Source organism: Rhinoderma darwinii, chromosome 1 (genome assembly GCF_050947455.1).
Source record: "Rhinoderma darwinii isolate aRhiDar2 chromosome 1, aRhiDar2.hap1, whole genome shotgun sequence".
In the NCBI taxonomy this organism is placed as follows: Eukaryota; Metazoa; Chordata; class Amphibia; order Anura; family Rhinodermatidae; genus Rhinoderma; species Rhinoderma darwinii.
Window position 1 is genome coordinate 248,793,647 of NC_134687.1, and position 143,142 is coordinate 248,936,788.

General features: G+C 43.2%; 1 protein-coding gene across 3 annotated transcripts; it reads right to left on the bottom strand.

Moving 5' to 3' along the window:
• Positions 1 to 15,569: 15,569 nt before the first annotated feature.
• On the bottom strand, positions 15,570 to 117,942 carry RANBP3 (RAN binding protein 3). Of its 3 annotated transcripts, XM_075863476.1 has the most exons (18): positions 117,769 to 117,942; positions 116,904 to 117,008; positions 91,156 to 91,211; positions 79,549 to 79,611; positions 79,363 to 79,449; positions 67,605 to 67,676; positions 61,481 to 61,546; positions 60,449 to 60,541; positions 45,626 to 45,732; positions 37,397 to 37,519; positions 37,170 to 37,273; positions 36,337 to 36,415; positions 35,727 to 35,823; positions 31,868 to 31,992; positions 25,211 to 25,331; positions 23,698 to 23,840; positions 16,561 to 16,744; positions 15,570 to 16,452 (listed from the first exon to the last, which is right to left on the bottom strand). In XM_075863476.1, the coding sequence occupies exons 6-18, from the start codon at positions 67,654 to 67,656 to the stop codon at positions 16,409 to 16,411; spliced, it is 1,338 nt and encodes a 445-aa protein (XP_075719591.1). In that variant the 5' UTR covers positions 67,657 to 67,676; positions 79,363 to 79,449; positions 79,549 to 79,611; positions 91,156 to 91,211; positions 116,904 to 117,008; positions 117,769 to 117,942; the 3' UTR covers positions 15,570 to 16,408. The 3 variants fall into 3 exon arrangements, with proteins under 3 accessions (XP_075719591.1, XP_075719582.1, XP_075719572.1); XM_075863467.1 differs by lacking the exon at positions 116,904 to 117,008 and having other exon boundaries at positions 79,549 to 79,585; XM_075863457.1 differs by lacking the exon at positions 116,904 to 117,008 and having other exon boundaries at positions 79,549 to 79,585; positions 91,156 to 91,256.
• Positions 117,943 to 143,142: the final 25,200 nt, after the last annotated feature.

The window sequence follows — 143,142 nt, forward strand, 5'->3', positions numbered from 1 at the left end:
TGATATATATATATATATATACACACACTACCGTTCAAAAGTTTGGGGTCACCCAGACAATTTTGTGTTTTCCATCAAATGAGTTGCAAAATGACTAGAAAATATAGTCAAGACATTGACAAGGTTAGAAATAATGATTTTTATTTTAAATAATAATTTTCTCCTTCATACTTTGCTTTCGTCAAAGAATGCTCCATTTGCAGCAATTACAGCATTGCAGACCTTTGGCATTCTAGCTGTTAATTTGCTGAGGTAATCGGGAGAAATATCACCCCATGCTTCCAGAAGGCCCTCCCACAAGTTGGATTGGCTTGATGGGCACTTCTTGCGTAGCATACGGTCAAGCTGCTCCCACAACAGCTCTATGGGGTTGAGATCTGGTGACTGCGCTGGCCACTCCATTACAGATAGAATACCAGCTGCCTTCTTCTTCCCTAAATAGTTCTTGCATAATTTGGAGGTGTGCTTTGGGTCATTGTCCTGTTGTAGGATGAAATTGGCTCCAATCAAGCACTGTCCACAGGGTATGGTATGGCGTTGCAAAATGGAGTGATAGCCTTCCTTATTCAAAATCCCTTTTACCTTGTACAAATCTCCCACTTTACCAGCACCAAAGTAACCCCAGACCATCACATTACCTCCACCATGCTTGACAGATGGCGTCAGGCACTCTTCCAGCATCTTTTGAGTTGTTCTGCGTCTCACAAATGTTCTTCTGTGTGATCCAAACACCTCAAACTTCGATTCGTCTGTCCATAACACTTTTTTCCAATCTTCCTCTGTCCAATGTCTGTGTGCTTTTGCCCATATTAATCTTTTCCTTTTATTAGCCAGTCTCAGATATGACTTTTTCTTTGCCACTCTGCCCTGAAGGCCAGCATCCCGGAGTCGCCTCTTCACTGTAGACGTTGACACTGGCGTTTTGCGGGTACTATTTAATGAATCTGCCAGTTGAGGACCTGTAAGGTGTCTATTTCTCAAACTAGAGACTCTAATGTACTTGTCTTGTTGCTCAGTTGTGCAGCGGGGCCTCCCACTTCTCTTTCTACTCTGGTTAGAGCCTGTGTGTGCTGTCCTCTGAAGGGAGTAGTACACACCGTTGTAGGAAATCTTCAGTTTCTTGGCAATTTCTCGCATGGAATAGCCTTCATTTCTAAGAACAATAATAGACTGTCGAGTTTCACATGAAAGCTCTCTTTTTCTAGCCGTTTTGAGAGTTTAATCAAACCCACAAATGTAATGCTCCAGATTCTCAACTAGCTCAAAGGTCCGTTTTATAGCTCCTCTAAACAGCACAATGGTTTACAGCGGTGCTCACATAATTGCACAAGGGTTTTCAAATCATCCATTAGCCTTCTAACACAGTTAGCAAACACAATGTACCATTAGAACACTGGAGTGATGGTTGCTGGAAATGGGCCTCTATACACCTATGTAGATATTGCATTATAAACCAGACGTTTGCAGCTCGAATAGTCATTTAGCACATTAACAATTTATAGAGTGTATTTCTGATTAATTTAATGTTATCTTCATTGAATAAAACTGTGCTTTTCTTTCAAAAATAACGAAATTTCTAAGTGACCCTAAACTGTTGAACGGTAGTGTGTATATATAATCAAAAGAGAAAACGTTCTAATTTTTTCATTAACAGTTGATATTGCAGAGTCTGTAAAAGTCTGAACTATTAAAATATAACGTTATTTAACGCGCTCAGTAAACGGCGTAAAAAAAACAATAAAAAAAAAAATTTGAAAACACCAAATTTATGTTTTTTGGTCACCTTGCCTTCCCCAAAAAATTTGAATAAAAAGTGATCTGGTACCAATAAAAACCACAGCTCGCCCCTGCAAAAAATAAACCCTCATACCACAAAATCGATTGAAAAATAAAAAAAGGTATGACTTTTTAATCAAAAAAGACAAAAATTTGGTATCGCCGTAAATCGGATCAATCCGTACAATAAAGTGAACTTGCAGATTTTAAAGTCCGATTGACGCAGTAAAAACGAGACCCACCAAACAATGGCACAATTGCTGTTTTTTGCTTATTTCACCCCACAAATACATTAGGTGGTATATTAAATGAAAAACGACATCTTGTCCCGCAAAAAGAAATGCCTCATAAGGCTAGGTCGACAAAAATTTTTTTTTATGGCTTTTGGTAGGCGGGCAGGAAAACATGGAAATTAAAAAAATTCAAATTGGGCGTGTCATTAAGGGGTTCAAAATATATTTTCCACAAAAACATGATTTAAATGTCATTTTCTAAAAATGCATTCCCTTTAAATTCTGAATGTATTTTTTATTGCCGTGTCGATCTACTACATGTGCACCATGGTTTGCATGAATCAGTTATTGTCTCAATTGTGCCTTTCATGAAATTCCTGAACGTCTCTGATTAACACAGGGATAAGGGAACGATAAACCTAGAAATTAATGATACAAGTAAAACAGGAGAAAATCTCTCTCACAATGGGGCAGATTTAGGGTATGTGCACACACACTAATTACGTCCGTAATTGACGGACGTATTTCGGCCGCAAGTCCCGGACCGAACACAGTGCATTGAGCCGGGCTCCTAGCATCATACTTATGTACGATGCTAGGAGTCCCTGCCTCGCTGCAGGACAACTGTCCCGTACTGTAATCATGTTTTCAGTACGGGACAGTAGTTCCATGGAGAGGCAGGGACTCCTAGCATCGTACATAACTATGATGCTAGGAGCCCGGCTCCCTGCACTGAGTTCGGTCCGGGACTTGCGGCCGAAATACGTCCGTCAATTACGGACGTAATTAGTGTGTGTGCACATACCCTTAGGATTACGGTCTAAAATCAAGACAGCTTTAGGCTACATGCACACATTGCAGAATTTGATGTGAAAAAACCCACATTAAAGGCCTCATGCACACAAACGTATTTTTTTCCTCCTGGCGTAAATACGTGTCCATTGTCACTCGTATTCGACCCGTATTTACGGACCCGTTTTCTCTGCACTAATCGGCAGCCCCTTCTCTCTATCAGGATAGAGAGAAGGGGCAGCCTTTTCGGGCAGTTTCCACAGCGTTTGAAAGTAAAGTTCATACGTACCCCGGCCGTTATCTTGGTGACGCGTCCCTCTTTTGACATCCAGTTCAACCTCCCTGGATGACGCGGCAGTCCATGTGACCGCTGCAGCCTGTGATTGGCTGCAGCGGTCACATGGGATGAAATGTCATTCCGGGAGGCCGTACTGGAGGAAGAAGAAGAGGTCTGGGTAAGTTAACTTTTAATGCCATTAGGCTGGATTCACACAAGCATGTTCGGTCCGTAAAGGATGGAACGTATTTCGGCCGCAAGTCCCGGACCAAACACACTGCAGGGAGCCGGGCTGTGGGACAACTATCATGTTTTCAGTACGGGACAGTAGTTCCACAGAGAGGCAGGGACTCCTAGCATCGTACATAACTATGATGCTAGGAGCCCGGCAGTGTGTTCGGTCCGGGACTTGCGGCCGAAATACGTTCCATCCTTTAGGGACCGAACATGCTCGTGTGAATCCAGCCTTAACTCCAGCGGTAGTCACTGTCCCGGGTGCTGAAAGAGTTACTGCCGATCAGTTAACTCTTTCAGCACCCTGGACAGTGACTATACCCGGACGTTGCCTAGCAACGGTCCCATAATTACGGGTGCACACACACGTAACCACCCGTAATTACGGGAGCCCCATAGACTTCTATGGGCTGCCCGTGCCGTTATTACGGCCTGAAATAGGACATGTTCTATATTTTTCAACGGCACGGGCACCTTCCCGTAAGCATAGAAGTCTATGGACCCGTAATTATGGGCATTTTTACGTTCGTGTGCATGAGGCCTAAAAAACTGCAGATAAATTTTGGTAATTCGCATGTAAGCTACACTTAATATTGAATTTTTTAATGCGTTTTTAGGATTTTATGCGGATATCGATGGGGAATCCGGTGCAGATATTATGCTGCAGATTTTAATGCGTTTGTTGTTTTTTTTTTAATGAAAAAAAATAAATATAAAAAAAAACTTGTCAGATACATTTGAGATTTTAAAATCCGCACTGCAGATCAATTTATGTGCAGAAAAGTCCTGCAACATCTAGAGATTGCTTGGAATATAATTTACCTTGCTGCAGGCAAATCCACACACAATACACATCGTGGGCATGTGGCCGAAAACTAAACCAGGCAGAAGATGCATCAAATTTATCATAGTGGTGCACGCTGTGTGATAAATTTGGCTCATGTCGCTAGACACTTTTCACTTCCGTTAAACCACCTCCTGATTGGTTTACTTTAGACCAATATTTTCTGGCAAAATATTGGTGTAATTTCAGCCACGCCCCCTTTCTAGACTGTCTAGGGAGGGGCAAAAAGTGTCTAAAACACATAATAAATCTGGAACAAGGCATGTGTGGCAGCTTTTTAGTACAAATTTAGCTTAGTAAGGCTAGGTTCACACGATCTATTTTCAGGCGTAACCAAGGCAGAAAGACGACGCGTAAAATTACAGCCTCGTCAAAAGAAGTGCAGGACACTTCTTGGGACGTTTTTGGAGCCGTTTTCTCATAGACTCTATTGAAAACAGCTCCAAAAACGGCGCGAAAAACGTCTGAAAATCAGGTGCTGTTTTCCCTTGAAAACAGCTCCGTATTTTCAGACGTTTTTGGCTCAGCGTGTGAACATACCCTAAATCCCCCTCAAGTGTGCGTCAGTCTGCAGGATTTTCTGCGTTTCTGAAACAAAAACTTGGCTTAGATGTGTTTTCCCACTGCAGTTGGTTACATTAAGACCAGACACAGAATTGTCAGATGGAGGAGGAAAACTGTTGATCTCATGTAGAATTCTTTATAAAGAGTAAGTTCATATATGCTTAGGCACTAGCCTAAACATCTGTAACACTTGCAAATTTCGTCATGGATTTTGCCACCGATTTCACCCATTGCAATAGGTAAACTCTGCTGCAAAACAGAGCAACAGAAATGTTATATATATATATATATATATATATATATATATATATATATATATATATACATATACATATACACACACACACACACTTACAGTGGACTGTGCTTTGGTCCTGAATTTGGTTTCGATTCCGCAACAAATACACTGTGTGAACCCAGCTTATATTTCTCACTTAAAAAAAAAAAGAGTGCTACTTAGAAATATCGGAAACAAACTCTGCGACATGTGAATTCAGCCAGAGACTGAAAATCCGTTCCATTCATCTTAATGGAGTGGTTTCTGCAAGTTTCATTCAGATGAACGGAATGGATTTTCAGTTGCAGAAATTTCTGCAACAAAATCTGCCACATAAGAATTCCCACAGGGGTATGTTCCCGCACACCCTATACGCTGCGTAATAGCTGAAACGGAAAACTGGGCAGAAAATCTGCAGCATTTACAGCAGCAGCAAAGAGGATGTGATTTTAGCAAATGTCAGCCACACGCTGCAGAAAAAATATGCAGAAATTTTGTGCGGACAGTGTTCGGCGGTGCAGCTTTCAAATCCGCAACATTTCCATATATGATGCATACTCTGAGCGGAGATGCTGCGTGTTTGTGCCATAAACTTGAATGGGGAATATGCAGTTTTTACAACAATTCTGCAGTTAAACCAGCAGTAAATCAGCACCTGCATATAAAGTTTTCTACAATACATGCTTTACGCTCAATTCGCAGGAAAATTCCCATTTCTGTAGCTACGTTGCGTTGCTAAAGCAATCATCGCAGCAGAATTCATTTTTAAAAAGGAATGGCAAATATAGAGAACCACCTATACTTCTCTTTCCTCATTGATCCACTTATGTGTGAATCCAGCCTAAGGCCGGATATACACGAGCGTGCGCAAACGGCACTTAATAGCTCCGTGTGTCATCACAATATGATGCGCGGCTGCATGATTTTCGCGCAGCTACCATCATTATGACAGTTTGTATGTTCGTGGTGCTTTTCATTCATACTTTTTACCGCGAATCACGCGCGTCCCACGGAAGTGTTTCCGTGTAGTGCGCGTGAATTTCACACACCCATTGACTTCAATGTGTGCGTGATGCGCAAGAAACGCAGAAATATAGGACATGTCGTGAGTTTTACGCAGCTGACACACGCTGCGTAAAAATCACGGACTGTCTGCACGGCCCCATAGACTAATATAGGTCCGTGCGAGGTGCGTGAAAATCACGCGCATTGCACGGACGTATATCACGTTCGTGTAAATTCACCCTTAATCTCAGTTTCCGCACGGAAAGGCCGGTAAATTAGCCCTATTAAATGGGGCTCTTCCTCGGGAAGGTCTGCAGTATCTCAAACTGCACATGTGCTGCAGAAATGCAAAGGTCCGCCTTGGATTTCTGCTGTAGATCCTCTAGTAAATATAGGTCAAATTTTCCATGGGCAGTGATGACACAGAGATGATATATTAATTTAAAAGTGAAACTCCCCTCATAAATTTTGCAACGTACCAAAAGGTGCAAAAGTTTCTCTTTCTGATTAACCCTCTCCCATTGAGATAGGATATATAATGATAGATCTTTCTTGAACCGTTTATCTCAGGGGTCTCAAACTCGGCCGGGTAAGTGGGCCATATATAGAAAAAATGGAAAGTTGACGGGCCGCATTACTTTCAAATTTGATACAATACAAAATTGTTAATCAATTAGTTATTTGAACTACTAGAACACTATATTATTATAATACTACATTACTATAATAATACCGCTAGGTTTAAAATTTGAGACTTCTCCACGTGCTTATTTCAACATTCCAGTTTAAGTGTCGCTAAATGTAGTCCGGTGGCTCAGTTGCCCTACACACGTCAAGATTGGGCAGCCCCATTTTAGATAGTGCCAGAGTCCTCTGTAGATAGTGCCACAGTGCCCTCTGTAGATAATGCCAGTGTCCTCAGTAGATAATGCCACACTGCCCTCTGCAGATGCTATACAGGATACAAGAGAAAATACAAAGCACACATAGTGCATAAACCAGGAAGGTGCTTATTATGCAAGAGGTGACAGGTTTGTGCTCACCTTAATGCATTATGCTGGGAGCATAACATCCAAAAACGTATAGTACGATAGTCCTTTGCAGTTTTTAGGATTTAGAAATTGGTGCAGCCAGAGATCGAATTCGAGAGCTGGAAACCGTCTCCATATTTCATTGGAAGAAAAGCAAAGGAAAGGGCGGATATTCCCTCTGGCGCAACCGGTGTTGGATTTTTTCGTTCTACTCAGTCTCAAGGCAAGTGAGTAAAAACAAGGCTTTATTTTGTACAGAATACAACAAAAAAAGTTTAGAGACCGAACAGATCTCTTCCTCAGGCAATGTACAAGTGATTGTAATTGACAAACTCCCTGCTATATATCCTGGGAGAGGAGTCGGCTTGGAAACGACGACCGGGTCATATTATCGGTTAAAAACTATTGTATATATAAATAACATAAAAAGACCTTTAGAAAATAGTATAGCATGTGTAGGGAGGTTATATCATATATTAACCCGTTAGTGACCAGCCCATAGTGTTTCTACGCCGGTCACTAACGGGCCTTATTCCGATGCCAGACTTTTTACGTCGCGGCATCGGAATAAGTAAACAGAGCAAGGAGCTGTCAAATCTCCCTGCTCTCAGCTACCAGTGGTAGCGGAGTGCGTCTCTGCCCTGCCGGGTGAGATCGATATTCGTATCGATCTCACCCGTTTAACCCCTCAGATGCGGGGCACAATAGCGTGCGCCGCATCTGAGTGGTTTTGGAGAGAGGGAGGGAGCTCCCTCTCATCCCACTAACACCCGGCGATAAGATCGTCGAGTGTCTGTTTCTCCGATGGCAGCCGGGGGCCTAATAAAGGCTCCCAGGTCTGCCTGTGGTGAATGCCTGCTAGGTCATGCCTCTGGCATGACCTAGTAGATGCCTGTCCGTTTTACACGGACAGGCATAATACACTGCAATACAGAAGTATTGCGGTGCATTATACATGCGATTGGATTATCGCATAGTGAAGTCCCCTAGTGGGACTAGTAAAAAAGTGAAAACAAAAGTTTAAGTAAAAAAAAAAGTGAAAAAAAAAAAATTAAAAACCCACCTTTTGCCCCTTAAACTGCTTTATTAACAAACAAAATAAAAAAGTTGCACATATTTGGCATCGCCGCGTCCGTAACGACCCCAACTATAAACCTATTACATCATTTAACCCGCACGGTGAACGTCGTAAAAAATAAAATAAAAAAAACATGCAAAAATTTCTGTTTTCTTTGAATCCAGCCTTAAAAAAAATGTGATAAGTGATCAAAAAGTCGCATCTACTCCAAAACGGTACCGATAAAAACTACAAGTCGTCCCGCAAAAAAAAGCCTTCCTACAATTGCATTGGCGAAAAATTAAAAACATTATGGCTCTTCAAATATGGACACAAAAACAAATAATTTTGAAAAAAAAGTGTTTTCACTGTGTAAAAGTAGTAAAACACACAAAAACTATACAAATTTGGTATCGTTGCAATCGCAACAACCCGCTGAATAAAGTTCTTGTGTTATTTATACCACACGGTAAACGGCGTAAATTTAGGATGCAAAAAAGTGTGGCGAAATTGCATTTTTTTTCTATTCCCCCCCCAAAAAAAGTTAATCAATAAATTCAATGTACCCCAAAATGGTGCTATTAAAAAGTACAACTTGTCCCGAAAAAAACAAGATCTTATACAGCTATGTCGACGCAAAAATAAGAAAAGTGTATAGCTCCTTGAATGAGACGATGGAAAAATGTAAAAAATGGCTTGGTCATTAACGTCTAAAATAGGCTGGTCATTAAGGGGTTAAAATAAATGTTGTACCGAAATGATCTGTTTCTAAAATATAAAGTAGTTAAAAAAAACATAAAATACAGTCTAAGTTCACAATTGATATAAAAGTATATATAGTAATATCATTGCGGTTGTGCGTCATAAAAAATTATAGTAATAATAGAATTTAGACAACATATAAACAAAACTGGCTATGAATTGGAATTTTTTAGTTGCAAAACGCGTCATTGGTAACCATAGTGATATGCCGCTATATTTCTGGTAAGTTTTATTTAGATGTTAGAATCTTGTTTTTCAGAATTAAAGACCTTATCGTATACATTTATATTTTTAATGGAGGCAGTATAATATCAAAAGGTTGTCAGGTAATAGTTAATATTGTAGTTTTCATTGCTTACAGTGTTCTCTCAGGATATACATTGCGCTGGTTTACACAGATTAAATAACTGTCTCCATTATTTCATTTAATCCTTCAGGAGTTAAAGTTTTTAGTTTGTATATCCAAAAGTTTTCTGGTTTACAAAGAGACTCGAAACGATTAGTTCTAGATTCCGCTATTTGCTCTGTAGGTATAATCTTAAAACAATCGAAATTATTATTATGCGCAATAGTGCAGTGTCTAGAGACACTGTAATAAAAATTTATTTTTGCAATTAGAACGGTGTTTATTAACACGGCAATGTAGGTGTTGTGGTGTTCTACCTACAATACTGTAAGCCGCATTGGAAGTTAATTATATAGATTACGTATTGTGATTGACCGTTCAGATTGGTCTCAATTTTATATTTATTACCAGTTTGTTGTGATATGATCATTAAAACTGATGTTTTCGAATCAAATCAGAGGCATCTCTTTTTATTACATTTAGAACTGCCTTTTTTGTTCGATTTTGCATCAATAATTGATTTTATTTAGTTGTTTTTGCTTGCAAAATTTACACGACTGGGTGCTAAAATATTTTTGTTCTTGCTCTCTAAAAGTTATTAGCGGCTTAGATGGTAAACTCTTGTTTAAAAAAGGATCGCTTTGTAAGATATGCCAGTGTTTGCACATATTATTTCAAATTTTTTTTATGTGCACAATTGTATTTTGGTACAAAGTTAAAAGAGAACTTATTATTGAGTTTAAGCTTTGTAGAGTTTAATTGTTCCAATTCATTTATATTTTTCTTTTGGATTTTTTCTTTTGTGTTAATAGAATGTAGACTTTCCAATGGTTTCAGACTTTGTTTTTTTTATAGGCATCAGACAATAATGTGCGTGGGTAGTTTTTTTTCCCTGAAACGCTTATACAGGATGCGGCTCTGTATATTGAAGTCTGTATTTAATGTAGTTTTTCCTTATGCGCATATACTGACTATATGGTATATTTTTTAACCATTTTGAATAGTGACCGCTTTTGAAGTCTAAATAACTGTTGTTTACTTTTTTTAAATGTGTCCGTGTGATGATTCTCTCTTCTGTCTTTACAACCACTAAATCCAAGAAATGGATCTCATTTTCTTGGATATTAAAAGTAAAATTAATTCCCCACCGGTTTTCATTTAATGATTGGCAAAAAGACGTTGCAGAGGTTATATCCCCTTCCCAGATAGTCTATGTATCTTTTAAAGAATACAATATGGGTGGTTGCTCATGTATGTTGCCAGATGTGTCTCTTCAAACATGCCCATGGAAATGTTGGCATAACTGGGTGCCACTCTAGTGCCCATTGCTGTGCCTCTGACTTGGTGATAAATATTATGATCGAAGGTAAAAATATTATTATTATCCAAGAAAATTAGATCCATTTCTCGGATTTAGTGGTTGTAAAGACAGAAGAGATTATCATCACACGGACACATTTTAAAAAAGTAGATAGCAACAGTTATTTAGACTTCAAAAGCGGTCACTATTCAAAATGGTTAAAAAATATACCATATAGTCAGTATATGCGCATAAGGAAAAACTACATTAAATACAGACTTCAATATACAGAGCCGAATCCTGTATAAGCGTTTCAGAGGGAAAAAACTACCCACGCACATTATTGTCTGATGCCTATAAAAAAAACTGTATGTAGACAGTCCAATTGTTTCAGACTTTCTATTAACACAAAAGAAAAAATCCAAAATAAAAATGAATTGGAACAATTAAACTCTACAAAGCTTAGAACACAATAATAAGTTCTCTTTTAACTTTGTAACAAAATACAATTGTGCACATAAAAAAAAAATTACAAATATGTGCAAACACTGGCATATCTTACAAAGCGATCCTTTTTTAAACAAGAGTTTACCATCTAAGCCGCTAATAACTTTTAAGAGAGCAAGATCAAAAAATATTTTAGCACCCAGTCGTGTAAATTTTGCAAGCAAAAACAACGAAATAAAATCAATTATTGATGCAAAATCGAACAAAAAAGGCAGTTCTAAATGTAATAAAAAGAGATGCCTCTGATTTGATTCGAAAACATCAGTTTTAATGATCATATCACAACTGGTAATAAATATAAAATTGAGACCAATCTGAACGGTCAATCACAATACGTAATCTATATAATTAACTTCCAATGCGGCTTACAGTATTGTAGGTAGAACACCACAACACCTACATTGCCGTGTTAATAAACACCGTTCTAATTGCAAAAATAAATTTTTATTACAGTGTCTCTAGACACTGCACTATTGCGCATAATAATAATTTCGATTGTTTTAAGATTATACCTACAGAGCAAATAGCGGAATCTAGAACTAATCGTTTCGAGTCTCTTTGTAAACGAGAGAACTTTTGGATATACAAACTAAAAACTTTAACTCCTGAAGGATTAAATGAAATAATGGAGACAGTTATTTAATCTGTGTAAACCAGCGCAATGTATATCCTGAGAGAACACTGTAAGCAATGAAAACTACAATATTAACTATTACCTGACAACCTTTTGATATTATACTGCCTCCATTAAAAATATAAATGTATACGATAAGGTCTTTAATTCTGAAAAACAAGATTCTAACATCTAAATAAAACTTACCAGAAATATAGCGGCATATCACTATGGTTACCAATGACGCGTTTTGCAACTAAAAAATTCAAATTCATAGCCAGTTTTGTTTATATGTTGTCTAAATTCTATTATTACTACAATTTTTTATGACGCACAACCGCAATATTACTATATAAACACTTTTATATCAATTGTGAACTCAGACTGTAATTTGTTTTTTTTTAACTACTTTATATTTTAGAAACAGATCATTTCGGTACAACATTTATTTTAATATAAGATATAACCTTCCTACACATGATAGAATATTATTTTCGAAAGGTCTTTTTATGATATTTATATATACACAATAGATTTTATCCGATAACATGACCTGTCAATAGGACCCGGTAGTCATTTCCAAGCAGACTCCTCTCCCAGGATATATAGCAGGGAGTTTTGGTTTCGAAACATTTTTTGTTGTATTCTGTACAAAATAAAGCCTTGTTTTTACTCACTTGCCAGGAGACCGAGTATAACGAAAAAATCCAACACTGGTTGCGCCAGAAGGAATATCCGCCCTTTCCTTTGATTTTCCTCCGCAGATGCGGTCACAGTGCCCTCTGCAGATGCTGCCACACACCCCAAGTAGATAGATCCATTGGGGCTCCCTCTAGGAGTGGAATCCCCAGCCAGAGCGTTGTCGACGCTTTGGCTGGGGATTCCTCTGCTGTTGGAGCCCCTGACGTCACTGTCCATACGCAGACCATACCCCATAGCCGGTGTCCCGGAGCAGAGCACTAGTATAGGCTCTGTGTCGCAACTCTGGGGAAGCCACTAACATCAGTGTCCATATGTGGACAGTGATATCAGGGGCTTGCTCAGAACTTGGGTCCCAGAGCAGAGTCACTTCTAGCACTCTGCCTGGGATTCCAGCTCTGCTCCTGACATCACTGTTCATATATGGACATGGATGTCAGGGGCAACCACAGAGCTGGAGTCCCAGGCAGAGCGCTAATAGGCTCTTCCTGGAACTCCTGCTCTGGGGAAGCCCCGGACATCACGGTCGATGTATGGACAGCATTGTCAGAGGCTTCCCCAATGTCCCGGAGCAGAGCCTATACTAGCGCTCTGCCCAAGACTCCGCTCTGGGGAAGCCCCAGACATTGCTGTCCATATATGGACAGCGATGTCAGGGAATTCCACAGAGTCCCGGAGCAGAGCCTATACTAGCGCTCTGCCCGGGACTCCGCTCTGGGGGAAGACCCGGACAACCCTGTCTATATATGGACAGCGATGTTAGGGAATTCCACAGAGTCCCGGAGCAGAGCCTGTACTAGCGGCAGAGGACAGCCCCAGGGGACGCCTACGAAGACCCCTGGTTTATCTGGAGTTTTTTCCTTTTTAAACAAAATTAACATTTATTGTAATCTTCACGAGATACCAGATATGTGTATCTAAAGCCTCATATGCACATGACCATCTTCGGAATATGATGGTACTGTATTCCAGTGGAGCCATGTGCGCCGCCATATATGGAGATGGAATCACTTTTCTATTTTTCCATTCACCATCAGATGCTATATATTGGACTGCGCTTTTCCTTAGATGCATTGTTTTCATGCAACTGTGCAGTCTCTACCACATTTCCGTATCACAGACGTGTGCATGAGGCCTATCACCGTATTTTCTTTCCCTAGCATTAATAAGAGAGGTTTTTTTTTTTTTCATTTACTTTAGGGAATGTTCACACGGCCTATTTTCAGCCGTTTTTTTTAAGGTATGTTCACACAGCCGTAAACCCCCCGAAAAACGGCTAAAAATACGAAGTCTGAACGCCTCCAAACATCTGCCCATTGATTTCAATGGGAAAAACGGCGTTTCGTTCCGACGGGGCGGTTTTTACACACGGTTTGTAAAAACAGCGCATAAAAAAGCCCTGTAAAAGAGCAGCGCATGTCACTTCTCGAGCCGTTAATGGAGCAGTTTTTCAATGGGTCAATAGAAAAACAGCTCCAACACCGGCCGTAAAAAACACATCAAAAAACGCTCGATGCATAAAAAACGTCTGTAAATCAGAGGCTGTTTTCCCTTGAAAACAGCTCAGTATTTTACAGCCGTTTTTTGTTTAGCGTGTGAACATACCCTTAGAGAGTTTATATATAAAAACTAAAAATGGAGAATTCCAAAGCCAAGTTTTGCAGCGAGGTACAATGCTGTGGAAATAACTAGTTTAAGGCTGCATTTCGACAAAGCGTTTTGCGTTTATAGTAAAATATAAAATGCACTACATACAACTGTTTTTTGGTTTGTGGCATTTTTGAGGTCATCAGCTGGTTTTTTTTTCCACCCAAACATAATATGTTCTGGGTATGGCGTTTTTTCAGGCGTTTTGCACAGGAGCTTCTCAAAATGCCACTGAATGAAAAAAGCCACTAAAAACGCATGTTACATTTTAATAACGCTAGCGTTTTTAGATTATGCAGTGAAGAAAAATTCCATGTGGGAAGGAAGCCTAAATATTCCTAGCACTGCTTCGACTGGACACTTTCGTTTTTTTAGATGCAGTTTTTCAGCCACATTTCCATTTCTACATTGGATTGCATTATAGGCTAATCACTGACTGTAAGGGTGTGGCATAAATTACACCATCAGCACACTGCACCGTCGATGGGGGTACACAGAAAAACTGCAATAAAACCACAAAGAGAATGATGCAGGGGAAAAAAAACATTAAATCCAAAAGGGCGAGTTTATACTGCATTTTTTTTTTGGACTGGCAGAAAATAAAAATCAGCAAATTTTGAGATGGCTTTTGGGAAAAATAATGCCTCGGTCTCCCATTGAAATCAATAAGGGGCTATTTGAGAACTTTTCTGCCGGTGATTCGGAAAAGGTTTTCACATAAAAAAACACTGTTGTTAACTACCCCTTAAAATTGTGTTGTTTTCCCCCATTCACTATAGTGCAACAGTCGGCCACTGCATTAAGTTATTCCAGAGACAAAAACGATGTGAAACCAGTGAGTGGTGGGATTACACAAATTCCAGTACATGAAACTGCAAAGTAAAAATACTTTAATGCAGAAACAAACTGCCTTGTGTAAACCCTAAAACCTTTTCATTCACCTTAAGGGCCAGTTCACACGGAGTTTGACGCGGAAACCACGTTGGAAAACGCGCCAAAAAAGCCTCCCATTTATTTCAATGGGAGGTGGAGGCGTTTTTTTTTACCGCGAGTGGAAAAACCGTCTGGTGGGAAAAAGAAGCGACATGCCCCATCTTCAGGCGTTTAAGTCTCTGACCTCCCATTGACATCAATATGAGGCAGAGAAAGCGTATTTTGCTGTGTTTTTGCTGCGGGCGAAAAACACGGCAAACGGCATGCAGGCAGATCAAAATCTGCCTCAAAATTGCAGATGTAATTTTGAGGCAGAGTTTTCTGCCTGTAAAAAAACTCTGTGTGAACATACCCTAAAACCTCCGATACTGCAGCAAGACATACCAACTTTCCTACATTTTTATCGCTAGTTTCATAATATTATGTGTAGACTATTTTTAGGGCATGATCTGAGTCTACATAAGGTGTTTTGTATCATGTGGCATGCTACTAGCTAGTCGGTCAGTGGTCCACAGTACTAGAGCAAAATGTACTAAGAAGTTGCATTAGCCCTCAGTGCTGGATATTGAGTTGCCTTGATAGCTGCTAAATTCGGATGGTTAAACTGACAGTTCAGTTTTGCTAGTTCATAGGACAGACAATTCTTCAGACAAAAGACAAAAACTAAACCGCTTAATGTACAGTATTCCTTAACTCTTTCCCTTAAATATGGATACAAAAAAACAAAAAAACAACATTTCACTTTATCAGCACACAAAAAAAAAAAGGATATTAATGTCAAACTAATAAAAAAAACAAAAACAAAAAACAGAAAAGATACCAAAAGGAGAAAGGGAAATGAAAACCAAGTATGAAACTTTTTTCATTCGACTGACAAAGTCCATAAGGAAGAGGCTCTTATTTTAAGAGCTTTGTAAAAGTCAGTGTTATTCAAGTTAGTTATTCCAATGTGAAAGGCATCCACTTCATGTTATTTAGATGTGAATGGATCAGGCAGAGTTCCTGCACACGTTCATTAATTGCTTTCTTCCTGTACAGGAATGGAATTCCAACGTAAAAGCAACCAACGACCTGTGGACGTAATATGTACATTGAGGGGATTGGCAAGAAGATAGAAACTAAAACTGATGCATATAAAGTTACATTTTGAAAAAGCAATGCAGATTGCACAGCTGTTAATAGGAGAGGGGAGACAAACAGGATTTCACACAGCTCATCAATATGATGAGCTGTTTATTCTCAAGCATTCTACACTGTATAGGTTGGATACTTCCCTGATCCCCTCCAAAAACACTATTAAAAAAAATATATATAGGGACCCAATGTATTTTTCTGGTTTACTTAAAGTGAACAAAAAGATAGAACAGTTCCTTGGGGGAAAGGGGTAAAGTCTGTGTCCTCAGTCCAGCTTTGTAACGGGAAGCCGGTCTTAAATATTCCATGAGGCATCTGTGGATTGTCACCCTGCCAGGTGAGGACAACCATCTTTCTGGAAACGAGGTAAGTGGCTGCTATGTACTGGATACAGGTGGCTTGTCTCCTTCATCACTAGGCGCTACAGAAATAAATAGAATATGGGTTAAAGGGTGATCAGAATGACACATTTTTAATAGTCAACGTCCTAAAAAGAGAATTAGAAATGTGCACAATAGCCACTATTTACCACTTGTAGCCGCTACTGCAGGGGTAAGTACGTCATCATCATCACTGTCTTCCTCATTAGATTGGGTGACCTCTCTGACTGGTTCAGGACACTTCACCTCAGCCTCCTGCTCTACACGGCTCCGAAGGGCTAGGATGCGGTGATGAATTGCAGCAAAAAGCTGCCCTGTGTCTTTCGAACTTGCCTTTAAACAGAAGAAGAGTTAATTTGTTTTTGTGTAATAAGACCTGTAATTTACAACAACACTTATTAAGCCAAATGGATGCCAGATGTCCCCCTCTCAGACACCCAAGAACAGCTAATTGCTGCCCCAGCTTCTATTTATAAAGAAGCCACCTTTAATAATACTACTGCAAAAATGTCTCTGGAAAGAATGGGATCTAGACCAGCTGTAAACAACGGTCTCTTCTATCTATAATGAGAGGATAACCCAACTATTTAACCGATGTTAGAAGTTAACTACAAAAAACAGAACACCCTGATAAATGGCATAAAGTGATTGTCCAGTCCCCAAAAAATTGATGACCTATCAGGAAAGGCCATTAATATCTGAACGGTCTGGGTACGACTCCCGGCACACCCATCGATGAGCTGTTTTTGAAGGGGCCGCAGCACTCCAATGGAAAAAGGCTGTAATTTTGTGAACCGCAGCTACAAGCGTGTTGATGATTCACAGAGCGAGCAGTAAGGGAAACTAAGGGGAAAGCAGCGATCGTACGAGCAGAGTGGCCCCTTCAAAACAGTTGATCGGTAGGGGTGCCGGAAGTCGGACCCCGACCGATCAGATATTGGTGGCCTATCCGGAAGCAAGGCCATCAAATACTTGGGACTTGACAACCCCTTTAACTATCTGGAGGAGTTTGGGTTCTTTTTTACCATCTTCTTTGGTCCTGCCCAAAAACAATGCATGCAAAGTTACACATTTCTGAATGATCACGTGGAAGTACAAGTAGTGGATGACCCGTGCTATAATTGCGGTTCCCTGATCCTGAAACCTTACCTCTTCACAAAGATAGGATTTTTGTGGGCAAAGTCCTATTTGAAACTCAAGATGTCGCCTTTTTCTCACTTTTTTCTTATTGTTGTACTTGGTTGTTCTTTTGAACTCTAATGCTTTACTTGGTTAATAAATTTTTTTTTTCTCAAAAAGGTTAAACTATAATTAACCCCTTTACCGCCGCTGCCAGTTTGGTCAGAGACCCATATTTCTAATCTAACATGCATACCTTTATGTGGGAATAACTTTTTAATGCTTTCACAAGAAAAAAAGCAACGAGGGAAGCGTGCAATCCTCACACCAATGAAGGCAGGCCTTCCAGGCATGATGGTAAATGCAGGCAGAAGAAGGCTACCTAGCCTTAAATCAATCATAGCGAGCATAACACTCTTTGCACGAGCCCTGAGAACGGGGCCACACCATTAAACGCAGCGACCTTAAATTTTGGTGGAAGATAGGTCCCTGAGAGTGAAGGTAAAGACGAAGAGGCAAGGGCCACGGGACATCAGCCAACAGGGACACAATGGTCTGCGTACCAACAACGGCGTGAAAAAACCTTAGTAAAGACTCTTGGGGCTACACCGAAGAGAAAAGCCATGAATTGGTAATGACGGGACAGTATCGCAAATCACAGGGATCGCTGGCGAGTTTGACAAATAAGAAATAAGAAGGTGCAGATTCATGTCAATGTCCATTGAGGAAAGAAATTCCCCCTGCTTCATGGAAGAAATGACAGTTCAAAGATTCCATCCGAAAGTTACGAACATTTGCATTGAGACGCTTGAGGTCCTGCATGGACTCCAGCGAGCCGTCCTTTTTGAGGACGACAAAAAGGTTGGAATAGAAACCCGTAACCTGTGGTTTGAGGGGACCGGAATGATAACTCCTTGAAGGAGCAGAGTCTCGATAGCTCGAAAAGGACTACCACTCTGTGGAACAGCGGACTGAACGAAAACGCTCTGGAGGGAGGCTGATAAATTCCATTTTGTATCCTGAAACCAGGCATTTGAAATGTGAGAGAGCCAGACGTCCTTGAAGTGTAGAAGCTTGCCCCCCACCCGAGATGAATCGAGGGGGGGGGGGGGGCGCCCCATCAGGCAGAAGTGGGATTGCCAGCTCCAGCTTTTGCAGATGGGGGCTAGGGTCGACAGGAGGGGCATGCCTTGAAGGAAGGTTTGGCCATCTGATCCTGGTGAGATTGTGACCTGGACGACGTGGCATTGGAAAACCCTGGTTTGAGGAAGATGAGTGCTCTTGCGACCCGTGGCCTGAGGAAAATTTGTCCAATCTAGGATTAAAGAGACGGGAACCTACAAAAGGGAGAGCAGTCAGGAACCGCTTGGAAGCTGTATCAGCAAGCCAAGCATTAAGCCAGGTAGTCTTGCGAATAGCAACGGACAAGGCCTGAGCCACCGGACGGACAGCCTCACAAACATACTTGCATTACAGATAACCACCAGGTCCTTCTGAGGAGGGCCCGCGAGCAAGGGATGACAGAGTTTGTGCGCCCATTCGGTGACAGCTGTGCTAACCCAGACAAAGGCAAAAATCGGGCGAGTGGTCTCCAAATCGGTTTTAGCAAAAAGAGTAAACCCAGCGATCCAGAGGATCTTTGAAGGAAGTGGAATCCGCCATAGGCAAGTAGTACCCTTGGCTAAATGAGAACAGGAGGAGCAACCACTGGAGACCTAACCTATTCGGAAGAATTACTTTCTTGAAACGAGTCAAAAACATCCACATGGCTAGAGTGAGAAAACTACTTGCCCAGGCGTTTTCATTCCTTAAAGACAATCCCTTAAAGTTCCGAATGGTCTGGATAGACCACAAGGGAACGTTGAGGCTGAAGAAAGATAATGGAGTCAGTTGAAGGTGCAGAATTAGTGACCTGTAGGGTGTCACAAACAGCCCTAATAAGGACCTCAACTGAGGTAGGTAGGGGGGGGGGGGCAGATAGAACCCTTACGAGCTGAATCAGAGTCGGAATCAGATAGTTCGTCCTCAGACAAAACCTCTCTGGGGGGAGAGGTAGCACTGGACCTTAATTGTGGTGGGGAAGGTGAAACAGAAGAGGACAGTGAAAGTAGGCGTGTGGACCTGGTTCGCTTGCAGGTTCTGCGACGAGAGAAGGAGATGGACGAAAAGTCCAGATGAGTACGGGCAGAACATGAGTCCATGGGAGGGCGGGTAGACATTCCACCCAAGATGGACTAAGTGATGTTCGCTAGGTTATCAACCGTTCTGAAAAGGGAATAGGTCCATTCCGGATCCACAACCTTCATACCAGGATTGAGCAATACTGGGGGTGAAAGGGTGCAGAGGCCACAGGCGACTGGTCAGGAGGTCGGGCTGCATCGCATAAGGAAGTAGACTGACCACAAGAAAATTTAGTATTGTACTTTAGACAGGCGTAGTAAATTGCAAAGGTTGGAGTTAGAAACAGTGCAGCACCAGGGTCTGAACCTGTGTCTGCAGCATGTAAAACAGTAGCACTATTCTATACACGCTGATTTCTAGAATGAGGGTTCTCCCTTACAATCAGACATGGCAATAGAGGGGGATACTAAACAGCACACTGTACTAGTGGGAGTGAAGATCACTCCCTTAACCAAGTGAACCACTGAGGACTGCACAGCAATAGATACTTTTATTTAGGGAGTAATACCTAGTTCTGCTAGGTTAAGCACACTTCTACAGGGAGTAAGCTCGCTGACTGTGGCTAGGGCACCTGTAGGGAAAATAGAAAAAAAGGCAGATGATACCTGGTTTTCAGAGTGCCTCTGAAGCACAAATGCAGAAGCACTGGTCAGGAGGTCCTGTGACCGAGCAGCATCTGTCCAAATGGAGGAAAGCAGTGCAGTAGGCAAGGACACATAGGTTCCGCCCCCAGAGCACTGTGATTGGCAGCTTGCATGCCATGTGATTTGACCGGCCAGTCAGAAGGCAGAGTCCCCATGAGGGGATAGGGAATTAGAAGGGTCCGCCCCCTGCTTGTACTATGGAGCTGAAAATTGTGCAGCTGGCATAATGGCCCAGCCCTTTTGAAATAAATCGTACCGCAGGCAAAATGAGCCGAAGAGCCCTAAACTACATGCTACTGAAGGGTAGGTCAAGGGGACATATTCTACATACAAGTTTTGGCAAATGGGAGGGCGGGTGGGTGGGGTTAGTAACACTCACCATGCCCTCAGTGCTTTTTCTCCATCTCCAGATGAACAACCAGCAGGAGCACCCCCTCACTGTTACATCCTTTACTAAGGGTACACTAGTGGAAGACGTGTTAGAGGTGCTCCTTAGGCTGGTGGGTGACAGAGTAGCTGATGCTCTTGTCCCACTTGTTTTTATAGGCTGGTTGGACATCGGTGCATTTGCAGTAGGACACCGTGCACCCACCAAGGAGAGGACACAGGTGTCAAACTTCTTGCTTAACAAAAAAAAAAAAAATCTTTGGTAGAGATTCTGCTGCATTAGCAGAAGTGTCTGCCTCCTTCGACACCAAGTTAAGACTGAATAAGCTCAGTGTCTGTGGACATGGTATATCCTGTAGGATGAGACACTTTTATTTCTTAGTGTCATGCCTCCTTGTGGCAACCGCATATACCCACGGTCTGTGTCCCCCAATTTAACGAACAAGAAAAGTATTTTTCAAGATTTTAAAGGAACAGTGTCATCACAAATGATTTTTTTATATGTTAAAGATGTTAGTGCTTTATTAAAAACGTTTATATTTATTTGTGTGTTTGTGTTTTACTTTTTCTTATTTTTACACTTTTTCTTCCCTATGGGGGCTGCCATTTTTTGTTCCATTTCTGTATGTGTCGATTAACGACACATACAGACATGGAATACGGCAGCCACAGTCCCATAGGGACTGCGAACGGCTCCCGTCCCATTGACTTCAGTGTACGGCGTCTGTGTGGGAACTGCGCATGCGCCGCTCCCACACAGTCCAATTCGAAATTGGCGCCGTCCGGCGCCATTTTCCTGTGGACCGGAAGTCGCGGCCGGACAGTAATATTACTACTTCCGGTCGCGGCTTCAGGATTTGTGCACTTGGACCAGCGGCAGCAAACGGAGCGGACGGGCCGGAGGGAGCCGCGGCGGCAGGAGCAGGTAAGAGATTTCAATGTATGTTCGTGTTTGTGTGTGTTTACTACTGTATGTAAACCTACTACACTGTGTGTTAGCTCAAAAAATGGCGACACACAGTGTAGGAGGTTACACCATTCAAACCCCTCGTTTATCCCGGCACTAGCCAGGATAAAGGAGGGGGGGATGCTGAGAGCTCACTAGAGCGAGGGCTTTTTACCCAATTTTGCAATGCTGCAATTTTGGGAATAGCTCCATCTAGTGACCAAAAATGGGTAATATTATAAATTAGAATTAATTTATAATATTTCCTGACTCGTGAAAAAAATAAAAAAAATTTGAACAATGTTTAATCACCCACACACTAAATGTTTAATTAAAAAAAAAAAACATGTTTTTCTGGCAACACATTCCCTTTAATGTCTCTGCTGGTAAGACTGAGACATACCACACACACAAAAAAAAAAAAAAGAGAGTTACGATTTAATATCTACCATATCTTTACTCTATGTTGGCATAAAGTCCCTTTATTTTTTAGGACGTTAGGAAGCTTAGAACTTTAGCAGCAATTTTTCAGATTTTCAAAAGAAATTCCAAAACAGAATTTTTTAGGGACCAATTCAGATATCGGGTGACTTTAAGGGGCCTATATATTATAAATCCTTACTAATCACTCATCATGCATTTTCAAAGCTGCATCCCTTAAAGTATTCAAAACTGCATTTCTTAAGTTTATTAACCATTTATGCGTTTCAAAGGAATTAAAGAAAAGTGGAGCTGAAATGTAAAAATGTCTAATTTTTTTTGCAGACATTCAATTTTACTCAATTTTTTTCTGGAACACAGCAGGTGTTGACAAAGAAACGCAACTCTGCAGTTTTTAGGAATTGCCCATATTTGCCACTATTGTGCTTGTTGACTCAAACATAGGCCTTGACAAAGCGTGTGATCACGTGAAACAGCCGTAGGCCAATCTTTTCCACATCCTATAGACTATGATCGTTGAAAAAAGGAATTAATGCAATATCTGAGTGTCGCAGCATTTGTTCTACTAGCAAAGATATTTACATTAGTTTGTGCTTTCCTGCCCGCTGGACACCTCCGTATTGTTGCAGAGTCCGCTTTCAAGTGGGATCGCAGTGGAATAACTTAGTGTATGTGCAATGCCAGCTATTTTTCCATCTACCTTTGAGTATTTACTGAAACACAGGCCTCAGAAATAGAGAAGCACCTTGAGGATTTTGTCAGGTTGTTTTCCAGGCACAGGTTTGCATAGGCCTTGAGGTGCCAAAACATTATAAACACCCCCAAAAAGACCCTTTTTTTGGAAACAACACCCTTCAAGGAATCCATCTAGGGATTTAGTTAGCACTTAGACCCCACAGGTGCTTCATAGATTTTATTAGAATTGGGCCATGAATGGGGTTGGGTGAAAATAAATCACGATTAATTGAAAATGTAACTACGAGTAATAAACTTTTAGACCATGCCCCTTTACATGGCACACACATATATTTGCATACCACGCCATTGACTATATGTCCCAAGAACACTGTATACTACTGTATATAATATACCCCTTGACACTGCCCCACCCAAAAGTATAATGCCCCTATAGTGCCTCCCCACATAGTATAATGTCCCCATGACACCGTATAAATGCCTATATAGCTGCCCCCACAAACAGTATAAATGCCCCATTAATACGACTGTTATCGGTGCTGAATTTCGATGTAATTTTTTTCCCTCGATGTATTGCCCAGCCCTAGCCGTGAAAGCTTATTTCTTTCCAAAATTATGTAGTTTTAGCTAAAAAATTTTGCATTTCACATTTGTTATGCATTTTTCCCGATTATGCCAATACCCAATATGTGGTCATAAACTGCGGTTTGGGCACACGGAAGGGCTCAAAAGGGTTATTTCCTAATAGATTGTCATTACCCAAAAGGAGTAAGGCAAGTCTGCAGCCAAAATGTGCTCTAAAGTGGTAATACCAAATACAGTCACGCTAACAAAGGAATTCATGAGGAATGACCAGCTGAGCAGACACTCACCGATATGAGAAATACTTTAACACCCTGGTCCTCGGTGTCCATCGCAGTAATTCGAATGCTCTTCTCACTGGCTTTGTCTATCTGCATTTGCGCCCAGAGTTTAGTGTTTAGAATTAGCCGCAGACTTCCCTGTGTGCGCATAACTGAGAAAAGAAGGTAAAATGTACAAGCTATACTAGACAACACTGTTGTACTACAGGTCTTTAGTATAGGCATCCATTTTAGAAAACTACAAATTTTGTGAGCATCACAAATTCACTAGTCAGATCAACTAGTGACAAAACCTGGCCATACACCTTTAAAACGCTCTCAGTCGAAAGTTTGTTTGGCCAACAGCTATTACTCCAGACTCCACCAGAAACCGGCACGTTCGGCTGAGTGTACATGTTTATATCAACAGGAGAGGGAAAGAAGGCTCTGTCAGACTAAGTGGCAGAATATATAGTGGGGACACATCCGAAGTAGAATTAGCCAAAATGGCAGAAAAAATACTGTGCCATATGGTTGACAGAGCCTAAACAAAAAATACAATTCGCTAGGAGTCAGCTATATTCATGAAGGGAGCACTGCCCTTGCCTCTCCCGTCACAGTGACGTTTTGGCCTATAGTAAACAAGGCAGCATATTTCAAGTGGCCAAAACACTAACTCTCGCGGGAAAGAAAGAATTGTTAAAATCCAGCAGTCCTGATCCTGCTTATTCCCGGACATCTGCCATGGGAGAGATCCACACACACATGTATGGCTAGCTTTCTTCCTATTAACAGGTTTAGGTTTAAAATAAAGGTTTATTCTGGTGAGCTCAAACTGGCTGCCAAAAGTGCAAGCACTATTAGAGTTGTCAAAAAGCCTTTAGGTTACAAGGTATTAGTTACAAGTTTACTAGACAAATTAGGGCCCATTTCCATCAGCGCTGGCTTCCGTTTATCCTTTCCGTCAGACTACGCTATTGTTTTCATGAAAGAAAAATAAAACAAGAAAAAAAACAACAAAACACGAAAACCTAGCGGAATGGAGGCAAACTGATACCAACTGAAAGAGAAAAAAATACCATTGAAATCAATGGTAATGCAAAATGAAACGATAGTTTCCGTTTGGCTTTCTGTTCCTCTGATGGAAAGGTTGAACAGATAAACGGTAGCCAGCGCTGATGTGAACCGTCCCTAAAGCGGAATAACTGAAAAAAATCCCTTATCGCTTAAAAAGTGAAATCTGCAAATACATTTCATTGCTGCTCAAATCATTGTGCAGAAATGTAAACTATCCTAAGGCCTTATGATCTCAGTTGACAAACTTTCTAACATTTTCCTAACAGCAATCAGAAAAGCAGCAAAGGTGAACCATTGCGCATGCAGCAAAGTTTAAAAGTAGCACATGCACTGTTTTTACCATATATATATATATATATATATATATATATATATATATATATATCCCCTCCCCCTTGATACAAAAGTTTATACCTACATCAGTTATTAGAAGACAAATACAGTTTAGTTCCCAAGAACAACTCACCAAGCCTAGACTGCAACGTGCCATCTTCTGTGGAGGCCATGTCATTAAGTCGTAAAAGACCGCGACCTCGCTCTACCCAAGACTGAGACACTTTGTCGAACACAAACAGCTTGCACTGAATCTAAGAGTGGGCAGACATGAAAATTAAAATGTGCTCTCTGAATTACCTTACAGTAATATTTTATATTAAAAAAAACACTACCGTATTTTTCAGACTATAAGAAGCACCCAGGTTTCAGACAACAGAAAACAGGAAAAAAAAATCCATATTTTACAACTTTTACAAGGAAAAAACAAAATTGTTCGTTATACCACATTCTAGGAAACATAACTTTTTAATGTTTCCGTTGATTGACAAGTGTGCGGGCTTATTTATTGCGGGACGAGCTGTAGTGTTTATTGCAAACATTTTTTGGTACATACGATTTTTTGATCACTTTAGTGCGAAGGTGACCAAAAAATAACGATTCTAGCGGTTTATCTATTTTTTAACGCTGTTCACCGCACGAGTGTAATAGTGGTATGTTCTAATAGTTTTGACTTTTACAGATGCAGCAATTTTTTTTTTATTATTTACATTGTGCTTGGGGGGTAAAAAAAAAAAATGTGAAAAGGTTTTATTTTTTTTTAACATTTCATATTTTTCTTTTTTACACTCCGGAAAATGTATCGAAACTTTTTTTTTTTTGTACACATTTTATTAGTTCCCCTACACTTTTTAATGTTGGATTGCTGGTACAATACACTGCAATATAAATGTATTACAGCATATTGTCATTCTTACAGGCTTCTGATCGCGTTGCGTGGGTGGGGGCATTGCACTGTCGGGTTTTCCCATGAAGTACATTTATGATATATCCACAGGATATGTCAAATGACAGGTGTGGGTCCCAGAGGTGGAACCCGAATCTATATCTGGAACGGGGCCCCCTAAACCCCGTTCGAGCTTTTTGTGCTCTCACGGCCACTTAATGATTACACGGTCGACTTACAGAGAGAGCGTATCTTGCTGAGCTACGCGGTTTCCGTAATTCTTATAGTAGTGAATGGCAGTTACGGAAGCAGCGTAGCATGCGGTTTCTGTAACTACTATTCAGTTCTATGGGCGTTACAGAAACATCGTAGTTCAGCTCAGCACGCGCTAGCACCTCATGGGTCGGGAAGGGGTTAATTATAGAAGCGGTCAGGGGGTCTGGCGCAGCCGGGTCCCTTGACAGCTGACTAAGAGGCAGGGAGATTTTAGCAAGACTTATTCTTGCTAAAAACTGCGTCTTATAGTCCGAAAAATACAGTATACATGCATCCATACTCTATTAACTCTTTCTGGTAAAAAGGAAGGGAATATGGAGCGGGCTAATGGGCTGAGCCCGCTCCATATACCGAGGGCGTCTGCTATATATTACAGCCGACACCTCGCTTAGAGAGAGAACTTCAATCCTGGCCGCTGAACCACTTAGATGTCGTGGTCAATAGCGACCACAGCATCAGGGCTATTATAACAATAACAGTCACCCCATTGGCGCGATCGAGGTTTGCCAATGGGTTTTTATGGAAGCCAGGGGTCTAATGAAGGCCCCGGTCTGCCATATTGGTACGCCTACGAGGCCCTGCAGGGCTTAATAAAGGACCGTTAAAAGTACAAAACACATGTATTGCAGTGTATTGTACCAGCGACCAACCCCACTAGAAGGACTAAAAAAAAAATGTTAAAAAAATAAAAAACACATGGGGAAAAAAAACAAAAACAAAAAACCCACTCCTTTTTTAAATAAAATATTTTAAACCACTAGAAAAACAAAGTGGTATCGCCATGTCCACGGAAGCTCGAACTAATATAAATGTTATTTATCCCACATGGTAAATGCCGTAAAAAAAAAAAAATTAAATAAAAAGGAGAAATCAAAAAGTCGTATGTACACCAAAATGTTACCAATAAAAACTACAACTCGCACTGAAAAAAACAAGCCCCCAGAAAAAAATGTTTGGGTCTCAGAATATGGGGACATAAAATCGATTATAATTTTTTTTTAACAAATTGTTTTTATTTTTTAAGAGTTGTTCCTTTTCCTACTCCAATAAAGTAATTTTTAAGAGTTTCTCAGTACATTACATAGTACATTTAACCCGTTAGTGACCGGCCCATCGTGTTTCTACGTCGGTCACTAACGGGCCTTATTCCGATGCCATAGACTTTTTACTTCGCGGCATCGAAATAAGTTTACAGAGCAGGGAGCTGTCAAATCTCCCTGCTCTCAGCTGCCAGAGGTAGCTGAGGGTGTGAGATCGATATTAGTATCGATCTCACACGTTTAACCCCTCAGATGCGGTGCTCAATAGCGAGCACCGCATCGGAGTGGTTTTGGAGAGAGGGAGGGAGCTCCCTCTCTCCCCCACCGACACCCTGCGATACGATCGCCGAGTGTCTGTGTCTCCGATGGCAGCCGGGGGCCTAATAAAGGCCCCCAGGTCTGCCTGTAGTGTATGCCTGCTAGGTCATGCCTCTGGCATGACCTAGCAGATGCCTGTCCGTTTTAAACGGCCAGGCAGTAATACACTGCAATACAAAAGTATTGCAGTGTATTATAATAGCGATCGGAGAATCGCATATTAAAGTCCCCTAGTGGGACTAGTAAAAAAGTAAAAAAAAAGTTTCATAAAGTTAATTTAAAAAAAAATGTGAAAAAAAAATGAAAAACCCAGCTTTTCCCCTTACACAATGCTTTACTATTAAAAAAACAAAATAAAGTTAAAAAATTACACATATTTGGTATCGCCGCGTCCGTAACGACCCCGACTATAAATCTATTACATTATTTAACCCGCACGGTGAACGCCGTAAAAAAATTAATAAAAAACTATGGAAAAATTGCTGTTTTCTGTGAATACTGACTAAAAAAATGTGATAAAAAGTGATCAAAAAGTCGCATCTACTCCAAAATGGTACCAATAAAAACTACAAGTCTTCCAGCAAAAAAAAAAGCCTTCATACAACCGCATCGGCGAAAAAATAAAAACGTTCCGGCTCTTCAAACATGGAGACAAAAACAAATCATTTAGAAAAAAAAGCGTTTTTACTGTGTAAAAAAGTAGTAAAACATATAAAAACTATACAAATTTGGTATCGTTGCAATCGTAACAACCCGCTGAATAAAGATATTGTGTTATTTATATCACACGGTAAACGGCGTAGATTTAGGACGCAAAAAAGAGTGGCGAAATTTCCGATTTTTTTCTATTCCCCCCCAAAAAAAAAGTTAATAAAAGCTTATCAATAAATAATATGTACCTCAAAATGGTGCTATTAAAAAATACAACTTGTCCCGCAAAAAACAAGACCTTATACAGCTATGTCGACGCAAAAATGAAAGAGTTATAGCTCTTGGAAAGCGACGATTGAAAAACGTAAAAAATAGCTTGGTCATTAAGGTCCAAAATAGGCTGGTCATTAAGGGGTTAAAGGGAATCTGTCACGTTGAAATTGCAGCCCAATCTGCGGGCAGCATGTTCTAAAGCAAAAGGGGCTAAGAAAATTGATATATAATTTTGTGGGAAAAGATTTATTTTAACTTGCAATTTATTGATCTAAGCACATTGCGAGTAGGACCACCCACTGGACTCCTAAGACCTTTGAAAAGTTGTGTAAGAATGGCTGGATAATCCTTTCAAAGTCTTCCTGTCTGACATTAAAATGGGAATTTTAATGTGTATTCATGAACAACACAAACTTCGCACACCTGGAGCGGACAAGCTTTTATATAATTTTTATATTTCATGACTATATTTGGACTCCTACTCATTTTAATATTAGACAGAAAAACTTCGTAAATCCATGCCAGAATGGTTGTATAATCCTCATTTAAAGGGAATGTGTTGCCAGAAAAACATGTTTTTTTTTTTTTAAATTAAACATTTAGTGTGTGGGTGATTAAACATTGTTCACATTTTTTTTATTTTTTTCACGAGTCAGGAAATATTATAAATTAATTCTAATTTATAATACTACCCATTTTTGGTCACTAGATGGAGCTATTCCCAAAATTGCAGCATTGCAACATTGGGTTAAAAGCCCTCGCTCTAGTGAGCTCTCAGCATCCCCCCACCCCCTCCTTTATCCTGGCTAGTGCCGGGATAAACGAGGGGTTTGAACGGTGTAACCTCCTACACTGTGTGTCGCCATTTTTTGAGCTAAAACACAGTGTAGTAGGTTTACATACAGTAGTAAACACACACAAACACGAACATACATTGAAATCTCTTACCTGCTCCTGCCGCCGCGGCTCCCTCCGGCCCGTCCGCTCCGTTTGCTGCCGCTGGTCCAAGTGCACAAATCCGGAAGCCGCGACCGGAAGTAGTAATATTACTGTCCGGCCGCGACTTCCGGTCCACAGGAAAATGGCGCCGGACGGCGCCAATTTCGAATTGGACTGTGTGGGAGCGGCGCATGCGCAGTTCCCACACAGACGCCGTACACTGAAGTCAATGGGACGGGAGCCGTTCGCAGTCCCTATGGGACTGTGGCTGCCGTATTCCATGTCTGTATGTGTCGTTAATCGACACAGACAGAAATGGAACAAAAAATGGCAGCCCCCATAGGGAAGAAAAAGTGTAAAAATAAGAAAAAGTAAAACACAAACACACAAATGAATATAAACGTTTTTAATAAAGCACTAACATCTTTAACATATAAAAAAATAATTTGTGATGACACTGTTCCTTTAAAGAGGCTCTGTCACCAGATTATAAGTGGCCTATCTTGTACATGATGTGATCAGCGCTGTAATGTAGATTACAGCAGTGTTTTTTATTTAGAAAAACTATCATTTTTGACTGAGTTCTGACCTATTTTAGCTTTATGCTAATGAGTTTCTTAATGGACAACAGGGCGTTTTTTACTATATGGCCAAGTGGGCGTTGTGGAGAGAAGTGTATGACGCTGACCAATCAGCGTCATACACTGCTCTCCATTCATTTATACAGCACATAGCGATATAGCTATATCGCTCTGTGCAGCCACATAAACACACTGTAACGTTACTGCAGTGTCCTGACAATGAATATACATAACCTCCAGCCAGGATGTAATGTCTATTCAGAATACGGACTACTTCTGTATCGTCTGTGTGAGACTATAGCACAGCAGAGCGAGATCTCGCTGTTTATGACAGTTTACAGCGTAATCTCACGAGACTACGCCTGCTATGCTGTAAATCACAGAGAAGTGGTCAGGATTCTAAATACACAGCCCGTCCTGGCTGGAGGTAATGTATATTCATTGTCAGGACACTGCAGTAATGTTATAGTGTGTTTATGTGGCTGCACATAGCGATATAGCTATATCGCTATGTGCAGTGTAAATGAATGGAGAAAAGTGTATGACGCTGATTGGTCAGTGTCATACACTTCTCTCCACAACGCCCACTTGGCCATATAGTAAAACATGCCCAGTTGTCCATTGAGATGCTCATTAGCATAAAGCTAATATAGGTCAAAACTCTTGTCAAAAATGATTGTTTTTCTAAATAAAAAGCACTGCTGTAATCTACATTACAGCGCCGATCACATCATTTACAATATAGGCCACTTATAATGTGGTGACACCAGTCTAACTAGGTCTAAAATCTATTTAATAATCTATGCAGTTTGTATTGTGAAAAGGATAGGTCATAAAATGTCTGATAGATGTGGGTCCCACTTCTGGGACCCGCACCTATCTCCCGATTGCAGGGCAAGCAACCCGGTGAGGAAGAGCAACCGTGCAGAGGTGTCCAGGAATTCTGGAAACCGCCAAGCTCGCTGAGCTACGCAGTTTCTTTAATTCCCATAAAAGTAAATTGAAGCATGTGCACTGTGACCTATGCTGTTTCCGTAACTTAAAAGTTGCAGGACCCATTGATTAAATTCTTAAAAGTGTGAAATAAAAGTCATGTTTTAATAGGACAATTTTTTTTTGTGATTATTTCCTGTACATGTTGCCTCCTAAGGCTGGGTTCACACAGAGTTTTTTCAAGAGTTTTTTGACGCGGAAACCGCGCCGCAAAAATCGTCAAAAGCCTGCCGAAAATGCCTCCCATTGGTTTCAATGGGAGGCGGAGGCGTCTTTTTCCCGCGAGCGGTAAAATCGTCTCGTGGGAGAAAGGAGGGACATGCCCTATCTTCGGGCATTTACGCCTCTGACCTCCCATTGACATCAATGGGAGGCAGAGAAAGCGTATTTCGCAGTTTTATGACCGCGGCGCTCAATGGCCGCGGGCGAAAAACCCAGCGAAAATCGGCGTGCAGGCGGAGGAAAATCTGCCTCAAACTTCAAAATTGAATTTTGAGCCAGAATTTCCGCCTGCAAAAAACTCAGTGTGAACCCAGCCTAATGGTAAGCACACAAGTAATGGTCTTTTACTTCACAAATCTGCAGCAAAATCTGCAACGCATTATATGCAGATTTTGCCATAATGCATGGCACAGCGGTGAAATCCGCGACAGAATTGACATTCTGTCGATTTAAAAATATGCAGTATGCCCTGAATTCCGCACAAATCTTTCTGCCACATGTTAATGGTGTTTTCACGTCACCATGTAAATTGTTTTGGCTTCCTGGTGCAAATGGATTTACCCTAAGATCAGGGACGAGGTAATTTAATGAGGGATGAGGTATTTTCTAACCTGTAGCACGTTGCTTTCTGCTTCTTCTCCAGTGATAACTTCCACTTTCTCCAGTAGACATCGTTTTGCTGTGGCTTTTGTATAAGCAGCAGCGGATTCCGCCAGCGATTCAGAGATGTTGTTAGCTGCAATTTACACAGATAATTTTTAAAGTAAAACATTAACAAAAAAATCTATAAGACCAGCATGCAGACAGGATTTTGAGTACTCCCCGTAAATTCCCTTTCTTGTCCGGTTCTTTAGGGGACGCATACCGTGAGTATATGCTGTTGCCACTAGGAGGCTTAACACTATGAAATAAAAATGTGACTCCTCCTACAGGACATACCCTGCCCACAGACACTGAGCTATTCAGTCTGTCCGCAAGCAGTAGGAGAAACAGATACAAGGTAAGATAAGAATGTCAAAACACAAGAGGGGAATCCCTCAAACTGACAACTCTAAAGGAAAAACCTTAAAACAAATTAGTGGGTGTTGTGTCGAACAATGAACTGGACAAGAAAAGGATCATAGTTCTCAAAAAAATCCTGTTTTCTTGTCCTTTACATTGTGGGACACAGACCACGGGATGTCCTAGAGCAGTCCCCAGGGGTGGGAGCAAAACACCGGACAGCTGCAAGACCTTGCAACCCAGAGAACGGTCTACAGAGAAGACCACATTGCACAATTGAAGGGCAGAGGCCTGATGACGCACAGCCCAGGAAACCCCAACCGCACTGGTCGAGTGGGCCGTGACCCGGAGAGGGAACCTTCCCCATAACTTGATAAGCCTCACGAACAATCAATAGAATCCAGCGAGTAATGGTGGCCATGGAGTCCCAAAACATTTCCTGGCTACCTTTTTTTTCTCGGTTATATCTGCACTATGTGGCGCCGTGCAATTCTCTTTTTTTCTCCCTACAGATTACTCTTGGTGAAGACCACTCCACGGGATCCACGTTTATGCAACTGAGAAAGTCTGAAACGCAGTTGTCAACCCCTGCCATCAGACGGAGTATGAGCTTCCGCCCCGGCCAGAATCTTCACGGCCTCGGACATTACCACACTGCAAGTGCCGCCCTAGTGACTTAGATAAGCCGCGCCCATTGCATTGCATGTTGAACCCGAACTGGGTGTCCTGACTCTGACCATGTCCAGTGCAGTGGCACAGGAAAATGGCTCTCAATTCCAGGTGGTTGATGGGAAGGCAGGTTACCTCCCCTGAGCCATGAGGTTCCGAGAAATGCCACACCATCCCTTGGGACTGACATATGTGGAGATGATCAGCCAGTTCAGTGGACGGCAGGAACGACCCCAGGGAACGGCCGGGGAGGTGATCCACCGTCGAACAGAGCGACGGACAGCGAGGAGGATGAACTTCAGGTTCAGAGAATCCAAGGATCGATTCCCACCGAGAAAGGATCGCCCATTGAAGAGGGTGCATGCGGTACTGCGTAAATGGGAATGGTCTATCGAGGCCACCATGTTTTCGAGATCCCACATGCAGAAGTGGAGTAAAGTTGGAACGGCCGTCTGCAAGGAACGAGTCCCGTCCTGATCAATATATGCTCTGGAAGAGGGAAAACCTTCGCAAATTGAGCATCGAAGGCGACCCCCAAGAACACAAAATCGAGACCGGTAAGATTTGGAGTGGGTGATAATCCAACCAAATCAACAGTGTCCAGAACAATCTGAAGCGCGGTCTCTTTGCCTACCTGGAGGGGGACTTGATTAGGACGTCGTCCAGGTACCCAATGACCATTCAGAAATATTTTATCCGAAAATAAACTCGAACATGTGTGCTGAGGTCCCAGATGAGTCGCGCTTTTTGAAGACTACAAAAAAAGGTTTGAATAGAAATCCGTGAACCAGTGGTTCAAGGGTACCGGAATAATAACACCTTAAAGGAACAGAGTCGATTGCTCGAAAAAAAAGGCTGCCGTCCTGGAGGGGGACTGTGGAACAGTGAACAGAAAGAAAACGATCTGGAGGGATGCTAACAAATTCGATTCTGTACCCTGAGGATATCGCCTTCTGAACCCAGGCGTCCTACACTTCAAGGACGCCTGGCTGTCTCAAATTTCAAAGCCTGCCTCCTACCCGAGATTAATTGAGTGGGGGTGCAACTTCAGGCAGAAGTGGCCTTGCCAGCTCCAGTCTTCGCAGATGAGGGCCAGGGTCGCCAGGAGTGGCCTCTGAGATAATTTTGTCCAATCTAGGACTAAGACTGGAACCTGCAAAAGGGACAGCAGTCGAGTACCAGTTGGACCCTGTATCAGCACACCAAGCTTTAAGCCACGAAGCACTGCGGATAGTAATGGAAGAGGACGATGCCCAAGCCGCCAGACGGGCAGCCTCACTCACATACTTGCACGCATTTGTGATAAGGCGAGACAGAACCAGGCCATGACTGAGTTTGTGCGCTCATTCAGTCTAATCCAGACAGAGGCAGAAATCGGGCGATAGCCATAGCCAGGACTCCAAAGTGTTTTTAGCAAAAGAGTCCACACAGCGTAATGGCTGCCTTGACCTAGTTCTGATAGTCACTATGCTTACTCCCTGTAGGAGTGTGTACTTATCCTGAGGTTAGAATACCTGTAGGGAAAGTAGAAAAAAGAGCCGGTCCTACCCCTGGTCTTCAGAGTGCCTGATGTCCCTCTGAAGCAAAAATGAAGCAGAACTAGTTAGGAGGTCGTGTATCCCCAGAAGTGTCTGTCCAAATGGAGGAGAGCAGTGGAGCAGGAAAGAGAACACACAGGCTTCGTCCCCGAAACGCTGCGATTAGCACTTTGCGTGCCATGTGAGGAGACCGGCCAATCAGAGGAGAAAGCAGAGCCCCCATGAGCGAATAGAGAAGAAGAAGGGCCCGTCCCCCTGCTTCTACTATGGTGCTGAAAATAATGTAGCTAGCATAATCGCGCCGGCCACGTTGAAATAAATAGTGCCACAGGCAAAATAAGCCAAAGAGCTCCAAACAACATGCTACTGAAAGGTAAGTCCAGGGGACCTATACTACAAGCGGTGGCATGGGGGAGTAACCCTCATCATCCTCTCAGAGCTTTTCTCCATTTTGTAGATGAGTGACCAGCAAGAACACCTCCTCAGTGTTACCTCCTTTACTTACCAAGGGGACACTGGTGGGAGAAGCGTTAGCGGTGCTCCTTAGGCTGGTGGGTGACAGTGAAGCGGACGCTCTTGTCCCACTTGTCTTCAAAGGCAGGTTGGACATCGGGGCTTTTGCAATATGACACACTGCGCCCGCTAAGAAGAGGACACAGGCGTCAGACCTGTATCACATCTTCTTGCTTGATGGAAAAAAATAAAAAAGATAAAAAAAGAAATAAGGTAAAAAAATCTTTGGTAGACTGCTGTTATCAGCAAAAGTATCTACCTCCTACCACACTAAGCTAAAACGGAATAGCTCAGTGTCTGTGAGCAGGGCGTATCCTGTAGAAGTCACTTTTTTATGGCATAGTCTCAAGCACCCTAGTGGCAACAGCGTATACCCACGGTCTGTGTCACCCAATGTAACTAACAAGGAACTGTATTTTTAAATGTTAGGTCAACTCGACATAGCTCTAAATCAGAAGTTCACAAAACGTCCATGCGTTTCAATGTGGTCAACACACATGCATGATCTATACCCCTTTGTTCTCAGTATCTGTGGGGCTCACCGCTGCCAGTACAATAATCAAATTTTGTTGCCTTCAATAAATGTTTTTTTTAAGACAACAATTGTACATACATTTTGTATGCTTTTAAATTTATAAATACTGCCGTTAATAATTGACATACAATTAGAAATAGATCATTACAAAAATTGTGTATGAACCGCTGCCTAAATGGGAATCACCACACAAACTAAAAACCCGTCACTTACATTTCTCTGGGGTGTTTTCCAATGAAGATCCTTCAGCTCCAGATTCTCCAGCATTCTCCTTATTGCTGTCAGAACTTGCTTCAGCTTTGGGTAGACTCTGAAAATTAAGAATAGACTACAAGGTTAGGATTTAGGAATAATTTCTTCTAATCTTCCAAGTTTAGTTTACTTTTATTTTGGATCCACTCTTGCTTTTGGCTAAAACAAAAAGGCATCTAAAACTACATGCTGTACACAAGGCCTATTTATCACAAACTAGACATTTAGGCCTCATGCACATGACCGTAGCACGGCTGTAATTTTCAAGGTGGAGTGTCACCTGCGAGCCGCCCGCAAATCGCAGGCCGTGCACATGGCCGCGTCCATTATTTTCTATGACCCTGGACCGCAGAACACGTATGTAATAAGACATGTCCGTTCTTTCTGCGGTTCAGGCTACTGGGCCATGCACGGACCGTGGAAACCACGGTTGTGTGCATGGGCCCATAGAAATTAATGGGGCCGCAATTCTCCCGTGAATTTTCGGGGAATTGCGAGTGCAGAAGTACGTTCGTGTACATGGGGCCTTACATTTGAACCCAGATTGACATTGTAGAAAATATGACCTTACCAAAACTCTCTCAATCATATTTTGCCCAAAAACAAATTTATTAGAGGCAGTTTCTGCTTTGTGCGCTGAATTTTCAAGGCTGCAAAAGAAAAAATAAATAAAATGTGTGCAATATAAACAAAGCATGTGATCTTTATGTAAAATTACAAATAGCCAAACAGGAGATGCCATGAATGGTCCAGAAATGTATTCTTCTAAAGAATCCCGCTAGCGTCTAAAAGGCAATAGTGCAATCCTGGCGGGCAGACCACCCAGCTTCTGGCAGTTCAGACACACAGCGTGTCCTCGCTCGTCCGACGCGATGAAGTTCCTGTGGGAGGAAGTGAGTGACGTCACAGCGTGATCTCGCGAGGACACGCTGTGTGTCTGAACTGCCAGAAGCTGGGTGTTAACAAAGAGAAGTGGATGATGCCGATTCGTCAGCATCATCCACTTCTATTCACAACGCCCAGCTAGTAAAAGTAGTAAACACACCCAGATGTACGCACATAATACACGCCCAGTTGTACTTTAACTTTAAACACGCCCAGTTGTACTTTAGAAAGCCTCATTTGCATAAATATAAAAATGGTCATAACTTGGCCAAAAATGCTCGTTACTCTTATCTACATTGCAGCGCCGATCTGCTGCAATAGGAGATAGGGGTTTGATAATCTGGTGACAGACCCTCTTTAAGGCTAATAGGGGCAGATTAACAGGGATTCCCCAACTATTGCCGCAACCTGTTAAAGTGAATCCTGTTTTTTGGTGGGGGAATAATTCAATTCTATTCCATAAAGAACTAACCAGTAAGCATGTAAACATTTATTTTTTCCCCAGACAGATGACCTCACCTGGAGCTAATGTATTGCAGAAAGTAATTAGTCTGTGCTGGAGCATCTGCACTTTGTGGCCCAAGGTTTTCCACATCAAGTGAATCTTTACTTTCCACTCCAAGCTGCAATATTATGAACATAGTTAAAAACTGAACAATACTACTGGTAAGGGGTACTCAAAAGGGGAATAAAAAAAAAAAAGAAATGTGTGAGCAAATTTTTATCATTTGAAATTAAAACTTTACCTTTACTCGGTCACGAAGATTCTGACCAAATACAAAGGTTTGTTGAGAACTCTGTTCTACCCTCTCGGAGCTCTCAAGAACATCGAATTTACTAGTCGATGACTCCGCTTGAGCATCGCCGGCCTAAGAAAATAAAAAAATTAATAAATTATACATTCTATTTATATACATTTCAGCTAAAGTGACCTAACTTTGTTTGAGATGTACTTGCACATGGATTAAAAAAAAAAAAAAAAAAAAAAAAAGACTGTCTTCATGTTTTACTCTTCTCCTCAGTTGAAGTGTTTAATGCAGACAACTATATCAGCAAACATAACAAATAATAACATGCTAATGTTCACAGTAGTAATGTATGCCAGGCAGGTTCAGAAAAAGGCAACAGATGGAGAAAACCTAAATAAATGCATAGACTTTTGTGGTTAAATCCAAGCTATGATATGAAAGATCTGTACTAAAAAGTTACTATTTGCCTATAGAGCTAATTTTAAGAGACCAGCACAGCTTGAAGTCAGTTACCGATGCAGCATTGTTAGCTGATATATAGTGACTACTTTAAAGAGGCTCTGTCACCAGATTTTGCAACCCCTATCTCCTATTGCAGCAGATCGGCGCTGCAATGTAGATAAGAGTAAAGTGTTGTTTTTTTTTTTAAAACGAGCATTTTTGGCCAAGTTATGACCATTTTTATATTTATGCAAATGAGGCTTTCTAAAGTACAACTGGGCGTGTTTAAAGTTAAAGTACAACTGGGCGTGTATTGTGTGTGTACATCTGGGCGTTTTTACTTCTTTTACTAGCTGGGCGTTGTGAATAGAAGTGGATGATGCTGACGAATCGGCATCATCCACTTCTCTTCGTTACCACCCAGCTTCTGGCAGTTCAGACACACAGCGTGTCCTCGCGAGATCACGCTGTGACGTCACTCACTTCCTCCCACAGGAACTTGATCGCGTCGGACGAGCGAGGACACGCTGTGTGTCTGAACTGCCAGAAGCTGGGTGGTAACGAAGAGAAGTGGATGATGCCGATTCGTCAGCATCATCCACTTCTATTCACAACGCCCAGCTAGTAAAAGAAGTAAAAACGCCCAGATGTACACACACAATACACGCCCAGTTGTACTTTAACTTTAAACACGCCCAGTTGTACTTTAGAAAGCCTCATTTGCATAAATATAAAAATGGTCATAACTTGGCCAAAAATGCTCGTTTTTTAAAAAAAACAAAAAAACGTTACTGTATCTACATTGCAGCGCCGATCTGCTGCAATAGGAGATAGGGGTTGCAAAATCTGGTGACAGAGTCTCTTTAAATCCCTTTGCTATAGTACCTCTCCTGGTGATCAAATAGAATGTCAGAACTATAGATATACCGTAAGAAGTAACAGTAGGAAATAGGGATGTCACGATACCAAAATTTGGACTTCGATACCGATACTTCGTTTAGTATTGCGATACCAATTTCGATACTTTGCCAACAGTAATAATAAAAAAAAAAATGTCTTCCGTTTTCTGATGTGAGGCGCGACGTGTGATGAATTTTGAATGCGCCTCACATTAATAGTAATTAATCCCATCATGTTTCTCAGTCATAATGGGTTAATGTGCGAGGTACATGATGGGGTTAATTACTATTAATGTGAGGAACATGGAGGTTAAATTCATCGCACCTCGCGCCTCACATTAATAAGTGAATGAAAGTCGTGTTTATTTCATTTTTTTACAGCGTACACCTCATAAATGATGCAAAAAAATTGTTGTGCGCGCCATTACTGAATGTGTGAATATTTTATGTGTTGAGACTTATTTTAATGTTTATTGTAAAAAAGGTGAATGTGTATTTTTTTTAAATTTAACAATACTTTGTTTTTACTTTATTTTTAAACTTTAATGTACTGACATATATCAGATATGTGCCAGTATATTAGCCTGTGGACAGAAAGCACACAGGCAGTTGTTAGGACATACTTGGGTATGTCCTAACAACATGAAATATGGTAAGACAGCCCTGGGGTCCGTCAATAGACCCTGGGCTGTCTGCCCACATATGGCATGTCCCTCGATCACGTCACAGGAATTCCCTGTGACGCGATCCAGGGACATCCCTTCTCATTTTCTCCTGAATGCTGCAGTCAGCTGTGATCGCAGCATTCATGGGAATAACGGCGGAGATGAGAGGTTTCTCTGATCTCCGCCGTTATAGAGCGGGGCTGAGGCTGTGTAATACAACCATTGCCCCGCTCCTGACAGGAAGTGCGCACGCGGTCAGCATGAGGTGATGCGGCCGGCGCTGCACTAATGAGCGGCGGTTCAGGCACTGAAGACAGAACATGGGGGTGTTTTGTAGTGCGCCCGCCATGTTCTGTCTTCAGCGGCAGCCGCATCATCCTGACCCCGCGGCACTTGTTATCAGGACTCCGGAGCGGAGCAATGGCTGTATTACACAGCCGCAGCCCCGCTCTCATACATTCATGTATTACTATACTGAGCTGTGCAGCGAAGTATCGAAATACAGGAAATAGCGGTATCGAACCGTTTAGGGATGCAGAGTATCGAAACAGTATCGAAGTTTCGATGCATCGTGCATCCCTAGTAGGAAAAAACAAAAAGCAGGAGAGTGTAACTGTGTATAGCAAGTTTGTATGCTATGGAGTTTGGTAGACAAGCACTATGGGCACTGTACTGGCACTAGTCTATTTCCGGTTTACCAACTAGCAAATTGCTTGGTGTAGGGGACCAAAATAACAATATTTAAAACGACTAACATCTTCAATATTTATAGAATATTCGCAGGATATGACAAAGTGTTTCATAAGTTTGGGTCGCTGATAGGCGTCCGATGCGAAACCTGATTTACACCGGCTTTTTTCCATAAGTGAATCGACAGGTAGCCACATTTGAGTACATAAAATGATGATTCACAGTGCTTTATTTGGGAAAAGCGGCTGGCATAAATTGGAGGTCACGGGACCCAATTTTATAGCCGAGGGTCCTAGAAGTGGGTCTCACACCGATTAGGCATTGAACACAACATGGATATGCCATAAACGTTCAAGATGGAAATACTGCTTAATTATTACCTCCAGGTGTGGGATTGTGATATTAATGAAATAAAATGAAAAAAATGTTCAAAACACATTATCATAGGTCTGGTCAAATCTTAAAAAGAGAACTGTTCAGAAATAATCGTTAAAAAGCTTCACCAAACCCCCATTATAATAGGAAGAAGCTGGGAATGCTTGAGGGGAAAATAGAATACAGGCTCGGTTTTCGTCTGTCAGGGCGGAACTGGTTTGTCATATGAACAGAACAATGAAAAACCAGAGCCACTGAATCCGACGGAAATCAATGGTGACCGACGGAACCATTGACCGTATACAGTCTAGGGATGCACGATGCATCGAAACTTCGATACGGTTTCGATACCATGCACCCCCCAAACTGTTCGATACCGTTATTTCATGTATTTTGATAGTAAGCTGGGCATGTTTTACTTTTTGACCAAGTGGGCGTTGTAAAGAGAAGTTTAGGACGCTGACCAATCAGCGTCATACACTTCTCTCCATTCATTTACACAGCACATAGTGATCTAGCTAGATCACTATGTGAAGTCACTTAGGGTATGTTAACACGGCCGGAAACGCCTGAAAAATCGGAAGCAGAGCGCCTCCCAACATCTGCTTATTGATTTCAATGGGAAAAACGGCGTCCTGTTCCGATGGGCCGTTTTGAAAAACTGCCGCGAAAAAGAAGTGTAGAACACTTCTTGGGATGTTTTTGGAGCTTTTTTCATTGACTATAGAAAAAAAAACTCCAAAAACGGCCGTAAAAAACGCAGCGCAAGGCTTAAAAAACGTCTGAAAATCAGGAGCTGTTTTCACTTGAAAACAGCTCCGTATTTTCAGACGTTTTTGACTCAGCGTGTGAACATACCCGTACTCACATATTAACGTTACTGAAGTGTCCCAACAGTGAATAAACATCACTACCAGCCAAAACGTGACGTCCATTCAGAATCCTGACACTTCGGTAACGTCAATATGTGAGTAAGTGACTGCACAGTGATCTAGCTAGATCACTATGTGCTGTGTAAATGAATGGAGAGGTGTATGACGCTGATTGGTCAGCGTCCTAAACGTCTCTCCACAACGCCCACTTGTTCAAAAAGTAAAACACGCCCAGTTGTCCATTGAGAAACTCATTAGCATAAAGCTAATATCGGTCATAACTCCGTCAAAAACGATCGATTTTCTAAATAAAAAACACTGCTGTGATCTACATTACAGAGCCGATCACATCATGTACAATATAGGCCACTTATAATGTGGTGACAGAGCCTCTTTAAATAATAATAATAAAAAATACACATAAACCTTTTTTACAATAAACATTAAAATACGTCTCAACACATAAAATATACACATTCGGTATTGGCATGGCCGTAATAACCTGCACAACAATTTTTTATGCGCCATTTATGTGTACGCTGTAAAAAATAAAATAAAAACGGCTTTCTTTCACTTATTGTGAGGCACGAGGTGTGATGATTTTAACATCCATGTGACTCACAGTAATAGTAATTAACCCCATTATAACTGACAAACATGATGGGGTTAATTACTATTAATGTGAGGCACATTCAAAATTCATCACACTAGGTGCCTCACATCAGAAAACGGAAGAATTTTTTTTTTTTATTACTGTTGGCAAAGTATCGTTTTGGTATCGAAATCGCAATACTACACGAAGCAACGGTATCGAAGTCCAAATTCTGGTATCGGGACATCCCTAATTCAGTCATGGTGTCAGTCGTTTTTGCCAAACAAAATAGCGCAGAGTCTCGGACGCAGATTTAAACAGTAATTTTGATGATAGAAATCACTGTTGGCACGGAGTGGCTATGAAACTACTGTCCCATGATGCCAGGCCTTGCCTGCATCACAGTGGAATGTGTTGTCTGACCACAGATCTTCTAGAAGAAGCTAGTTAAATAGACCGTTTCAAATTGTAAGAAGGACACTGGAGATGTAATTTAAGGCATAGCGATTGCTATGGGAGGCTACATACTGTGTCAACAGTTGGCAGCATATTAACCCCTTCCCGCAAAATTACGCACACTTACGTGATGGGCGCTAATGTGTTAGCGCTTCCCGACATAACTGTACGTGATGGAGCTGGCTCAGCTGTATATTACAGCCGACACCCCGCTGTAACGGCCAGGACCGGAGGTAGCCTCCGATCCGGCCGATTAATCCCTCAGATGCAGCGATCAAAAGCGATTGCTGCATCTAGGTGGTTTCTAGCCCGTCGGCAGCCCTGAGACGTAGTCTCGTGGATTCCGATTGTTGCCATGGTAACCGGAGGACTAAATGACCTCTGGTCTGCTAAATACGGAAGCCTTTTATGTCACGCCCAGAAGCGGTGCCTGCGCCATTAGCCACGGGTGTCAGCTGTTTGTCACAGCTGACATCCTGCTGTAACAGCCAGGACCAGAGCTAGGCTCCGATCCAGCCGATTAACCCCTTAGACGCAGCAATCAAATTCGATTGCTGCACCTAGGTGGTTAGATCGCACCGGATGGTTGCTAATGGCAACGACCTGCACCCGTGGGGGTGCCGATGGTGGATGTGGCAACCGGAGGCCTAACAATGGCCTCCTAGTACAAAAGTCTATTAGGCCCTGCCAGTAGGCGAAGCCTAATAGGCTTGCGGTCCGTGAATAGCTGACAGCTCTAATACACTGCACTATGTAGGTAGTGCAGTTTATTAGAATAGCGATCAGGGCTTCATGCCTTCAAATCCTATGGTAGGACCAAAAAAAAAAGGTAAAAAACAAAAAAGTCTTTTATTATTCTAGGAAAAATGGAAAGCACCAAAAAGACAAAAACAAAATACACATATTTGGTATCACCACGTCAGTAACGACCCGAACTATAAAAATATAACCCAAACAGTGAACACCGTGAAAAAATAAAATAAAAACAAATCCAGAATAAAGTGATCTAAAAGTCGCATGTACCCCAAAATGACCGTATTTTTCGGACTATAAGACGCAGTTTTTAGCAAGAATAAATCTTGGTAAAAAGTCCCTGCGTCTTACAGTCGGCAGTCAAGGGACCCGACAGCGCCGGGCCCCCTGACTGCTTCTCACTTAACCCCTTCCTGACCCATGATGTGGCGGCACATCATGGAGCGGGGAGGGGATGATGTGTGGAGCGGGGAGGGGATGATGTGTGGAGCGGAGGGGATGATGTGTGGAGCGGAGGGGATGATGTGTGGAGCGGAGCGGGCTCACGGGCTGAGCCTGCTCCATACACTGCAGATGTCCGCTGTGTTTTACAGTGGACACGCTGCTTTAATGGCCAGTAACAGCGATGGCACTGTTCCTGGCCATTTAACAAGTTAAATGCCGCGGTCAATAAAGACAGCAGCATTTATAGGGGTCTTCCCATAAAGGACATTTTTGACATATCCACAGGATATGTCATAAATGTCAGATAGATGCGGGTCCCACCTCTGGGACCCGCACCTTTCTCTAGAACGGGGCCCCCTAAACGCCGTTCTATCTTACCCTGCTCTGCTGTCTCCCAGCCACTTCCTGGTTACATAGTAGAGTTACGAAAGCAGCGTAACTCGCTGAGCTACGTTATTTCCGTAACGCTCATAGAACTGAATAGTAGTTACGGAAACAACGTAGCATGCTACGCTGCTTCTGTAACGGCCATTCACTACTAAGGGAGTTACGGAAACAGCGTAGCTCAGCGAGTTACGCGGTTTCCGTAACTCATCCATGTATTGCAGTGTATAGTACCAGCGATCTAATGATCGCTGGTTCAAGTCCCCTAGGTGAACTAATAAAACGTGTAAAAAAACTAAATAAAAAGCTATCTAAATTTTCTTTAAAAGAAGTAAAAAAACAAAAAAAAACAAAACCCTTTTCACATTTTTTCCCCAAGCACAATGTAAAAATAAATAAAATTGGTATCGCTGCGCCTGCAAAAGTCAGAAACGATTACAATATAGCATTATTTGACTCACACAGTGAGTTTAAGTAAATTTAAAACCACAGAATGGTCTTTTGGTCACCATAGCACTAAAAAGAATGAAATAAAAAGTGCTAAAAAAATAATAAAATCGTATGTACCAAAAAAATGGTGCTAATAAGAACTACAGCTCGTCCTGCAAGAAACTAAGCCCTATATAAACCTGGGTGGGTCTTATAGTCAGGTGCGTCTTCTAGTCCGAAAAATACGGTATACCATTAAAAACTACAACGCGTCCCGCAAAAAACAAGACCCCACACCGCTTTTTGACGGAAAAATAAAAACGTTAGGGCTCTCAGAATATGGCGACACAAAAAAAAAAATTGAAACAAAAGTGATTATATTGTGCAGACGCTGCAAAACATAAAAAAAACTATATACATATGGTATCGCCGCAATCGAATCGACCCGCAGAAAGTAAATCTGTCGTTTATAGTGCACTGTTAAACGCCGTAAGAATAATAATTAAAAAAAAAACATTGTGGTTTTTGGTCACCCTGCTTGCCAAAAAATTAAAAAAAAAAAATTAAAATAAAATTTCGCATGAACCCCAAAATGGTACTAATGAAAACTACAGATTGTCCCACAAATTACGGAGGTAAACGAGATTTCGTTTCCCTTGCTGGAAATCTCACAGAAAAGAGTCAGAAGTGTCAGGATTCTGAATACACATGACGTCCAGGCTGGAGGTCATGTGTATTCATTATCAGGACACTTGTGTATGTGGCTGCACATCGTTCTAGTAAGAACGCTGTGCTGCTGTGTAAATGAATGTAGAGGCGTGTATGACGCTGACTGGTCACTGATTGGTCAGCGTCATACACGTAAACACGCCCAGTTAAAAACACAATACACGCCCAGTTGGGCATAACGAAAAAAAAAAAACAGTTGTCCATTTCAAACCTCATTTGCATATATATATATATATATATAAAAAAAAAATAGCTCATAACTTGGCCAAAAATGAACGTTTTAAAAAAAAAAAAAAAAAAAACAACAAAACTTTACTGTTATCTACATTGCAGCGCCGATCACATGCAATAGGAGATAGGGATTTGATAATCTGGTGACAGAGCCTCTTTAAAGCAGAACTGTCAAGTTGAACTTGCACAAACATACAAGGAAGGATGTCAATCATTGATTGAGGACAGATTGTTTAACATTACAGATTCACTTTAAGAAAAACTACCTTATCAGAGGTAAGTGTTGGGGCAGATGGGCTTGTGGAAATTGTATTAGTAGATGAACCACATGGTTCAGAGGACACACTGATGCCATTTGTTCCACAACTGATAACTAGGAAACAAAACAGAAAAAAAGATGCAATCAATCTGTGGGGAAAAAAACAGCAACTATACGTTTTTAGTGACATTATAGTTAAGAAGGTTAAAAAAAAAAAAAAGACCCAGATTCCTAAAGTCCAATCTATAATGCTACAGTGTTAATCCAGAGGAAGGCAACCCCCCCCCCACCCCATGAAGTAGTGGTCAACTACCTCATATAAGTGGGAAATTTCCCCTCAGACTCATATACTATAACACAGTTGCTCAGTGGTCCAAAGTCCTGTATTCAGATGAAAGTAAATTTAGCATTTCATTTGGAAATCAAGGTCCCAGAGTCTGGAGGAAGAGTGGAGAGGCGTCAGTTCAAGTGTCTTGCGGTCCAGTGTGAAGTTTCCACAGTCAGTGATGGTTTGGGGAGCCATGTCATCTGCTGGTGTTGGTCCACTGTGTTATATCAGATCCAGAGTCAATGCAGCCGTCTAACAGGACATTTTCGAGCACTTTATGCTTCCCTCTGCTGACAAGCTTTATGAGAAGCGGATTTCATTTTCCAGCAGGACTTGGCACCTGCCCACACTGCCAAAAGTACCAATACCTGGTTTAATAACCACAATATCACTGAGCTTGATTGGTCAGCAAACTCGCCTGACCTAAACCCCATAGAGAATCTATAGGGTATTGTCAAGAGGAAGATGAGACACCAGACCCAACAATGCAGACGAGCTGAAGGTCCATATCAAAGCAACCTGGGCTTCCATAACACCTCAGCAGTGCCACAGGCTGATCGCCTCCATGCCAAGCCGCATTGATGCAGTAATTCATGCAAAAGGAGCCCGACCAAGTATTGCGGGCATATACTGTATATACTTTTCAGTAGGCCAACATTTCGGTATTAAAAATCATTTTTGAAATTGGGCTTATGTAATATTCAAATTTTCTGAGACCCTAAATTTTGGATTTTCATTAGCGGTTAGCCATAATCCTAAACATTAAAAGAAAAAAAAATGCTGGAAATAGATCACTGTGTGTAATGAATCTATAGAAAACGAGTTGCACTTTTTGAATTGAATTACTGAAATAAATTAACTTTTTGATGATATTCCAATTCATTGAGAAGGACCTGCATATATATATATATATATATATATATATATACACACACACGTACGGAAAACGGAAAAAGAATGCCATGTACAAGTCATATAATGGCCAGAAATAGTGATAATCCTCATGTGCACAAATATGAGAGCTTATTCTAAAAAGGTACGCCTTAATTACATTGGTTTCCTTTTTTTTCTAATGTTTTTATTTCTATAAAAAAAAATACAAAAATAAAAAAAGTATATAAAACTTTCACAAAAATTATTGAAGATGCCTTTAAAAATGTCCCATTTACCTTGTCCACTTCATTTTATGGACATTGTCTGAATTTAGGCTGCATTTGTTCACAGTGTTTTGTTTTTCAAGGACAAAAACACTGCATTCAGAGGTTACGTTAACCCCTTAAGGACGCAGCCTAGTTTTGGCCTTAAGGCTCAGAGCTCATTTTTCAAATCTGACATATTTCACTTTATGTGGTAATAACGTCGGAATGCTTAAACCTATCCAAGTGATTCTGAGATTGTTTTCTCGTGACACATTGGGCTTCATGTTCGTGGTAAAATTTGGTCGATATATTCAGTGTTTATTTGTGAAAAATTGCAAAATTTAGAGAAAATTTAGAAAAAAAATAGAATTTTTCTGAATTTAAATGCATCTACTTGTAAAACAGACGGTTATACCACCCACAATAGTTACTAGTTCACATTTCCCATATGTCTACTTCGGATTGCCATCGTTTTTTTGAACATTCTTTTATTTTTCTTGGACATTACAAGGCTTAGAACATAAAACAGCAATTTCTCATATTTTGAAGAAAATTTCAAAAGCCTTTTTTTTAAGGTCCCTGTTCGGTTCTGAAGTGGCTTTGAGGGGCCTATGTATTAGAAACCCCCATAAAACACCCCATTTTAAAAACTAGACCCCTTAAAGTATTCAAAACAGCATTTAGAAGTTTTTTTTAACCCTTTATGCATTTCACAGGAATTAAATCAAAGTGGATGTGAAATTTGCAAATTTCATTTTTCTTGCTGAATTTCAATTTTATTCCATTTTTTTCTGTAACACAGAAGGTTTTACCAGAGAAATACTACTAAATATGTATTGCCCAGATTCTGCAGTTTTTATAAATGTCCCACATGTGGCTCTAGTGCGCTCGTGGACTAAAACACAAGCCCTAGAAGCAAAGAAGCACCTAGTGCATTTTGAGGCCTCTTTTTTTTATTAGAATATATTTTAGGCAGCATGCCAGGTTTGAAGAGGTGTTGAGGTGCCAAAACAGTAGGAATCCCCCAATAGGGACCCCATTTTGGAAACTACACCCCTCAAGGAATTAATTTATGGTTGTTGTTACCATTTTGACCCTACGGTTTTTACTCAGCACGTATTTGAATTGGGCTGTGAAATTAAAAAAATGAATTTTTTCCAATAAAATGTACATTTTTCATCAACATTTCTTATTTTCACAGGGAACAAAATACGTAATTTTGTTGCCCAATTTCTCCTGAATGCAGCAATACCCCACTTGTGGCGATAAACTGCCGTTTGGGCCCATGGGAGGCCTCAGAACAGAAGGAGCGCTGTGTGTTCTTTGGAGTGCAGATTTTGCTGGATTGGTTTTCGGTGCCATGTCGCATTTGCAAAACCCCAGAGGTATCAAAGCAATGGAAACCCACCAGAAGTGACCCCATTTTGGAAACTACACCCCTCAAGGAATTCATTTATTGGTGTTGTGACCATTTAGACCCCACAGTTTCTACACAGAATTTATTTGAATTTGGCTGTAAATTAAATAAAATGTAATTTTTTCCAATAAGATGTAGCTTTGGCTCAAAATGTCTTATTTTCACAAGGAATAAAATACTCCATTTTGTTGCCCAATTTCTCCTGAGTGCAGCAATACCCTATTTGTGGCAATAAACTTCCGTTTGGGCCCATGGGAGAGCCCAGAAGGAAAGGAGCGCTGTGTGTTCTTTGGAGTCCAGATTTGCTGGATTGGTTTTCGGGTGCCATGTGGTATTTGCAGAGCCCCAGAGGTATCAAAGCAATGGAAACCCACCAGAAGTGACCCCATTTTGGAAACTACACTCTTCAAGAAATTCATTTATGGGTGTTGTGACCATTTAGACCCCATAGTTGTTTCACAGAATTTATTTGAAATGGGCTGTGAATTGACAAAAATGTAATTTTTTCCAATGAGATGTCGTTTTGGCTAAAAATTTCTTATTTTCACAAGGAATAAAATACCCCATTTTGTTGCCCAATTTGTCCTGAGTGCGGCAATATCCCAGTTGTGGTGATAAACTGCCGTTTGGGCCCATGGGGAGACGCAAAAGGAAAGGACCACCATTTTGCCTACTGGGGATTTCATGGTGCTAAGTCATGTATGCAGAAGCCCCTGAGGTACCAGTACAGTTGAAACCCCCAAGAAGTGACCCCGTTTTAAAAACTACACCCTTGAGGCATTCATCTAGAGGTGTAGTGAGCATTTTGACCGGAGACATACACCCCATAAACTGTAATGTGGGTTCTCCCGGGTATGGCAATACCCTACATGTGGCTGTTATCAGCTGCCTGGGCACACAGCAGGGATCAGAGGGGAAAGACGAGGGGGATAAGATGTGCGGAGGGCATCGGGGTAAGTAAAACTGGGGTATATTAAAAATAAAGGGATGTGTGATACATTTTAAAACACTCTTTCATACAGAGCCTTCGTTTTTCGGGACACGTGTCACATTGATATATTGTGTCCTCCCTTATCACCCTCTTATAGCAGACGTTTGGGGAACTTTTCGGTATGATGTGCACGACCAGCTTCTTATACCACACCGCATGGCGCTGTAGGGCTTCAGGACTTGATCTGACAAGTCCACCCCTCCCATGTACCTATTGTAGTCCAGGATGCAGTCTGGTTTGGGGGTCTCTGTACTGGTACCTCGTACTGGTACATGGGTACTGGTGTGACATCTATCTTGTCCTTGTACTTGACACACAATATGTTGCTGCTAGATTGTGCCCTGGTCCCACTCCTTCTGAGTGTTTGCCCAAGCAGAGTCTTAGGGAGGCCTCTCAGATTTCTTCTAGCAGTGCCGCATGACTTCTGGAAGCGAGGCACTTGAAGAGCGGGACGCTGGTATAAAAATTATCCAGGTAGAGGTGGTGCTGGGGCTGAATACTGCTGTCCTTCCCTTCATATATCCTAAATTTGTAGGTATACCCTGATGCCCTCTCGCACAGCTTATACATCTTCACGCCATACCTTGCCCTCTTACTCGGCAGGTACTGGCGGAATAGAAGCCTCCGTTTAAAATGTACCAGGTACTCATCAATAGAAATACACGTCTCGGTGGTGTATGCTTGGGAAAACCGGGCACCGAAACGGTCTAATAGGGGTCTCAGTTTATACAAACGGTTAAAACTGGGGTCATCTCGGGGTGGGCACGGCTCATTATCAGTATAATGTAAGAAGCGAAGTATTGCCTCATTTATTTATTTTTTTAGGTTACAGTTCAGTTCTGAAGTTGCTTTGAGGGGCCCATATATTAGAAACCCCTATCAAACACCCCATTTTAGAAACTAGACCCCTCAAAGTATTCACAACAACATTTAGAAAGTTTATGAACCCTTTAGGTGTTTCACAGGAATTTAGAGCAAAGTAGAGGTGAAATTTACATTTTTTTTTGTCAGAAAATCCTCTTTATACCATTTTTTTTATAACACAAAAGGATTTATCAGTGAAACGCAACTCAATACTTATTGCCCAGATTCTGCAGTTTTGAGAAATATCCCACATGTGGCCCTCGGGCGGTAATGGACTGAAGCGCCGGCCTCCGAAGCAAAGGAGCACCTAGTGGATTTTGAAGCCTCTTTTTTATTAGGCACCATGTCCGGTTTGAAGAGGTCTTGTGGTGCCAAAACATTGGGAACCCCCCAAAAGTGACCCCAATTTGGAAACTAGACCCCTTTAGGAATCCATTGTAGTTTTCTTGGGGTGCATGCGGCTTTTTGATCAGTTTTTATTCTGTTTTTATGTGGCGCGGTGACTAAAAAACCGCAATTCTACTATTGTTTTTTATTCTATTTTTTTTACAGCGTTCACGGTGCGCTATAAATGACACATTCACTTTATTCTGCGGGGCGATACGATTACGGCGATACCAGATGTTTATAGTTTTTTTATGTCTTATGGCGTTTGCACAATAAAATACTTGTAATAAATCATTTACTTTTTTGTGTTACCTTATTCTAAGAGCCATAAAGTTTTTATTTTTCCTTCAAAAAAGCTGTGCGAGGACTTATTTTTTGCGTAACGAACTGTATTTTCCATCAGTAACATTTTTAGGTACATGTGACTTTTTGATCTCTTTTTATTCCATTTTTTGGGAGGTGAAGTGACCAAAAAATAGTGATTCTGGTACGGTTTATTATTTTACGGCATTCACCGCGCGGGATAAATAACGAAATAATTTTGTAGTTCAGGCCGTTACGGACGCGGCGATACCAATTATGTATAGTTTGTTTATTTATTTATTTTTATTAATAATAAATGACTGAAAAGGGGGGATTTTTACTTTTAAAACTTTTATTTTCTTATTTTTACACAACTTTTTTTTACTTTGTCCCACTAGAGGACTTGAGGGCAGGAGGCCCTGATCGCTATTCTAATACACTGCACTACATGCGTAGTGCAGTGTATTAGAACTGTCAGCTACTTACTGACAGCAAGCATAGTGGATCCCGACTCTGTCAGGACCCACTAGGCTTCCGTCGATGGCATAGCCGGACGCCATTTTTTGGTGTCCGGTTGCCATAGTCACCATCGCCGGCCGCTATCGTGTAGCAGGCCGGCGATGGCGGATTAACCCCTAAGAAGCCGCGATCGCTATTGAACGTGGCTTCTGAGGGGTTAAATCTGCGGGGACCACCGCGATCGGTCCCTGCACATTGAGCTGTGATAGCCTGCTGTAGGAAACAGCAGCTATCACAGCTCATGAACGCGCCCCGCGCGAACGGCGCCGTGTTTACTCCATGACATACTATTATGTCATGGAGCGCGAACGATGCACTTACCATGACATAATAGTATGTCCTGGAGCGTTAAGGGGTTAAGGACGCAGCCTAGTTTGGGCCTTAAGGCTCAGAGCCCATTTTTTAAATCTGACATATTTCACTTTATGTGGTAATAACGTCGGAATGTTTAAACCTATCCAAGTGATTCTGAGATTATTTTCTCGTGAGACATTGGGCTTTATGTTAATGGTAAAATTTGGTCGATATATTCAGTGTTTATTTGTGAAAAATTGCAAAATTTAGAGAAAATTTTCAAAAAATAGCATTTTTCCCGAACTTAAATGCATGTGCTTGTAAAACAGATGGTTATACCAGCCAAAATAGGTACTAGTTCACATTTCCCATATGTCTACTTTAGATCTGCATAGTTTTTAGAGCATGTTTTTATTTTTCTTGGACGTTACAAGGCTTAGAACATAAACTGCAATTTCTCATATTTTTAAGAAAATTTCAAAAGCCTTTTTTTTTAAGGTACCTGTTCAGTTCTGAAGGGGCTTTGAGGGGCCTATGTATTAGAACCCCCATAAAACACCCCATTTTAAAAACTAGACCCCTCAAAGTATTCAAAATAGCATTTAGAAAGTTTTTTAACCCTTCACATTTTCACAGGAATTAAAGCAAAGTGGAGGTGAAATTTGCAAATTTCATTTTTCTTGCTGAATTTCAATTTTATTCAATTTTTTTTCTGTAACACAGAAGGTTTTCCAAGAGAAACACTACTAAATATGTATTGTCCAGATTCTTCAGTTTTTAGAAATGTTCCACGTGTCTCTAGTGCGCTCGTGGACTAAAACACAAGCCCTAGAAGCAAAGAAGCACCTAGTACATTTTGGTGCTTCTTTTTTATTAGCATATATTTTAGGCAGCATGCCAGGTTTGGAGAGGTGTTGAGGTGCCAAAACAGTAGGAATCCCCCAAAACTGACCCCATTTTGGAAACTGCACCCCTCAAGGAATTCATTTATGGTTATTGTTACCATTTTGACCCCGTAGTTTTTTCACAGCGCGTATTTGAATTGGGCTGTGAAATTAAAAGAATGACAATTTTTCCAATAAGATGTCATTTTTGATCAGAATTTCTTATTTTCACAGGGAACAAAATGCCTCATTTTGTTGCCCAATTTGTCCTGAGTGCGGCAATACCCTATTTATGGTGATATACTGCCGTTTGGGCCCATGGGAGGGATCAGAAGAAAAGGAGCGCTATGTGTTCTTTGGAGCCCAGATTTTGCTGGATTGGTTTTCAGGTGCCATGTTGCATTTGCAGAGCCCCAGAGGTATCAAAGCAATGGAAAACCACCACAAGTCACCCCATTTTGGAAACTACACCCCTCAAGGAATTTATTTATGGGTGTTGTGACCATTTAGACCCCACAGTTTTTTCACAGAATTTTTTTTAATTGGGCTGTGAATTAATTTTTTTTTAATTTTTCCAATAAGAGGTAGTTTTGGCTCAAAATGTCTTATTTTCACAAGGAATAAAATACCCCATTTTGTTGCCCAATTTGTCCTGAGTGCGGAAATACCCCATTTGTGGTGATAAACTGCCGTTTGGGCCCATGGGAGGGCTCAGAAGGAAAGGACCACCATGTGGCCTACTGGGAATTTTCTGGTGCTAAGTCATGTGTGCAGAAGCCACTGAGGTATCAGTACAGTTGAAACCCCAGAGAAGTGACCCCGTTTTAAAAACTACACCCCTTAAGGAATTCATCCAGAGGTGTAGTGAGCATTTTGACCCCACAGGTATTGTGTAAAAGATAATGCGCAGCAGTTGGTGCAGAGTGAAATTTGCAATTTTCTATACATATATGCCAGTTCAGTGTCCGATATAGTGTGCCCAGCATGCGCCACCGGAGATATACACCTCATAAACTGTAATGTTGGTTCTCCCGGGTACGGCAATACCCTACATGTGGCTGTTATCAGCTGCCTGGGCACGCAGCAGGGCTCAGAGGGGAAAGATGAGGAGGGGTAAGCTGTGCGAAGTGGATCAGAGCGAGTAAAATTGGGGTAAATTATAAACCAAGGGATGTATGATAAATTTTAAAACACTCTTTCATACAGAGCTCTGCTTTTTCGGGACACGGGTCACATTGATATATTGTGTCATCCCTTATCCCCCTCTTATAGCAGACTTTGCACCTCTTTTGACTTTTTCCCTTCTTGCCAGTTTGGGGAACTTCTCCTAAAAAGTGTTGCCCTGGTACGATGCGTGTGGCCTCGCTTCCAGAAGTACTGTAGGGCTTCAGGACTTGATCTGACAAGTCCACCCCTCCCATGTACCTATTGTAGTCCAGGATGCAGTCTGGTTTAGGGGTCTCTGTACTGGTACCTCGTACAGGTACATGGGTACTGGTGGGACATCTCTCTTGTCTTGTACGTGACACACAATATGTTGCTGCTAGAATGTGCCCAGCTCTCACCCCTTCTTGTTTGCCCAAGCAGAGTCTTAGGGAGGCCTCTCAGATTTCTTCTAGCAGTGCCGCATGCCTTCTGGAAGCGAGGCAGTTGAAGAGTGGGACGCTGGTATAAAAATTATCCAGGTAGAGGTGGTAACCCTAGTCCAGCAGTGGGTGCACCAAATCCCACACAATTTTTGTATTAACTCCCAGTAAGGGGGGGCATTCTGGGGGCTGAATACTTGTGTCCTTTCCTTCATATATCCTAAATTTGTAGGTATACCCTGATGCACTCTCGCACAGCTTATACATCTTCACACTATACCTTGCCCTCTTACCCGGCAGGTACTGGCGGAATTGAACCCTCTCTTTAAAATGTACCAGGGACTCATCAATAGAAATACACTTCTCGGGGGTGTATGCTTGGGAAAACCGGGCACTGAAACGGTCTAATAGGGGTCTCCTTTATACAAACGGTCAAAACTGGGGTAATCTCGGGGTGGGCACGGCTCATTATCAGTATAATGTAAGAAGCGAAGTATTGCCTCATTTTTATTTTATTTTTTAGTTTCCAGCTCAGTTCTGAAGTTGCTTTGAGGGGCCCATATATTAGAAACCCCTATCAAACACCCCATTTCAGAAACTAGACCCCTCAAAGTATTCACAACAGCATTTAGAAAGTTTATTAACCCTTTAGGTGTTTCACTGGAATTTAGAGCAAAGTAGAGGTGACATTTAATTAATTTAATTTATTAGGCACCATGTCCGGTTTGAGGAGGTCTTGTGGTGCTAAAACAGAGGTAACCCCCCAAAAGTGACCCCTTTTTGGAAACTAGAGACCTTGAGGAATTCATTGTAGTTTTCATGGGGTCCATGCGGCTTTTTGATCAGTTTTTATTCTATTTTTAGTTGGCGTGGTGACTAAAAAACAGCAATTCTACTATTGTTTTTTATTCTATTTTTTTTTACAGCGTTCACCGTGCGCTATAAATGACATATTCACTTTATTCTGCGGGGCGATACGATTACGGCGATACCCTAGGTTTATAGTTTTTTTTTATGTCTTATGGCGTTTGCACAATAAAATACATTTTGTAAAGTATAATTTATTTTTTGTGTTATCTTATTCTAAGAGCCAGAACTGTTTTATTTTTCCATCAGGAAAGTCGTGCGAAGACTTATTTTTTGCGTAACGAACTGTAGTTTCGATCAGTACCATTTTTCGGTACATGCGACTTTTTGATCTCTTTTTATTCCATTTTTTGGGAGATGAAGTGACCAAACAATTGTGATACGGTTTATTATTATTTTCTTTTACGGCGTTCACTGCGCGGGATAAATAAAAACATATTTTTGTAGTTCAGGCCGTTACGGACGCGGCGATAACAATTATGTATAGTTTATTTGTTTATGTATATATTTTTATTAATAATAAAAGGACTGATAAGGGAAAAAGGAGGATTTTTACTTTTAGCACTTTTAAAACTTTTATTTTCTTATTTTTACACAACTTCTTTTTACTTTTTTACACTTTTATTACTTTGTCCCACTAGGGGACTTGAGGGCAGGAGGCCCTGATCGCTATTCTAATACACTGCACTACATACGTAGTGCAGTGTATTAGAGCTGTCAGCTGTTCGCTGACAGCAAGCGTAGTGGGTCCTGACTTTGTCAGGACCCACTAGGCTTCCGTCGATGGCGTAGCCAGAGTCCATTGTTAGGATTCTGGTTGCCATAGTAGCCATCGCGGCCCGCTATCGTGTAGCAGGCCGGTGATGGCAGCTTATCCCCTAAGAAGCCGCGATCGCTATTGAACGCGGCTTCTAAGGGGTTAAATCGGCGGGGACCACCGCGATCGGTCCATGCACACTGAGCTGTGATAGCCTGCTGTCGGAAACAGCAGGTATCACAGCTCAAACACGCGCCGGGGAAAGATAGCGCCGTGTTAACTCAGGTCAGTACTATTACTGAGCTGAGCGCGAACGATGCGCTCAGCAGGACGTAATAGTACTGACCTGAGCGCGAAGGGGTTAATGACCAGGCCTTTTTGCAAGTTAATGACCAAGGATTATTTTTTGTTTTTCCACTGTCGTATTCTAAGGCTAGATTCAGATAGGCGTTGCGGAACTCGGATGTGAAAAACTGACCTTTTCACGTCCGAGATGCATCCGTGCTATGCGCTGCGGGACGGGATATCACGCATCCCCTATAGACTGGAGTCTATGGAGGAATGCGTGAAAAATATAGGACATGTCCTATCTTCTCACAGACCCTTCAAGCGGTCTGTTGAAACAACGGCCGTGTGAACTGCCACATTGAATTATATAGGTTCGTGTGACAGCCATGGTTTCAAGGGCCATCACATGGACGTTTAACATGTTCGTGTGAATAAGGCCTAAGGGTATGTGCACACGACCTCTTTTCAGACGTAATGGAGGAATTTTACGCCTCGAATTACGCCTGAAAAGACGGCTCCAATACGTCGGCAGATGTTCTCTGCAGACGAGCTGTCATTTTACGCGTCGCTGTCAAAAGACGGCGCGTAAAATTACGGCCGCGTCAAAGACGTGCAGGACACTTCTTGGGACGAAATTTTCTCCTGAAAACAGCTCCGTAATTTCAGACGTATTTGGCGTTGTCGTGTGCACATACCCGAAGAGTCATAACTTTTTTTTTTTATTCTTCGGTCGTACAAGGGCTTGTTTTTTGCAGGACGAGTTGTATTTTTCTATTGCGCCATTTTTGGGTGCATGCAATATATTGATTAACTTTTATTAACTTTATTTTAGGAAAGAATTGAAAATAAAACAGCTATTCCAACATTGATTTTAACGTTATAAATTTACGCAGTTCACTATTAACTCATAAATTCACTCAAATTACGTTCCCTTTATTCTATGGGTTGGCACGATTACAGGGATACCAAATACTTAAAGGTTTTAGGTTTTCCTACTTTGAAAATAAAAACCCTTTAAAAAAATATATACAGTGAAGGAAATAAGTATTTGATCCCTTGCTGATTTTGTAAGTTTGCCCACTGTCAAAGACATGAACAGTCTAGAATTTTTAGGCTATGTTAATTTTACCAGTGAGAGATAAATTATATTAAAAAAAACCTGAAAATCACATTGTCAAAATTATATATATTTATTTGGTTTGTGCACAGAGAAATAAGTATTTGATCCCTTTGGCAAACAAGACTTAATACTTGGTGGCAAAACCCTTGTTGGCAAGCACAGCAGTCAGACGTTTTTTGTAGTTGATGATGAGGTTTGCACACATGTTAGATGGAATTTTGGCCCACTCCTCTTTGCAGATCATCTGTAAATCATTAAGATTTCGAGGCGGTCGCTTGGCAACTCGGATCTTCAGCTCCCTCCATAAGTTTTCGATGGGATTAAGGTCTGGAGACTGGCTAGGCCACTCCATGACCTTAATGTGCTTCTTTTTGAGCCACTCCTTTGTTGCCTTGGCTGTATGTTTCGGGTCATTGTCGTGCTGGAAGACCCAGCCACGAGCCATTTTTAATGTCCTGGTGGAGGGAAGGAGGTTGTCACTCAGGATTTGACGATACAGGGCTCCATCCATTCTCCCATTGATGCGGTGAAGTGGTCCTTAGCAGAGAAACACCCCCAAAACATAATGTTTCCACCTCCATGCTTGACAGTGGGGACGGTGTTCTTTGGGTCATAGGCAGCATTTCTCTTCCTCCAAACACGGCGAGTTGAGTTAATGCCAAAGCGCTCAATTTTAGTCTCATCTGACCAGAGCACCTTCTCCCAATCACTCTCAGAATCATCCAGATGTTAATTTGCAAACTTCAGACTGGCCTGTACATGTGCCTTCTTGAGCAGGTGGACCTTGCAAGCACTGCAGGATTTTAATCCATTACGGCGTAATGTGTTACCAATGGTTTTCTTGGTGACTGTGGTCCCAGCTGCCTTGAGATCATTAACAAGTTCCCCCCGTGTAGTTTTCGGCTGAGCTCTCACCTTCCTCAGGATCAAGGATACCCCACGAAGTGAGATTTTGCATGGAGCCCCAGATCGATGTTGATTGACAGTCATTTTGTATGTCTTCCATTTTCTTACTATTGCACCAACAGTTGTCTCCTTCTCACCCAGCGTCTTACTTATGGTTTTGTAGCCCATTCCAGCCTTGTGCAGGTCTATGATCTTGTCCCTGACATCCTTAGAAAGCTCTTTGGTCTTGCCCATGTTGTAGAGGTTAGAGTCAGACTGATTAATTGAGTCTGTGGACAGGAGTCTTTTATACAGGTGACCATTTAAGACAGCTATCTTTAATGCAGGCACCAAGTTGATTTGGAGCGTGTAACTGGTCTGGAGGAGGCTGAACTCTTAATGGTTGGTAGGGGATCAAATACTTATTTCTCTGTGCACAATGCAAATAAATATATAGAATTTTGACTATGTGATTATCAGGTTTTTTTTATTTTATATAATCTATCTCTAACTGGTAAAATTAACCTAGCCTAAAAATTCTAGACTGTTCATGTCTTTGACAGTGGGCAAACTTACAAAATCAGCAAGGGATCAAATACTTATTTCCTTCACTGTATATATATATATATATATATATATATATATATATACACATACATATATAAAATTACCTTGTTTTTGCATTGCCGCATTCCAAGAGCCATAACTTTTTCATTTTTCCATCAATGTAGCCATATGTGGGCTTGTTTTTTTGAGCGACAAGGTGTCGTTTTTTGGTAGTATTTTGGGGTACATGAGACTTCCATTTTATTTGGGGGGGGGGATGGGAGAAAAGGGAATTTTGCCGTTGTTTTTTGCAGTTTTCTTTTTTTGATGCCGTTGACTCAGCGTTTTAATTAAACTGCGGCGATACCATATATGTTTTTGTTTTACACTTTTACTAAATAAAAACACTTTTTGGGGTAAAAAGTGGTCTTATTTTATTTTTACTGTAATGTCCATAAACTTTAACTCGAACTTTTTTTTTTAGTCTCATTAGGGGACTTTACTTTGCGATCTTCTGATTGCAGATATAATGCTTTGGTATACTTAGTATACCAAAGCATTATTGCCTGTTAATGTAAAACGGACAGGCAATCTATTAGGCCATGCACTGGCGGTCTTTGTTAGGCCCTCGGCTGCTATGGAAACTGATCGTTGCGGGGCTGCCGATGGGGTGACAGAGGGCGCTCCCTCCCTCTGTCAAACACATTAAATGCCACTGTTGCTATTGACAGCGGCACCCAGTGGGTTACACTGCTGGAATCGGAGAGCGCTTAGATTCTGGCACTTGGGGCAGGACCCAAGCTGCGTATAACAGTCGTGCTCCTGCCGCTGATCTCGTTGGTACAGTGGCAGCACCCACAAGATCAGAGCGACTGATATTGTGACATCTATCAGTCGCTCGTCGTTAAGGGGTAAAAGTCTATAGTGATGTCAATGGGAGGTCAGAGGCATAAACGCCCGAAGATAGGGCATGTCACTTCTTTTTACCGCAAGCGTTTTTTACCATCCGCCTCCTATTGAAATTAATGGGAGGCATTTTCGGCCGTTTTTTGGCGCTTTTTCCAAGTCTAAAAAAACCTCAGTGTGAACAGGGCCTTATGATCTTTTTTTTATACCTAGGCCTGTAAACATGACATTTAGAGGAAAGAAGGTTTCACCATCGTCACAGACTAGGCTTTTTTTTACTGTAATCCTGACTATTGGACTCGCTACCACAGGCTATTTTGATGGATTTATTGAACAAAACTCATGAGCAGCTTGGATGCCTTTCTTGAAAGATATAATTTGACAAGTTATGGGAAGTAGATTTTTGGGGATGGGGTATTGATCCAGGATTGCCATAATTGGAGTCGGGAAGGAATTCTCCCCCCTAATATTGGCATCGACCTTATAGGGGTTTTGCCTTCCTCTGGATCAACACGGTAAGATTATGAATTTGGACTTCATGGACCGCTGTCTTTTTTCCATCTTATCAACTATGTAACAATACCCCCTCCCCCTTTCTTATTTGTACGATCATTTCTAAACAGACTATAACCCGGTAAATTGACAGCCCAGTAATAGCTTTCAGTTAATCTCTATTACGCTTTATCTTCCCCCCCCAAACACAGTGCACCCTCTCCATTGAGGTGCAGCTCATTCACACAATTACTTACATGGTGTGGAAAAAGTCTTCGGTTGTGGTGCTTGTAACACTGCTGGACGTAGCACACTGCGTTGCTGCTCCTTAGGTTTCTGGCTAGGGAGCCCTAAAAAGTCCAAAATATGTTTTAGGGTAAATCACACTAGCAAATAATTCTAATGTTATAACTATTAGAGAATACACAGTAGCTTTTCTAAGGACTTGTTCACACAGTAAGGGTTCATGCAAAGGTCTGTATTAAAAAGTTGTATGGGTTCTGTATATAAAAAAAAAAGTCCTGAACGTACTGCTTATGTTAAATCTATGGGCTCTAGCAAGTTAAAAGTCTGTATTCCTATACGATCCGTGGGATGCATAATGCAGGTTGAGTTTTCCTAGCAGAAGCCAATGGAGAGCAGAAAAATTTGGATCTGTATCAAAACGTTCAAATGGTTTCTGTGAGAGTGTTGCACTTTGTTTAGAATACCTAATACAGTAACTTAACTGTGAGAACACGGTCTTTGGGTGCCCATACACATAAGATGAAAGTTTGCTGAACCCGTAAATTTCAGCAGAACCGGCCGACTAATCTAATATGCACAGAGGGGTCCTGACCGTCCCCCTAAACAGATGTTGAAATCCAAGACGACCAAACCGGTTACCGCAGGAGAGAAGTATATGATCGCACTTTCGTCATGGTTTCAGTTTATAACAGAAACCACAGAGTCTTGCCGAATCAGTCACACAACAAGATATTACTCTAACCCGATCTAACCCATTGACTGATGCAGAGCTATTCTTCCAAACACTTTTCTTACCGTCAAATCTGCTGGGACTGTCAAAGGAGGCTCCAAATGGAGCATCTGATGGCAGCGTTAACATAGCCTAAGCCAATGCTTTTCCCACTAAAAACACATGCAGGCTCAGCCTCAGTTGAGTTTGCATGTGTAGGCTGAAAGAGCATTCTCACCTCCCTCCATTGTAAAAAATAATAAATAAGTAAAAAAAATAAAAAAAGACCAACCAAATTCAGATTTAAAGAAAAAACAAAAACTGAAAAGGATACCTGCACTGGGGGCCTGTCCGTGAATGAGTGTGGGGGGTTTAAGTCTGAATCCACTGGATTTTTCCTCTAAAAAAAAGAAAAAGAAAAAAAAAAAAAAAAAAGTTATTAGTGGGTAAATAATATTTCTTCAAAATAAAAAAACACATACATTGGGTGCAAGAAAAGAGCGTAACATAAGATTTGCATACAATAAGTGAGTAACGTTAACAGGGAACAGGGCAATTGAGATCAGTAAAAATCCAAAATAGTTCGTGCAGTAGGAATGGGCGATGTGGCCAAAAATGTAAAAAAAAAAATCTTGCATTTTTTCCCCCAGATTGAAGGACATTTCTCGATTTTAATCTCAATTTAGTTATTTTTGCTAAACAAGCTAAAATAATACAAGGACACCTTCTTTTGATACATAAGGGAATTGCATGCACAGCACTGTTGTGGTGGAGCCTGACTAAGGCTGGCACATTGTTGTGGCAGAGCCCGACTACACTGTTCTGACATGAAGAGCAGAATATGACGCACTCACTATTAGAATAAAATGGAGATGCCAAGCAGTAATCATACTCCCAGAGGGCAGGGGAACGTCTCCTCTGCTTTTTCCAGCTTTGGTAGGCATGCAGTTGCACTAGTCTGCAGGACTCGCCAGTTCCAGACACACACAAAGCACATGTGAGGAGGAGGAGGGTGTTTTTTTGCTCCTTGTAGGAGTGGAATCCCCAATACCAGGTCACAGCTTTGGCAAAGCTGTGGCCGGGGATTCCGCTCCAGTAGAAGTCCCTGCCTTTGCTGTCCATATATTGACACAGTGACGTCAGGGATTTCTCCGAGAGCCGTCCCCTACAGGAAAGTAGGGGGGGGGGGTGACTATGTACAAGGGGGCTGTGTAGCATTACCTAAAGGGGGGCTTTGTGGCATTGCCGACAGGGGGGCTGCGTGGCTCTACCTCCAAGGGGGGCTGGCTGCGCGGCACTACCTCCAAGGGGGGCTGGCTGCGCGGCACTACCGCCAAGGGGGGCTGGCTGCGCGGCACTACCGCCAAGGGGGGCTGGCTGCGCGGCACTACCGCCAAGGGGGGCTGGCTGCGCGCCACTACCGCCAAGGGGGGCTGGCTGCGCGCCACTACCGCCAAGGGGGGCTGGCTGCGCGCCACTACCGCCAAGGGGGGCTGGCTGCGCGCCACTACCGCCAAGGGGGGCTGGCTGCGCGCCACTACCGCCAAGGGGGGCTGGCTGCGCGCCACTACCGCCAAGGGGGGCTGGCTGCGCGCCACTACCGCCAAGGGGGGCTGGCTGCGCGGCACTACCGCCAAGGGGGGCTGCGCGGCACTACCGCCAAGGGGGGCTGCGTGCACGGCCGTGATCTTCGGGTCGGCCGGCCGCAGAGTGTCACCCGCGATCCGCCCGCATCCATCCATTATTTTCTATGAGCCTGGAACGCAGAACACGGCCGTAATATGACATGTCGTTCTTTCGCCGGTCCCGGCTGCTGGGCCATGCACGGACCTTGGAAACCACGGTCGTGTGCATGGACCCATAGAAATGAATGAGGCCGCAATTCTGTGTATTTTTGGGGGAATTGCGCCCACAAAAGCACGTTCGTGTGCATGGGGCCTTACATACATTTATAGTAAATTATGTAAAAAAAGAAAAGTTTTACCATTGTTTGGTGTTTGCTTCACTGTAAGGCCCTGTTCACACAAGTTTTTTCGCCCGTGGCCATTGAGCGCCACAGGCAAAAACACTGCCAAAAACGCTTTCTCTGCCTCCCATTGATGTCAGAGGGAGGTCAGAGGAGTCAACGCTCCAAGATAGGGCATGTCGCTTCTTTTTCCCCCTCAATGGCCGCGGGCAAAAAACTTGGCAAACGGCGTGCAGGCAGGTCAAAATCTGCCTCCAAATTCAAGACAGAATTTTGATGCAGAATTTTCTGCCAGCAAAAAAAACTCTGTGTGAACAGGGCCTAAGGCGGGATTCACACGACCGGGTCGTTCCCGAGCCCGAGTGTCGGCCGGTAAAATCGGCCATTTTGCCCGGCCGGTTTGCATAAAGTTATGCATCCGTGCCGGGCCGGGCAGATCCGGACAGTGACATCAGCGGCAGCTCCTGAAGGGGAATCCCCATGTGTTCGGGGATTCCGCTTCAGGAGTTTCCCCTGATGTCACTGCCCAGATATGGACAGAGACATCAAGCGCTCTGTCCAGGAGCGGAATCCCCGAAAACACGGGGATTCCGCTCCTTCAAGGAGCTAAAGTGCGGCTAGCACATAGCAGAGCGGGGAGATACCTCCCCGCTCTGCTATAGTGGCGTCGCTACAGTAGTAGCAGCCGCAGCAGCTGCTGCTACTACTACTAGCGGCGCCATCGAAGGTGTCGCCGAGCCAGGGTGCTTTTAACAAGCAGGGGAAGGGAGCCAGCGCAGCGCTCCCTTCCACCTGCTGTACACCCCGGCCCTGCAACACAGTGTACAGCGATGCCATTCGTCAGAATGGCATCAACTCCTCCTCCTCACATGCACTCTGCGCTGTGAGGAGGAGGAGATGGAGCGCAAGCGCCGGGAAACCCGGCCATCACTCGGAACACATTCCGGTGATGGCCGTGTAATACCCGGCCCCATAGACTTCTATGGGAGCCGGGCGGCCGGGTGTCCGGGCAAAGATAGAGCATGTCCTATTTTTTGACGGCCGGATTTTCCGGCCGTCAAAAAATTGGTCGTGTGAATAGCCCCATTAGGGGTCTATCATTCCTAATGCAGCCGGGTGCCGGCCGATTTATGAACGGCCGGCACCCGGCCGGGAAACCCTGCCGTGTGAATGAGGCCTAATACAGGATCTCTTAGAACAGATCCAGCAGCAGGTGAGGAAAACGTGCTGACTGGATTGTGTGTACCAAGATGTCTGGCATAGGTGGAGCGGGTAGACTTACATTTATCAGGCTGTGAAAGGGGAGGGCGAGGTAGATGGGTGCCTGTACTTACACTACCGTTCCGAAGTTTAGGGTCACTTAGAAATTTCCTTATTTTTGAAAGAAAAGCACAGTTTTTTTCAATGAAGATAACATTAAATTAATCAGAAATACACTCTATACATTGTTAATGTGCTAAATGACTATTCTAGTTGCAAACGTCTGGTTAATGCAATATCTACATAGGTGTATAGAGGCCCATTTCCAGCAACCATCACTCCAGTGTTCTAATGGTACATTGTGTTTGCTAACTGTGTTAGAAGGCTAATGGATGATTAGAAAACACTTGAAACCCCTTGTGCAATTATGTTAGCACCGCTGTAAACAGTTTTGCTGTTTAGAGGAGCTATAAAACAGACTTTCCTTTGAGCTAGTTGAGAATCTGGAGCATTACATTTGTGGGTTCGATTAAACTCTCAAAATGGCTAGAAAAAGAGAGCTTTCATGTGAAACTCGACAGCCTATTCTTGTTCTTAGAAATGAAGGCTATTCCATGCGAGAAATTGCCAAGAAACTGAAGATTTCCTACAACGGTGTGTACTACTCCCTTCAGAGGACAGCACAAACAGGCTCTAAACAGAGTAGAAAGAGAAGTGGGAGGCCCCGCTGCACAACTGAGCAACAAGACAAGTACATTAGTCTCTAGTTTGAGAAATAGACGCCTCACAGGTCCTCAACTGGCAGCTTCATTAAATATTACCCGCAAAACGCCAGTGTCAACGTCTACAGTGAAGAGGCAACTCCGGGATGTTGGCCTTCAGGGTAGAGTGGCAAAGAAAAAGCCATATCTGAGACTGGCTAATAAAAGGAAAAGATTAATATGGGCAAAAGCACACAGACATTGGACAGAGGAAGATTGGAAAAAAGTGTTGGATGGACAGACAAATCGAAGTTTGAGGCATTTTGATCACACAGAAGAACATTTGTGAGACGCAGAACAACTGAAAAGATGCTGGAAGAGTGCCTGACGCCATCTGTCAAGCATGGTGGAGGTAATGTGATGGTCTGGGGTTGCTTTGGTGCTGGTAAAGTGGAAGATTTGTACAAGGTAAAAGGGATTTTGAATAAGGAAGGCTATCACTCCATTTTGCAACGCCATGCCATACCCTGTGGACAGCGCTTGATTGGAGCCAATTTCATCCTACAACAGGACAATGACCCAAAGCACACCTCCAAATTATGCAAGAACTATTTAGGGAAGAAGCAGGCAGCTGGTATTCTATCTGTAATGGAGTGGCCAGCGCAGTCACCAGATCTCAACCCCATAGAGCTGTTGTGGGAGCAGCTTGACCGTATGGTACGCAAGAAGTGCCCATCAAGCCAATCCAACATGTGGGAGGGCCTTCTGGAAGCATGGGGTGAAATTTCTCCCGATTTCCTCAGCAAATTAACAGCTAGAATGCCAAAGGTCTGCAATGCTGTAATTGCTGCAAATGGAGCATTCTTTGACGAAAGCAAAGTTTGAAGGAGAAAATTATTATTTCAAATAAAAATCATTATTTCTAACCTTGTCAATGTCTTGACTATATTTTCTAGTCATTTTGCAACTCATTTGATAAATAGAAGTGTGAGTTTTCATGGAAAAGACAAGATTGTCTAGGTGACCCCAAACTTTTGACCGGTAGTGTAGATCAGGGATAGATGGAGGCACAAAGGATAATGATGATTCTAGTGTGTAGAACAGTGTGCAGGGAGGGAGCTCTCTGCCTGTAATTAGAGCAGGGAAGGACACTGTGACCATACAGGGGCGTGGCAGTATGCAAATAGCGAAGATGCGACTGTCTCCTCAGATACAGCAGGGGATCATGGGTATGGTGGGTTACAAGACAGGAAACAGCCAGGACCAGAATCAAGGGATGTAAAAAACAGAAAGAGAAGCAGTGACGATGGAGATCAAACAGAAACTGGTGAGAAGTTTAATAGGGGGTATTAGGGAAGGCAAATCAAGGTTAGGGGACACTTTTTAGAAAAATGTTTTTTCCTGGACAACCCCTTTAACCTCTCCACACCTCTGACTTCTGGTGAGTTCAGGTGAGAGTACTATATCTGCCTATATGTTGTATCACTCTTGCTGGCATATTATTTCAATATATTTTTGGATTTTATTTACTTTACTTTTGCGCACAAACGTATTGCACAGGGGCTCAAGAAAGCTGGCAAAACATAATCTGTGTCCTCCCAGTAGTCATGTGCATGTAAATCACACAGAATTTATCTGAAAGCTGATGGGCATTAGATCACTCTTAGGGTATGTTCACACGGCCTATTTACGGACGTAAATCGGGCGTTTTTGCCCCGAATTACGCCCGAAAATAGCGCCTCAATAGCGCTGACAAACATCTGCCCATTGAAAGCAATGGGCAGACGTTTGTCTGTTCACACGAGGCGTATATTTACGCGCCGCTGTCAAAAGACGGCGCGTAAATAGATGCCCGCGTCAAAGAAGTGACCTGTCACTTCTTTGGCCGTAATTAGAGCCGTTATTCATTGACTCCAATGAATAGCAGCGCCAATTACGTCCGTAATGGACGCGGCGTTCAAGCGCCTGCACATGCCGGTACGGCTGAAATTACGGGGATGTTTTCAGGCTGAAACATCCCCGTAATTTCAGCCGTAACGGACGCCCTCGTGTGAACATACCCTTAGGGTATGTGCACACGTAGTGACCAAAAACGTCTGAAAATACAGAGCCGTTTTCAAGGGAAAACAGCCCCTGATTTTCAGACGTTTTTTGAGCAACTCATGTTTTTCGCGGCATTTTTTACGTCCGTTTTCATTGGAGTCTATGAGAAAACAGCTCCAAAAACGTCCAAAGAAGTGTCCTGCACTTCTTTTGACGAGGCTGTACTTTTACGCGTCGTCGTTTGACAGCTGTCAAACGACGACGCGTAAATGACAGGTTGTCTGCACAGTACGTCGGCAAACCCATTCAAATGAATGGGCAGATGTTTGCCGACGTATTGGAGCCGTATTTTCAGACGTAAAACGAGGCATAATACGCCTCGTTTACGTCTGAAAATAGGTCGTGTGAACCCAGCCTTAGCAGTGATGTGCATACAGAGGAAAAACTGGAAAGACACACACCATGACCTATTGAAAGGCAATTCCTTTCAATTACTATTTCACAGTATTCTCACAGGACTAGGATGGTGTATCTGCTTTGCTGCTTACCTGGCTCAGAGTCAGAGTTCCCTGTGGAAGGCTGACAAAAGGTGGATGGCATGAAAACATTGTTCTTCGTCACTAAAAAAATAAATAAAAACAATTTAAATTAGTTTTATTTAACATATTGCAAACAGAGTATTTATGGCAATTAGATAAAACATCATAATAACAGTAACAACACTATTAACATATAGATAACAGAGTCAGTAATATGTTTGTGCAGATCCATTAAATACAGTTTATCCAATTGCTAAACTATACAGATAAGTAAAAAGGATAAATGAGAAGAATTTATTTTAGATGTCAAAAGTAAACCATGTAACAGGACAAGTCGCCTACATCGCATTTCAAATCATTTGAAGTGGTCACGTCCCAGGTCATCAGTAAATCAAAGAATAAGGGTATGTTCACACGCTTAACAAAACACGTCTGAAAAATACGGCGTTGATTTCAGAGAAAACAGCCTCTGATTTTCAGGCGTTTTCAAAGCCGAGAATGAAATTTGGAGCTTCTTTTGAGGCTTCTTTTCAGAAGTTTTTTTTGAGGCGTTTTTCATAGTGTTCAATGGAAAATCAGCTCCAAAAAACGCCTCAAGAAGTGGCATGCTACTTTTTACGGGGCGTCTTTTTACGCTCCGTTTTTTGACAGCGAAGCGTAAAATAAAAGGCTTGTGGGAACAGAACATCGTAATTCCCATTGAAAGCAATGGGCAGATGTTTGTAGGCGTATTAGGGGCATTTTTTCAGGCGTAATTCGAGGCGTAAAACGCCTCCATTAAGTCTGAAAAGAGGTCGTGTGCACATACCCTGAGGGTATGTGCACATGATAACTGCAATTACGTCTGAAATTACGGAGCTGTTTTCAGGAGAAAACAGCTCCTGAATTTAAGACATAATTGCATGTACTCGCGTTTTGCGAGGCGTCTTTTACGGATGTAATTTGGAGCTGTTCTTCATTGGAGTCAATGAAAAACGGCTCCAATTACGTCCCAAGAAGTGTCCTGCACTTCTTTTGACGAGGCTGTAATTTTACGCGCCATATTTTGACAGCAACGTGTAAAATGACAGGTCGTCGGCACAGAACATCGTAAAGCCCATTGAAAGTAATGGGCAGATGTTTGCCGACGTATTAGAGCCGTTTTTTCAGACGTAATTCGAGGCGTAAAACGCCTCCATTACGTCTGAAAATAGGTCATGTGAACCCAGCCTTAGGCTTTATTCAGACAAACGGGAATTACGTCCGTGCAACGCGTGTGATTTTCACGCGCGTCGCATAGACCTATATTAGTCTATGGGGCCGTGCGGACATGTGCGTGATTTTTACTCAGCGTGAGTCCGCTGAAAAAAAGTTACGACATGTCCGTTCTTTGGGTGTTTTGCGCGAATCACACACCCATTGAAGTCAATGGGTGCGTGAAAACCACGCATGCCGCACGGAAGCACTTCCGTGCGAACTGCGTGATTCACGCAACAGCTGTCAAAAGGATGAATGAAAACAGAAAAGCACCACGTGCTTTTCTGTTTACAAACATCCAAACGGAGTGTCATTATGATGGCGGCTGCGCGAAAAGCACGCAGCCGCGCATCATATGCGGATGCCCCATGGAGCTGTTAAGTGGCTTTTGCGCGGGCAAAACGCCCATGTGAATCCAGCCTTCGGGTTGAATTGCAGGGAGGGAATCTTCAGTAGATACATCAAAAGGTAGCTAACCCTTGACCCCAGATCTTGTGAAATTTTTTAGGACATCCTCGGTGAGGATATACTAGTTGCTCGTAGGTAAGAACAGTATTAACAAGTGTTTCCCACGATGATATCAATGGTGAGGGTATCCGCCATCCAATGCATGGCTATAGTTCTTCTAGCTAGAAATAAAACTTCTTTTAAAAAGATGCAGGTGTGATGTGTCCATTGTTCCTCGTCTAGGAGACCTAATAAGGCAATTTTTTGGGTGTAGGATAGAGGAAATGGTAGTAGTGGTGTAATAGTGTCATATACCGGTTTCAAAAAACCGAAACAAATGAACATTCCCAAATTAGGTGCCAAAAGTCCGCCTCTGATAAATAACATCTATGGCAGGCTGATGTGGGAATTCTACCCATTCAATATAGTCGCACAGGGGTGAGGCAAGTCTGGTGTATAATATATAACTGAATTAGCTTATTATTTATCCTGGAGATTCCGACAAATGCGAACATAAAATGGCATTAGTTTGTTCTGGAGAAATGTCCGGTATGTAGGTTTTCCATTTATCAAGCACTGGAAGTGGAGTAGAGTTCACTTTGGCCGAGAGCAGATGGGTATATAGAGCGGAGCTGAGGCCTTTGGGGGCCCTGAGATTTCAGTATTCCAATAATAGGGTATGTAGATATGATTGAAGTGTTAGGTGGGAATTGTCCCTGTAGGGCGTGGTAAAGCTGTAGGTATCTAAACCATTGTAAACCTGGAACGTGGTATGTTTCTTGTAGCTGTATGAATGTAAGAAGCAAACCATTATCATACACATCTCCAAGTCGGGTAATGCCCAGGTCCTGCCAGATCTGAAAGTCCGCCAATGTTTGAATGTATGGTAAGGTAGGGTAATGCCATAAAAGGTAGTTCCGTAACGACATCTTTATAGGCAATTATGCTTTTAGATGTACGCCAGACTGCTAAAGCGACAGTATGTATAGGGAGCAAAGCAGTAAGTTTAGTAAATCTTGGGTATTTTAACCCCTTCGCGCTCCACGACGTACTATTACGTCGTGCTGAGCACATGGTTCACGCTCAGTGACTGAAAAGCACTTTCCTGGGGAAAGTGCATCGCCATTTTTCCCCCTGGCTTTTCATCGAGCTGTGATGTCACAGGTCAGTGTGCAGGGACAATCGTAATGGTCCCGCCTCCGCGATCGGTGCTATTGGTTAGTCAGTGACAACCGACCAATAGCCGCCATCGCATACAAATTTCCTTCTGTGACCTCAGATCCTGCCGCACCCGCTCTCTGTTCTGAGTTTGAGAGAGGTTGTGGCGAGGGACAATGCAGTGTAGTTTACAAAAAAACTTTGCTTTTCCCACCTTTTATCCACTTCCCACTCCTGTCCTTATGTTCCCCTTGTCACCGACGGTTTTGGTTAGTGATCTCTATCACTGACTACTTTTGAGTCTTCAGAGCCACATTTCTTCTTCCCTGGGGATTATCATTTTATTATTTTTTTCTTTATAAAGTATAATAAAAACAATAAAAAAAAAAGTTGGTTTAGAAAGTCAGCAGCTAATTCGTTTAGTATTAGGGTTAGAGTCAAGGAACCGTCAAAAAGCGTAGTTCGGTATAGCGTCAGGAATCAGTCACCGTAGTTAGGTTTAGCGTTAGGGATCCATCACTGTAGTTAGGTTTAGCGTCAGGGAAGTTCAAATAAAATCAATTGTTAGTACCAAGGAATCGTTCAGTAGAGAATCAGGGAATTTAGTGTCAGGAATCCGTCACCGTAGTTAGGTTTAGCTTCAGGAAAGCTCGGAATAATCTAGTTAGGTTTAGTGTCAGGGAATCGTCGCCGTAGTTAGGTTTAGTGTCAGGGAAGTTCACATCAAATCTAGTTGGGTTTAGTGTTAGGAACCCTCGCCCTAGTTAGGTTAAGTGTCAGGGAAGTCCACTCGTTCTATAAAAAAACAAAAAAAAACAAACAAAACAAAACTAATATATATCTGATTGGACATGTCACAGCCATAGTAACACGCTCCCTACCCATTACACACCCCAATGACAGTTCAGGGGGTTATTTAAATATCGGGCGCCAAATATAACGGCACTGATATCTAAATAACGGAGGAGGGTAGATTTTTTTTTTAAAGTGCCCCAGGGTTTGTGCAGCCCTGCCCATTACATGCTGCAATCAGCTGCACATGTATGGGGAGGCGAAAGGTTCTCAAAGTTTTGACCTGGCAGAGCCCCATATAAATCGTATAATTAAGGAATTAAAGGATCGAAAGAAGGACATAGTAGGTACATTGAGGTTGTTTTACCATTTTGACCAAGTTAAAGGGAAGGTGTCACGAAAATTATAATTTATATATATATATATATATATATATATATATATATATGTTATTGCTTTTAGTATGTTATTAAAATAAAATTTATTTGTGTTGTACTTTTTTTATTTTTTATTTCTTTTACTTCTCTATGGGGGCTGCCATTTTTTTTCATCTCTGTATGTGTCGATTAACTCTGCAACGAAATTGCGGAGTTCCGATGACTGCTCCGGCAGACCGGAAGCCTAACAATGGCCTCCTGTATGCCTAGAACGGATGCCTGTCAGGTCACGCCAAAAGGTGGGGCCTAAAAGACGTCCGGCCGCAGTAATAAGATGGCGCAGGCTCAGAAGCTGAGCCTGCGGTATCAGTCGCTGGTGTCGGCTGTATGTTACAGCTGACACCGTGCTGTAACGGGATGGAACGGAGCTAGCTCCGATCCCTGCCATTAACCCCTCAGATGCCGCGATCGGCATCGACACGATGTTATTATGACACTGTGGATTGTTGCTATGGCAACAGGAGGCCTAATAGTGGCCTCCTGGTTGCCACGTACGATAGCCTATTAGGCCCCGCCCACAGTCGGGACCTAATAGGCTTGCTGTCAGTGAATGACTGACAGCTCTAATGCATTGCACTACGTGGGTAGTGCAATGCATTAGAGTAAAGATCAGAAGTGCAGGACCTCAAGTCCCATAGTGGGACAAAAAAACAGTTGAAAAAAAAGTTAATCAAGAAAGCTTAATAAAAAAAGTGTAAAAATAAAAGCTTCAAGTTAATAAAAACGAACACTGCCTTTTTTCCTATAATAAGCCTTTTATTATTGGAAAATGTTAAAAATAAATAAATAAAAGTAGACATATTTGGTATCGCCGCGTTCGTAATGACCCAAACTATAAAACTATAATATTATTTTTCCCACACGGTAAACACCTCAAGAAAAAAAAATAAAAAAATAAAATATGCCAGAATCACTTTATTTTATTTTTTTTCACCACCACTCACAAAAAAGAATCAAAGTATGGGAGCACGGCCCGCAAAATGCTAAAGAACGGACATGTTCCATAATTTTCGGAAAATTTCCACTGCACGGACACCCTTCCGTAGCGCTACGGAAAGGTGTCCGCGTTCAATGAAAGTGAATGGGTCCGTTTTTGCGGACCGCAATAACGGAGGTTTTTTACGGTCGTGTGCATGGGGCCTTAGCATGCCCTGATGTACTCCGCACAGCTTACATACACCCCCACATTATAAATTGAAATACCAGCAAAACCCCAAGCAGAACTACCACCAAGCTAAGGCCTCATGCACACGACCGTAAAAACTCCCGTTATTACGGGTCGTAATTACGACCCCTAATAACGGGCTCATAGACTTCTATTGGCGACGGGTGCCTTCCCGTTTTCTCACGGGAAGGTGCCCGTGCCGTTGAAAAAGATAGAACATGTCCTATTTCAGGCCGTAATAACGGCACGGACAGTCCATAGAAGTCTATGGAGCTCTCGTAATGACGGGTGGCTACATGTGTGCACCCGTAATTACGGCAGCGTTGCTAAGCGACGTCAGTAAATAGTCACTGTCCAGGGAGCTGAAAGAGTTAACTGATCGGCAGTAACTCTTTCAGCACCCTGGACAGTGACTACCGATCAGTATAAACCTGTAAAAAATAATAAAAGACGTTCATACTTACCGACAACTTCCTGCTTCCTCCAGTCCGGTCTCCCGCCCGTTGCCTTGGTGACGCGTCCCTCTCGACATCCGGCCCGACGTCCTGGATGACGTTTCAGGCCATGTGACCGCTGCAGCCAATCACAGGTCAATCACAGGCTGCAGCGGTCACATGGACTGCCGCGTCATCCAGGGATGTCGGGCTGGATGTGAAGAGAGGGACGCGTCACCAAGACAACGGCCGGGTAAGTATGAATTTCTTTAACTTTTATTACAGAAAAGGCTGTCCCTTCTCTCTATCCTGCACTGATAGAGAGAAGGGGCTGCCGATTAGTGCAGTGCTATTTTGGCGCCAAAAACGTGCTCGTAAATACGGGTGGATTACGGGTGACACCGGACCCATATTTACGGGCACGGGTCCGTAAATACTGGTGCAAAACGGGTGGAATACGTGTGACACCGGACCCGTATTTACGCCAGTATTTACGGGTGGGGAAAAATACGGTCGTGTGCATGAGGCCTAAATCTGCGCTCCAAAAGCCAAATGGCGCTCCCTCCCTTCTGAACCCTACAGCGCGCCCAAACAGCAGTATACGTCCACATATATGGCATCGCCATACTCGGGGGAACCGGCTTAGCAGTTTACGAGATGTGTGTCTTCGGTGGCACAACATATTGTGCACAAAAATGGCATATCAGCGGAAAATTGCAATTTTCACCATCCGCTGTGCATTAATTACTAATGGAAAAACACCTGTGGGGACAAAATGCTCACTACACCCCTTAAAATGCCTTAAGGGGTGTAGTTTCCAAAATAGAGGTCACTACTTGGGGGTTTGTTTTATTATTTGACCTCAGAGCCCTGCAATTGTGGCCCAATGCTGTGAAAATCACCAAAATGGCCCTCAAATATGCATGTTGCTCTTCACTTCTGAGCCCTGTCATATGTCCAGACAAATGTTTAACCCTTTCATGCCGACAATCTGTAGATACCCCGTGCTGCCGGAGCGTGAATATACAGATCTCTGTTACAGCCGGCATAGCGCTGTGAAAAGTGCTCGGACGCCGGCTGTGTCAGTGTCCCCGGCTCCCCAGCAACCTGCTCACTGACAGCCGAACCGATTGGTTTGGCTACAGAGAATATGATCACAGTTATGAACTGCTTCCTGACCGCCCACAGTAAATTCACGTCGGCGCTTACTGGGCTCTATGCAGTGCCGACGTGAATTCACAGTGGGTGTTTAAAACGCGATCCGGGTGTCTCAGAGTAGTGCCGACACCCGGATCGCACTGTTAACCCCTGCTTCTGGTCCCAGAGACATGATCGGGACCGGATTGGTTCAGGTCCCGATCATGTGATCGCAGGGAAAGTTTGTTGCTACAACTGTAAAGTTTGTTGCTACAACAAACTTTCCCCGAGGACCGATTACGGGTGCTGCTGTCAGTTGCATGGCAAAACCGGAGGCCATTCACGGAAGCCTATGAGGACCAGCTGGTCCTCATAAGCTTCCTGTCAGTGTGACTGTCAACGTCACACTGACAGTTTATAATACGTTACACTACCTAGGTAGTGTAATGTATTATAGCAGCCATCAGTGCTGCAGGTCTTCAAGTAAAACAAGTAAATAAAAAAAAATAAGGATAATAATTATAAGTTACAAAAACAAAAAACAACACTTTTTTGCCTAGAAGTCTTTTATTATAGGGAAAAAAAAAACGTTAAAAAAAGTACACATATTTGGCATCACCGCGTTCGTAACACCCCCAACTATAAAACTATAATATTATTTTTCCCACAGTGAACACCGCAAAAAATAATAAAAAAAACAATACTAGCATCACTATCTTTTTGGTCATCACCCCTCCCAAAATATAGAATAAAAAGTGATGTACCCCAAAATAATAGCAATAAAAACTACAACCCGTCCCGCAAAAAACAAGCCCCATCGCAGCTTTTTTTGACGGAAAAATAAAAAAATTATGGCTCTCAGAATATGGTGACACAAAAAATAAATAATTGTATAGAAAAAAGTGATTTTATTGCGCAAATGCCACAAAACATTAAAAAAAACTATATACATATGGTATCGCCGTAATCGTACCGACCGGCAAAATAATGTAAAATGTCATTTATAGCGCACAGTGATTACAGTAAAAAAAAATAAAAAAAAAATGTATGTTTTTTTTGTCACTTTGCTTGCCAAAAAAATAGAATAAAAAAGTGATTTAAAAAAAAAAAATAAAAAAAAAAAATAAAAAAAAAAAAAAAAAAAAAATCACATGTACCCTAAAATGGTACCAATGAAAACTACAGATTGTTCTGCAACAAATAAGCCCTCACACGGCTCCGGTGAAGAAAAAAAAATAATAAAAAGTTCTGGCGCTCCTTCCCTTCTGAGCTCTGCCGTGGGTCCAAACAGCAGTTTATTACCACATATGGGCTATTGCCGTAATCGTGAGAAATATTGCCGTAATCGTGAGAAATAGCTTTACAAGTTTTGGGGTGCTTTTTATTCTTTATTCCTCGTAAAAATTTAATTTTTTTAGAAAAAAAAAGTAGATTTTCATTTTCACAGACATATTCCAATAAATATAGCAAAAGATCTGTCGGGTCAAGATGCTAACTATACCCCTACATAAATTCCTTGAGGTGTGTATTTTCCAAAACCACTTTTGGGGAGATTCCACTGTTTTGGCATCACAAGACCTCTACAAACCTGACATGGTGCCTAAAATATATTCTAAAAAAGGAGACCCCAAAATCCTCTAGGTGCTCTTTTGCTTCTGAGGCCGGTGCTTCAGTCCATTATCACACTAGAGCCACATGTGGAATATTTCTAAAAACTAAAAAATCTGGTCAATAAACAATGTAGTTGCATTTCCCTGGTAAAACAGAATTTTTTTTTATTCCAAATGAATTTCGGCAAAAAAATGAAATTTGTTAATTTCACCTCTACTTTGCTTTAATTCCTGTGAAACGCCTAAAAGCTTAATAAACTTTCTGAATGCTGTTTTGAATACTTTGAGGGGTGCAGTTTTTAAAATGTAGTGATTTATGGGGTCTATCTAGTACATAAAGGCCCTCAAAGCCACTTTAGAACTGAACTGGTCCTTGACAAAATAGCCTTTTGAAATTTTCTTGAAAATGTGAGAACTTGTTGCTAAAGTTCTAAGCCTTGTAACATCCTAGAAAAATAGACATATGGGGATGTTAATTAGCAACAATTTTGTGTGGTATTACTATCTGTTTTACAAGAAGATTACATTTAAAATTAGATTAATTATAATAAGCTATGAATTTATTGACCACATTTTTCCACTAACATAAAGTACAATATGTCACGAGAAAACAATCTCAGAATCGCTTGGATAGGCAAAAGCATTCCAGAGTTATTACCGCATAAAATGACACGTCAGATTTGAAAATAATGGGGCTGGTCATTGGAGGCATCGATGACCCTTGATTCTGAAAAAGTTAAATGCCTTGAGGGGTGTAGTTTCCAAACTGGGGTCACTTCTTGGGGGCTTCCACTGTACCTTGGGGTTTTGCAAATGCAACATGGCACCCAAAAACCAATCCAGCAAAATCTGCATGCCAAATAGCGCTCTTGCCTTTCTGAGCCCTGCCATGTGTCCAAACAGCAGTTTATGACCACATGTGGGGTATTTCCGTACTCTGGAGAAATTGCTTTACAAATGTTGGGGTGCTTTTTCCTCTTTATCCCTTGTGAAAATGAAAAAATGCTACTTTTTAGTGGAAAAAAGGTTGATATTCATTTTTATGGCCTAATTCCAATAAATTCTGCAAAAGAACAGTGGGGTCTAAATGCTTACTATACCCCTAAATAGATTCCTTAAGGGGTGTAGTTTCGCAAATGGGGTCACTTTTGGGGGGTTCCTACTGTTTTGGTCCCGCAGGAACTTTGCAAATATGACATGGCACCCGAAAACCATTCCAGCTAAATTTGAGCTCCGAATGGTCATCCTTCCCTTTTAACCCCTGCCGTGTGTCCAAACAGCAGTATTGCCGTAATTGGGAGAAATTGCTTTTCAAATGTTGGGGTGCTTTTTCTCCTTTATGCCTTGTAAAAATAGAAAATGTCCTTGTTTTATTGGAAAAAAATGTCGATCTTCATTTTCACGGCTTCATTCCACTAAATTCATCAAAAAAAAAATGTGGAGTTAAAATGCCAACTATACCACTTGATAAATTCCATAAGGGGTGTAGTTTGCCAAATGGTGTCTTTTTTCCACTGTTTTGGCATCACAAGACCTCTTCAAACCTGACATAGTGCCTAAAATATATTCTAATAAAAAGGAGGCCCCAAAATCCTCTTGGTGCTTCTTTGCTTCGGAGGTCTGGGTTTTATTCAGTGAATTAGCACACTAGGGCCACATGTGGGATATTTCTAAAAACTGCAGAATCCGGGCAATAAATACAGAGTTGCGTTTTTCTGGTAAAACCTTCTGTGTTACAGAAAATCAAATAAGGATAAAAAATTAATTTCTGCAAAAAAATGAAATTGGTAAATTTCATCCCTACAGAGTTAATAAACTTTCTAAATGCTATTTTAAAAACTTTGAGGGGTTCAGTTTTTAAAATGGGGTGATTTATGGGGGTTTGCATTGTATGGGCCCCTCAAAACCACTTCACAACTGAACCCTGTAAATGTGAAAAATTTCTGCTAAAGTTCTAAGCCTTGTAACGTCCTAGAAAAATAAAAGGATGTACAAAAACGTTGCCAATCTAAAGTAGACATGTGGGAAATGTTAACTAGCATTTATTTTTTGTGGTATATAATATCTGTCCTACAAGCAGATACATTTAAATTGAGAAAAATGCAAATTTTTTAGTTTTTTTGCTAAATGTTGCTGTTTTTTCACAATAAAATACTGAATGTATCGAAAAAGTTTTACCACTAAAGCAAAGTATAATGTGTCACGAGAAAATCTCAGAATCGCTTGTATCGGTAAAAGCATTCCAAAGTTATTACCACATAAAGTGACACGTCAGATTTGAAAAATGGGGCCGCGTCCTGAACGTGCAAAACTAGTCCATGTCCTTAAGGGGTTAATATTTGGTCTGAGTCCGACAGAGCTGGAGCTGTTCTTTCCTATGGCTCTCCATTCCAGCTAATAAAAGGTTGGTCCAACATTTTTGAGCCCCCTTTATGACATCCATATGTCCTAATAAAATAGATGAATATGATTGCCCCAGCTAGAAATGTCACGATACCAGAATTTGGACTTCAAAACTGATACTTCGTGTAGTATTGCGATTCTCTATACCAAAACGTTACTTGAAGGACAAAATAATTAGATTTTTTCCCTCTTTGAATCCTGGCGTTTACAACTTTTTAACTCCTTCTTGACATCTGAGATAGATACACACACACACACACACACACACACACACACACACGATAGATAGATAGAAATGGTACCAATAGAAACTACAGCTCGCGGGATGAGTTGTAATTTATTAAGGTGCCATTTTTGGCACATTTACATGCGATAAGCAAGCAAGTAAGTGATACACGAGTCATTCTAGACTGGAAACACCCATATTTCTTTTTTTTTTTAACACCCTAACACAGAGGCGTACATGCATGTGGTTTCTACATTATAGCATTCTAACAATTATTTTCTTAAAGTGTACCTTCCTTTTACTGAAAAACTATTATAGTGCACGAGTGTGCACAATAATAGTTTTTCTAAATAACTTCGATTACCATTTCTGCTCCTAATAGCTGACAATGTCTATAGTCCGTGCTGTCGGCGGGTCATAACTCTGCAGTTATGCTGGCCGTCTCCATGGCTCCCGTATCTATAACAGCCGCTAGCGCTATAGAAATCTTTAGCAATGGCAGCAGTTCTAAATATAGGAGCCATGGAGACTAGCAGGACGCTCTAACTGTAGAGTTATCATCCGCCGGCAGCACGGACTATATAGAAGGCCCAGCCCTTAGAAGCAGAAAGTTATTTAAAAAAAACAAAAACAACAATTATTGTGCACACTCCTGCACTATAATAGTTTTTCAGTGAAAGTGGAGGTACGCTCAAATATATATTTTATCTTAAAAGACTTACCAGACTGAGAAGGGGGGAACTGAGAAAAGGATGATGTACGCTCTCTTTTAGGTGGTGGGCAGTAACCTCCATCCTCTTTGTCAGAATCTAAACAGTGAAAATATTTTAATAGGGCATTGCTACATAAAGAATCATCAGAAAAGCATCTTTTCCTATTGACAGAATTTTTTGCAAAAACTTAATTACCTTCACCTTGTTCTGGACTTGATCCGTCCGCAGACCTCTATAAAAAACAGGAAACAAATAGACCTTTTTTTTATTATTCTAACTAGTATTCGGATACGTATGAGCAACACAGGATTCCATGAATATTGTAGACAAAAAAAAACGATTTTTTTGAATACTCACCATAAAATCCTGTTCTCATTCAGTTTATTGGGAGACACAAAAGACTAAGGCCCCATGCACACGATTGCGGGCACGGCCGGCCGCCGACTGCCACCCGCAAGTATGGGAGCACGGCCCGCAAAATGCAAAAGAACAGACATGTTCCATAATTTTCGGAACATTTCTACGGCACGGACACCCACCTGTAGCGCTACGGAAAGGTGTCCGTGTTCAATGAAAGTAAATGGGTCCATTGCGGTCCGCAAAAATGGAGGTTCTTTACGGTCGTGTGCATGGGGCCTAAGGGTTGAGGGCTCCTGGCACTAGAAGGTGACACTAAGCATTAAAAGTATTAGCTCCTCCTACACAGGCTATATCCATCCTGCAGACACGGAGCCAATTACACTGTGTTCCAAATTATTATGCACATTGGATTTAAGAGTCAAACATTTAATTATTAGTTTTTCAATTAAACTCATGGATGGTATTGTGTCTTAGGGCTCTTTGGATCATTGTAATCAATCTCAGACACCTGTGATAATTAGTTAGCCAGGTGTGCCCAAACAAAGGAAAACTACTGAAGGACGTTCCACATTAAGAAGCCACAGGTTTCAAGCAATATGGGAAAGAAAAAGGATCGCTCTGCTGCCGAAAAGCATGAAATTGTCCAAGGTATTGCACTAGCTATGAAAACATTGGATATTTCAAGAAAACTTAGGCGTGATCATCGTACTGTGAAAAGATTTGTGGCTGATTCAGAGCACAGACGGGTTCGTTCAGATAAAGGCATCATGAGGAAGGTTTCTGCCAGACAAATTAATAGGATTAGGAGAGCAGCTGCTACAATGCCATTGCAAAGCAGCAAACAGGTATTTGAAGCCGCTGGTGCCTCTGGAGTCCCGCGAACCTCAAGGAGTAGGATCCTCCAGAGGTTTGCAAGTGTGCATAAAGCTATTATTCGGCCACCCCTAAACAATGCTCACAAGCAGAAACGATTGCAGTGGGCTCAGAAATACATGAAGACTAATTTTCAAACCGTGTTGTTTACTGATGAGTGCTGTGCAACCCTGGATGGTCCAGATGGATGGAGTAGTGGATGGTTGGTGAATGGCCACCATGTCCCAACAAGGCTGCGACATCAGCAAGGAGGTGGCGGAGTCATGTTTTGGGCTGGAATCATGGGGAGAGAGCTGGTAGGCCCCTTTAGGGTCCCTGACGGTGTGAAAATGACCTCTGCAAAGTACGTAGAGTTTATGACTGACCACTTTCTTCCGTGGTACAAAAAGAAGAACCGTGCCTTCCGTAGCAAAATTATCTTCATGCATGACAATGCACCATCTCATGCTGCAAAGAATACCTCTGTGTCATTGGCTGCTATGGGCATAAAAGGAGAGAAACTCACGGTGTAGCCCCCATGTTCCCCTGACCTCAACCCTATTGAGAACCTTTGGAGCATCCTCAAGAAAAATATCTATGAGGGTGGGAGGAAGTTCACATCAAAACAGAAGCTCTGGGAGGCTATTCTGACATCCTGCAAAGGTATTGAAGCAGAAACTGTCCAAATACTCACAAATTCAATGGATGCAAGAACTGTGAAGGTGATATCAAAGAAGGGGTCCTATGTTAACATGTAACTTGGCCTGTGAAGTTTTTTTTTGATTGAAAGAGCTTTTGATTTCTGTAAATATGACCTCCTGATGCTGCATATTCAACAAATTACCATTTTAGTTCTCTTTACAACCTTTAAAATGATTTGATCTCTGTTGTGCATAATAAATTTGAAACAGTGCAAATCTGTTATCATTAGGAGATTTGTTCAATAAAATTCGCATTATACTCCAACGGTTGATGGCTTGAAGACTATACTGACTGTCATTTGCATCGACTATTTAGGAAAATCAGCGAAAAATAACATTTGCATAATAATTTGGAATGCGGTGTAGTTTGTACTGAAGCAGTAGGAGCAACAAGGAGAAGCCAACAGGAAACCCAGAAGAGGGGTAGGGGGATTTGATGGATCAGAAAAGAAGAGGAACTCATACAATAAAATTGGTAGATGCCCAGAAATCAGAGAAAAATAATAATTATTGGGTCGGAGATGTGTCCGCCCCCCCCCCCCCAAATGATCGCAACGAGATAAGGATTTTCAGGTGAGTGCCCCAAGAACGAACGAACGAACGAACGAACGAACGAACGAACGAACGAACGAACGAACGAGCGTGCAATCAGCACGGTAATCCAAATACTAAGAGGGTGCCAAAATAAATCCTCGTTCGCTTACTTGAGAAAGGCCCCATGGAGTAGGAGTGAAACGTCGCATGTGGTGGTGAATAAAACGATCAAGTTTTCACTGAAAAGGAAGTGCTGCCTCGTATTTTTTTTTATATGGTTATATCAATTTTTTTTTTTTTTCTCATCCATGTCATTGGGGGACATAGAATACCGTTGAAGTCATACAGCTGTCCCCGGGAAGATAACAAGAAAGATTGCATGACTGGTCGCCTAATCCACTTCTGCATGCAGAACCTAGCAACCAAAAGTTAGTTGGAAAGGAAGAGTGCTGCCTTTAGTGCAATAGCCTTAGACGACATGAACCAAAATGACTAGTAGAGTTGTAACAACATCAAGATGGAGTTGAGCATATTCCCCAGAATGGGAACAAAGCTTAAAAAAGAGAAACACTGTGTCACTCAAAGACCTGGTTGAGGTCCCGATGAGTTGTGGGCCAAACATAGGGAGTCGATGGGCGACCTGTTGGTGAGAAGTCCACACATCAGTGAGGAAATGAAGGGGAAAAAAAAAAAATTAAGACAAAAAATAATCAATGTAAAATGAAGTGGAGGATGGAGACATTCCTCATATTAGTGTAAACAAGACTTCCAGGTCCTGTGGAGAATATGAGATGGGGAAGATCATATGGCCCTTCAATGAGGTTGTGATAACTCATCCTAAGAAACCACAACATCTCAGGGCTATGGTGTGACATAGAATGGCATCAAACGTAGTGACTCAAAAAGGCTGGTAGGAGCCGGAACCAAAAAAAGAATAGATCGCCGTAGGGAGGTAAATGCCAGGAAAGAGTTGGCTGAAAAAAAAAATACATGTGAGAGGACCACATTAGTCAAGGCAAAACCTGTGCCACCAGGATAATGTATGTACTCAACCACGAACTCCCTAGCATTTTTAGGCGGAAGACATACATCCACTACACAAGCCAAAGGGGCGACTTGCCTGGGTCCAGACATCTTCTGTTGGAGAAGTCCGCAGTTCAGAGGATCACTACCAGAATTTGGGCCACAGATAAAAGTCGGGCCGCAGCACCCAACCCACAATAGGAATTCTATATAGTGTACAGAGCAATCTGCTTCCGGCATCGACCACTGCCTAACTTCCAATACCAGCCGGAACAGCTGATGAGTGCGGGGTCTGGGTGTCGGACCCCCACCGATCATCTATCCTGTGGAAAGGTCAGCAGTATGAAAAACCGCCCCCTGCCTGGACAACCCCAATAAGTAGACGACCGCATTGGTAAATTCAGACGAAAAGGGAGTGGACAACCTTCTAGAAGGGAATATTCGTGAAGAAAGACCGGCATAACAAGGGCCCTGGAATGGCCTGCGGGGTAGCAACCGTTTTTCAGAAAGCCATCCGTGCGATGGCTGTTAAAAACTGACTGGTTGCCCAGGGAAGCCCTCCTAAGGAGGCTCAATCGACAGCGCTGGCAAGGCAAGGGAACCATTGGTTACCTTCCCCGCCAGTTTGTACTTTTTTGTGATGCAGGCGGCGTGATAACATTGCGAAACTAGGCCTGCACCACTGGAGGAGAGGATGGAACAGGTGAGTGTGGCATTATGTACAGTGGGGTGTGTGGTGCTATTTACATGGGCACTATACACAATGGGCACTGTGTGTGGCACTATCTACAAGTAGCAGTGTGGTGTTTTCAGGGGGTTGGGACAAAAAAAAACCCTGACAAATGAAATTAATCTGTATTTTTAATGACTGTGAAAAACAGATGACAAACAGCCGTTAAAAACAGACAGACGGCCATGAAATGGATAAACATTTGGAGACACAGATGCAAAACGTCCATGAAAAACTGACAATTTCTCTTTTTTTTTTTCCCCACGGTCATATGAGTATAGCCTTACAATTGTTGAGTACTGGCATTACTATTTGTTGTCAAACTGACCGAATAAATCAATGGACCAAAATAGCCTTAGCATATCAGTGGTATCTAATTAGTCCCGATTGGCAGAATGCAACGGTGTTGTTGTATTAATAAATTCTGGAAAGTACAGAATAGAAAAAGCAAATCAATAGCAAAAGGCATAACATATTTCAAATATAACCTGCATAGGGATCCTAATAAACCACTACACCTTACTTTTTAAGAAAGATAAAAGAATAGGTGAGAAAATGAAAACAGGAGTGGGAAAAAGAAGAGGGGGGGGGGGGGGGGAGTGGGAAAGGTTGGCCCAGAATAGAATTTTATCCTGAAATCCTATACGTAAAAGCCATGAAATGTTAAAGTAATAGGATAAAGAACTCAGAAGATTCTATGAAGGATTTCAAAGGATGCCAAATCGTGAGAAAGGCAGATGAGCGAACATGTGCCTCTGCAATCAGCGCCTCCATTTTCATATTATAAAGCTCTACTACACATTCACAAAAGAAAGGTTATCACCCCAGTTCTCCGGTAACGGGGTATCTATCATCATCCTAGCAGCAGTCAAAAGATGTCGTAGGATACCTTTCTTTACTTGGGCCATTGAGCCTGGTATGACGAAAATAGGGTGATGCGGAGCGTTTGAGTTGTTTACCCGAATACGTTCAGTAAATGTCCAGAATAGTCTCCTAAAATGGCTTAATATGTGCACACCCTCAAAGTATAGTGCCGCGTGCCTGTCTGCACCTCTAACACGTGGGATACATGCGGTCGGAGACTGCTGGGCAGTAATACCACCTAGATAAAATCATAATTATTCTCCTTTTCCTGCAACGCCATACAAATATCGAAATAGCGCAGGCTTTCAATAAGTCGTTCTGAGCAAAAATAATACTCAACTATCTCCCATTTGTGGAAAAAAAGGAGCATTTTTAGAATTCCTGCTACTGCACTGCAGCAAAAGCTGATACATACAGACAAGCTCCTCAGCATCGTAGTGGAAAGGATAAACAAGCTATCAAAATCAGACAATGAGGCGGGATAAGATGAACGGAAAGATACAGAGAAGAAATGAGTAATTGTTTTTTACTACGCCACAAGAGGTTCATGACTGGTCCCTGAGCATGTAACTGATCAAGTGTAGGAATTCTCCAATCCACCAGGACTTGCTGGAGGCAAGACAAAAAGGATTTCTCCCATATGAGGAGAAAACAGCCAACAGACCAGGCTGAAATATAGAATTTTGAAATAAAGTCAACATTGGGCCCATTCTAGAGGAAATATGGTATTTCATCACGCATTAATCCAAGATAGACAATAAACACGTGACTAAAAAGTGCCTATTGTTCTGTACTGCTTACGTTTGACGGCCTGTGTGCCTATAGTACATTTATACTTGTTTGAATGCTTCTAAAATTCAATAAAAAAAATTTTGGAAAAAAAGTGCCTATTGTCACGGGGCATCCAGTCATTAACCCCTATCCGCACCAGGACGTAACTATCCGTCTTCGCGGGAGGTTACTTCCTGCACGAGGACGTAGTTACTGAGTTTGTCCCGGTGAACACTGTCGGCGACAGTGTGCACAGGGAACCGGGAGGTCAGTTGTCGCCAACAGCAGACACTCCCCTCTTGCCGGCCAGCGGTCCTTTGCCGCTGATTTCGGCGAATTAACCCCTTAAATTCAGCGATCAGGAATTTTAGGGGTTTCTAGCATATCGGCAGACCCCTGTCCGAAATCGCGGGGTCTGCCGATAGTTACTATGGCAAACGGAAGCCAAACAATGGCTTCCGGGTCTGCCATGGACGGAAGCCCATCAGGACCAACCTTCGGCTGGTCCTGATAGGCTTCCTGTCAGAGTGACAGGAAGTCACTGTGTCGTTCCCGATGCACACTTTCGGCGACAGTGGGCATCGGGAGCTTGGAGATCAGCTGTCCCCGACAGCTGACACTCTCCAGTGTTGCCAATCAGCGGCTTATCGCCGCTGATTTCGGCAATTAACCCGTTACATGCGGGGCTCAATTGCGATCTCCGCATGTAGCGGGTTTGTAGCGCATCAGCAGCCCCCATGCAATCGTGGGGGCTTCTGATGCTTGTGATGGCACCCGGGGGCCAGACAACGGCCCCCAGGTCTGCCATGTATGTCAGCCTATGAGGCTCAGCCTCTGCTGATCCTCGTAGACCAACTGTCAGAGTGACTGTGACGTCACACTGACAGTTGGAATACATTGCACTACCTAGGTAGTGTAATGTATTCTAGCAGCGATCAGAGCTGCAGGTAAAAAATATAAAGTGTAAAAAGTAAAAAAAAAAAAAGTTAATAAAAATGTTTTATAAAAGTGTAAAAATAAAAGGTTTTGTTTTCCTATAAGTCATTTATTATAGGGAAAAAATGAAAACGTTAAAAAAAAAAGTACACATATTTGGTATCGCCGCGTTCGTAACGACCCAAACTATGAAACTATAATGTTAATTTTTCCGCACGGTGAACGCCGCAAACAAAATAAACGGAAAACTGTCAGCATCGCTATTTTTTGGTCACCACCCCTCCCAAGATATAGGATAAAAAGTGGACAAAAAGTCGCATTTACCCCAAAATGGTACCAATAAAAACTACAACCCGTCCCGCAAAAAAAATAGACCTCCCACAGCTTTTTTGACGAAAAAATAAAAAAGTTACGGCTCAGTATAGCGTCTCATAAAATAAATTATTTTATAGAAACTTAATTTTATTGTGCAAACGCTGCAAAACTTTAAAAAAACTATACACATATGGTATCGGTGTAATCGTACCGACCGGCAGAATAAATTAAAACGGAATTTATTGCGCACGGTGAACACTGTAATAAATAAAGAATTTTAAGCGCCAAAATCGCTGTTTTTTGGTCACCTTCGCTCTAAAAAAGATCCTGAGGGGCCAAAATGCTCACTATACCCCTAGAAAAATTCTTGAGGGGTGTAGATTCCAAAATGGGGTCACTTTTGGGGGGTTTCCACTGTTTTGGTACCTCCGGGGCGTTGCAAACCCGACATGGCACTGAAAACCAATCCAGCAAAATCTGCGCTCCAAAATCCAAAAGGCGCTCCTTCCCTCCTGAGCCCTGCTGTGGGTCCAAACATCAGTTTAAGACCACATATGGGGTATTGCCGTAATCGGGAGAAATTGCTTTACAAATGTTGGGCGGCTTTTTCTCCTTTATTCCTTGTAAAAATGAAAAAAATTCTATGTTTCCACAGAAAAATAGGTGATTTTCATCCTCACAGACTAATTCCTCTAAATTCTGCAAAAAAACTGTGGGGTCAATATGCTAACTATACCCCTAGAAAAATGCCTTGAGGGGTGTAGTTTCCAAAATGGGGTCACTTTGGGGGGGGGGGGGGGTTCGACTGTTTAGGTACCACAAGACCTCCTCAAACCTGACATGGTGCCTAAAATATATTCCTAAAAAAAGGAGGCCCCAAAATTCACTAGGTGCTCCTTTGCTTCTGAGGCCGGTGTTTCAGTCCATTAGGACACTAAGGCCACATGTTGGATATTTCTAAAATCTGCAGAATCTGGGCAATAAATATTGAGTTGCGTTTCCCTGGTAAAACCTTCTGTGGTACAGATTTTTTTTTTTTTATTACAAATGAATTTTGTAAATTTCACCTCTACTTTGCCTTAATTCCGGTGAAACGCCTAAAGGGTTAAAATACTTTCTGAATGTGGTTTTGAATACCTTGAGGGGTGCAGTTTTCAAAATGGGGTGATTTATGGGGACTTTCTAATATATAAGGCCCTCAAAGCCACTTCAGAACTGAACTGGTCCCTGAAAAAATAGCCTTTTGAAATTTTATTGAAAATATGAGAAATTGCTGCTAAAGTTCTAAGCCTCGTAACGTCCTAGAAAAATAAAAGTACGTGAAAAAAAATTATGCAAACATAAAGTAGACATATGGGGGATGTTAACTAGTAACTATTTTGTGTGGTATTACTATCTGTTTCACAAGCAAATACATTTAAATTTAGAAAAAATGCTAATTTTTGCAAATTTTTGTGAAAATTTGACGTTTTTCACAAATAAATCTTGAATTTATCTACCAAATTTTTTCACTAACATAAAGTACAATATGTCACGAGAAAACAATCTCAGAATCGCTTGGATAGGTGAAAGCATTCCGGAGTTATTACCACATAAAGTGACACATGTCAGATTTGAAAAAATTATCTGTGTCCACAAGGCCAAAACAGGCTGTGTCCTAAAGGGGTTAATAGATCCCCCCCCCCCCCGATGCAAGCTCGAATTCAACCCAAAGTTCCTTAGATTAGGTGTCCAGTCAACGAGACAAAACTGCTGCTCCATGGTACAATTTGAGATCAGGTAAGCCAATGTGGCTTTTCCTAACCTGGATCTACTGGTATTCCAGACGAATCTGGTGATGGCTCTCTGCAGCGTTCTGAAGTAGCTGGTGGACGCACACATGTGCACGGTTTGATAGAGAGGGAAATCCGGGAAGTATATTCATTTTTACAACACTCATTCGTTCGAACCAGGATATGTGTTTGAATGTATATTTCTGAAAATCCTCTACTGTCCTCCTCCGCAAGGGGCTATAGTTAAGGGGGAAGAGTAGATGTAATTGAGCTGGAATTTGAACACCAAGATACATACTTTGTTCCTGACATTTAAACTAATAATTATTCTGGATGGAATGGACATCCGAAACTGATAGAGAGATATTTAGAGCTTTCGAACATTTAACCTTAAAGTTGCCGAGACAGCCAAACCTGTTATACTCAGTCAAGATGGAAGGCAAGGAGATGTGGGGAGAAGATACGTATAAAAAGCAGGTCAGTAGCATATCGAGTTAGCTTGTAATGATCCTGCCCAACCCAAACTCCCGAAATGCAGTCCCAGTTTAGAAAACAGAGGACAGAGGGAGCTTTTACCGGGATATCATCAAAGCATGGCATGATTGAAAACTTCCAACACCACCAAGAGAACAGCGAGCACCTACAGGAGGGCATAAGGAGCAGACATTAGGCCTAAGAAATCCTGAGGGAACAGTGGTGGGTTAGACATGTCGGGATGTGGAGATCGGATATCTGCCACAGAAATAAAACTTGATCTCAGTTTTCACTAATTCAAGACTTTAAGCCTGATAAAAACGATGCTTTAAAAAAAAATCCAGGACGGAGAACTCGTCCGTTGACCATGAAAGGAGTGGAGTGAGAAACCCAAAGAACCTTCTTCATGATTTAACGGGGAAGATTATGCCCAGGGAGGAGGAGGAACTCCAGAGCACGATGGCCAGGAAGTACAGACCTAGAGAGCTTTTTTTTGTAGCCCAAAGGGCCTACGTCATAGAGCCACGCGTCAGTGATCCAAGAGTCCCAGTGAAAAACCCTGCCACAACTTGAGCAGACCTGGGTGAGGGCTGGCCAAGACATATTTACCTACTCCAGTTTACTCACCAAATCTGCATCCTCCACACTACAGCTCTCTCACATTACCAGCAGGGTCACCCCTTCAGGGTCTTTACACCCTGTTGGGAGAGTACCCTGGAAAGGCGGTGGCAGGCAGGAATACTTGGTGAACCCATGGCTAGCAGATTACAGAGATGGACTGCTTTGTTCCACTTTGTCTTTTTGGAAGAGTGATTAAAGGGGTTGTCCGGTTTCAGCAAATTTAAAGTATTTTTTTTTGTAGAATTAGAAGTTATACATTTGTCCAATGTGCTTTCTATATTAGTTCCTCATGGTTTTCCAGATCTCTACTTGTTGTCATTCAGTAGGAACATTCATGGTTTACTTCCAGTTAATAAATACTGTCTATGATGATGTGAGGGACACAGGTGCACGGATCGTTACAGTACGTGTATAGGAGCAGTGTCTTCTAACGATCCCAGCACCTGTGTGTCCATCACATGACCATGGACAGAATTTTATCCTCTGGAAATAAACAATTTCTTCCTCCAGGCATGACGTTTCATCCCATGTGACTGACGCAGCCTGTGAAAAAAAAAAAAGAAGGATACTTACCATGGCGACGCGACCCTCTGACGTCATGATGCTCTGCAGCCCTGGGATGACGTTTCATCCCATGTGACTGCTGCAGCCAATCACCGGCTGCAGCGGTCACATGTGATGAAACGTCATCCCAGGGCTGCAGAGCATCATGACGTCGGAGGGTCGCGTCGCCATGGTAAGTATCTTTGTTTTGTTCTGTGCAGTTTTCTGAGCGCACATCCTGGCCGGAAAACGTCACCAAAAATTGGTGCGGTTTTTCCGTCCGGAATCCCCTGCGTAAAAGCACACCGTATATCCGCCCTGTGTGCCGCAGGGGATTCCGGACGGAAAAACCACGCTGTTTGAACATAGCCTTAAATTGTAGTATTTTACTAGTTTTCTTTCTTTACTATATTCATAGGGTATGTTTTTTCTGTAACAGATTTATATCACATGAAGACTATGTACAGACAAGTACACCGCTTAAAACATATTCAGTATGACAGCTTCATGAGAAGATTAAAGGGGTTTTAGTATCAGGGACATTTATGACATATCCACAGGACAAGTCATAAATGTCAGATAGGGGGGATCCCACCTATCTCTAGAACGGGGCCCCCTGAACCCCGTTCTACCGCTCTGTGTTCCCGCTGAAGCGGGTGATTTCCGACCATGTTAGATGAGCTACGCAGTTTCCAGAAATTCCATAGTAGCGAGTGGCAGTTACGGAAACAGCATAGCTCAGCGAGCTACGCGGTTTTCATCTAACACTGTTGGAAACCACACGCTTCAGCGGGAACACACAGAGTGATAGAACGAGATTTAGAGGGCCCCGTTCTAGAGATAGGTGCGGGTCCCAAAGGTGGGACCCGTATCCATCTGACATATCCTGTGGATGTCATAATTGTCCCTGATGGGAAAATAATTCCTTTAAGTGAAAATAGTTAAAGGGGTTCACCGGGCATTTTATTACCCTTAGGATACGTCATCAATATTAGATCTGTGGGGGTGCTCCTCGCCGATCAGCTGACTGATCCGCGGTCTCTGATCACTCACATGAATTGGGCCGGAACTGCAATCCCAGGCACATCCACAACGGATGTGTACGGCGCTGTGCCTTGTAAGCTAAGAAGAAGTCATGGCGACGAGTCAGTCAGCTGATCGGCGGTGGTGCCCCAAGCGATCTAATAGTGATGTAATGGTAGACCATCAATATAAAATGCCCAGATAACCCCTTTAAGGCTGAGTCAAGACAATTAAAACTAATGTCTATGACATCAAACATGTAAAGAACTTTCATTTGACTTACTTTCTGGCCTTTGTCCTTTTGAAACACGAACACGGGAGGTGCTATGGCTGGCTTTTCTGCAGGAGGAAAAGGGAAAAATTCACCTTTAGTTTTTGCAGAAACTAAAGGCAAACCACAAAGTCAAGCCATGAACTGCTGCATAAAGAGCAAAATTCCTAAAATAAAAACATAGTAGCACATTTTTGACAACTAGCGCAAAGGAAAAGTGGATTAGTTGCCCATAGCAACTAGATTTCGCCTTTCATTTTGCACTTCGGAAAACGAAAGCCACTTTTACTTTGCACCAGTTTTGAAAACCCTGCCCTATACTACCACTAACCTTTATAAAGTATGTGCCCACAATAACAACATGCCATAAATACTGACAGGCATCACTGACCACTATGATCACATGAACAATAGGAGATTTTGTTTTGCAATATCACGCACTTATCAGTGAGAATCAGGCACATATATTACTGCATAAATAAGGCTATGTTCACACCAGCGTCGTGGGTTTCCGTTATTCTGCTCCGTCAGAAGAGCAGAACAAGAGAAAACCGGAACCGACGGTTCCATTGACTTTAATGGATGCCGTCTGCATGTCTGTGGATTTACTGCAAACAATAGCGCAGCATGCAGCACTAGGGATGCACGATGCATCGAAACTTCGATACTGTTTCGATACTGTGCATCCCTAAACGGTTCGATACCGCTATTTCCTGTATTTCGATGCGCAGCCGCACAGCTCAGTATAGTAATACATGAATGTATGGGAGCGCGGCTGCGTAATTCAGCCACAGCCCCGCTCCTGAGTCATGATAAGTTCGCAGGGTCAGGATGATGCGATGCGGCCAGCGCTGCACTAATGAGCGGCGGCACTGGAGACAGAACATGGCGGCCACACTACAAAACACCCCATGTTCTGTCCTCAGTGCCTGAACTGCCGCTCATTAGTGCAGCGCCGGCCGCACCTCCTCATGCTGACCGCGCGCGCACTTCCTGTCAGGAGCGGGGCAATGGCTGTATTACACAGCCGCAGCCCCGCTCTATAACGGCGGAGATCAGAGAAACCTCTCATCTCCGCCGCTATTCACATGAATGCTGCGATCACAGCGGACTGCAGCATTCAGGAGAAAATGAGAAGGGGGATGCCCCTGGAACGCGTCACAGGAAATTCCTGTGATGCGATCGAGGGTCATACCATATATGGGCAGACAGCCCAGGGTCTATTGACGGACCCCAGGGCTGTCTTACCATATTTCATGTTGTTAGGACATACCCAAGTATGTCCTAACAGCCTGTGTGCTATCCGTCCACAGGCTAATGTACTGGCACATATCTGATATATGTCAGTACATTAAAGTTTAAAAATAAAGTAAAAACAAAAGTATTGTTAAAATTTAAAAAAAAATACAAATTCACCTTTTTTACAATAAACATTAAAATAAGTCTCAATACATAAAATATACACATTCAGTAATGGCGCGCACAACAATTTTCTTGCATCATTTACGATGTGTGCGCTGTAAAAAAAATGAAATAAACACGACTTTCATTCACTTATTAATGTGAGGCGCGAGGTGCGATGAATTTACCCTCCATGTTCCTCACATTATTAGTAATTAACCCCATCATGTACCTCACACATTAACCCATTATGACTGAGAAACATGATGGGATTAATTACTATTAATGTGAGGCGCGTTCAAAATTCATCATCACACCTCGCGCCTCACATCAGAAAACGGAAGAATTTTTTTTTTTATTACTGTTGGCAAAAGTATCGAAATTGGTATCGAAATCGCAATACTAAACGAAGTATCGGTATCGAAGTCCAAATTCTGGTATCGGGACATCCCTATGCAGCACTATTGTTCCAGGTAATCTCTGCCGGATGTGCGACGGAGGCCCTTAAAGAGGCTCTGTCACCAGATTTTGCAACCCCTATCTGCTATTGCAGCAGATCGGCGCTGCAATGTAGATTACAGTAACGTTTTTATTTTTAAAAAACGAGCATTTTTGGCCAAGTTATGACCATTTTTGTAGTTCTGCAAATGAGGCTTGCAAAAGTCCAAGTGGGTGTGTTTAAAAGTAAAAGTCCAAGTGGGCGTGTATTATGTGCGTACATCGGGGCGTTTTTAATACTTTTACTAGCTGGGCGTTCTGATGAGAAGTATCATCCACTTCTCTTCAGAACGCCCAGCTTCTGGGCAGTGCAGATCTGTGACGTCACTCACAGGTCCTGCATCGTGTCGGACGAGCGAGGACACCGGCAACAGAGGCTTCAGTTGATTCTGCAGCAGCATCAGCGTTAGCAGGTAAGTCGATGTAGCTACTTACCTGCAAACACTGATGCTGCTGCAGAATCAACTGTAGCCTCTGATGCCGATGTGTCCTCGCTCGTCTGACACGATGCAGGACCTGTGAGTGACGTCACAGCGTGATCTGGCAGAAGCTGGGCGTTCTGAAGAGAAGTGGATGATACTTATCAGAACGCCCAGCTAGTAAAAGTATTAAAAACGCCCCGATGTACGCACATAATACACACCCACTTGGACTTTTGCAAGCCTCATTTGCATAACTACAAAAATGGTCATAACTTGGCCAAAAATGCTCGTTTTTTTTAAAATAAAAACGTTACTGTAATCTACATTGCAGCGCCTATCTGCTGCAATAGCAGATAGGGGTTGCAAAATCTGGTGACAGAGCCTCTTTAACGGAGCCTCCAATGCAGATGTGAACAGGCCCCAAGCAGTTTTAGTAAGAACATTAACTGTATGCTATGTAAAGTTGTGTGTGATCTATAAAAACATCAATATTTTATCCTTACTTAAACAATACATAAAGATAAAAGGTTATTATCCCTTTCAGGACCAGACAAATTTTCGTTTTTCTGCTTTTGTTTTTTTCCGCTCGGTCTTCAAAAAGTTTATTTATGACTTATTTATACCGCCTAGACATCTGCCATGTCATCAATAGAAAGGTCTTTGAACATTTGTAGTATACAGATACAACTTGGTTAGATAGTGTGTCTTTTCTGTTAGGTTTAGGTTTTATAGAACTGGAGATACCGGCATAGTTGGGAATGCAAGCTGCAGATACAGATCACATTATGTTAATAAATTTGTCTTATTTTCTCTCGGTTATGAATACAGAGGCTATAATTTTGAACCATCTTCTTAGAATCACTCTGTATATAGATTATCTACATAAAAAGTTGAGCAACTTAACCCTTTCCCGATGCAGCCATTTTTCGGATTTTCACTTTTTTCCCCAACCTTCCAAAAGGCATAACTTTTTCAATCAATATTGATGTACGAGGGCTTGTGTTTTTCGGGACGAGTTGTAGTTTTTCACGGCACCATATAATGTAGTGGGGGAAAAATATTTGTGGGGTAAAAAAGTAAAAAAAAAAAAAAAAAAAAAAGATTTTTTTGGGGGGGGGGGGGGGGGGTTTAATTTTACGACGTTTAGCGTGCGGTAAAAATGGCATGTTGACTTTATTCTACGGGTCATTACGATAATACCAAATTTATACAGATTTTTTATGTCTTACTACTTTTACAAGGAAAAAAACCGATTGGTCAAATAAAATTTGGGTTTTGTCGCCATACTCAGAGCTATAACTTTTTTGTTTTTTCGTTGCATGAACGGTAGGAGGGCTTATTTTTATGCGAAGCAAGTTGTATTTTCTATTGGTACCATTTTGGGGTACATGATACTTTTTATTCAATTTTTTTGTGGGAGACGAAGTGACCAAAAACAGCGATTCTGGCGGAGTGTTCGTACGGCGTTCACAGTGCGTACTAAATAATGATATATTGCAATAGTTCACACATCTACAGACGTGTCGATACCATTTACGTTAATTTATTTTACTTTTTGTTTGAGCGAAAATGGTTTTGTTGTTTTTTTTAACAAAAACAAAAACTTTATGCTTTTTTTTTTTACTTGTCCCCCTAGGGGATTTGAAACAGCGATCGTTGGAACGCTGGCATAATATACTGCAGAACCAGTGTATAGCAGTATATCGTGATACTGACAGTCTATTATGAAGCTCTGACCGTGGCATTTAACAGGTTAAACGAGTGGGATTCCGATCGGGACACTGAAGTGCTTGTTCGTTCCATGGAGCTGGCTCAGCCCATGAGGCAACTCCATTCTCCCCCAACCGATGGGCGCCGTATAAATATTACATCATTATACTAATATATAAAAAGGCAAGCCGTGTTGTCAACAACTCATCACTACTTTGATTGGCTGCAGCGGTCACATGGTGTAACCACCTCAGACAATCAGTGGCAGGTTAAAGCAGATATACATAGTGCTTCTAAGTCTGCCTCACCGGCATTTTCACCACTAAACCCACAGGTTCTGATGTCGTTTTCAAGATGAGAATCTCAAGCACCAGGATCGCAGTTCTAGGTTTTATAGAACTGGAGATACCAGCATAGTTGGGAATGCAAGCTGCAGATACAGATCTCATTCGATCTTTAACTGCCCATATCTTTAGTTCTATATAACCTAGAACTGTGATTCTCTGGAGCCAAGATCCTCATCTTTAACCCCTATCCGCACCAGGACGTAACTGTCCGTCGTTGCGGGAAGTTACTTCCCGCACGAGGACGTACAGTTACTGAGTTAATCCCGGTGCACACTGTCGGCGACAGTGTGCACCGGGAACCAGGAGGTCAGCTGTCGCCGACAGCTGACACTCCCCTCTTGCCGGCCAGCGGTCCTTTGCCGCTGATTTCGGCGCATTAACCCCTTAAATTCGGCGATCGGGTGCAATCGCCGAATTTTAGGGGTTTCTAACATATCGGCAGACCCCCGTCCGAAATCGCGGGGTCTGCCGATAGTTAGTATGGCAAACGGAAGCCAAACAATGGCTTCCGGGTCTGCCATGGACGGAAGCCCATCAGGACCAACCTTCGGCTGGTCCTGATAGGCTTCCTGTCAGAGTGACAGAAAGTCACTGTGCCGTTCCCGATGCACACTGTCGGCGACAGTGTGCATCGGGAACTTGGAGATCAGCTGTCCCCGACAGCTGACACTCTCCAGTGTTGCCGATCAGCGGCTCATCGCCGCTGATTTCGGCAATTAACCCGTTACATGCGGGGCTCGATTGCGATCTCCGCATGTAGCGGGTTTGTAGCGCATCAGCAGCCCCCATGCAATCGTGGGGGCTTCTGATGCTTGTGATGGCACCCGGGGGCCAGACAACGGCCCCCAGGTCTGCCATGTATGTCAGCCTATGAGGATCAGCCTCTGCTGATCCTCGTAGACCAACTGTCAGAGTGACGTCACACTGACAGTTGGAATACGTTACACTACCTAGGTAGTGTAATGTATTCTAGCAGCGATCAGAGCTGCAGGTCAAAAAAAGAAAGTGTAAAAAGTAAAAGAAAAGTTAATAAACAAAAATATAAAGTGTAAAAAGTAAAAAAAAGTTAATAAAAATGTTTTATAAAAGTGTAAAAATAAAAGGTTTTGTTTTCCTATAATAAGTCATTTATTATAGGGAAAAAATGAAAACGTTAAAAAATAGTACACATATTTGGTATCGCCGCGTTCGTAACGACCCAATCTATGAAACTATAATGTTAATTTTTCCGCACGGTGAACGCCGCAAACAAAATAAACGGAAAACTGTCAGCATCGCTATTTTTTGGTCACCACTCCTCCCAAGATATAGAATAAAAAGTGATCAAAAAGTCGCATTTACCCCAAAATGGTACCAATAAAAACTACAACCCGTCCCGCAAAAAAGAAGACCTCCCACAGCTTTTTTTACGAAAAAATAAAAAAGTTACGGCTCAGAATAGCGTGTCTCAGAAAATAAATTATTTTATAGAAACGTAATTTTATTGTGCAAACGCTGCAAAACTTAAAAAAATCTATACACATATGGTATCGGCGTAATCGTACCGACCGGCAGAATAAATTAAAACGTAATTTATTGCGCACGGTGAACGCTGTAATAAATAAAGAATTTAAAGCGCCAAAATCGCTGTTTATTGGTCACCCTAGCTCTAAAAAAGATCCTGAGGGGCCAAAATGCTCACTATACCCCTAGAAAAATTCCTTGAGGGGTGTAGATTCCAAAATAGGGTCACTTTTGGGGGGTTTCCACTGTTTTGGTCGCTCCGGGGCGTTGCAAACCCGACATGGCACTGAAAACCAATCCAGCAAAATCTGCGCTCCAAAATCCAAAAGGCGCTCCCTCCCTCCTGAGCCTTGCTGTGGGTCCAAACATCAGTTTACGACCACATATGGGGTATTGCCGTAATCGGGAGAAATTGCTTTACAAATTTTGGGGTGCTTTTTCTCCTTTATTCCTTGTAAAAATGAAAAAATTCTGTGTTTCCACAGAAAAATAGGTGATTTTCATCTTCACAGACTAATTCCACTAAATTCTGCAAAAAAACTGTGGGGTCAATATGCTAACTATACCCCTAGAAAAATGCCTTGAGGGGTGTAGTTTCCAAAATGGGGTCACTTTGGGGGGGTTTCGGCTGTTTAGGTACCACAAGACCTCCTCAAACCAGACATGGTGCCTAAAATATATTCCTAAAAAAAGGAGGCCCCAAAATCCACTAGGTGCTCCTTTGCTTCTGAGGCTGGTGCTTCTGTCCATTACCACACTAGGGCCACATGTTGGATATTTCTAAAATCTGCAGAATTTGGGCAATAAATATGGAGTTGCATTTCTCTGGTAAAACCTTCTGTGTTACAGATTTTTTTTTATTACAAATAAATTTCGGCAAAAAAAAATGAAATTTGTAAATTTCACCTCTACTTTGCCTTAATTCCTGTGAAGCGCCTAAAGGGTTAAAATATTTTCTGAATGTGGTTTTGAATACCTTGAGGGGTACAGTTTTCAAAATGGGGTGATTTATGGGGACTTTCTAATATATAAGGCCCTCAAAGCCACTTCAGAACTGAACTTGTCCCTGAAAAAATAGCCTTTTGAAATTTTATTGAAAATATGAGAAATTGCTGCTAAAGTTCTAAGCCTTGTAACATCCTAGAAAAATAAAAGTACGTGAAAAAAAATGATGCAAACATAAAGTAGACATATGGGGGATGTTAACTAGTAACTATTGTGTGTGGTATTACTATCTGTTTCACAAGCAAATACATTTAAATTTAGAAAAATGCTAATTTTTGCTAAAATTTGACGTTTTTCACAAATAAATATTGAATTTATCGACCAAATTTTTTCACTAACATAAAGTACAATATGTCACGAGAAAACAATCTCAGAATCACTTGGATAGGTAAAAGCATTCCGGAGTTATTACTACATAAAGTGACACATGTCAGATTTGAAAAAATAGGCTGTGTCCACAAGGCCAAAACAGGCTGTGTCCTAAAGGGGTTAAAACGGTACTAGAACCATGATGCTAGGCACTATAGAGCCAAAGCTAGAGGCATCTGAAGTGACCTCCCCAGCCTCTCAGCCGGACACCTCCTCAGATAACAGGCAGTGGGTAGGACTTTTCTCAGCTAATCTGCATATGACTTTGAAGACAATTTTTAAATAAAAAAAAAAGGCAAGCTAAATAGGATATTGCATACCCTACCTGAGGATGCTGTGGGTTTAGTAGTGAAAAGGCCGCTGACAGCTCCCCTTAACCTTCTGTGGGACGAGTTGTAGGTTTTGGCGGCATTATTTAATGTGGTATCAAATGTAGTGGGAAACTGCAAAAAAATTCTTTGTGGGGTGAAAAAGGTAAAAACCAGCGATTCCATCTTTTTGGGTTTGGCACTTAGGGTATGTTCACACGGCAGCGTCCAATACGCCTGAAATGACGGAGCTGTTTTCAGGCAAAAACAGCTCCTGAATTTCAGACGTAACTGCGCGTACTTGCGTTTTTCGCGGCATCAATTACGGACGTAATTGGAGCGGTTTTTCAATGGAGTCAATGAAAAACGGCTCCAATTACGTCTCAAGAAGTGACATGCATTTCTGTGACGCGGGCGTCTTTTTACGCGCCGTCTTTTGACAGCGGTGCGTAAAAAAAAGCCTGTGTGCACAGAACATCGTAACCCCATTGATTTCAATGGGCAGATATTTGCCAGCGATTTGGAGCCGTATTTTCGGACGTAATTTGAGGCGTAAAACGCCCGAATTACGTCCATAAATAGGGCGTGTGAACATACCCTTACACTGCAAATCATGCGGTAAAAACGCCACTTTAACTTTACTCTACGGGTCGATACGGTTACACAGAGATACCACATTTATATACTTTTTTGTATGTATTACCACTTTTATAAAGAAAAAAACTCCCGTATTTTTCAGACTATAAGACGCAGAATAAATCTTGCTAAAAAGTCCCTGCGTCTTAGTCGGCAGTCAAGGGACCCGGCAGCGAAGGGCCCCCTGACCGCTCCTTACTTAACCCCTTCCTGACCCCTGATGTGCCAGCACATTGAGCGGGGAGGGGATGATGTATAGAGCGGGCTCACGCGCTGAGCCCGCTCCATACACGGCAGGTGTCAGCTTCTGATACGCTGCTCTAGCGGCCAGGAACAGCGATGGCACGGTTCCTGACCGTTGAACTAGTTAAATGCCGCGGTCAATAGCGACCGCAGAATTTATTGTGGTTTTCCCATGAAGGACATTTATGACATATCCCACCTCTGGGACCCGCATCTATCTCTAGAACGGGGTCCCCTAAACCCCATTCTATCTTACCCGGCTCCGCTGTCTTCCGGCCACTTCCTGGTTACATGGTCAAGTTACGGAAACAGCGTAACGCGCTGAGCTATGCAGTTTCCATAACTCCCATAGAACTGAATCGTAGTTACGGAAACAGTGTAGCATGCTACGCTGCTTCTGTAACTGCCATCCACTACCATGGTAGTTATGGAAACCGTGTAGATCAGCGAGTTACGCTGTTTCCGTAACTCATTCATGTATTGCAGTGTATTGTACCAGCGATCTAATGATCGCTGGTTCAAGTCCAATAGAGGAACTAATAAAATGTGTAAAAAAATAAATTAAAAAAAACAAACGTTAGGCCGGATTCACACGAGCGTGTTCGGTCCGTGATATACAGTCCAGATGTCGGCCGCAATTCCCGGACCGAACACACTGCAGGGAGCCGGGCTCCTAGCATCATAGTTATCTATGACGTTAGGTGTCCCTGCCTCTCCGCGGAACTACTGTCCCGTACTGACAACATGATTAACCCCTTAAGGACGCAGCCTAGTTTGGGCCTTAAGGCTCAGAGCCCATTTTTCAAATCTGACATATTTCACTTTATGTGGTAATAACGTCGGAATGCTTAAACCGATCCAAGCGATTCTGAGATTGTTTTCTCGTGACACATTGGGCTTCATGGTCGTGGTAAAATTTGGTCGATATATTCAGTGTTTATTGGTGAAAAATTGCAAAATGAAGAGAAAATTTAGAAAAAATAGCATTTTTCAGAATTTAAATGCATCTGCTTGTAAAACAGTTACTAGTTCACATTTCCCATATGTCTACTTTAGATTGGCATCGTTTTTTGAACATTCTTTTTTTTTTCTTGGACGTTACAAGGCTTAGAACATAAACGGCAATTTCTCATATTTTTAAGAAAATTTCAAAAGCCTTTTTTTAAAGGTACCTCTTCAGTTCTGAAGTGGCTTTGAGGGGCCTATGTATTAGAAACCCTGATAAAACACCCCATTTTAAAAACTAGACCCCTCAAAGTATTCTAAACAGCATTTAGAAAGTTTTTTAACCCTTCAGGAATTTCACAGGAATTAAAGCAAAGTGGAGGTGAAATTTGCAAATTTCATTTTTCTTGCTGAATTTCAATTGTATTAATTTTTTTTCTGTAACACAGAAGGTTTTACCAGAGAAACACTACTAAATATGTATTGTCCAGATTCTGCAGTTTTTAGAAATGTCCCACATGTGGCCCTACTGCGCTCGTGGAATAAAACACAAGCCCTAGAAGCAAAGAAGCACCTAGTGCATTTTGAGGCCTCTTTTTTATTAGAATATATTTTAGGCAGCATGCCAGGTTTGAAGAGGTGTTGAGGTGCCAAAACAGTAGGAATCCCCCAATAGTGACCCCATTTTGGAAACTACACCCCTCAAGGAATTCATTTATGGTTGTGGTTACCATTTTGTTGCCCAATTTGTCCTTAGTGCGACAATACCCCATTTGTGGTGATAGACTGCCATTTGGGCCCATGGGAGGGCTCAGAAGGAAAGGAGCGCTATGTGTTTGTTGGAGTCCAGATTTTGCTGGATTCGTTTGCGGGTGCCATGTCGCATTTGCAGAGCCTCAGAGGTATCAAAGCAATGGAAACCCACCAGAAGTGACCCCATTTTGGAAACTACACCCCTCAAGGAATTCAAATATGGTTGTTGTTACAATTTTGACCGCACAGTTTTTTCACAGCACCTATTTGAATTGGGCTGTGAAATGAAATAAATGTCATTTTTTCCAATAAGTTGTCATTTTTTTAGCAAGATTTCTTATTTTTACAGGGAAAAAATACCCCATTTTGTTCCCCAATTGCTCCTGAGTGCAGCAATACCCCATTTGTGGCGATAAACTGCCGTTTGGGCCCATGGGAGGCCTCAGAAGGGAAGGAGCACTGTGTGTTCTTTGGAGTGCAGATTTTGCTGGTTTGGTTTTCGGGTGCCGTGTCGCATTTGCAGAGCCCCAGAGGTATCAAAGCAATGGAAACCCACCAGAAGTGACCCCATTTTGGAAACTACACCCCTCAAGGAATTCATTTATGGGTGTTGTGACCATTTTGACCCCATAGTTTTTTCACAGAACTTATTTGAATTCGGCTGGGAATTATAACAAAATTATTTTTTTCAAATAATATGTAGTTTTGGCTGAAAATTTCTTATTTTCACAAGAAACAAAATACCCCATTCTGTTGCGCAATTTGTTCTGAGTGCAGCAATACCCCATTTGTGGTGATAAACTGCCGTTTGGGCCCATGGAGGGCTCAGAACGAAAGGACCACCATTTGGCCTACTGGGGATTTTCTAGTGCGAAGTCATGTATGCAGAAGCCCCTGAGGTACCAGTACAGTTGAAACCCGCAAGAAGTGACCCCGTTTTAAAAACTACACCCTTGAGGCATTCATCTAGAGGTGTAGTGAGCATTTTGACCAGAGACCTACACCCCATAAACTGTAATGTGGGATCTCCCGGGTATGGCAATACCCTACATGTGGCTGTTATCAGCTGCCTGGGCACGCAGCAGGGCTCAGAGGGGAAAGACGAGGGGGGATAAGCTGTGCGGAGTGCATCAGGGTAAGTAAAATTGGGGTAAATTATAAACCAAGGGATGTATGATAAATTTTAAAAAACTCTTTCATACAGAGCTCTGGTTATTCGGGACACGTGTCACATTGATATATTGTGTCATCCCTTATCCCCCTCTTATAACAGACTTTGCACCTCTTTTGACTTTTTCCCTTCTTGCCAGTTTGGGGACTTCTCCTGGAAAGTGTTGCCCTGGTACGATGTGTGTGGCCCCGCTTCCAGAAGTACTGGGTGACCCCCCCCCTTCTTGGTCCCTAAAGATTAGGTTCTTGATAACCACCTCTTGAAATTCCAGGAAAGTTCCCCTCTGGCCTGTACATCGATGTAGCACGTACGCATTGTACAATGCCATCTGTATGATGTGCCCGGCCAACTTCTTATACCACACCGCATGGCGCTGTAGGGCTTGATCTGACAAGTCCCAGCTCCCATGTACCTATTGTAGTCCAGGATGCAGTCTGGTTTGGGGGTGGCCTTTCCTTCATATATCCTAAACCTGTAGGTATACCCTGATGCACTCTCGCACAGCTTATACATCTTCACGCCATACCTTGCCCTCTTAACCAGCAGGTACTCGCGGAATTGAACCCTCCCTTTAAAATGTACCAGGGACTCATCAATAGAAATACACTTCTCGGGGGTGTATTCTTGGGAAAACCGGGCACTGAAACGGTCTAATAGGGGTCTCCGTTTATACAAACGGTCAAAACTGGGGTCATCTCGGGGTGGGCACGGCTCATTATCAGTATAATGTAAGAAGCAAAAGTATTGCCTAATTGATTTATTTTTTTTAGGTTACAGTTCAGTTCTGAAGTTGCTTTGAGGGGCCCATATATTAGAAGCCCCTATGAAATACCCCATTTTAGAAACTAGACCCCTCAAAGTATTCACAACAGCATTTAGAAAGTTTATGAACCCTTTAGGTGTTTCACAGAAATTTAGAGCAAAGTAGAGGTGAAATTTACATTTTTATTTTTGTCAGAAAATCCTCTTATACCATTTTTTTTATAATAAAGGTGATTTATCAGAGAAACGCAACTTAATACGTATTGCCCAGATTCTGCAGTTTTGAAAAATATCCCACATGTGGCCTTCAGGCGGTAATGGACTGAAGCACCGGCCTCAGAAGCAAAAGGCGCACCTAGCGGATTATGAGGCCTCCTTTTTATTAGGCACCATGTCCCGTTTGAAGAGGTCTTGTGGTGCCAAAACATTGGCAACCCCCCAAAAGTGACCCCAATTTGGAAACTAGACCCCTTGAGGAATCCATTGTAGTTTTCTTGGGGTGCATGCGGCTTTTTGATCAGTTTTTATTCTATTTTTAAGTGGCGTGGTGACTAAAAAACAGCAATTCTACTATTGTTTTTTTATTCTATTTTTTTTACAGCGTTCACCGTGCGCTATAAATGACATATTCACTTTATTCTGCGGGGCGATACGATTACGGCGATACCAGATGTTTATAGTTTTTTTTTTATGTCTTATGGCGTTTGCACAATAAAATAAGTTTTGTAAGAAATCATTCACTTTTTGTGTTACCTTATTCTAAGCGCCAGCATTTTTTTATTTTTCAATCAATAAAGCCGTGCGAGGACTTATTTTTTGCGTAACGAACTGTAGTTTCGTTTAGTACCATTTTTAGGTACATGCGACTTTTTGATCTCTTTTTATTCCATTTTTTGGGAGGTGAAGTGACCAAACAATTGTGATTGTGGTACGGTTTATTATTATTTTCTTTTACGGCGTTCACCGTGCGGGATAAATAACGAAATAATTTTGAAGGTCAGGCCGTTACGGACGCGGCGATACCAATTATGTCGAGTTTATTTGTTTGTTTAAATGTTTTTATTAATAATAAATGACTGATAAGGGAAAAGGGGGGATTTTTACTTTTATTACTTTTAAAACTTTTATTTTCTTATTTTTACACATCTTTTTTTCACTTTTTTTCACTTTATTACTTTGTCCCACTAAGGGACTTGAGGGCAGGAGACCCTGATCGCTATTCTAATACACTGCACTACATGCGTAGTGCAGTGTATTAGAACTGTCAGCTACTCACTGACAGCAAGCATAGCGGGTCCCGACTTCATCAGGACCCACTAGGCTTCAGTCTATGGCATAGCCGGACGCCATTGTTTGGTGTCCGGTTGCCATAGTCACCATTGCCGGCCACTGTCGTGTAGCAGGCCGGCGATGGCAGATTAACCCCTAAAAAGCCGCGATCTCTATAGAACGTGGCTTTTAAGGGGTTAATCAGCGGGGACACAGAGATCGGTCCCCGCTGTAGGAGCTGTGACAGCTCCTGTACGAGACAGCAGCTGTCACAGCTCCTGTATGTGTCGGGAGGACGGCCGAAACGGCCGTTACTCCCGAGACGTACTATTAGGTCATGGAGCGCGAACGATACAGCTGCCATGACCTAATAGTACGTCCAGGAGCATTTTTTTCCTAGAAGTCTTTTATTATAGGAAAAAAATGAAAATGTTACAAAAAAGTACACATATTTGGTATCACCACGTTCGTAACGACTCAAACTATAAAACTATAATATAAATTTTTCCCACACGGTGAACAGCGCAAAAAAAATAATTAATAAACAATGTCAGAATCACTATTTTTGTGTTCATCAACCCTCCCAAAATATAGAATAAAAAGTGATCAAAAAGTCGCATGCACCCTAAAATAGTACCAATAAAAACGACAACCCGTCCCGCAAAAAACAAGCCCTTACACAGCTTTTTTGACTGAATAAAAAAAGTTATCGCTCTCAGAATATGGCGATACAAAAAATAAATAATTTTATCGAAAAGTGATTTTATTGCGCAAATGCCACAAAACATAAAAAAAACTATATACATCTGGTATCGCCGTAATCGTATCGACCCGCAGAATAAAGTAAAATGTCATTTAAAGCGCACAGTGAAAAAAGTGTTAAAAAAAAAAAAAAAAAAAAAGACAAAAAAACATTGTCAGAATTTGTTTTTTTGTCACTTTGCTTGCCAAAAAAAGTCTAATAAAAGTGATAAAAAAATAAAATCACGTACCCTATAATGGTACCAATGAAAACGACAGATTGTCCCTCAACAAATAAGTCCTCGCACGGCTCCAGTGAAGAAAAAAGACGAAAATTTATGGCTCTCAGAATATAGCGACAGAAATTGTGCAGTGTCCAAAAGCTGATAAGATCGGGCGCCACTTATCAGTGCGACACCGGCCACATATCTGCGGATTATTATTTATTTACCCCATTATTATACCCTCTTATTATTTCCTGATGTACTCTGCCCAATTTACACATACCCCCACATCATAAACTGAAATACCAGCAAAACCCCAAACAGAACAGTTACCAAGCAAACTCTGCGCTCCAAAAGCCAAATGGCGCTCTCTCCCTTCTGAGCCCCACAGCGTGCCCAAACACCAGTTTACGTCCACATATATGATATTTTATATCCGGGAGAACCCGCTCAACATTGTATGAGGTATTTGTCTTCAGTGGCACAAACTGGGCACAACATATTGTGCGTTAAAATGGCATATCAGTGGAAAATTAAAATTTTCACTTTGCACCATCCGCTGCACATTAACGCCTTCGCGCACCACGACTTAATAGCATGTAGTGGTGCGGGGGGGGGGGTTATATATGGTGCGGGCTCATGCGCTGCGCCCGTGCCATATTCTGCAGGTGTACGCTGTGTATTACAGCTGACACCCGGGACTAATGGACAGGAACAGTGATCGCGCTGTTACAGGAGCCTGTAAAGATGATAGCGTATTGTACCAGCGACCTAATGATCGCTCGTTCCAGTCCCCTAAATTGACTTTTGGGAGGTTTCCACTGTTTTGGTACCTCAGGGGCTTTGCAAATGCGACATGACACCCGAAAGCTATTCCAGCTAAATTTGAGCTCCAAAAGCCAAATATTGTTCCTTCCCTTCTGAGTCTTGCCGTGGGTCCAAACAGCAGTTTATTACCACATATGGTGTTTTGCTGTAATCAGGACAAATTGCTTTACAAATTTTGGGATGATTTTTCTCCTTTATTCATTGTAAAAATTAAAAATTTCTATATTTTTTCAGAAAAAAGTAGATTTTTCATTTTCACGGCCTAATTCCACTAAATTCAGCAAAAAAACTGTGGGGTCAAAATGCTAACTATACCCCTAGAAAAATTCCTTGATGGGTGTAGTCTACAAAATGGGGTCACTTTTGGGGGGTTTCTACCGTTTTGCTCCCTCCAGGGCGTTGCAAACGTGAAATGGCACTGAAAACCAATCCAGCAAAATCTGCGCTTCAAAATCAAAATGGCGCTCCCTCCCTTCTGAGCTCTGCCGTGGGTCCAAACAGCAGTTTAGTACCACATATGGCGTTTTGCTGTAATCGGGAGAAGTAGCTTTACAAGTTTTGGGGTGCTTTTTATTCTTTATTCCTTGCAAATATCTTTTTCTTTTATCTTTTTTCAGAAAAAAAAGTAGATTTTCACTTTCACAGGCAAACTCCAATAAATATAGCAGACGACCTGTGGGGTCAAGATGCTAACTATACCCCTAGAAAAATTCCTTGAGGGGTGCAGTTTCCAAAACCGTGTCACTTTTGGGGGATTTCCACTGTTTTGGCACTACAAGACCTCTTCAAACCCAACATGGTGCCTAAAATATATTCTAAAAAAAGGAGGCCACAAAATCCACTAGGTGCTCCTTTGCTTCTGAGGCCGGTATTTCAGTCCATTATCACACTAGGGCCACATGTGGGATATTTCTAAAAACTGCAGAATCTGGGCAATAAATATTGTGTTGCATTTCTCTGGTAAAACCTTCTGTGTTACAGAAAAAAATGTATTACAAAGGAATTGCAGCAAAAAAAATAAAATTTGTCAATTTCCCCTCTACATTGCTTTAATTCCTGTGAAAGGGTTAAGAAACTTTCTAAATGCTGTTTTGAATACTTTGAGGGGTGCAGTTTTTAATATGGGGTGATTTATGGGGTCTATCTAGTACATAAGGCCCTCAAAGCCGCTTTGGAACTGAACTGGTCCCTGTAAAAATCGCCTTTTGAAATTTTCTTGAAAATGTGAGAAATTGCTGGTAAAGTACTAAGCCTTGTAGAATCCTAGAAAAATAAAATAATGTTCAAAAAACTATGCAAATATAAAGTAGACATATGGAATATGTGAAATTGTAAATATTTTGTGTGGTATTTCTATCTGTTTTACAAGCAGATACATTTAAAATTAAAAAAAAAATCATAATTTTTGCAAATTTTCTCTAAATTTTGTTTTTTTTTCACAAATAAGCAATTAATTTGACCAAATTTTTCCACTAATATAAAGTACAATATGTCACGAGAAAACAATCTCAGAATCGCTTGGATAGGCAAAAGCATTCCGGAGTTATTACCACATAAAGAAACACGTCAGATTTGAAAAAATGTGGCTGGTCCTGAAGGCCAAAATGAGCTCGGTCTTGAAAGGGATGGATGCTTGGAGACACTTAAAGGAACAGTGTCATTACAATTTTTTTTTTTTAATATGTTAAAGATGTTAGTGCTTTATTAAAAACGTTTGGATTAATTTGTGTTTGTGTGTTACTTTTTCTTATTTTTACACTTTTTCTTCCCTATGGGGGCTGCCATTTTTTTTTCCATTTCTGTATGTGTCGATTAACGACACATACAGACATGGAATACGGCAGCCACAGTCCCATAGGGACTGCGAACGGGTCCCGTCCCATCCACTTCTGTGTACGCCGTCTGTGTGGGAACGGCGCATGCGCCGCTCCCACACAGTCCAATTTGAAATGCGCGCCGTCCGGCGCCATTTTCCTGTGGACCGGAAGTCGCGGCCGGACAGTAAGATTACTACTTCCGGTCGCGGCTTCCGGACTTGTGCACTTGGACCAGCGGCAGCAGACGGAGCGGACGGGCCGGAGGGAGCCGCGGCGGCAGGAGCAGGTAAGAGATTTCTATGTATGTTCGTGTTTTACTGTGTTTACTACTGTATGTAAACCTACTACACTGTGTGTTAGCTCAAAAAATGGCGACACACAGTGTAGGAGGTTAGACCGTTCAATCCCCTCGTTTATCCCGGCACTAGCCAGGATAAAGGAGGGGGGGATTCTCAGAGCTCACTAGAGCGAGTGCTTTTTTCCAAATTTTGCAGCAAAAAGCAATGTGGTTGCTTTACCACATGCAATGCTGCAATTTTGGGAATAGCTCCATCTAGTGACCAGCACTGGGAAATATTATAAATTAGAATCTAATTTATAATATTTCCTGACTCTTGAAAAAAATAAAAAAAATTTGAACAATGTTTAATCACCTACACACTAAATGTTTAACTAAAAAAAAAATACATGTTTTGCTGGCAACATATTCCCTTTAACCCCTTAATGACCGGGCCATTTTGCACGTTAATGACCAAGGATTATTTTTTGTTTTTCCACGGTCGCATTCCAAGAGTCGTAACTCTTTTTTTATTCCGTCGACATAGCTGTATAAGGGCTTGTTTTTTCCGGGACGAGTTGTATTTTGTAATTGTACCATTTTTAGATGCTTATAACATATTGATTAACTTTTATTAACTTTATTTTAGGAGAGAATTGAAAATAAGCAGCTATTCCAGCATTAATTTTCACGTTATAAATTTACGCCGTTTACTATGCAGCGTAAATAACATGTTAACTTTATTCTATGGGTCGGCACGATTACAGGGATACCAAATGTGTAAAGGTTTTATATGTTTTTTCTACGTTTGCACAATAAAAACCCTTTTAGAAAAAAATTACTTGTTTTTGCATCGCCGCGTTCCAAGAGGCGTAATTTTTTTATTTTTCCGTCGATGTGGCCGTACGTGGGATTGATTTTTGCGGGACAATGTATAGTTTTCATTAGTACTATTTTGGGGTACATAGGACTTATAGATGAACTTTTATTTTATTTTTTATGGGGGGAATGGGAGAAAAGAGAGAATTTTGCCGTTGTTTTTTGCGTTTTCTTTGGACGCCGTTCATCCGGCGGTTTAATTAATGTGTTCATTTTATTGGTCAAGTTGTTACGATCACGGGGATACCATATATGTGTATGTGTGATTTGTTTTGACCGTTTTACTAAATAAAACCACTTTTTGGGGCAAAAAAGTAGTTTTATTTGACTTTGACTGTAATTTTTTTTTTTTTTTTTTTCACAAACTTTATTTAACGGTTTTACTTTTTTTTTTTTAGTCCCACCAGGGGACTTCACTATGCGATATGCCGATCGCATATATAATGCTTTGGTATACTTCGTATACCAAAGCATTATTGCCTGTCAGTGTAAAACTGACAGGCAACCTGTTAGGTCATGCCTCTGGCATCGCCTAACAGGCAGATGCTGAAGACAGACCTGGGGGTCTTTGTTAGACCCCCGGCTGTCATGGAAACCCGACGGCGACCCGCGATTTGTTTGCGGGGGCGCCGATCGGGAGACAGAGGGAGTTCCCCCCTCTGTCAAACACATTAAATGCCGCTGTCACTGTTGACAGCGGCATTTAATGGGTTAAACTGCCGGAATCGGCGCGTGCTTCGATTCCGGCAGTTGCAGCAGGAGCCAGGCTGTGTAGAACAGCCGTGCTCCTGCCGCTGATCGCGTGGGTAAACTGTCAGTACCCGCGCGATCACAGGACGGATATATCCGTCCTCCTGCGCGAACTAGCAGCTGCTGAGGACGGATATATCCGTCCTTCGGCGTTAAGGGGTTAAGAGGTAAATCAAAGTAGAGCCAGAGCAGTGAGGTCTACAATATAAGGAAATGGTCAGAAGACAAAAATATGCATGAAAAAGAATTTCAATATGCTCTCTTAGGCTATAAGCAATAATAAAAAAAAAAATGATGGTCACATGACTGCAGAAACATCCTGGGGGTGTTTTCAGTGGGTTGGGCCAATAGGACATTGTTATTTTTTTTTTCACAGACAAGAAAAACGGATGTCACACGGATGCCATCCGGACAGGAAAAAACTGACAAACTAAAGGCAATCGCAGAAAAAAAAAAAATGATGCAAACTAATGCAAAACTTTTTTTACAGACTGAAATCAGACAAGCTCTAACACACTCAGATAAGCCCTTAGTATATGCGAACAATATCAGATCAGTGCTAGAGAATATCCCAGCCCCCACCCCACCAATCAGCTGACTGAAGGGGCACCAAACGTTGCATCCCTTTCATTGTTTATCAGGCACAGCGCCCTACATTTGATATATAAACAGAAAAAGAAACAAAAGCACACATAGCGCAACAAACGATACAAAGGTGAAGGTGTTCAAATCTGCTGACCTGGTTGTGTTGTGCTGGGAGCACAACATCCAAAGAGACAGAGTACAATAGCTCAATGAGTTGTCGGTTTTTGGAGATTCTCAGCGTAGTCTCTGAATCAGAAATTTGTCCAGTATCAGCATGGAAAAGAAAGAAGGAGAAAGTCCGGATGATCGTCCTGGCACAACTAACTTTGATCAATTCTGATATCCGTAGAAACCGATGAAAAGACTTTGTTAGGCTGGGTTCACACGACCTATTTTCAGACGTAAACGAGGCGTATTATGCCTCGTTTTACGTCTGAAAATAGGGCTACAATACGTCGGCAAACATCTGCCCATTCATTTGAATGGGTTTGCCGACGTACTGTGCAGACGACCTGTCATTTACGCATCGTCGTTTGACAGCTGTCAAACGACGACGCGTAAAAATACAGCCTCGTCAAAAGAAGTGCAGGACCCTTATTTCAGACGTAATTTGAGCCGTTCTTCATTGAACTCAATGGAGCACAGCTCAAAATTTACGGCTGTCAGACAAGCCTCGCAAAATGCGAGGAGGAATTACGGCTGAAACGAGGCAGCTGTTTTCTCCTGAAAATAGTCTGTCTTTTCAGACGTAAAAGCCTCTCATCGTGTGCACATACCCTAATAGTTAAGATAATTTAATAAGTATCTGTACAACTACTTGTTAAATTATCTTAACTATTATGAAGTCTTTTCATTTGGGCGATCATCCAGATTTTCTCCCTCTTTCCTCTACATTTGATAGGGGCTGTGCCTGGTGTTGCAGCACAGTCCAATTCAAGTGCCTGATAAACAATGACAGGGATGCGGCACTCACTGGAGAGACGCAGCCCCTAGTCAGCTGATCAACAGGAGAGCCAAGATTCAGACACCCATCAATATTAGGGGGAGTTCACACAGAATTTTTGGACGCGGAAACAGTGTCGGAAAACCCGCCAAAAAAATGGCCGAAAATGCCTTCCACTGATTTCAAAGGGAGGCGGAAGAGTTTTTTTTTCCGCGAGTGTCTAATGACAGCCGGGCTCCTGCTCCAATACCCGCGATCGAAGTTTACTTTGATCGCGGCCGTTTAACCCCTTAAATGCCGCTGTCAATAGCGACCGCGGCATTTAACTGGTTTACAGAGGGAGTGAGCTTCCTCTGTCACCCATCGGCGGCCCGCAAATGCAATCGCGGGTCTCCGATGGGGTGTCATGGCATCCGGGGGCCTGATAAAAGCCCCCAGGTCTGCCCTGGACATATGCCTATTGGGACGCGCCGGAGGCACGTCCTAACAGATTGCTTGTCAGATTTACACTGACAGGCAATAATGCTCTGGCATACGAAGTACACCAAAGCATTATAGCAGCGATCTGAAGATCACATGGTAAAGTCCCCTAGTGGGACTAATAAAATAAGTAATGTGAAATGAAGATTATTAATAAAATTGACATTAAAATAATCAATCCATTTTTTTCCATAAAAAGGTGGTTTTATTAAGTAAAAGTGTAAAAAAAGAAATAAAAGTACACATGTATAGTATCCCCCCGACCGTAATGACTCAATAAATAAAGTTAATATGTAATTTAAACCGCACGGTGAATACCGTAAAAAAAAAAAAACACGCAAAAAACAATGGCGAAATTGCAATTTTTTTCCATTGCCCCCCAAAAAAGTAATAATAAAAATGAATCAATAAGTCCCATGCACCCCAAAACAGTACCAATCAAAACTACGTCTCGTCCCGCAAAAAACAAGCCCCCAAAAAAATTACGGCTCTTGGAAAGCGATGATGCAAAAACAAATCATTTTCGTTGAAAAGTGTTTTTATTGCGCAAAAGTCGTAAAACATAAAAAAACTATACATATGTGGTATCGTTGTAATCGTACCAACCCATAGAATAAAGGTAACGTGTTATTTACGCCGCACAGTGAACGGCGTCAATTTAAAACGCATAGAACAATGGCGGAATTTCAGGGTTTTTTTTTATAATCACCTCAAAAAAAAATAATAAAAAAAATTATATGTACCCCAAAATGGTGCTATTAAAAAGTACAACTAATCCCGCAAAAAAACAAAGTCCTCAGCTATGTCGACGGAAAAATAAAAAAGTTATAGCCTTTGAATGCAACTATAGAAAAACGGATAAAATTGCTGGTCATTAGGGCCTAAAATAGGCTGGTCACTAAGGGGTTAATAGCACAATTGGGGTATACTTACACGGGGCATATTTGTTACAGAGATTTCTGTAAGGCGGGATTCACACGACAGGGTTTCCCGGTCGGGTGCCGGCCGTTCATAAATCGTCCGGCACCCGGCTGCATTAGGAATAATAGACCCCTAGTGGGGCTATTCACACGACCGATTTTTTGACAGCCGGGAAAACCGGCCGTCAAAAAATAGGACATGCTCTATTTTCGGCCGGGTGCCCGGCCCCCATAGAAGTCTATGGGGCCGGGTAATACACGGCCATCACTGGAATGTGTCCCGAGTGATGGCCGGGTCTACCGTCGCTCGCGCACTCTCTCTCCTCCTCACAGTGCAGAGTGCATGTGAGGAGGAGGAGGGTCTTTTATTGCTCGCTGTAGGAGTCGGAATCCCCAATCCCCGGCCGGGGATTGGGGATTCCGCTACAGGAGAAGTGAGTGACTACACTGTCCATATATGGACACAGCGAAGTCACTCACTTCTGCAGCGGAATCCCCGACTCTATGGCCGGGGATTCCGCTACAGGAGAAGTGAGTGACTACACTGTCCATATATGGACACAGTGACGTCACTCACTTCTGAAGCGGAATTCCCGACCTGTGGCAGGGAATTCCTCTTCAGGAGGTCAGTGACTACACTGTCCATATATGGACATTGAAGTCAGTGACTTCTCCTGGAAGGGGGGGGGGGGCTGGGTGGCATCGCCTACAGGGGGCTGGGTGGCATCGCCTACCAGGGGGGCTGGGTGGCATCACCTACCAGGGGGGCTGGGTGGCATCACCTACCAGGGGGGCTGGGTGGCATCACCTACCAGGGGGGCTGGGTGGCATCACCTACCAGGGGGGCTGGGTGGCATCACCTACCAGGGGGGCTGGGTGGCATCACCTACCAGGGGGGCTGTAGCATTATCTACAAAGGGCTGTGTGTGGCAACCAATTTAAATGAAATTCATCCGATTTTAAAACGGACAGGGAAAAAAACAGATGCAAATCGGGTCCAACTCGGCCCAGAACGGAATCGGATGCAAAACGGCCGATTTTCCCGGCCGACACTCGGACCCTGTCGTGTGAATGAGGCCTAACACTGAAAAACCTGTTCCATACATGTGAATGGGGTTATTTCTGCAGCGTGCAAATGGATTTCTACAAGAAACATTCTGATAAATGGGACAGCTGCTGAAATGTCTGCAACAAGTCTACTGCATATGAATCTACCCTTAAAAAAGGTAGTACTACTGAAGGTTTAAGAAATACACCCAGGCCGGCAAAACAATCACTACTTTATTTGTTTTCACCTTTATAAAGTATAGGAGGGGACGCGGAGCTACTCATGCTAGTTGCGAGCACTGCGTAGTGTGATCAGCAGCTGGCAATGTAGAAAGTATAACAGATACCAAATTACGCTAGCCATTTTAAGAATTGCCCAAATAGCTTAGGCCTTATACAGTAGGGAATTGCAGAACTGCCAATTCCTTAAAGAATAACTACTTTCTAAAAACTTGATATGTCCGAGACATATGAGAAGTTTGGAAAGGTGGGGTCCAGGTGTTGAGACCCCCCACCATCACCAAGGGTGCAGGAGCGCTAAGGTGAGAGCTCTGTATCTTCAGCTGTGATTGGCACTCCTTGTTAGGCGGAAGATAGGCTCACGTAGAAAGTCTAGAAACCGCCTTCAGGCTAACGAGAAGTTCCGATCACAGCCGAAGAAGAAGGGCGCGCTACGGAGCGCTTCTGAACCTTCATTTTAGCGGCGATTAGGGTCTCCACCGATCAAAACTTCTTATATGTCTCTATGACATATTACAAGGTTTTGAAAAATACAGTTACTCTAAGGCCTCATGCACACGACCGTATTTTTTCCCACCCGTAAATACTGGCGTAAATACGGGTCCGGTGTCACACGTATTCCACCCGTTTTGCACCAGTATTTACGAACCCGTGCCCGTAAATATGGGTCCGGTGTCACACGTATTCCACCCGTATTTACGAGCACGTTTTTGGCGGCAAAATAGCACTGCACTAATCGGCAGCCCCTTCTCTCTATCAGTGCAGGATAGAGAGAAGGGACAGCCTTTTCTGTAATAAAAGTTAAAGAAATTCATACTTACCCGGCCGTTGTCTTGGTGACGCGTCCCTCTCTTCACATCCAGCCCGACATCCCTGGATGACGCGGCAGTCCATGTGACCGCTGCAGCCTGTGATTGGCTGCAGCGGTCACATGGGCTGAAACGTCATCCAGGACGTCGGGCCGGATGTCGAGAGGGACGCGTCACCAAGGCAACGGGCGGGAGACCGGACTGGAGGAAGCAGGAAGTTGTCGGTAAGTATGAAAGTCTTTTATTTTTTACAGGTTTATACTGATCGGTAGTCACTGTCCAGGGTGCTGAAAGAGTTACTGCCGATCAGTTAACTCTTTCAGCTCCCTGGACAGTGACTATTTACTGACGTCGCTTAGCAACACTGCCGTAATGACGGGTGCACACATGTAGCCACCCGTCATTACGAGAGCTCCATAGACTTCTATGGACTGTCCGTGCCGTTATTACGGCCTGAAATAGGACATGTTCTATCTTTTTCAACGGCACGGGCACCTTCCCGTGAGAAAACGGGAAGGCACCCGTCGCCAATAGAAGTCTATGAGCCCGTTATTACGGGTCGTAATTACGACCCGTAATAACGGGAGTTTTTACGGTCGTGTGCATGAGGCCTAACACACACCTATTATCGAAAATTGTTCCCTGCACAAGCTGTCTTAGGCTATGTTCACACGGAGTATTTTGCAAGAGGAATATCTGCCTCAAAATTCTGTTTGGAAGTTTGAGGCAGATTTTCCTCTCCCTGCACGCCGATTTTCGCGCCGACCAATGGGAGGTCAGAGGCGTAAACACCCGAAGATCGGGCATGTCGCTTCTTTTTCCCGCGAGGCAGTTTTAGGCTGGGTTCACACGTAAACCGCGTCGCAAAACTCGGCAAAAACGTCCCGAAAATGCCTCCCATTGATTTCAATGGGAGGCGTCGGCGTCTTTTTCCCGTGAGCAGCAAAACTGCCTCGCAGGAAAAAGAAGCGGCATGCCCCATCTTCGGGCGTTTCCGCCTCTGACCTCCAATTGACTTCAATGGGAGGCAGAGAAAGCGTATTTCACGGTGTTTTAGCCCGCGGCGCTCAATGGCCGCGGGCGAAAAACGCCGCGAAAATCGGCGTGCAGGGAGAGGAAAATCTGCCTCAAACTTCCAAACGAAATTTTGAGGCAGATATTCCTCCTGCAAAATACTCTGTGTGAACATAGCCTAACTGCTCGCGGGAAAAAGACGCCGACGCCTCCCATTGAAATCAAGGCATTTTAGGGCCGTTTTTACGACACGGTCTCCGCGTCAAAAAACTCGGCAAAATACTCTGTGTGAACATAGCCTAATAGTAGTGTGCGACGCCACAGGGGAATTGGTGTAGCTAAACGTTTGACAAACTTCTGACATGTCATAGAGACATGTCAGAAGTTTGGATCGGTGGGGGTCCGTGCACGGAGACCCCCATCAATCACTAGAATGAAGCAGCTGAAGTGCTCGTGTGAGCGCTCAGCCGCTTCGTGTCTGTTCGGCTTTTTCCAGAAATAAATGTATCGTTGTACGGACCCAATAGAAAGTCTATGTGCCCGTACTCCAATACACCGGCTTTCCGGAAAAAGCCCAACAGACACGAAGCAGCGGAGCGCTCACACGAGAACTTCAGCTGCTTCATTCTAGAGATTGGTGGGGGTCTCAGTGCCCCACCAATCCAAATTTCTCACATGTCACTATGACATGTCAGAAGTTTGTCAAATGTTAAAGTTCAAGTGAAAAGACAAAACATGCTTTAATAGTAGAAAGCGGAATAATCCCTGTTGCCAGGAGTTTGCCACCAAACCTCTTCAGTGCAACGCCCCACTCATCAGCTAATGTTTTGCAGTGTCTATAAAGAGACTTTCCTCACCACCTACTTGGAATAGAGGATATAGCCAACCTGATGTGGGCACTCTATCCCAGGGGTCACACAGCTGCCTCTCTGAAAAGTGCACCCTTGTCAGTGCTGGGTATTAAAGGCCCTAAACATAAAAAAATAACGTTTATAAGAGCTGCTATTAACATTTATACATATGGATGTTCTTACAACTGGAGATACGTTTGGTCAATGAAAGATCATTGGGGAAGACGTTATTTTGAACTTCTCCCTCAGTAACCTTATGGAAGAACACTACAGTGGACCTAAGACTGATGACAGGGAGCAATAGACTATTCTGCACAGCACACGTGGATAAGAGAAAGTTGAATGCATCTCTATAGCGGTACAATGCATGCGACACATTGCCGCTTTGCTACAGCACATGTTACACATTCATGCAGTTCTCTTGGGGCTCGGCTGCAGGACTCGGACTCGTGTATTTGAAGGCTGGTGACTATATACGAATATATACTAGATACTCTGCACACTCTATGCTGAATAACCCCTTCACTTCCTGCTAAGCAGGGCCCTAGAGTCGCAGTACATGCTCCGCGTCAGGTGTATGCTGAGCCGCACGAACGACTCTGCTGCCTGAGCCGTTAGAACAAGGCACCAAAGCTTGGCAGAATAAGGAAAGGCTGCACTACAAGAAGCAGGACACGGCTCGGGTAACATAGGCCTTCAGCAGACCAGGGTCTCTCCTGAGCCGCGCCCCCAGCCTCAAGCTTGCTCTACCAGCATACGAGTACCAACATGAACCGGTGTCGAGTACATCACAGCATTGAAGGCTTCTAAGCAGCAAAACATATGGTCAGCACTGACCACTCCATGAATATTACAATCCTGGGTTTATCACCACTTACCTTCGTTTGCCAAATCCTCCATTTTACCGCCTGAGCCGCTCCCACAATGCCCAGCGGCCGCTTTCACAGTCAGGGGGCGGACAGTGTTGGGCGGGAACTAGAACCAGTCACAGCAGTCGCCCCGCTCGGCTCGCCACACCCAGCGTCCTTTCCGGCGCATGCTCGAAACGGTTTTCCCAGGAATGATTTTGTATGCGCAGTAGTACGCATGTGCAGAGCCTGTCACGTGGTAAAGATAAGCCGCTTTTATTTACTGTACAACTGATATAGTCGGAAGTTACCTGTTATTGGCGGCTGGGACTACAGCATATATGAGGTTTGTAGCGCGACTTTCAAATACGACAGCTGCAGTCTACAGGATGCATGCAACTCAATTCACTCTTGTAGACTGCAGTTGCTCCATAGTTAAAACTGAAAGGTGTGCTACAACAAGTCAGCATGTACTTTATTGAAGGAGTGATTTATAGTCATTTACATGGGTGAACCAGCATTCCCCATGATGGTCCCGGTAAACATGTCCGCGAACAGCCAAGAAACAAGCGATTACTCATTCGCCGGCTGATCGCATCTTTTATGTTGGCTACAAAAATCATTGTTGTCAGCAGCACGTCTCCTGTAAACGGGATGCGCAGCCAACTAACTACATGCGGACCGAACAACCGTATTAACAATCGTCCGTTTCCACACAGTTTGCATCGGCCCGTGTAAAAGTGCCTTTAAATGAGTAGTGATCGACGTGTTGTATCGGCAAAATCTGCCCGTGTAAACCAGACTTCACGCTGGGCCTTTATTGCTTCAATTAACTCATTTTTAAATGTAATGGTAACTGCCCAATGTAAATGCACAAAAAGAACAACGTTAAATAATGAAATTATTATTTATCATTGATCTTATGCATACCTAAAAAGTGTTGTTGTTTCTTAGAGACATTTTCAATGCACAGCTCTCGGTAGAGCCGTCGCAAGCCAATGATGAAGTGAAAATATGCATCGGGTACTCTGAATCAATCGTCGCTAGTTTGAAAAATTGTTCCATTGGAACAGGGCTGCAGAATTAGGTAAAAAAAACTCACAATGCAGACACCAAAGAAATGTGGGTGGTGAAGCGGTTATTATTACCGTAGGCCTTATTCATACACGTATTTTACGTCTGTGTGCTGTCCATTTAAATAACGGACAGCACGCTGAGCAATGCAGTTCATTGGGGCTATTCACACATCCGTGTTTTTTCAGGGAGCGTGTTCCGCGTATCAGTTGCTAAAGAAATGCAGAGAAAAAAAAATAAAATCAGGAAGTGCTTGCAAAGAAGAAACACGGACGAGAAAAACGGGTCTCTGGGACTGGCACCTATCTCTAGAACAGGGCCCCCCAAACTTTGTTCTACCTTTCTCGTTTCCCATTGCTACTTCGTCATTTCCGACCATATAATCAGAAAACAGCATAACTCGGTGAGCTACGCTGTTTCCGTTACCTCCGTAGAAGTGAATGCCAGTGGTGGGACCTGTATCTATCTGACATTTATTCCATATCCTGCGGATATGCCATAAATGTCCCTGATGGGCAAACCCATTTAACACCTTAAAAGCTATGGACACCTTTGCATCCATATTTTTTATTGAATTGCATATATTTTGTGCTAGAAAACAATACATTTCTAATTGAGTTTAGTAAAAATGTTTTACTTGGTTTGACTTCTGCAGCTGGCATGTATGTGCACTACATAGCAAGCATCTGAATAGATACCATGTAATACTACATTTCCCCGCAAAAATCAGCTGTATGCCGGGGGTGTCACAACAAAGTTCTGAAAGGGGATGTAGCTGATAAGACAAGCGCATTTAGAAAGCAGAACATTTTTGCTTCTGCCACAAGTTTTTTTTGTTGACGCAGGTGTTTTCTGCAGCACCTTTGGAAGGTACATATACATTAGTGTTTATTCTTTATAATTTTTTTCAGGGGATCTTCCATAGAAAGAAGTTATGACTTTTCTTTTTGCCAGCGTTCATTGTGAGATACAAGTAACATTTTGAAGGTAATGTATAATCAGAAAATGGCATATTAATTAAAGGCTATGTAAACCTTTGAAAGGCAACTTTATTTATTGTTTAATAAAAATGTGTATCAGAGTCTTTGGTGCAACTTTACAAATACTTTTTATTAAAAATTATTTTTACTTTTTTAGATTTTTTTTCCGATATTCTCTATACAGAGCAGCTGTATCTAGCGCTATTCACTGACTCCGTCAGTGTCTCTGACACGCAGGAACCACCTGTAAACCAGAGGCGTAGCTAGGTTCTCCTGCACCCGGGGCAAAGATTCAGATTGGCACCCCCCCAACTTATTTCCCGACATCTCCTTCCCCCTCGCCATGTTTGCTTTCTCTACCAATCAATGAGGTGTCACACACAGCCCCTTGTAGAGAGTGCGAGATACAGCCCCTCTCTTGTAGATAGTGCCACACACAGCCCCCCTTGTAAATAGCGCCACACAGCTCCCCTTGTAGATGGTGCCACACACAGCCCGCTTCCCCCCTTGTAGATAGCGGCACACTCCCCCCCCCTTGTAGATAGTGCGACACACAGCCCGCTGCCCCTTTGTAAATAGCGCCACACTCCCCCCTTTGTAAATAGCGCCACATTCCCCCCTTGTAAATAACGCCACACTGTAAACAGAGCGGTGAGTGGTAGCCTACCGCTACCACTCTTTGCTCAGCCTGGTGTGACTTACCGGAGGAGCCGAGGAGGTCATGCGGCGCAAGCAGCGGCGGAATTCCTTCTGACTAGGGTCGGTGACTGCCAGGGCCGGCCTTAGGTTGGATGGCGCCCTGTGCGGACTTTCTATTGCCGCCCCCTACAAAAGAATAAAATTAACCACATATATAGACACGCACATACTGGAACATATATACTGTACATACATAAAGACAGTTATTTAGACATACATGCAAATATACATACACACATCTGGAATATATACATACAGGTAAATATATAGACGTACAGTCACATATACACACACACACGGCAGATAAATACACAGACGGGAACATATACAAATACATAAAAGGCACAAATATAGAAGCAGAAAGACACATTCACAAACAGACCCATATATACCCAGTACAGATATTGTTGTAGATTTCACGTGCAGCCCTATGTAACACCACAGATAACACAGTGATAACTGAGTACAGATAATGTAGTAGATGTTACCTGCAGTCCTGTGTAACACCACAGATAACACAGTGATAAATCTCTGAGTACAGATATTGTAGTAGATGTTAGGGGGGATTCACACGAGCGTGTATTCGGTCCGTGCGGGCCGCGTGGTTTTCACGCGGCACGCATGGACCAATACAAGTCTATGGGGCAGTACAGACAGTCCGTGCTTTTTGCGCAGCGTTTGTCTGCTGCGCAAAAAGCGCGACAGGTTCAATAACTCTGCGTATTTCGCGCATCACGCACCCATTGAAGTCAATGGGTGCGTGAAAATCACGCGCACCACACGGAAGCACTTCCGTGGGACGAGCGTGATTCGCGCAACAGCAGTGAAAAGGATGAATGAAAACCGAAAAGCACCACGTGCTTTTCTGTTTCCGAACATCCAAACGGAGTGTCTTTGCGATGAGCGAAGCCGGACAAGCGTACCGAACTTCACCGGGTTCGGCCAAACTCGTTTTGGCCGATCCCGGCAAAAAAATTATCGGTACGCGACGTCAGGAGATAGTCACTGTCCATGGTGCTGAAAGAGTTAAACTGTTTCAGCACCATGGACAGTGACTTGCGATCCCAAAATACATTAACCTGTAAAAAAAAAACGAAGTTCTAACTTACCGATTACTCCTGTCTCCTTCCTGCAGTCCGACCTCCCGGGATGACACTTCAGTTCAAGTGACAGCTCCAGCCAATCACAGGCCAAGCACAGGCTGCAGCCAATCACAGGCTGCAGCGGTCACTTGGACTGCTGCGTCATCCAGGGAGGTGGGGCCCGATGTCAAGAGAGGCGCGTCACCAAGGACGCGTCACCAAGGACGCGTCACCAAGGCAACGGCCGGGAAGTTCTCGGTAAGTAGGAACTTTATCTTTTTTTTTTACAGGTTTTTCGCTGTTGTGTTCGGCATTCACTGTCGAGGGTGCTGAAAGATTTAGCTCTTTCAGCACCTTGGACAGTGACGGGCGTTGACAAGCCTCATCTCTATGATGCCGGCTGCGCGAAAATCACGCAGCCGCGCATCAGACACGCATGACACACGCAGCTGTCAAATGGTTTTTGCGCTCGCAAAACGCTGCGTTGTTTGCGCGCGCAAAAACGCAACGTTCGTGTGAATCTCCCCTTACCTGCAGTCCTATGTAACCACAGATAACACAGTGATAACTCTCTCTGAGTACAGATAATGTAGTAGTGTTACCTGCAGTCCTATGTAACACCGCTGATAACACAGTGCTAACTCTCTGAGTACAGATAATGTAGTACATGTTACCTGCAGTCCTATGTAACACCGCTGATAACACAGTGATAACTCTCTGAGTACAGATAATGTAGTAGATGTTATCTGCAGTCCTATGTAACTCCACAGATAACACATAGTGATTTTTGCACTCCCAGCCTGTGTTTGTTTTTTACAGTATATGTAAAATATAACTATATTGTGATCACTGTTACCAAGGTTTTCACGAACATTGACATTCCCAACAAGCTCTGCATTATTAGAAATGACCAGATTCAACAGAACTTCACCTCTAGTCGGGTCTTCCACAAACTGGCCCATAAAATTTTCCTGCAACAGGTTGAGGAAATGTCTCCCCTTTGCAGTTGAAGCTGAACCATGACACCAATTAATATCCCGGAAATTAAAATCTCCCATTATCACTACAGTACCAGCCTGTGCAGCCCACTCCATCTGTTTATATAGCTGACCTTCCATCTCCTCAGTTATATTGGGGATGGGGGTCTATAGATTACACCAAAAGTGTTTTTTTTCAGTGTTACATCCCTTTGTAATTCCTCCCACAAGGTTTCAACCTCCTCACAATCTTCACCCACTAATGGTAACTCGCCTTTCACACTCGCCTTCATATCACTTCTCACATACAGACATACACCACCGCCTTTCATATTCGCCCTGTCTTTCCGAAACAGTGTAAAACCCTGTAGATTTAGGCTGGGTTCACACACCCTATTTACGGACGTAATTCGGGCGTTTTAACCTCGAATTACGTCCGAAAATACGGCTCCAATGCGCCGGCAAACATCTGCCCATTCATTTGAATGGGCTTTACGATGTTCTGTGCCGACGGTCATTTTTTTTACGGGTAAAAAAGACGCCCGCGTCAAAGAAGTGCCTGTCACTTCTTGGGATGTAATTGGAGCCGTTTTCCATTGACTCCATAGAAAAACAGCTCCAATTACGTCCGTAATGGACGCTGCGAAAAAACGCCTGCACTTGCCTTTACGTCTGAAATTCCGGAGCTGTTTTCTCCTGAAAACAGCGCCGTAATTTCAGGCGTATTAGACGTGTACGTGTGAACATACCCTTACAGCCCAGTCATGTGAAGAGTCTAGCCATGTTTCAGCAATACCAACTATATCTATATTTTCTTCCAGTACCAAGGCCTCCAACTCCCCCATTTTGCTTGCTAGACTTCTGGTGTTTGTGAACATATACTTTAACTTGCCTTTAAATGTTTCACTTTCAGTATCAGAAATGTGATTATTTCACATTATTTGGGCATTTTTTTATTTTTTTTTATCAATTCTTTATTTATATAAAGCACAATTCACAATAGTTTGCATAGCAAGGAGATAGTGACATTTTAGAGAAGCTCTACAAGTCATATGCCAGCAAATAACAGGTACATACACAAAATATACACCAGAGATGTAATAAGCAAATACAGCAATATGAAGTACAGAAGAAACATAACATAAATGTTAAAACTATGTGCAGGGAGAGAGTGAGAACTGTGCTCATTAAAGACCATGCAAGTTAAGGGGTTGAGAGACAATGGTAGAGAAACGGAAGTAAGCAAGGGAATGGACTAGGTACATGGGGGGAGGTAAATCAATCCAAAGCAATAGCGTCCCTGGCAGCCCTCCAAGGACCCCAGGTCTTCTCAAATCTAGCATGATTCCTATCTTCCCAACTAGCAAGCTCCTCCATCCTACAGAGGTGATCAACCTCTTCAACCCACATTCGACTAGAAGGTGGGTCAACAGACCTTCACTTAAAGGGGATAAGTAGTTTTGCCGCGGTAATCATGAAAGTCATTAGATCATGTTTTGCGGGTTGAAATGTTGGATCGGGTTTCCACAAGAGAATTAAAGCTGCTGACAAAGTCACATGTTTGTTGCATACAGCTAGGATGGAGGAGGAGATTGCCCCCCAGAAAGGAATAATCTTTGCACAGCTCCACCAGATGTGCGAGAGTGAACCGGTGTGGGCTCTGCAACGCCAACAGAGATCATCTGTGGAGAAACCTAATTTGAACAAAAATTCCGGGGTCCTATACCACCGAGTAAGGGTTTTAAAGGAGTTTTCTTGAACACTCATACATCTAGTGAAACCATGAGAGCCCCTAAGTATCTGGGCTAAGTCGGGTTCATCTATAGTCATCCCGAATTCCACTTCCCACGCCTGAATGAAATTCGGTTTTCCGCCTGCAGGAACTTTACGTATCATGATATCAGAATGAATTTTGGACAATTGTTTCTTAAGGGGTGAGGGAAAGCGGGTGAGAACATCTAGCCAGGAGGCTTCTGGGAGTACAGGGAAGCTATTTTTAAAAGTTTTACAGAAATGGTGAAAACCCAACAAGTGCAAAGAGTTAGTATGGTGCGATGGTAAAATGGATGAGACATCTGCGCAAATCAGGTCATCAAAGACCTCTGTAATAGGGACGTTCCCCAATGAGTCCCAGATGCCCTCAAGTGGGGGCTTACCGCCCAATATAATAGGGACCATACGCAAGGGGGCGTGCAGAGAAAACTGTGTGGGCGGATCTGAAGAGGCAAGATAGGAGCGGAAAGCTATTATAGTGCCTCTGGAGAGTAGACTGATGTTTTTGGGGACAGGAAGGTGCGGGAACAATCCCCACAACAGCGGGGAGTGTATATCACCCAATAAATGGCGTTCAAGCGCGACATGTGAGGGGTCTTCACCTCTTCTGCACAAGGAAACCCATCTACTTAAATGTGCCGCCTGATAGTAATCAAACGGGTCCGGCAAACCAGCCCCACCCTGGTGCAGTTGCAGAGACAGTGAACAATACGACAGCCTGGGATGTTTTTTGGACCACAAGAAACGTGCGAACACTCTCCTTAATTTAATAAAAAAGGACCGGGGTAGGAAAATGGGTACTGCCTGAATTAAGTATATGAATTTGGGGAGAATGTACACTACCGTTCAAAAGTTTGGGGTCACACAGACAATTTTGTGTTTTTCATGAAAACTCACACTTATATTTATCAAATGAGTTGCAAAATGACTAGAAAATATAGTCAAGACATTGACAAGGTTAGAAATAATGATTTTTATTTGAAATAATAATTTTCTACTTCAGACTTTGCTTTCGTCAAAGAATGCTCCATTTGCAGCAATTACAGCATTGCAGACCTTTGGCATTCTAGCTGTTCATTTCCTGAGGTAATCGGGAGAAATTTCACCCCATGTTTCCAGAAGGCCCTCCCACAAGTTGGATTGGCTTGATGGGCACTTCTTGCGTACCATACGGTCAAGCTGCTCCCACAACAGCTCTATGGGGTTGAGATCTGGTGACTGCGCTGGCCACTCCATTACAGATAGAATACCAGCTGCCTGCTTCTTCCCTAAATAGTTCTTGCATAATTTGGAGGTGTGCTTTGGGTCATTGTCCTGTTGTAGGATGAAATTGGCTCCAATCAAGCGCTGTTCACAGAGTATATATAGCATGGCGTTGCAAAATGGAATGATAGCCTTCCTTATTCAAAATTCCTTTTTTCCTTGTACAAATCTCCCACTTTACCAGCACCAAAGCAACCCTAGACCATCACATTACCTCCACCATGCTTGAAAGATGGCGTCAGGCACTCTTCCAGCATCTTTTCAGTTGTTCTGTGTCTCGCAAATGTTCTTCTGTGTGATCCAAACACCTCAAACTTCGATTAGTCTGTCCATAAAATTTTTTTCCAATCTTCCTCTGCCCAATGTCCGTGTGCTTTTGCCCACATTAATCTTTTCCTTTTATTAGCCAGTCTCAGATATGGCTTTTTCTTTGCCACTCTGCCCTGAAGGCCAGCATCCCGGAGTCGCCTCTTCACTGTAGACGTTGACACTGGCATTTTGCGGGTGCTATTTAATGAAGCTGCCAGTTGAGGACCTGTGAGGCGTCTATTTCTCAAACTAGAGACTCTAATGTACTTGTCTTGTTGCTCAGTTGTGCAGCGGGGCCTCCCACTTCTCTTTCTACTCTGGTTATGTAATGGCGGGGTAGGGAGACAGACAGGTGAGACCTAATCTAACCGCCACTCAGTCCCTGCCTACTTGCAACGGCCCGTCCTAGGCGACGGCGTACAACTGGACGACGGTCCCTATGCTCAATAAGTGCACGACAGACAAACAGACAAGGGTACACAGAAGCTAAGGGAAATGGGGCAGTTGCCCACGGCAACACCGTGAGCAACAAGAGTCGTGAACGAGCCGAGTCAAACCAGGAGTGTACGAGGTACCAAACGCAGAGCAGGAGAGTAGTGAATGAGCCGAGTCAAACCAGGAGTGTACGAGGTACCAAACGCAGAGCAGCAGAGTAGTCAGTAAGTCAGGGTCAATATGAAGCAGGGACAAATAGTTCAAGCAGCAGAGCCAGGAAACAGGAGAATCACAGGCAAAGGAGGGGAAGTGAAGGTATAAATAGACAGAGGGCGGGAGCTAGCTCTGTCTGGCCAGGCTGTGATAGGCTCTCCCACTCCTCAGCCTCCCAGCCTGATTGGTAGAATAAGGGGGTCACTCGATCAGACTTAGGAGCAGGTGCAGACTGACTAACCACGGGCGTCGACACAGAAGCTGTGTCTGGCAGATCCTTTACAGTACCCCCTCTTTTATGAGGGGCCACTGGACCCTTTCTAGGTGGACCTGGCTTATTGGGGAACCGAAGATGGAACCTTCTGAGCAATACTACAGCATCAACATTCCGGGCGGGTACCCAAGTCCTCTTGTAAAGGATCTGCCAGGCACATCTTCGGGGTTAACGCCCATAGATAATCAGTCTGCACTTGCTTCTATGTCTGTGAGACTGACTTCATCTTCCACCACTCAGGGTGGCAGGCTTAGGAGTGGGAGAACCTATCACAGCCTGGCCAGACGGAGCTAGCTCCCGCCCTCTGTCTATTTATACCTGCCTTTCCTGTTCCTCCTTTGCTTGTGATTCTTCTCGTTTGGTTTCCTGGCCCTGCTGCAGCTCTTGTACTATTGTCCTTGCTTCATATTGCCCCCGGCTTGCTGACTACTCTCCTGCTCTGCGTTTGGTACCTCGTACACTCCTGGTTTGACTCGGCTTGTTTACTACTCTTCTGCTCTGCGTTTGGCACCTCGTACTCTCCTGGTTTGACTCGGCTTGTTCACTTCTCTAGTTGTACCCCGTCGCCTAGGGCGGGTCGTTGCAAGTAGGCAGGGACTGAGTGGCGGGTAGATTAGGGCTCACTTGTCTGTCTCCCCACCCCCGTCATTACATAATCACAAGCCCATACCTAGTCTACCCTGGTCCCTGACACCACTATGGACCCCCTTGACACCCTGGCTCAGCAAATGCAGGGTCTCTCCCTACAGGTCCAGGCCCTGGCTCAGAGGGTCAACCAGCCTGATGCTACCATGGTAGTCCCCCTCACCTCACCTCTTGAACCCCACCTCAAGTTGCCCGACCGGTTCTCAGGGGACCGGAAGACTTTTCTCTCCTTTCGGGAGAGTTGTAGGCTCTATTTTCATTTGAAGCCCCACTCCTCAGGTTCTGAGAGCCAGTGGGTGGGTATAATTATGTCCCGGCTCCAGGAAGGGCCCCAAGAATGGGCCTTCTCCTTGGCTCCTGACGCCCCTGAACTTTCCTCCGTTGATCTTTTCTTTTCTGCTCTCGGACTCATCTATGACGAGACTGACAAGACTGCTTTTGCCGAGAGTCAGCTGGTGACCTTACGTCAGGGTAAGAGACCTGTTGAGGAGTATTGCTCTGACTTTAGGAAGTGGTGCGTAGCTTCTCGGTGGAATAACCCTGCCTTAAGGTGCCAGTTTAGGTTGGGTCCGTCGAACGCCCTGAAAGATCTGCTAGTTAGTTATCCCTCTTCTGACTCCCTAGACCAGGTTATGGCTTTAGCGGTACGACTTGACCGACGTTTTAGGGAACGACGACTTGAACGTCTTGATGTTTTCTCCTCTGACTCCCCCATGATGCCTCCCGAGGTTCCGCTGCTTCGTGCCTCCCCGGAAGACTCGGAGGTACCTATGCAACTCGGGGCCTCCGTGTCCCCCCAACAACGTAGAGATTTCCGCAGGAAGAATGGTCTCTGCTTCTACTGTGGGGATGTCAAGCATCAAGTGAACAACTGTCCTAAGCGTAAGAATGCAGCCGGAGAAATTCCGCGCCTAAGTGATCATCGGGGAGGTCACTTGGGCGCACAGGTATTTCCCGTAAATATGAAACGTAATAAAATCTTGCTTCCCTTTCAGGTCTCTTTTGGTGGTAGGTCTGCTACCGGCAGTGCCTTCGTGGATTCAGGGAGCATTGTAATGCCTTCAGGGAGGCAGGTTGGACCCATTCCGCCACAGCCTGGACCTTGTCTGTCGTGCACTTATTGAGCGTAGGGACCGTCGCCCAGTTGTACCCCGTCGCCTAGGGCGGGTCGTTGCAAGTAGGCAAGGACTGAGTGGCGGGTAGATTAGGGCTCACTTGTCTGTCTCCCCACCCCCGTCATTACACCTCTCCTCAGGCCCGTATCCTCTCCAATGGATCAGGTACTGGAGAGAGCCTTGGACCATCCTCCTGTCCACAATCTTGGCCACCTCGAATTCTACCCCTTCAGGGGGGAGAACAGGGACCGGAGGTTTCCTCGAGGGAGCCAAGGACGGGGAGCAGCGTTTCAGGAGGGAGGCATATAACACGTCGTGTATTCGAAAAGACGGGGGTAACTCCAGTCGGAAGGAGACAGGGTTAAGGACTTCAATGACCTTGTACGGTCCTATATACCGGGGAGCAAACATTTTGGACGGGACTTTAAGGTGCACATTTTTTGAAGACAGCCACACCAGATCCCCGACCACAAACAAGGGGTTAGCAGAACGTCTTCTATCTGCCTGAGTCTTTTGTATTCTCTGGGACACCTCTAGGTTCTTCTGAACCTGGGCCCAGACTGTGCACAGTTCCCGATGAACGACATCTACCTCAGGATTGTTGGAACCATCAGGAGAAACGGAGTAGAACCGTGGATTAAACCCAAAATTACAGAAAAAGGGGGAGACCCCTGACGAGTTACTGACCCAATTATTAAAGGAAAATTCGGCGAGGGAAATGAAGGAGACCCAATCATATTGACAATCAGAGATAAAACACCTTTAATATTGTTCTAGAGACTGATTAGTCCTCTCAGTTTGGCCATTAGTTTCAGGGTGGAAGGCAGAGGAGAAGGACAGATCAATCTCCAACTTTTTACAGAAGGCTCTCCAAAACAATGAAACAAATTGTACCCCTCTGTCAGAAACAATATTGACAGGAACCCCATGGAGATGCAGGATGTGTTTGACAAACAAGGTAGCTAACGTCTTAGCATTGGGTAGTATCTTGAGGGGCACAAAATGGCACATCTTACTGAAGCGGTCTACTACAATCCACACCACCGACTTGCCTTGAGATGGAGGCAAATCGGTGATAAAATCCATGGAGATATGGGTCCAAGGTCTCTGAGGAATGGGCAAAGAACATAGTAAGCCCGCTGGTCGGGACCTGGGAGTCTTGGATCTAGCACAAATTTCACAAGCGGCGACGTAGGCCTTAACGTCTCTAAGCAACCCAGGCCACCAATAGTTTCTGGCAATGAGATGCTTGGTACCCAGGATGCGTGGATGGCCAGATAGTGCAGAGTCATGATTTTCCCTAAGTACCCTTAGCCGGAATTGCAGGGGAACAAACAGCTTGTTCTCAGGAAGGTTCCCGGGAGCCGAACCATGATCAGCCGCAATTTCGGAGACTAGGTCAGAATCAACAGAGGAAATGATTATACCTGGGGGCAAAGCACAAGCAGGATCTTCTTCCGAAGGAGGGCTGGCCATGAAGCTACGCGACAGTGCATCAGCCTTAATATTTTTAGACCCAGCCCTATAGGTGACCAAAAAGTTGAATCTAGTAAAAAATAACGCCCATCGAGCTTGTCTCGGGTTAAGCCTCCGGGCAGATTCTAGGAAAACCAGATTCTTGTGGTCGGTAAGGACCGTTACCTGGTGCCTAGCCCCCTCCAGGAAGTCTTCAAATGCCCACTTAATGGCTAAGAGTTCGCGGTTGCCAATATCATAGTTACTCTCAGTGGGCGAGAACTTCCTGGAGAAGTAGGCACAGGGACGGAGATGGGTGAGGGACCTGGTACCCTGGGACAAGACAGCACTTCTTAATTACCTCAAAAGCCTGGACCGCCTCTGGAGGCCAGTGGAGGAGATCAGTACCTTTGCGAGTAAGATCCGTAAGAGGCTTAGCGATGACCGAGAAGTTAGCAATAAATCTCCTGTAATAATTAGCAAACCCCAGGAAGCACTGTGACGCCTTCAGGGAGGCAGGTTGGACCCATTCAGCCACAGCCTGAACCTTGGCAGGGTCCATGCGGAATTCATGAGGAGTGAGGATTTGACCCAAAAATGGTATCTCCTGCACCCCAAACACACATTTTTCGGTTTTAGCAAACAGTTTGTTTTCCCGAACGGCCTGGAGCACCTTCCTGACATGCTCAATGTGGGAGGACCAGTCCTTGGAAAACACAAGTATGTCATCAAGGTACACTACAAGAAATACCCCCAGGTAGTCTCTTAAAATCTAATTTATAAAATTCTGGAAGACCGCGGGAGCATTACACAACCAAAAGGGCATGACGAGGTATTCGAAATGACCTTCGGGCGTGTTAAACGCAGTCTTCCACTCATCCCCCTCTTTGATGCGGATAAGGTTATAAGCCCCCCGTAAATCAAACTTAGAGAACCATTGGGCCCCCTGAACCTGATTGAAGAGTTCAGGAATCAAAGGAAGGGGATACTGGTTCCTTACAGTAACCTTATTCAATGTCACGCTGCGGGGTGTGGATGTCACGATGCGGGGTGTGGACCCACTGGGCCATACCGCGTAGCGGGAATGGCAGCTGGCCAAACTAGAAGGTACACAGTTCAATGGTTCAGCGAGAGTACCTGAGGCAATCGTAGGCAGTGGCGAGGCGGACACGTCCAGAACCAGGCGGTGGGAAGTGGTTCGGTGAGGCGTAGCAGGGTAGCGTAGACTGTAGCACAGCACGGCAGGTAGCACAGCACGGCAATAGCACTAGGTAGCACGGAAACAGGATACGGAATACAGGAGCAAGGTATACTGGGAGGCTGGAAGATACTGGGAGACCATAAGCAAGACGAACAACGGGAAAACTAACAACGCTCTGGCAAAGGGCAAGAGGGTAGAGCCCTTTTTATAGCCCAGGGCATCCTGGGCCAGATTACAGTTTTTTCAAAAACGCGCGCACTGGCCCTTTAAGGCCGTGCACGCGCGGGCGCGCGCACCCGCCGGAGACACTCGGAATCCGGAAGAGAGTGCCGGCGCCTGACTGGGGGACGACGCTGCAGGCAGGTAAGCTGTCCATGGCCACAGCCGTCGGGGTTAACGACCGATCGACGGACTGTGGCCATAGACGTTACATTCAAGTTTCGGTAGTCAATGCACGGCCTAGGACCACCATCCTTCTTCCCTACGAAGAAGAAGCCATCACCTACAGGAGAAGTAGAGGGGCGAATGTAACCTTTGGCCAGGCATTCCTGGATATACTCTCTCATGGCCTCACGTTCGGGACAAGAGGGATTAAATATCCTACCCTTAGGGAGCTTAGCTCCTGGTACCAAATCGATTGCGCAATCGTATTCTCTATGAGGAGGTAACACTTCGGAGGCCTTTTTAGAAAAAACATCAGCGAAGTCCGGAATAAACTCAGGTAGAGTGTTCACCTCAGGGGGAGAAATTAAATTAACAGAAAAACATGACGTCATGCATTCATTACCCCATTTGGTAAGATCCCCAGTATTCCAATTAAACGTGGGATTATGCATCTGCAACCAGGGAACGCCTAAAACCAAATCGGACGATAATCCCTGCATCACCAGTACAGAGCACTGCTCCAAATGCATGGAGCCAACAAGGAGTTCAAAAACAGCGGTACGCTGCGTAAAATAACCATTAGCAAGAGGAGTGGAGTCGATACCCACTACTAGGACAGGTTTAGGCAAGTCAATCAATGGCATAGCTAGAGACATAGCAAATTCCACAGACATAATATTAGCAGAAGACCCTGAATCCACGAAGGCACTGCCGGTAGCAGACCTACCACCAAAAGAGACCTGAAAGGGAAGCAAGATTTTATTAGGTTTCATATTTACGGGAAATACCTGTGCGCCCAAGTGACCTCCCCGATGATAACTTAGGCGCGGAAGTTTTCCGACTCCTTATTCTTACGCAAAGGACAGTTGTTCACTTGATGCTTGTCATCCCCACAGTAGAATCAGAGACCATTCTTCCTGCGGAACTCTCTACGTTGTTGGGGAGACACGGAGGCCCCGAGTTGCATAGGTACATCCGAGTTTTCCGTGGATGAACGAAGCAACGGAACCTCGGGAGCCATCATGGGGGGGTCAGAGGAGAAGGCACCAAAACTTTCAAGTCGTCGTTCCCTGAGACGTCGGTCAAGACGTACCGCTAAAGCCATAACCTGATCTAGGGAGTCAGAAGAGGGATAGCTAACTAACAGGTCTTTCAGGGCGTTCGACAGACCCAATCTAAACTGGCAACTCAAGGCAGGGTCATTCCACCGAGAAGCTACACACCACTTCCTAAAATCAGAACAGTACTCCTCAACGGGTCTCTTACCCTGACGTAAGGTCACCAGCTGACTGTCGGCAAAGGCAGTCTTGTCAGTCTCGTCATATATGAGCCCGAGAGCAGAATAAAAAAGATCAACAGAGGAAAGTTCAGGGGCGTCAGGAGCCAAGGAGAAGGCACATTCTTGGGGCCCGTCTTGGAGCCGGGACATAATTATACCCACTCGCTGACTCTCAGAACCTGAGGAGTGGGGCTTTAAACGGAAATATAGCCTACAACTCTCCCGAAAGGAGAAAAAGGTCTTCCGGTCCTCTGAGAACCGGTCAGGCAACTTGAGGTGGGGTTCAAGAGGTGAGGTGGGGGGCACTACCAGGGTAGCATCATGCTGGTTGCCCCTCTGAGCCAGGACTTGGACCTGTAGGGAGAGGCCCTGCATTTGCTGAGCCAGGGTCTCAAGGGGGTCCATAGTTGTGTCAGGGACCAGGGTAGAAAAGGTATATGGGCCTGTGATTATGTAATGACGGAGTAGGGAGACAGACAGGTGATCCCTAATCTACCCGCCACTCAGTCCCTGCCTACTTGCAACGGCCCGTCCTAGGCGACGGCGTACAACTGGGCGACGGTCCCTACGCTCAATAAGTGCAATAAGGGAAATGGGGCAGTTGCCCACGGCAAGACCGTGAGCAACAAGAGTAGTGAATGAGCCGAGTCAAACCAGGAGTGTACGAGGTACCAAACGCAGAGCAGGAGCGTAGTCAGTAAAGCCAGGGTTAAAATGAAGCAAGGTCAATAACGATAGCAGGAGCAGCAGAGCCAGGAAACAGGAAAGAATCACAGGCAGAGACAAGCAGGAAATGAAGGTATAAATAGACCGAGGGCCAGGCTGTGATTGGTTCTCCCACTCCTGAGCCTACCAGCCTGAGTGGTAGCAGATCGAGTCACTCTATCAGATTTATGAGCAGGTGCAGACTGATTAACCACGGGCGTCGACACAGAAGCTGTGTCTGGCAGATCCTTTACAATGTGGGTGGAGGATTGTGCATCTACCGGCAGATTATAGAGAGAGGTGTAAAAGGACAGAAATTCCCGGGTAATATCGCCGATATCCGATACGGTAGAACCCGTGTTAGTTTTAATTTCCGATATATGAGCCACCCCCACCCGTTTATTAACCAGGGAGGACATAACTTTAGAGCCTTTATCACCGTGCGCATAGAATTTAAATTGACTACGTTGATATAGTTTGGCTGATCTGAAATTGAGAAGGTCCCTAAGTTGGCGTCGCAATGCACAGAGGTCGTCTTGCAGTGAGATCGCTATGGATCTCTTACCTATAGTTTCCATAGAAGAAATTTGGGCTAGTAAGGAATTTAGTTTGGACTGTCGCTGTTTCTTTAATCTGGAGCCTAAGGCAATGAACTCGCCCCAAATAAAGGCCTTATGTGTTTCCTTCACTAAATGAGGGGAAACACCCGGAGTCTCATTCTTTTCAAAAAAGTCAGATAAGGCGTCCTCTAGTCGAGCAACCTCCCTATCGTCGCCCAGAAGTGTCTCATTAAGTTTCCATGACCAGCATCGAGGAGGGAGGGAAGTGATTGCAAGTCGTATGTGAACAGATGCATGGTCAGATAGTGTTATATGTACAATCTGTGTGGAATGTATTAACGGGAGATGACAACCGGACACTAAAAGGTAGTCTAACCTATGGTAGGTGTTATGTACGGCTGAATGAAATGTATAATCCCAATCACTTGGGTGCTGGAGGCGCCACACGTCTATCAATTTGGCCGAATGGAATTAAGCAGTCAATCTTTTAAGCGAAGAAAAGGTTTGCGCAGAACTTGTGGTCGAGGAAACAATTAGGGGATTGATCGCTAGGTTTAAATCTCCGCCCACAATAATCATGCCCTCTGCAAAAACTAATAGGCTATCTATCACCTCCAGCAGCCAATTAACCTGGTTCACATTCGGGGCATACAAATTTGCTATCGTAACCATAGTCCCAGCAAGGTGGCCCTTAACAAAAAAAAAACTGCCCTCCGAGTCAGATTGAGTCAGAGTGGGAGAAAAGGGGAGATACCCTTTAATAGCAATGATAGTGCGTTTAGAAGCGGAGGAAGGGTGTGTACTGTGGAACCACTGCGAATAATAGTGACGTGACAACTGGGGGATCTTGTGGGATTTAAAATGAGTCTCTTGCAGTAGAAGAATATCGGAACCAGATTTCTTTAAAAGGGAAAGGATTTGACTACGCTTCCGAGGATCGTTGAACCCTTTGACATTATATGAAGTAACACAAACATCCTGACTAGCCATGAAATGTATTTCCTACCATGGGAGATGCCCAGAGAGTTACGACTCCACTCCGAGGACCATAGCCACCCAACCATGTAAGACTGAGAAGAATGAGCACAGTAAACCTCTGATGAACAGGGGACAAAGACAGAAACAAGTAATGAGAACCAAAACGATACACTATAGTACCACATTCACCCAGTTGAGAAATCTGGGTCCACGTGTGACCATATAGGAAAGGAGGAGTGTAAAACAGAAATACAGGTATTTCAAAGGGAGGGGTATTGACTAAAACAGTCATAATATATGGTGTATCAGGGGTAGGGCAGAACCCCCGGATCCAATGGAAATGCAAAGGCAATTAAACATTGTTCAAAAATATAAGAAAGGAAAGAAACGGTGTACATGAAGGTCAACAGTGCAAACAAATATCACATGTCCCAGCTGAAACCTGCAGACAAAGGGTTAGTGACAGCATGTAATGGCAAACAAAGGATATTTCCCAGATCAAGTGGTGTCCATGACGATCTTCTGAGATGTAAATTTCCCAGGCCTTCTGCGCGACTTGCTTGAGTGGCTGGATTTGTTCGGACCCACAACTTCCCAAGGAGTAAGTGGATGTAGAGCAGGAAGAGAAGCTAGATCTTGAACTCCCGCCCAATCAGGTATGGATAACTCCGGTTGGTTGAGGGCAGCCAGGGCGTCAGGAAGATCTCTGTGATGACGGATGATAAATCGCCGGCCCGAAGCCAAAAACGTGATACCAAACGAGAAGAGCCATCTGTATATGATACGTTGGCGACGCAGCTCATCGGTCAGGTGTTTCATAATCCTCCGTTTTGTAAGCGTAACAGTGGAAAGTTCTTGATAAATAGCAATGGAGGAATCTTCAAAACTGAGAGGGTGCATATCTCTGGACTTTCGCAAAATCGCATCCCGAACTTGAGAGCTGAAGAGTCTACAAATGATATCTCTAGGAGGCTCGATAGGTGCAGGCTTAGCTCTGAGCGCTCTGTGGGCCCTTTCAATCTAAATTACCTCCGGGAAGTTGTTACCCAGTATTGAAATAAACCGTTGTTTAACCATAGAAGTCAAGGTTTCCGACTCTATGGACTCCGGTAAGCCCTTTATGCGCAAATTATTCCGCCTTCCTTTATTATCTTGATCCTCTATGAGATCCATCAATGAGTTTAGGTGGGTTTGGCAAGCTTGGAAAGAGGTAGTGGAAGCCGCAGTGAAGGCAACAACTTGCGAGTGAGAGTATTCCAAGGTTTCAACCCTAGAGCCAATCTGTTTAACCTCCTGTTTGATGTCTTGCAGATCCCTTATCACGGGGTCTAGAGCATTAAGCAGAGCCCTGTTGATGAAACATCTGGATATGGACAGGTTTAAGGAGGACTGTCGATTATCGTCGTCACTGCCCGAGTCCTGTTGCGAACTAGCGGGAGGTATTGTAGGGCCCATTGCGGAGGCTGCTGAGGGAGGTATAACCAAGTCTGAAGCAGAGTTCTTTTTTAAGAAGGTATGGAGGTTACCGAGTTTGGTAGAGGCAGCAGAATCGCTGGGTTTGCTGGGACCAATTTTGACCATCGTATATATGTTTCTTATGCTCAAAGGATCATGAGGCTGCCCTACATAGGTCTAGAATCAAGACATATTCAGACCCACAGGGTGGACATCAATGAAGAAGTGTGGTAGGAAGCTGACGGCTATCCCAGAAGAATTAGGGCCGGGCCCTTAATAGCGGGGGGGGGGGGCTGTATAGTCCAGAAGACACAGCAGAGTAGACCCCTGCAGCAAGGTCCAGAAAAATTGGGGCCCTAGCCTGTCCAGAATACCCATAGGTAATGAATGCTCAGCAGAGCAACTTGCAAATGGCGGGTACTAATGTCTGGTGAGAGCAGATGTGGCAGGCAGGTGTGACAGGTGTGGTGGGGTTATGGCAGGGTGAGGATAGCGTAGCAGATATCACAGTGGGTTATGTCCAATTCACTTGCCTCATAGAGGCTACTCACCAACCCCCAAACGTCCACATGTGAAGGCCGAGATGAGCCCAAGATGGCGGCCGCGGTCCAGCACCAGCCGTCTCCCTGAGTCCCTGTCTGTCAGAGAGAATCCCCTTTGCAGTGGTATGCAGGGTGAGGCTCTCAGACAGGAGCTCCTCCGTCTCAGAGGTTCTGTTAGAGTGAGCGTCGGGCACGCCGCCGAACGGGCCTTCCGTCCGGCTGCAATAAAAATCGAGGCCGCAGCTTCAGCTTCACTCCCGCAGGTAGGCCTCAAACCCGGGATGCGGCCGAAACAGCTGATCCCGGTCTCAAAATGATCAGCGGGAGGCGAGGAGGATAGTGCCGCTGGCGATATCCTGGATGTCGACTGGGAAAAGTGTGGATGGCGCTGGATGAGGCTCGGTGGTCAGGAGCTCTCCACAAATGCTGCCCTCCAGTTCCGCCGCTAGACACGGCCCTGGCATTTTTATTTTCACTGCTGTTTTGTAACGAAAGGATCTCCTTATCTTGTTGCCTAGTCCTCTCCCCACAGTCTGTTTCTCCCCCCACCAATATAGCCTGACCCCTCTCTAAACTGACTACCCCTTTATTTTCTACATTAACCTCCCTCCTCAGCCCTAGTTTAAATACTCCGCCACCCCAGCTAGAATTCTCTCCCCCAGCACAGCGGACTCCCTTCCATTTAGGTGCAAATCATCTGCATACAGTTTGTACCCCAATGAAAAGTCAGCCCAGTGCTCTAGGAACCCAAAGCCTTCTCCTCTACACCAAGACTTAAGCCATGCGTTTAACTCCCTGAGCTCCCGCTGTCTTTCCTGTGATGCGCATGGCACAGGCAGTATTCCTGAGAATACAACCTTGGAGGTCCTTCCCTTCAGCTTGTAGCCTAGTTCTTTAAAATTATTCTTAAGGCTCCTCCACCTACCATTTATTCTGTCGTTGGTACCCAGATGGACCACGACAGCTGGATCATCACCAGCCTCTATTTTGTCATTACGACAAACCTTGATACCGCTTGTATCACTAAGAATAAACAATTTGAAATCCATAGAGATTTTGAACCCATGTAAATGGTTAATCTCATTCATGATCGTTATCCAATAGCGCCACAGCTTTGGACACCTCCAGTACAAGTGTATAAGCTTTGCATTGCTAGAAAAACACTTTAGACATCCCAAGGTAGAGCTAAGGCCCAGTAGCGCCAATCTGCTAGATGAATAGTGTAGTCTGTTCAATATTAACCATTGAGTGGTTCTGTGTGAAAAATTAAAGAACTAGCCTTTACATTCTTGAAAACTGTCCCCCAGTCTTTTGAAATTCATATTATCTAGGTAGTTTAGAATTTCCACACTTGATGCACTGAGTTTACAAGTATAAACTTCCTTAAAACGTAATTCAGATATCTTAAGTATCTCATTGGAATCACTCCCTAGATCTCCATTGGAAGTCCTGATCAACCCCCGATCAATTTTCTAGCTAAGGCCTCATGCACATGACTATAGTTCTTTTTCCGTGTGCTATCTGCAAATTTGCTATTCACCGTGGCCCCATGCACACGACCATGATGTTCTGATTGGGAGCAGCGAATTCAGACCGCAAGAACTCAAGTCAAGTCATTTTACGGTCCAGATTTGGAGCTTCACAAACTGGTTGTAACGTCTATGGCCGCGGACCGTCGTCCTGACGGGTAACTCTGACGGCCGCGGTCATGGACGAGTGAGTTCCCGGCGGCATCTCCCTCCTGAGAGATGTCGGCACTCACTTCCTGGTCCAGACACTGTCTCCCGCAGGGCCCGCCCGTGCACCGCCTTAAAGGTCCAGTACACGCACAGTTGCAGGATGCTGCAATTAGCCCAGAATGCTTCAGGACTATAAAATGGCCTCTGCCCTCTCGATCCTTGCCTGAGAGTTGTTGTGTTACCTAAAGTTTGTCATTGCAAATGGTCTCCTAGTGTTTTCCAGTTCCCAGTGTTACCCATTGCTGCTGCCTGTACACTGTGTCCCGTGCTTCTGTGCCATCAAGAGTTGGAGTCATGTTGTGCTCTCCGCTGCATCTATTGTGTCGCACCCCGCCGGGTGTCTGTCTACTGTCGGAGCCTCATCTTAGCCTGAATCTACCGCTACTGTCTACATTGCCTCAAGTACCCTTTCTGAACTATAGACTTTGCATTGTACCTGTTTAGCCAGCTCCTATCCCGCTACGCGGTATGGCCCAGTGGACAAATGGACCGTAACGGATCCGTGGTTTTGCAGCCCTCAAAACCACTTCGGTCGTGTGCATTAGGCCTCAGTGTGGTGATAACAGACCGCTACCTCATTTTTTTCAGCTTTCTTCTTGAAACAAGAAGGTGATTTTATTTCTAGACCATCCTGCTCATTGCGCCATCTGGGCACCTGCATTGCAATCAAGAATTGTATATTACAAGGAAATTGTAGCCGTTCAGAGCCCAATTAGACAAAACTCGGCATGTTCTGCATGCCATCTGTAATTGTCCCTATAATTTAGAATCAGAATGGACGGGATAGCATTTTAACGTGCTGTGTTTACTTCTCAAGGAGAATGTGGCAAAGAACGTGACAAAACTGCGAAAAAAGTAGCACATGTGAATTCACACTATGAATCGTCTGCATTCTGCAAACTTTTTCACTGTCATGGTATGTGCACACGCCTTATTTTCGGACGTTTTTGGTTAAGCATGTGAACATAGCCTAAGGGTATGTTCACATGGTAAACAAAAAGCGGCTGTAAAATACGGAGCGTTTTCAAGGGAAAACAGCCTCTGATTTTCGGAAGTTTTTTATGCATCAAGCATTTTTTGATGCGTTTTTTTATGGCCGTTTTTGGATCTGTTTTTCTTTTGAGACAATGAAAAACGGCTCCAAAAACGGCTCAAGAAGTGACATGCAATTCTTTTTTACGGGGTGTTTTTTTTTACGTGCAGTTTCCCCCGTTTTAAATAGCGCCACACTCCCACCCCTTGTACTTAGCGCCACACTGTGAACAGACCGGTGAGCGGTAGCCTACCTCTATCACTCTCCGCTCTGCCTGGTGTGACTTACTGGAGAAACCGAGGAGGTCATGCGGCGCAGGCAGCGGCGGAGTTCCTTCTGACTAGGGTTGGTGACAGCCAGGGCCGGCCTTAGCTTGGATGGCGCCCTGTGCGGGACTCTCTATTGCCGCCCCCTACACAAACCAAAACGTAACCACATATATGGACACACTAGAACATATATACTGTACATACAAAAAGACAGACATTTAGACATACAGGCAAATATACACTACGGTTCAAAAGTTTAGGGTCACTTAGAAATTTCTTTATTTTTGAAAGAAAAGCACCGTTTTTTTCAATGAAGATAACATTAAATTAATCAGAAATACACTCTTTACATTGTTAATGTGCTAAATGACTATTCTAGCTGCAAACGTCTGGTTTTTAATGCAATAACTACATAGGTGTATAGAGGCCCATTTCCAGCAACCATCACTCCAGTGTTCTAATGGTACATTGTGTTTGCTAACTATGTTAGAAGGCTAATGGATGATTAGAAAACACTTGAAAACCCTTGTGCAATTATGTTAGCACCGCTGTAAACAGTTTTGCTGTTTAGAGGAGCTATAAAATGGACCTTCCTTTGAGCTAGTTGAGAATCTGGAGCATTACATTTGTGGGTTCGATTAAACTCTCAAAATGGCTAGAAAAAGAGAGCTTTCGTGTAAAACTCGACAGTCTATTCTTGTTCTTAGAAATGAAGGCTATTCCATGCGAGAAATTGCCAAGAAACTGAAGATTTCCTACAACGGTGTGTACTACTCGCTTCAGAGGACAGCACAAACAGGCTCTAACCAGAGTAGAAAGAAAAGTGGGAGGCCCCGCTGCACAACTGAGCAACAAGACAAGTACATTAGAGTCTCTAGTTTGAGAAATAGACGCCTCACAGGTCCTCAACTGGCAGCTTCATTCAATAGTACCCGCAAAACGCCAGTGTCAACGTCTACAGTGAAGAGGCGACTCCGGGATGCTGGCCTTCAGGGCAGAGTGGCAAAGAAAAAGCCATATCTGAGACTGGCTAATAAAAGGAAAAGATTAATATGGGCAAAAGCACACAGACATTGGACAGAGGAAGATTGGAAAAAAGTGTTATGGACAGACGAATCGAAGTTTGAGGTGTTTGGATCACACAGAAGAACATTTATGAGACGCAGAACAACTGAAAAGATGCTGGAAGAGTGCCTGACGCCATCTGTCAAGCATGGTGGAGGTAATGTGATGGTCTGGGGTTGCTTTGGTGCTGGTAAATTGGGAGATTTGTACAAGGTAAAAGGGATTTTGAATAAGGAAGGCTATCACTCCATTTTGCAACGCCATGCCATACCCTGTGGACAGCGCTTGATTGGAGCCAATTTCATCCTACAACAGGACAATGACCCAAAGCACACCTCCAAATTATGCCAGAACTATTTAGGTAAGAAGCAGGCAGCTGGTATTCTATCTGTAATGGAGTGGCCAGCGCAGTCACCAGATCTCAACCCCATAGAGCTGTTGTGGGATTAGCTTGACCGTATGGTACGCAAGAAGTGCCCATCAAGCCAATCCAACTTGTGGGAGGGGCTTCTGGAAGCATGGGGTGAAATTTCTCCCGATTACCTCAGCAAATTAACAGCTAGAATGCCAAAGGTCTGTAATGCTGTAATTGCTGAAAATGGAGCATTCCAACACCAAAGCAAAGTTTGAAGGAGAAAATTATTATTTCAAATAAAAATCATTATTTCTAACCTTGTCAATGTCTTGACTATATTTTTAGTCATTTTGCAACTCATTTGATAAATATAAGTGTGAGTTTTCATGGAAAACACAAAATTGTCTGGGTGACCCCAAACTTTTGGACGGTAATGTACATACACACATTCTGGAATACATACATACATACAGGTAAATATATAGACTTACAAATACATATACACACACACACACACACACACACACACACACACACACACACACACACACACACACACACCGGCAGATAAATACACAGACAGGAACATATACAAATACATAAAAGGCACAAATATACAAGCACAAAGACACATTCACAAACAAACCCATATATACCCACACAGTCACATATATACACAGCACAGATAATGTAGTAGTGTTACCTGCAGTCCTATGTAACACCACAGATAACACAGTGATAACTCTGAGTACAGATAATGTAGTAACTGCTGCTTGCAGTCCTATGTAACACCACAGATAACACATAATGATAACTCTCTGATTGCAGATAATGTAGAAGCTGTTGCCTGCAGGCCTATGTAACACCACAGATAACACATATAGTGATAACTCTCTGAGTACTGATAATGTAGTATTGTTACCTGCAGTCCTATGTAACACCACAGATAACACATAGTGATAACTCTCTGAGTACTGATAATGTAGTTGTGTCCCGTGCAGTCCTATGTAACACCACAGATAACACATTGTGCTAAATTACAATCTCAGCTCTGCTACACAGTACAGATAATGTAGTAGATGTTACCTGCAGTCCTATGTAACACTACAGATAGCACACTGATAACTCTCTGAGTACTGATAATGTAGTAGATATAAAAGACAAACACATGCAGAGACACAGACAGACAGAGAGACACACACACACACACACACACACACACGCGCACACACACACACACACACACACACACACAGTAACATATACACATACAAACACAGAGACACACACTGTATTCACACTACACACACAGACACTCACCATGTCTCCTTGCTGACAGGTCAGGACGGGCTGTGGGCGGAGCTTCCTCTCTGCTTCTCGCAGAGCACAGAGTAGAGGCAGATGCAGGGAGGCTGCAGCACGGGAGAGGACCTGTCCCCTGACCTGAGTTATCTGACCTCATGTCACTGACGTGAGGTCAGGTGACAGGTAAAGTGACTGGACTGGTCCACTCCCTGGCCGTCACAGACCCCAGTCAGAACGCCC

What these genes read in the sequence shown, in the direction of transcription:
- RANBP3 (XM_075863457.1), bottom strand. Translation starts at nt 117,790, where the DNA reads ATGGAGGATTTGGCAAACGAAG. An exon ending in GGAGGATTTGGCAAACGAAG is followed by an intron (nt 91,257 to 117,768) that starts GTAAGTGGTGAT and finishes GTTTGCCTTTAG; the next exon opens with TTTCTGCAAAAACTAAAGGT. An exon ending in AAAAGGACAAAGGCCAGAAA is followed by an intron (nt 79,586 to 91,155) that starts GTAAGTCAAATG and finishes TGTTTTTTATAG; the next exon opens with AGGTCTGCGGACGGATCAAG.